The sequence below is a fragment of the Lathamus discolor genome, chromosome 3 (genome assembly GCF_037157495.1).
Source record: "Lathamus discolor isolate bLatDis1 chromosome 3, bLatDis1.hap1, whole genome shotgun sequence".
NCBI classification, from domain to species: Eukaryota; Metazoa; Chordata; class Aves; order Psittaciformes; family Psittacidae; genus Lathamus; species Lathamus discolor.
The window spans coordinates 82088356-82220474 of record NC_088886.1 but is presented as its reverse complement, the minus strand read 5'-3'; the positions used below and the strand labels follow the sequence as shown (position 1 = coordinate 82220474).

The 132119-nt window shown below is 46.1% G+C and overlaps 1 protein-coding gene and 1 long non-coding RNA gene across 4 annotated transcripts; one reads left to right on the top strand and one right to left on the bottom strand.

The window, feature by feature from the left end:
• Positions 1-16855: 16855 nt before the first annotated feature.
• KLF7 (KLF transcription factor 7) lies at positions 16856-80927 on the bottom strand. 2 transcript variants are annotated; one of them, XR_010610664.1, is made up of 5 exons: positions 80544-80927; positions 50447-51059; positions 32054-32177; positions 24863-25256; positions 16856-24219 (listed from the first exon to the last, which is right to left on the bottom strand). XR_010610664.1 is itself a non-coding variant. In XM_065670103.1 (4 exons), the coding sequence occupies exons 1-4, from the start codon at positions 80643-80645 to the stop codon at positions 25205-25207; spliced, it is 891 nt and encodes a 296-aa protein (XP_065526175.1). In that variant the 5' UTR covers positions 80646-80927; the 3' UTR covers positions 16856-25204. The 2 variants fall into 2 exon arrangements, 1 of the variants encoding a protein (XP_065526175.1); XM_065670103.1 differs by having other exon boundaries at positions 16856-25256.
• Positions 80928-81441: 514 nt separating this feature from the next.
• Positions 81442-88560, top strand: LOC136011083 (uncharacterized). Of its 2 annotated transcripts, XR_010611193.1 has the most exons (4): positions 81442-82242; positions 82373-82501; positions 84794-85024; positions 85435-88560. It is a non-coding gene; the product is annotated as an uncharacterized LOC136011083 (long non-coding RNA). The 2 variants fall into 2 exon arrangements; XR_010611192.1 differs by having other exon boundaries at positions 84794-88560.
• Positions 88561-132119: the final 43559 nt, after the last annotated feature.

Genomic DNA, 132119 nt, shown 5'->3' with positions numbered 1-132119 from the left:
TTTTCCTTTTATTTTGATCAAATAGGAGCACTTGGAACTGGGGCCACTTCTGATTGCCTGCTGCTTTGTTTTGAAAAGCTAGGGAAATACTGTGTCACCTGCATCTTGTCTGAAAGGGATAAAAGACATCACAGACTTTTGTAGGCTCCTGCATCCTTGTGGATTGTTATTGCAGAGTTAAGCCCTGTGTTTCAAAAATCGAGGAAAACTTGTATGAAAAGTGCCTGGGGGCTTCTGAGCTGTTTTACAAAAATAGCTGCCTGAAGAAGAAAAAGAAGAGAAAAAGAAATCTGAAAAACAAATTCAACACAAAATTGTTTCTAGTGTACTCATCTATTTCAACTAGTGTGATATTAATAGAACACACAACAGCAGGGAGTGGGAAAAATAAACATATTTTCACTCACATAAAGGGACTGCCGATGTGACTCACAAATGCAGAAATACATAAATGGCTCCCCATGATAATCTGAAACTATATTATAACCACAGAAACAACTCAGCTCCTTGACTGTAACCTAACGTGTTAAATTCACTCAGTTTTATTTGAGGCCCTGGACAGATTGAGTGATCAATCTCTATTACCCTGAGCTTTTTTTTTTATCTCATCCTTACAGTGCCATTTTTCTTCTCACTAGACATTTCAGTTCATTTCCCTGAGCCTCCTTCAGCTTAATAGCTGAATATTAGACTTACATAAAAAAACAAAGAGGCCCTCAAACTTCCAGAGGGAAGAGAGCAAGTAATCTGTGTTGTGCATGAGAGAGGGAAATACAGCAAAAGAGGGAGGAAAAAAGGCAACTGTTAGCATTGCATTTGCTGCACTTAGTGGATAAAAATTGTGTGTTGTAGTTTCATAACAAAGATGTTCAGGGTCAAACAGGTGCTGGCTTCAGATGCTGTGAATTCAAGAGGCAGTTTTTTGTTTTTTTTCTTGTAGAATTGTCAAACAGGTATTCCCCTAGAGAAATGGAATGAGGACACAGCAATTAAGTCTCCTGTTCCTGCAATAGGAGTGCTAATCACATCCTTAGCAACTGCATGGTCACTATGGTACTGACACCATCTTATGCTCAAATCCTTCCTGATTCATTCTCCTGGTAGCTTTGGTGATGGTCAGAGCAGAGGTTACATACACTTGCTGACACTGTGCTGAATGGTTCCATCAATCTCCATTCTGCAATATTGGACTCTGTTGCAAGTGAAAATCAGCTGCAAGGCTAGAAAGAGAGCCTGTGAGTGTCCAGAGAATCTATGCTGTTTGCTTTTCAGAAACACTGTGCAAATGACAAACACAATGCTTCACTACAGCCTCTCTGCTCTAATAGTCTTAAATGTGAAGCTAATGAACTTTAGCTTTCAACTCCATTGAACCTCATTATACTGTAAATACCTTTTGTGTAACATCTTCTTGTGACTCAGCTGCCAAAACCAGTAATGAAGGTATCAGAAAAGAAGAAAAAGCTATGGTCTTAACACCAAGCCAATCAGATTCATCTTTCCACAGCAAATATTTGTCCTTGGAGAAGCAGTGACAAATTATAGAGGCTGTAATGGGAGAATGCTACATGTTGAGACATTTGTGAGTGCTAACAGAATGAGAAAATAGCATACAGGAAAAAAACTAATGCTCTGTCCCTGATGGAGTCGCTTAGAGTTGTCGCTGAATCTCTCCTGTAAGTTCTATCCCATATGTCGCAGACACTAATAACTGGAACCAACTTTCATTCACTGAGTCACTGACCTTTAACTGCTTTGAGTGCTCCAGTGACACAGAAGAGCTGGAACTCCAGTCCTCACTGTGTGGAGAGGAACTGCCAACTCCCTTGCCTTGGCGGTGTTACAGAGTGGCGAAGGAGAACTTACTCCAGGCCGCAGCCCTTTATTTTCTAATCTCAGTGTTTTGGTACACAGGAAAACTAACCTTAGCATCAGCCTAGCAGAGGGGAGGAAACAAGTGTTTGCAGGAAAAAGACGGATGTCATGTAATTAAAGCATATGAAGTCTATTTCAGGACACTGTACAGTTATTGGGAATAGGAGGAAACATTCCCTGGGAGCATATTTTCACTATCTTCTCGACTGCAGGATTCTGTTCTCAATAAAGTCGGTTACTGATCATCTTTGGAGGCAGAACAGGTGGATGCTGTGTGGATCTAATGTGACGAACATCTATTTTCACATGCGGGAGGTAATGTCAAAATGGAGGCATGGATACTGGGAGGTAGTCAATGGGAGTGGGAGTTTCAAGTGGGACTGACAAAGAAGCGCATGAATGTGTGGCTTCAGAAAGATTTGCAGACTGGACATTTTCAATAATGCCAGCATTTATCATATACTTCTAACTGAAGGACCTCAGTTCTCCATTTTCCTAATTGATTCCTGTAACAAAGATGCCTTGAGTGCTGTATACACTCACTGATTGCTGGGCAAACATTATTGGAGTGTCAATATTTGCTTTTTCCTAGAGCTGGCATTGTTTGAGAGGGTATAAGTCATTTTGGATAATGCTATACTAAACACGTATGAAAAGCATCTGGTATGCTCACTCTTTTGGGGTTCTTTTCTCTTCACTTCCCTAACTTTGCAGTGAAAAAAACTGCTAGTCAGTTGATAAACCCAAAAGACAAAACAAGGTATTTCAAAAGAACATGGTTTTACCTATCCTACTGGTATCCCATTCCTGGGGTCTTAGGTTCAAAAAGGATGAAAATTCAAAATCTTTACCCATTCTACATTCTCAAACCTGGTCTCCATAACCATGCCTTCCCCTAACTCCCCACCTCCTTCTATTCTGCTCTGGGTGTTGATGCTTTATTTTACACTAGAAGTGAACAACTTAACATCTTTACCACATATAGTTTCCTTCAGAAGTTTGTACAACACCTAGTGTAATGGGCACCCTGCCCCTAATTAGGTTTTTTTTGGTACTACCATAACACAAACCTACATTTTCATGTTAAAGGTGAAGGTTCTATTTGAATGGGTTAAATAAAGCCTGACTCTGTATCTGAACAGAATGAGAAAAGTAGATGGTGGATTCTTGATAAACAAGGAGGAATTATTTTCTGCTCTAGCCAATATATAGTGAGGTCTTCCAGGGGCTCATCTTTTCAAATACCACACAGATTTTCTCTCTAGCCCAAGAACCTGAGCAGTCATCAGTGTAGTGGAACTGGAGATAACCCGATAACCCAAAGCCTTCACCACAAACATTATGAAAAACACTTTTCACTCTTTAAATGAAGGTTGTAGTACACAGAGTGTAGTACTTTTGATAGGCTGACTGAGCTGCATAGCTGTGGAGCAATACTTCAGATGATTTGATTGGTCCTTCGGTCATTCAATATATGCGTAACTGCATTTCATATAAAATTCTCCCAAGATAGACATTGATTTCTGGTAAAATATCTGGGGATTCTCCTGCTGAAATTGGAAAGAAGATAGAAGAAAAGTGGATTGCAAAACTCAAATACTGTGGTCTTGGCTCCCTGACATAGGTCAAGAAGAAGCTGTTTGGAAGTTGACCTCATATTTCAGATCTACAAATACACACCACAGGACTCGAAGTTTTGAAAGGACAGCTTTCTTATCGTGGTTGTTTTGCTAACTTCAGCATTTTTCCTTCATCCTGCTCTATAATCAGGTTAGGAGTTGACCTTGTATATAAAAATATGCACCTTTCAGTGGGTGTTCAGATTAGGTGATTGTTGTTGTGCAGGTCAGTTGGGAAGGTGTCGAAATTCACTACATGTCTTTTTACGTGTGCAGAAATTTGGTTTCATGAATAGGAACTTCAGGCCTCTGGAGTAGGTAAAAATTCGCTGTAAGGATCTAAGAAGAAGCTTGTGCCTGTTCTACACTAGAACTTACATTTTGTTGTACTTTAAGCCATATGAAACATGCCAAGATCTTGATGAATAGGAATTCGTCTTCCCATTAAACTGATTGACTGGTAACTGCTCTTCAGTGTAAGTCATGTTTTTCCTTTCTGCATAATCTGAAGAGAGTAAGAGCCCCTCAGAGCTCCAGTTGCAGAGCATAAGTTCAAATATAAAAGCTCATGTTTTCAGCTCTCTGTATGTTCCTGGGACATTCCCCAGTGGATCAGCTATTTCAATGTCCATCACAACACCACAAAGTTCCTTGCTTCCTCTTTTTTCACTTCTGATGAAACTTCCTCTGTCACAGAACAGAGTTAATGGTCCAGATTTAATCAACAAAAGCATTTACATTTCAAAATAATGACACCCACTCAGCTGTTAAGTTGTTAATTAGTTCTCAGGCATTCTCCATTTATCCTCTTATGCTGCAGCCTACAATCCTTCCAATTATAAGGGAGGTAACTTGAGCAAATGTTATCTCAGAGTCATATCTTGCTACAGGCTCAGTTTACACCAACACGTTGATTTCTGGAGAACTTCTGATTTACCTAGGGGTAAATGTCTTTATGTATCACACCGTCCTACTTTGAACAAGTTTTTGCCTTCTCTTTTTGCATGCTAAATGTCTACAAAGCAATTATATGCCTGAACTTCAGCCTCTCTGCCCCTTTATTTTTTAACAGTGCTATTCTTTCACTCTGGAGCTACTAACATTTGAGGTCAGAAAAGCTATTTATACCACTTTATAATTCAGTGCCATTCTTTTCCTTGATTCTCACATGAAGGCCCTTCTACCCAGCTATAAAAACGTACCAGAATATAAGTAAGGATATGTCCTTTTTTTATTTCTAGCACCCTGATACTTGCAAATGAGGATGAATATAAAGAATGTAAAGAATCTGTTCCCGGTTTCTGTTCCCTTACTAATAAAGTCAGGAATACACATGCTGGGTTTCACAGTCTCCCCCAGCAGGTTCCTTAACAACTGGAAAGCTCCACCAATTAGTCCCCACCACAGGACATGCTTCACCTGCCTATCTGGCAATCAGTTGCTCCAGAGCTCAGATTGACTTTGGCCTGTGATTATCAATTCTCCCTTTCTTGTCTGGACAGGACAGGCAAGATCTTAAAGACAAGAAGATGTTTAAGGAAATAAAATCAGGATGTTCTACTCAGCACACAATTTCCTTCTATATCCCAATTTTGAAAGCCACTTAAGTGTGTGCGTAACTTCAAGCACATGATTAATCACCTCTTTGGGAACAGGAAGTCTTTCACCAACTGGAGGCTATGTCTTCTGCAGCACTAAAGACAGTTGCCTTCTTTTTTCTGTTTTCTTTTCCTTTCTTCTTTCTCCCTCCTCCTTTTCCCATTTCCTCTTTTTTGTTGTTGTTGTTATCTTTCCCTTTTTTCCCTGTCATATCTAATGCATTTGTGCAAAGCTCTTCTCTTTCCTAAATATGGTGTGTGGGCAGGGAAGCAATTATTTAAGTAATAAGTGGGGGGGAATAAGTTATAAAAATAGCAGCACATTCCCAACTTTTCAAAGAAAGTTGTACTTCTGAGCCATTTCAACTTCTCTGGAAGCCTGAGGACTAAGTACACATATGACCGAACCTGGCTTTTTTATTGATATTTGTCTTCTATAAATGAACCACTTCACTATGTTTTTGAAATCCATACATTAGTATCAAGAAGCTGTACAAAAAGTAAGTAAATCAAAACAAAAGAGTAAGAGAGGATATCTTTTGTATACCCTTCTAATTTAAAGTATTTGTGATCATGGCAAAAAATGTTCCCACATGTTGCCAATGTGGAAAAATGTTGCTAATACTTTTAAAATATTTTAGTAAGTAAGTCTCATGTTTTAATCAAACACTTAGAGCCTGCATATGTTGTCTGTAAAGCCAATGCAATGATTCTTATTTTCACAGAAATATGATCCAGCCCTAGAGTTTGCAGAAGTTATGATTTTGGATTTGAACTCCAAGGAACAAAATGCTAGAAATATGGTTCATGAATTGGAGGATCTCAGGTTGGGTGTATTTATTCCATTTGAAATACTTGAAAGGATACTAGAAAGGATTTCACCACCTTCTTAAAGATCATTTCATGTGCTTTTAAGAGTTACTCATGAAGGTTCATTCTATCACAAGGTTTACAGCGTGGTAGTCATGGGACTCATAAATCCTGAAGCAAATCACTTGATAGCCAAACTTTTGACAAGCAGTGTACCAATTGCCTATATCTGCAAAAACCTCATCTGATTAAAATTCCCTGATTAAGTAGATGGTTCCCTAGATCAAAGAAAGGAAGAACTGGGGAAGGGGGTTAATTAAATATTTTTCATGCTACTACTGTTTTTTTCCTGACTCCCTTTTCTGTACTTCTAAAAAATGTTCATAGTCCTAGAACAGTCTGTCAATAGCACAAGCAATCACAACAGATTAGCTCAGAGGGGACTCTGATTCACTGTTAAGACAAAACTTCCATTGATACCAATGACTTTGACCTTGAAATATGCATTTGTAATTGACTTGTCACAGCTCAGCTTTAGTGCCCACTTGGCTTGCTGCACACAACGCACCTATTTACTTAGGATGCAGAATGAGAAGTGAGAGTTATAGAAAATCTGTTCTGAACTTCTTCAGTTTAATTTGGATATTTGTGGGATTCAGGAGAGAACCAGAAAACTAACCTAGTTATGGAATAAGAATATTAGCCATTGCAAGTCAGGCTGTGGCCAAACTGTTTTTCATATACAAATAACCTTTGTCATGATTACAAATATAAAACGATTGGTTTTAGTTTGGTGCAACATTTGGAGGCTCTGTCCCTACAAAGACTTGTGCATAAGTGTGACCTAAACCTCTGTGGAGTAGACATACACACGCACACATCCTGTTTCCATTTAACTCCTTGATTTCAGCATGTGCAAGGTATAAGTAAGGTTAAAGAGCTCAGGGATATTTTGAGGCATTCTTGGTCTAACACATGTAAAATCGTGTAGGAATCTTCTGCATATATTCACAGAAGCAAAAAAAAAAAAAAACTAACCACAAACAGCCGGACTATTGCTGTAACAGTTTTGTGGGAGGAAGATACGATGGGGAACAAAAGAAGAAAGAGTATCTTGGAAAATATTTCAGTGTAATGTTAAGATGTGAGGTGGGAAAGTAGAGAAGCAGGTATTAGATAATCTAGGCTTTGAAATCCGCTGTATGTGGTTTGTGATCACTGTGAGTTACTCAGAAAAAAAACCTCCTTGCTCAGCCTAGGGCTCTGAATATCCTTACTCATAGTTCTGTAGCTTATTCATAAGCTTCTCTATTTGATCTGGTAGTTTTTAATGAGAAAATGCCTCCTTTCCAAATTTTACTGTTGGCAAGCTACTCTGGTATGCTTCTTACCCAGAGGATATTGCTCAGAGTTATTCTGCAGTCCTTTTATTTACTCCTAATTTATATAGTTGCTTCTCGTCAGCCATTAATAGATAAGTATTCTACTATCTGCAGTTTTTTCACCTACTAAAACCTTGTCTATATAGCTCCAATGGTGTCTTGCAGCTGCAGAGTCCCCTTCCCCACCACCCCCACTCTGTGACCTAACCTGTCCTTGCTCTGAAGATAATAGTAAGTATTACAATACCCCATTGATTTTTGACACTCCCTCATTCTTCAGAAATACCTATTACGTCAAGTTCTCCTTCCACTGTCACACACTCTGTTTTCATTTGTTATTATTTTTAAGCTTGTGGTATGAAGACATTGATAGTATTTATTTTTGACCATCTACCTATTTTTAAACAACTCCTCTGCCTAGCTCCCTACTTCAGCATATACCACTGTGATTTCAGTTTAGTCATCCTCAAGGTCATCCGTCATCCCTGTTCCCATCTTTTAGAACTGGATACACAGTCAGCATGCTGATGGAGGAAAAAAGAAGGTATGTGGAAATGCAAGCGCTCTTCTACCCGAAGACTTGACTGCTCACATCCTACCCAGTGCAGACAATGCGCTGCCTGATCCTGTGTGGTGTGATGAGGTCAGAGCAGTGTGGCTGCAAACCCCTTTCTATAATTAGATCAGGGCTGCATTTTCCCTTGGAAATGCTCCCTCTTTATCATCAAGACATTTCAAAGCTCACTTCTATTTTTTTTTTTTTTTTTTTTTAAGCAGTGGGGGAGCTGATTTTTCCTAGCAATTTTTTCCCAGTCAAAAAAAAAAAAAAGATAACGAAAACCAAGTCCTACTTTGAATTTTTTTCAAAGTAGTTGAAAAATACTGATCTTTCATTAGTTTTCATTCATTTCCATTACTGATCTTTCCATAGGCTCATTGGAAACTCTGAGAGAGGGTTTGATTCTTTTCCGTGGAAAGAACATGGAAAAACCTTGTTAGGCTTTTTGTCAAAAAAGAACAATTTTTCTTTTATCCAGCATTTTGCTTGCAATTTTCTGTAACGTTTCTTTGAAAACCCATGTCCCAGTTTCCTTTTAAATTTCTTCATTCTGTTCTGCTATTGAAAAGGCTGCAGATGGATGGGGGGATCTAGGAACTCCCCGTGTCAATCAGCCCCGTTCATTCAATGGCTGTATTTATTAGTTTCATTAAAAACATATTGAGCAGCCCTGGTTCCTCAGTTCTGCACGCCTACACAATCCCCACTGCCGTGCCACCCCCCTGTCAGTTAGTGCTCTATCCTGAGTCCTCTCTCAGATTGAGATTCCACATGAAACATGAATCCAAGGGGGTATCACATGTGTTTAGGTCCTGCTGGAAAGATTTCACACAGCTTGACAGGTGGGGAGGGGGCTGGGGGCAGTTTGAGGAGAAAAAATAAGTGCTTGAGGTGGACTGATAGTTAACTTTTTTTTTCCTTTTAGAGGAGAAACGGAAAGAAAAGGTCTGTGTAAAGCCTGGAAAATCTCTCCATCATCACTGCCATTTGGTAAGCTGTGACATGAATGTACATGTAGCAGCTGACCAGTGTATTAGTCATAAACTATGGGTTGGTAGGAAATATGGCACAACGGGCTGTCATCATACAAAGGAGCAGTTCTTAGAGATGAGTGTTAATTTACTACATTATTAATGCTGAGCTATGGGTTGCTCCCCTGCAGAAAATGTCACATTCTCTTTATGCCACCTCCTGTTCTTATTAAAATCAGAGCTATGCAGAACAGCAGAACCATGGCAGGAGTCTACTCCTTTTGAGGCCAAAGGAATGGGTGCTGACAGAAAGATTACAATTAAACTGGCTGCCTTTTAGCACTTTTGCTGGTGTTTTTATAAAAAAAACCTATTTTTTTTTTTTGTGTGACAAAATAAAAAATGTTTGGCAGGAATCAAGAAATCTCCATACTCGGTACTGAGCATTCAGGTTGCAGTCTGAACTCTATTTCAGATGTAAACCTGCCTAATAGGTTTAATGGTCTTTAGATCACCCACCAAACCGGGATAACTTTTCAGAAAAAGGCACTTTTTTCTGTATTCAGCTGTGATGAATCTATAAAAACCATCTGCTCAGACATGTTGGAACTTAACATCTTCCTCTCTTTGGAGAGGATGTCTCTTTCCGAAAACATTAGATTGAATAACTGCTATGTAAATACCCTAATTTCCTTTTTCCATTCCTCTCTATCTATGGACCAAGAGCTTTAATGCCTTCTCCAAGAAAGGAAGAGACTGAAGTATTCACTGATGCTCTCAAGCATTCCCAGGGATGCATAGCATATAACCCCTTCCATATGTATCTTCTTATTTTTAACCTAGGCAGGTCACAGTGTATTAACATTGATCTCAGAGTTCCTTCAGAACCACAGTAGATCTTTTGTCTTTTATGGCAATAGAGATTCAGGGATACAGCAAAAAAAAAAATCTGCTTACTACCAAACAAATAATACTCTTTACAGTTACCTCCCCCTTTCAAAACATTCTATCCTCACAATCATCCTTGACAAGGAATTCTTAGCATTGCTTCCAGTTTCCAGGTGAAAGAGTAAAAGAGCACTGGCATCACAAAATATGTATCAATATCACATAGCACACATCAGTATGGCCTCAGTCAAGACTCAAATACATACGCTCCCTTAAATTTGCATGTCTTCGTGTTAAAAGAAACAAGCCCTACTGAGATGAAGAAATCATCCAGTTCACAAGGCACATACTTGGCCCTTCACAGAATACACACAGCTGCTGTGTGATGTTTCACACAAATCCAATGAAGAATACAAGAGAGAACACAGCAGGGAAGCAGGAGAACCATGGTAATGCAGTGCTTACATCTACTGTATTTGAGTATCATGGTGTTGCCACTGAAGCTATCACCTCAATAGTTTGGCAGTCAGCTAAGGAGAAGTTGTTGTTTAACAGGATACAACTTGATTGAAAGTGTATTTAACCAGGAACGATATGGTGATATAAACAAACAGATTAGCAGACAGGTGACTGGGGAAGTTAGTCTGGGTCCTCTTCCTCTTTGGAAGCTGGTAATCTCGTGGGACTTCGAATCTTTAGTGATCTCATTAATGCAGGTACCCCTGTCTGGTAGGAGAATGCTGTTATTCCTGGTTTAGGGAGTTTTTGGAAGGCTAAAGACTCCTAATACCAATAAAGATATTTAGGCACTAAATTCTACTTGTGAATTTGGACCAAAGTGATGGGTTTACAGTGTCACAGGAGTATTTGGCTAGGCAGACAAGACCTATTTACACCACAGTGTTACACTAGAAGAGCTTTATTCATCTCCTTTGACATCACAAGTATAGAGGTAGGGGTAGGAGAATATTCTTAAGGATTGTATTATGGTACCTCCAGGAAGGTCAGGAGGGAATATAAAAACATGAATATCCCTAAACACTTGTGTGTATACACATGTATAAATACATACGCATGTGTGTGGGACAACACATAAAGCAATAATCATGCTGATTACCTGTTCACTCTGAGTTGCCAGCACACAAATAGATGTTAGTCTAGTTCTTAATAGATATGTATTCACCTCCACAGCTGGTGATGCTTGGCACAGCTAAAGGCAGTTAGAATCAATAAGCCTTTAATTTCAGTGGTGCAGAGGCTGTTTTAGTCCTTCATTTCAAATAATTCTTCTGGGTCAGGTGTGAGGCACGTGGCATGTGAAGGAAGAACCAAAAACTTCCTTGATTTATGTAGCATTTTCACAAGCCATTATTTTCCCCAAACAAAGTAAAACCAAGAACATAATGAACTGAAAGTGATTTTGGCACCAGACTCTTCTTGTTTTCAGTCCCACACACTCTAAGATGATTGGCACTATAATCAGATGAATGAAAATTATGGATCTCTATGTGGGTCATAACCTTCTACTGGAATCATGGATTTTTCTGAGAATATTTACAAGTTCTTTCCAGAAAAATTGACACAAAGAGTAACGAAGAAATTGCTTTAGAGGAAATTGGTTGCTGCACTTTCAACAAAGGGTATTGTAACCAGCAGCTACAGTTACATGGATTTGGTTTTGGTCAATAAGAGATGCCTTTCCCAGCTTGGTGTCAAAGTCAACTCAAGTCCTCTGCAAACTAGGCTGTAAATTCCCAAAGTTTGGGTTTAGCACAGAATTCAGTAGTAACAAACGATAGTTCAAACTGTCCTCCTTGGGCTTGGCTGCTGTCAGTAAAAACCCTCTCCTTGTGGAAAGAGGAAACCAACCTTTCACAACAAAAACATCTTACACAGATACTAACACCTTGCTGTGTGTCTGCTAGAGCCATGGAGTGAGTGAATTCCATGGGCATACTATACTCGTGCTACATGAGGAAAAAAGGGCGCACATCACTAAAACTGAGCCAATACAAGATGATGATATTCAGTTAAACTTACCTAAAATGATTGGTGTGGTATCTGGCACTTCCAAATCCCAGTGCAGTTCTTCATCATATCTTGCTCTATTTAAAACCAAACCTGAGGTTTCCTTTGCATGTTCTGTCTTCAGCATCTTCTTACCCTTTTCACTTCTGTAAAAAAAAAAAATAAATGAAGGCGGCATTTAAATCTGATTGTATATTTCTCTATTAAATTAACACAAACATACCGGCTATTTTCTCACAGGTGTTGACTATTTTCCATATATTCAAGCTGCTTCCAAGCAAGTCCTTCCCTGCATGGAAATGGGGCTTTTCTGAAGACCGAGGGACAAGTGGCCAAACCCTTTTTCACACAGCGACTTGCTGCCAGTGACTTCCAGTTCATTAGGGGCACAGTCTCCCCTTGGTATGTGTACAGTGTAATTCCTACTAACATAAAAGGGAAAACTGCCCTCCCTAAGTCTGCCAGGCGGCACCTACCCAAGGGCTGGTCTTCTGTTCAGAGTCTGCACAAAATTGCTCAGCCTGTGGATGTCTTTCTTGCCTGCCAGCCATGGTGGGCCAGCTTCCTTCTGGAGCATGCACTTACCTCCTGCTGGTACCACCACGCACACGCAGCAGCAGGGGAAGGAGGAGGCCTGCCATCCCTGAGGGCACAGGACATCTTGGAGCTTCAGCACCATGGCAGACACCTAAGGCATCATGGCGGACACCTGAGGCAGCACAGCGGACACCTGAGGCATCATGGCGGACACCTGAGGCACCAAGCCTGTGGTCAGAGAGCAGCACAGCTCCTCACTCCACAGATCAGTTAATATCAGGCAACCCCTGATCGCAGTGACATAGCTCCTGTGAGCCCGCAGTGCTCTCCTCACAAGCGGCTGTGGTCACCGGAAGAGCCCAAGAGCAGCTGCTGGAGGGAATGGTGCTGCTGAGTGCTGGCGGCGCTCATCCACTCACGTAGACACACCTGGTGCTGACTGGTTCGGCATGGCTTACGTCTCACACCTCCAGAACCCATTACCTTTCCCCACACGGTCTCCCCAAGCAGTGCCCATGGCCCTTTTGCTGCCCTTGGGCATCTGCTAGCCCTGAGCTATAGCCAGGTGGCGGTGTGGGGGGTGTCTGGCGGGGCCACACCAGCAGTTTAACATATGGGCGGCTGGGCTATGGCGCTGTTGGGTTTACTAATGCAAATGCAACCGGGGAATGCCTAGGTGCCTGGTTTTCCTCTGTGCCATGACTCCAGAGGGCAGGCATCCAGCACCAGAGTTGCTGAGGGAAAAGCAGGCGAGGGGTTAACAGCAGTGCCCACTATGAAGAACATGGCGGCATTTTATAACTCTTTGGTTCCCAGCACTGTGAAAATAAAACCCTCATGGCTCAGCAGAAAGCCTGGCCAGCTTTGAAAAGGGGTCCACAAAGCAGTGAAGTATGGGGTGGGGACAGAAGGGTGGCAGAAACCCTGCATGGGGAGAGGGCGGCATGGCTTCCACACAGCGGGAGAGGACCCACCTGACAGCAGGTGAACTTGTCATCCTGCACTTCATTTCGACCTTAACACTCCTGCTGTTGCCGTCACAGTTCCCATTGCTCAGGCACTGAGCAGGGCTGGTGCTTGCAGCCAATGCCTCAAGGTGCCTGAGGGCACAATCTGGCTGCTGCCAGGAGACCTGAGGGGAGAGGGCCGCCATTTTGAGGTGCTCCATGCCTCTCCCAGGGCAGCCGGCTGTCCTTGGGAGCGGGGCAGGAGATTGCACTCCCTGTGTCCTAACTCTGGCTGCGACTAACGAAGTTTTTAGGAATGGGGTCTCGGAGCAAGGGGAGGGCTATACTTGACAAGTCCACACATTCCTTGGGTGTCGTACCGTTGACTCACCAGTACACAGCTCTATTCTCTGAGGTGCACAGTGACCCAGCCAGGGTTTTATTTCTTGGGTCTCTGGACAGTGATCCCCGTAACTCATCCTTCACAACAAAGACAATTCAATTTATCATTTAGTAACAATTGCATCCTTAAATGTCAGTTAATCAGCTAAATGCAAAGGGGTGATGATGGTCTTTGGCTGAGGAGGGAAACTCCTCTGGCAGCATAAAAACCCAAGAAAGGAGAGAGATGAGGACGCTTGGGGTGGGCTGAGGGGAATTAGGGGAATGTTTGCAAGATCAGCATCAGAAAAGCAGAACGGAAACAGTTAAGGTTGACTAGTAACAGTTTCAGGGTGTTTGTGGGGATGCCTTGGAGCTACTCCCATGATGATTTTACATGGATCTGTAGCAGGGACCTTCCACTCCATGCCACAGCTCATGAATTGTATTTAGGTTATACTGGGGCAGCTCTCGCCGTTTCCCAGAGCGTTAGGTACTGTTCTGATTCAGAGCTGCGCCCTCCTTCCTCTGCCAAATGACCTCCCTCGGAGCAGCTCTCTCTCCATCATCAGCTAGCCACTGTATTTCAGGAAAGACGTGGAAAGAAACCTATGTTTCAGGGACCAAAATATTCACCTCAGAAAGGCAAGGTTCTCATCACTGAATTTTAGGAATTTGTGTTTATTTTGTATCTTTCTCTCAAAAGGGTAAGAGGCTTTCGCTGAAGGTCAGGAAAGCTCCTGTTTCCCAAAGATCCTTCCTGAAAATCAAAAAAGACCTTCTAAATTGTATCGTTTAACCATACTTCTCTTTACTTACGGGATTAGTACTGGCCCTAGGTTTGCTAACACCAGCTAGACTGGATCCCGAGGGGAAATGTGCCTTCCGATTCCCTCAGTAAAACAGAAATATTAGATAGGAGCCTCAGACCAGAAGGTATTTCCCATGGACTGGGACTCTGGTTCCTAGTCCCCACACGCCATGTTATTTGGGGAGCTCAAGTTAAATTTGAGGTTCCACCTGCTTGGGATGCTTTTGTTCAGTTTGCACTCCCAAAAAGCCCAGCAGAAATCCAGCAGATAGAGGTAAATCTGGTGGAGTTTGGAAGAGCCTCCAAAGCCCTGAGGAATTTTAAACTCAAGATTAATTTGGTAGAGCGCACCTTCATTTTGCTCAGTTTTATTGCCTCTCCATCACCGAACATCAACCAGCCAGAACACAAGCAGACAATGAACCTGAAACCGTTTTTCTTTTCTTTCCTTGGAGAACTCCACACCCTGACAGAGGGAGCTGCTCAATGTGTGTGACTGTGCATTACTGAACATTCATTTTAAGGTGAAGCTCTTTCACGGTGTCTTTTTCCTCTGGCCTCCATTTCAGGGAGACCTTAGAGCAGCCTTCTAGTACCTAAAAGGGGCCTACAGGAAATCTGGAGAGGGGCTTTTTACAAGAGCATGTAGTGACAGGGCAAGGGGGATGGCTTTAAACTGACAGGGGGGAGATTTAGATTAGATATTAGGAAAATGCTCTTCACTGTGAGGGTCTGAGGCACTGGAACAGGTTGCCCAGGCAGTGTTCAAGGCCAGGCTGGATGGGGCTTGGAACAACCTGGTCTAGTGGAAGGTGTGCCTGCCCATGGAATAGGTAAAGATCAGAGGACTAATTTACAGTTAGAAGTATCTTTGTCTAGATATACAGACGTATAAATGCCAGAATGCTCAAAATAGGTGAGATGCTAAAAGCTTCCAGAATTTTTTAGGAAGAGAGGAAGTGAAGAAACCTGGACTTTGTCTTTACAGAAAGCTATAAAGTCGAAATTCTATTTGCAGAAAGAATTCTGTGTCATACCCACATCGTACAAATATCTCAAGCTACAACAAGGACAATTTTTTTTCAGCCTTTTAAATTCATGGTAGGATTCCAAAAACTCTTTGGCAACTGCCTGCCTCACTCACACACACTCTGTGACACCAAGATTCCCCAAGATGTCACTGCCCCACTGAAGCAGACAAGAGCACTGTGCAGTTTTGGCCATCTGGAACACAAGCCCAAAATGTTGACCTGTGCTGAGCCCTTTTCCAGTGCTCAAAAGCTGTTTTTTAACATACACCCAGACACTATTATGTCCATCATCAAACATCTGGTACAACCTGAATGACCAGAGCCACCAGGGGTATCACTGATCTTTTGTCTTCCAGCTTACCATGTGGCTTTCCAGAAATGCTTGACATCACCTCAGCTCCTTTGCATTCAACTCCTCCCAAGGAGTGACTCACCTCTGGATGTGTCTCTCTTCATCAGCTACAGAGGGAGTATAAATGAGGAGGTCAGAGTGGTCATTTGGTTTCTACAGCTAGATGTCAGGAGGGGTATCCTACCTTCCACCTGTCTGACACAAACAGTCCCAGCACATCTTCCAACAGGGCAAGTGAGGCATGCTGTCCCAGAAATAAAACCTAGCAAGTTGGCATCAATGAGCTCTATAGGATGTTCACATGCAAAGCTTATTGAGATTGTGCAGTGTGTGAGCACAAGACAGCAAAAACCTAAAGGGATACCAGCCTGACTTGAAAAAGTAATTTCCTTTTATGCCATGACACTGCAAAGTAATTGTGCCCAGAATGACTGTTTTTACTGCTTAAATACATTTTTAGTGCTTGAGCATTCAGGTGGATTCAATTGTGCTTGCAATTTTTCAGGCATTAAAGAGGGAGACTAAATGACAGAGGCGGGGGAAAGCGAGCAATACTGCACTCCTGTGAGACAGCCTGATACATGGACTAGAGCATAACACTAGTGCTCAGGAGCCTCAAAGTCTAGTCCTATTTTGACCACTGACTGACCTATGTTTTAAAGCTAGGCATGGAAAATGCAATCCAAGTGTTCTCTGGGTCTTCTGCAAAAATAACAGTGGTGGAAATCTTCAACCAGTGTAAACTGTCAAGTAACAGAAGTCATCGACTCCGACAGAAGCACCATTACAAGCCAAATGTAGTCAGCTTTTAAGAATAAGAACGTCCTTCTTGACCATCTTTTCCAAAAGCAACATGTGATATGGCATGAATATAAGCAATACTCGAACTGTTATAAAATACATGAAACCCAGGAAATTATTTAAATCAAAAAATGTCATTCTTATAAGTTAAGCATACTCAAAACTGATGTCAATAACTGCTTACAGAACCACAGCGTAAATGATATTCAAACGCCTGTTCAGAGAAGTTTCCACAAAGAAATAATATACAAGGCACACTAAACACTGTCGGGCCAAACACATTCTACTGTTTATTACACATATTACATTCTTAAATAAAAATGCGTCACATAACATTTTTGCATAGATATCTTACAATATACCAATTTAAAAAAGAATTATGAAACAGACCAGTAACAAAAATAAATTTTTTCTTCATTAATAATTTTGTAACATTAACATACCACCATCATATAATACAAATAATATTTTTAAATCTTAAGACTTTTTGTACAGCAAAAAAACTGACAAAGTAATATATTTATATATATATATATATAAAAAGCTTAAAAAAAATAAAATGTCAAAAAAAGGCAGAACTGAGGGCTACAAGATTGGGTACTTCTGTGATATATTAGAAATACCAGAGTAGGCCTGAGAGAACGTGACCGAGGGCATCTCCAAAATGCACTTGTCAGACACATCTGGTAAAAGAAAAATTATAGTGCAAAATGAAAGTCCTTCAAGCAATGTTGTTTTCTTTTTTTTTTTTTTTCTTTTTAAATAGGGAGCATTCATACTTTTTTGTGTTGTTGCTAAACAAAAAGAAATAAATCCCCCAAACAAAAACATAACATGTAGTAAGTACAGAGCAAGAAAGGTTCCAAAGGACAAGAAAGAAAACAGGTCACTTGGCAAAGCAAGGAATGAAAATCTCAGCCTGCATTATTATTTTTCAACTAGATGAGTAGCCATGCTAAACTAAGGCCTTGTTTCTAAGAGAAAAGCTGCACTGTGGTTTAGGTACTTAAATTGGTGCAAGAACCTTCCTGTAGAGGTATCTTAACGGGTTGAAGGATTTCTTACACTTCAGCTTAACTGCATAGGATGCCAATGCAAAGTCAATCCAGGCAATCAAGTAATAAGTGCAGCTACAAAGTGATTTTAACTTGACTGGTAATTTAACTTAGGGCAACTTCCCTGGTAGAGACATGGCCTTGGTAACAAAGTAGTGTTTAAACCAGTGTTTTGATCTACTTCCAGAATCTGACAGGCCTGGGGTTTAAAATACAGATCGACGGGTAAAATGTATGTTGCAAAATATCAGGATCAGCCCTTCGGCCATCAGGCCTTCCAGGAACTGTGTGTTAGCTTTTCATTTCCCCGAGAGCCTAACAAAAAAGGCTAAACTTGTTACCTTTCTGTCCATTCTAGTTCACTTTTAGTGTGTACATGCTAAGCCCTCATCCTCCTCGTTTCCACCTCCCCTCCCAACTCCAAATTTGCAGCCTATTCATCTGCAGTACACAGCAACATGTATCTCCCAGCACTGTTGAAAACTTTTCCTAGAGAAGCCGACATGAGTCCTAAAATGCAGTGGCAACAGCAAGTGCCCTCCCAAATCAAAGCAATAGGCACGGTTGGCTACTACAAACTGTAAGTCAGTAGCTCAGTTTCCTCTTCTGTGTAGGTATATATAGTACACTGTTGTACATCCACACCCACACAGAAACAGGGCGGAGAACCTGTTTTCTGGCAGTATACAGAAGTTAGGATCAAAGCACTTAAAAAAAATCATCAAAGCTTTCATTTTGAAAATCGCAAAGAGTTCCAACTTCAATTATTACACCAAAAATGCCATAAACAAGCATTAAGGAAAACTATAAAACCCTGTTTGAAAAACGACGCCTGCGTTTGAAAGTTTTCAGGTAGGGAAACCCATTCTTGAGGTGATAAAGGCAGCCTACCTCCCATCTCCACATTTTTATGTATATAATTCATATATATAATTATATCATTATATATATAACTTATATAGACGAGCACGTTTTGGACATTTTCCTCTAAGGGAGGAGGAAAGTCTCAGCTTTACGAGACAGATCTTAGTACCTGGTGGGCCAGATCCTACAGATCTTACAGTGCTAATTCTTGCCACTGAAGCCAGTGTAGAGCTGAGGAGGAGAAAGACTGCAGTAGTCATCCCTAAACTACTAATGAAAAGAGACACAAAAGTGACAAAAGGAGGAACATCCAAGCTTGGTCTGGAAATCATCATTCAAGAAGGAGTAGATTTAATGCTAGTGAAAGACAGGCAAGACTTGTTAATGAGTAGTTGAAGTATCTTGTGAGGAAATAACTAAAATTTTTCAATACAGAGTTAAATAGAGCTATTATCACACATTGTTTTTTATTCTTTGTATGTGGGGATCTTTGCAAGTGCAATTCTATCTGAAACCAGCAAAAAGTACTTCCAAAGAGTGTTGGGTTAGAGGCGTCACCCAAGATATGAAAGCTTAAAAACAGTCTTACTGGATGGAATGATAGGATGTGCCAAGTCTTGAATGAAATCAAGAATAAAAGCCCTTGATCCACTGGGTGCTGGCCTAGTAACATTAAATTATTTACAAAATCTTCCTCCTTTTTTTTTTCTTTCTTTTTTTTTTTTTAATGTAAAGATTTTGACATACATTAAGGGAACAGGCAGAGAAGAGGAAACACTTAAGCAAGTTGGATTTTCATCAGTTTTGTCAAAAGCACCAATTATGACCTCTTTTGTATGCAGATAAATATATTATGTGTGTTACAGACAGCTAAAAAGCCCAAGTTGTCTAGAGCCAGGTAAAAAAAAGGAAAAAAGCCTGACCCTGTAGATAACAGGAAGGTCACAGATCAGATACACTCCGTCACTGTAACTATCATATGGATCAACTCCATTTTAGCCACACACCCTGGTGAGTAATTATCTTTGTACTACTAAAGTTCAAACAGTTCCAGAAGCAAGGACCTCCCGGGGCTCCTCCTGGGTTCTGGTTCTTCTTCCCCCTCTGTGTTTGGTCAGTTCTTTCCACATATTAAGTGAAAATGTGCTAGCCTAAAAAAACCACAACACACCAGTAAACCCAATTCCAAAAAGTCTGAGGAAAATATGAATTAATAATAATAAAAAAAAGGTTAACCTTTGTAGAAATATATATTGGGTTAGATTTCAGGTCCTGGAAACCATCTTTGAGACATCACATGGGTTTCTACGCTAGCAACCTTGTTTTCATACTATCTGGTTGGTCCCTGCAGCTGTGACACATCTCATGGTATAATATTGCTTCAGTCTGGTTTGCTAAGGGTTTTGGTTTTTCTTTAAAGATTTCCTCCTCTGTAAGTCTTACTCATGAAGAAGCCTTATAAAGTTTAATGAGGATGAAAGTTTGTAAGAAACCCTAAAGATCTGTCCTACAGTCTGATCCACCAGCACAAGACTGGGAAAAACTAGAACCAGTACACATTCATCACTGAGAACTCTGAAATGAATCACAGAAACACAGAAAAATTAATGTTGGAAGGTACCTCTGGAGGTCACCTAATTCAACCCTCTGTATAAAAACAGTTTAGTTAGATCAGACTGCTCAGAGCATTGTCCAAAACACTGAAAGAGTCTAGGATTTCAGTTCATCCGTTCTCTTCCTCTTTTGCCAATTTATCCAGCTAATGCAACTTCCTAGACTGAGTACTGGCTACTGTTCTGAAAAAGAACAACTCTGGGATAATGAAAAATACTCCGGACTCTGGAATGCCCTTTCTGTTAGTCTAATCTTTATAAAATACATGTCATAGTTTAGATTGCTCTTCATCTCCTAAGAGGAAAAGGAAACAGAACAAAGATGCACTGAAGTGGTGTTTTGGTCTAAAAAGTGACTAAAATACAGCATCATTTGTCTTTGTATTTGATATAGTATGAGTGAAACAATAAATTTTTTTAATTTAAGGTAAACCAGCAATGATTATATTGGAAAAACAGAATTTTGCTTGCCAAGCCTCAAGCTGGCAGCATAAAAAGTGTATTTCTACAAGCATATTTTTATACACAAATTCAGCAAATCTGATTAGAAAAATCTTTATACTGGTGCTTCCTAACTGAAGTTTTTCATACGCCCGTTTAAAAATAGAAACTTATCTTAGAGTATAACTTGTCTCAATTAGATAATTGAAGAATCCAAAATAAATTTTATCAACATTGTAACACATGAAGCACATCTTAATCTGGAATATCCTGTCTGGTTTTGGTCTCCCCATTACAAGAAAATTACTGACATATTGGAGAAAGTCTAGCAGACAGCCACCACGGAGATCATGTTCTGGACCACATGATGGATGAAGAGAGGCTGAAAGACATGGTTCAACCTTATGAAGAGAAAGGTGAGGGTAGATCTTATTGCTGTCTACAGGTACCTAACAGAGGGTGCAGAGAAGAAGCCAGACTCTTCTTGAAGGTGCACACTGGACGAGGCAATGAAAACAAGTTGGAACATTAAAAATTCCTACCTGAAACATGGACTTTAGATTTCTTTTTTTAATTTTACCATGAAGGTAATAAAATATTGGATGAGCTTGTAGAAAAAGGTGGTAGAATGTCCATCCTTTGGGATATTTAAAACTCAGCTGGATATGGCCTTGAGCAACCAGCTCTAGCTGGAGGTTGGCCAAGACAGTTTCTGGAGGCCCCTTCCCACCTGCATGATTCTATCATTGACTGCTCTGCTCCAAAATAGTATTTATCTACTCACAAAACCTCACATTTGCTTCAGTTGCTTCCTCTATGTACACTATTTTCAGAGACTTTTGTCTCAATTTGTTCTCACCCTGAAGTTCCATGGCCTTGGAAATGACAATGTGACTTTCTTATAATGGCTTCTCTTTTGCAAATAGGCATAAATATAGCATGAAGGAAACAAGGTAAAGCTTCTCCTTTCTACAGCTGGATAACTCAGTCCTCAACTGTCACCAGATCATCTGTTTCTGGGTTTGCTTCCAAAAAGCCTTACAGAGAGGATTAGTCTTTCCTCATTAGTCTGTTTCTACTCATAGTTTATGAAGAGAGGACAACCTTAGCAAGGAGACACAGGCCCAAAAAGAATCTAGCTATAACAGATGACACAAGTTTGAAGTGCACATCTTAAAATATCTGTGAAGAAACAAATCTTGTCATTGTGAAAAATGAATCCTGGGATGATGAATCCTAATTATGCCTTTCCAAAACGGAGACTCCTTCTACAAAATACCAGGTATAGTTCAAAAACTCACTAATGACTAAGACACTTACACCCAAAACCTGAAGTCTAGAGACTGGCTGAGTACACCATGTATACAAATGAAAAATATCTCCCTTTACAAGCAGAAGAGATGTTCCTAAAGCTCAAAATTTGGCATCAGATTTCAAGACCTACTACAGAGAGAGCCTGAAAAATCTGAAATGTGGTTAAGTCTCTTATTCCCCTTTTAGCTATGCTTTTAGGCTATTTGGATCCACGATTTAGATGTAGGTCTGCCTCTAGAACAAAATAATCAGACATTTCAGCATGTTTTTTTCCATGGGGCCCTTGTTCTGCCATATTTAAATAAGATGTCAACAAGACCATAAATGACGACTGGAAGTAAATAAAGAGTCTTGCTTGATTTTTTTAGTTTTAAATAGAGCCTGGTACTTAAACTGTCACTTAATAATTAAGGTTTGTAGACTACTGACAGCGTGTCTAAAGGCAGGTGTGTTCAGAGGTCAAACGAGGATATTTATACAGGTTGACAGCCAATGATTATCATAGTGGTGGGTTTGAGAGCACACACTTTCGGACACTACAGTAATGAAATTGTAGGATTCTCTTATCCTTTTTAATCTAATACACTGACTGGATGCTCTACAGTTTCACACAGCTGAGGTCTCAGTTCCCATTAGACATCTGGCAGGATGCTCTATATATTCCAACACAAATTGGATTGTAGGGCCCTCAGTCCCAGTGGAACAGCTGGGTGGAATGGCCATTAAAAAGTATGCAAATACAGAGAAATACGAGATTGTCAGCAAGCAGTGCTCTGCAATTTTTAAATGTATACATATATATATATGCATATATATATACACATATAGAGTATAGTTAGTTTAAAATCTTTGGAATAAACTCAATTTTTGTTCTTTCTGTCTTCCTTTCTTTTCTATCTTTCACTCTCTCTCTCTCTCATGAATGTTACATCATTGTCCCCAAAAGATGGTTAGATTTTGGTCCATATTTCTTGCCATATGGGCCAGACATCGTATTTCCCCCCTGTCCCCGAAGTGTTCAATTGACAGTCACAGTGTTTTGTGAAAACTGTGAAGAAAACCAGCATCTTTCGAGTAAATTCAATCTCTCACTGGAACCGAAGGTTGCAAAGCTTGAGATTGCACTGTGAGGGCGGTAAGACACTGGAACAGGTTGCCCCTAGAAGTTGTGGATGCCCCATCCCTGGAAGTGTTCAAGGCCAGGTTAGGTGGGGCTTTGGTCTTGCGGAGGTGTCCCTGCCCATGGCAGGATGGTTGGAAGTAGATGATCTTTAAGGTCCCTTCCAACCCAAACCATTCTATGACTCTATGATTCTAAGAAAACACTGAGAATTCAAGTGCCAAGGATCCTGGTGACAGCTCTTAAACATCTATTGATTTTCCTGTTTCTTCTTTTTTCCCCCTAAGAGTACAGTTTTACCTCCCCGAACATAAATTAAGGGAAATATTTAACAGTCAATGCGTCAAAACAGTCAAAGAAGGGCAGTTGGCTAATACAGCATAAAAGAGCAGCAACCATTTGTGGACCACACGCCATTTTGTTTCATTTCTAGACACATCTTGCAGGGATGGGTCCCAGAATATACAAAATATACAACCAAATGACCACCTGCCTGCTTGCATAGGCCATTTTTATGGTCCTAAATGCAGTCTTTGGAGTCAGGGCCAGTGCCAAATAGTGTGAAATGCAAGTTATGGTGAGATACATTTTTTGTTTTTCTTTTGCAATGAAGACTTCAATCCTCTTTGAGCCAACAAAATCGAATTAGCAATAGGACTGAAGGGTAAGCATGAGACCTCCACTTCTTGATGGTTCACACAGTAGGCCAAAATGGACCTCTAAGTTAGTAATACTTTAGACCAATCATTTGGAAAGCCTCACTGCTGTGTGTAAAATCCAAACCTTCCTTCACCGTTCACACTATTACACTTTCTCAGATAGGAGTGGACTACAGCATCAACTTGATGAATGGAAAAGGAGGACTTTGTTAATTTCTTTAAAAGGCTAATGCTGAATGAAGCCATTGTACTTGGAAGAGGTTCTCGATTTCCCACTCAATGACTGGAGTAGGGTTTTTGGCTTGATTTTTTTTTGTGTGTAAGATGCTCAACAAACATTAGCTTTAAATTAAAACGTTGGCAGGTACTCTTTACACAAACGAAAGTCCAATGTTTTAGATTGGTTAATAGAAGAACAGCAAGAAAAAGCAACATAATTCATTGCTAAGTCACTGTGGGTTGTGGCTAACATGCTCACATGATGTGGAAGGAATCCTGTAGTCATGCCTGTGTGGCCAGTCCCAGACGGATATCCAGGTGGAGACAAGGAGTTCTGAAGATCACTTGTTTGTGAAGAAAAGAGAAAATATGTTTAAGCTTCCAAATAAGCTTTTAAAGTTTTTTGTTCAACAAAGAAACAAGAAGTCCTAGCTATGGCAATAAGGTGAGGCCTACAGAGACATCAGGTGCTGTTTCTCTGGGGTTTATCCCTTGGCCACTTAGCCATCATGGCAGCAGCTTCCAGAGTCCCTAGTGCATATGTTGTGCAATAGCCAAAACAAAAATTAAAACAAAAACAACCAACAAAAATACAGTCCTCCGTGAAGTCTACATAAACTCAGGCCAAAAAAGAGGATATTTGTGTCACAAGTGTCACTCCACAGTCTACTGCCATTAAGGCCACTGGTATTGACTTAAAAGGATCTCAACAGCTCAGTTCTAGGAAGAAGAACCAAAACCATGACAGGTCAAAGTGTCTTTGAGAAGTCTGACGCATTGAACATTAGGAATTCTGAGACAAAGAACAATTGAACCAAGAGGTTAATTTTGGCTACCAAACTGGGATTTGGTTTTCTAGGTCATTGTTCCCCCCCATCTATTTAAAAAGAAAGTTAGTGCTACAAATATGCAACTTCAAGACGACATATTCTCCTATTGAGTTGCATTGAGAAGCAAGTTAAATAAGCCCCTCCTACTGCCGTCCACCTGCAGGGAAGTCTCCTCTGTGTTCTTTGATTTCCATTGGCAAAGCCAGGAAACAAATCCAAGGGACGAAGCACTGTAAGCAATTGTTTCTCCTCATTGACTTCACCTCTATACCATTTCCTCGCCTGCATCTTCACCCATCCAGCTGGGGCAAGGCATGAAGAACTGATGTACGTATTGAAGTATAATCGGGTGCATGACAGTGTGAGCGTGTGGTCTCTATACAGAGGATTACACATGATCAAGTTCTCGTCTCCTGCAAGGTAGCGCGTTGAATCTTGAGTCCCACTTTCATCTCACAACACTGAGCTCAGATGACATCTGTGCCAAGCTGACTGGTATTTAGATGTGTCTTTTCATGTGCAGGGCAAGGTGATCAGACCTGGAAAAACACCTGCAAAATAAAGCAAGTGGGAAATGACATAAATACAGGATTTGGGAAAACAGGGTTCCTGTTCCTTCTTCATTATGTACAGGAGGAAATACATATCCAAGTTTAGAGGCACTCTTCAGATTATCCATGGATCACCACCAAACTCTGTGTGATTGACCTCTGTGACAACAAATGGCCAACTATCCTGGCTCTTTGGTGGCTAAATAGACTACTCTCCTCCTTTCTCTTTTCCTCTCCCTCTCTCTGCTTTCACCGAGTCAAATATCAAGGAAGAGTGCTCACCTGTAGTACAAAATCAAATATTTAGTATTAGCGTGTGTGTGCATATAAAAACCAAAGAAATAAACCAAGTCAGTTTTGTTCACAGTTTTCACTCAGCAAGACCAGTTTAAAATAAAACCACCAGCTTTCTCAACTGCCCAGAACCTACAACAAGCATTGAAGCATGATGCCAGATTTGAAAGCTGAATTCTCATTTCTAACTCCAAACTGAAAGGAAAGCTGGTTCAGAGTTTGGAAGGTGATAATCTGACAGGCTACATACTCTCTCTCTGCTGGGAATCTGGGTGGTAATATGTGGATGTTGATGAATGCTATCTCCTTGAAGGATGTTGGGAGAAGATAAGGTATTATGCCTATTTTGTAAGAGTGAAAATTGAAAGACAGAGAAGGCAAGGAAATTGTAAATCACACATGAAGTCTGGCTGAACAAAACAAAAGAAAACAAAAGAAAACAAAAGCTAGGAGTTCAGCTTTCAACTTCTATTCTTTATCCACAAAGCTATTTTTCTCCATCTCATATGAAAGTGTAATGTTTTGACACTCTGAACATGTAGATGGATGCTGATCAGACAGACTTAGAGCAGGAACCCTAGAGAACTAGTTCGGATTTAGGGCTGGTCCAAACATGCAGTTAATTGAGAATAAGGTAGGGTATGAATCTGAAACAAAGCCTGTATTCTTGATTAACTCCCTCTCTAAAGGCTTACAATTGCCTTCTTCTGAAATTACTTAATCCACTTGGGAAGTGGGTTAAGATATTCAATAAAAACCACACTTGCTCCTGGAGAAGACCAACCCCAGAAAGAGTTAACCAGGAATTACTATTCTAAACCAGCTGCCTTGTAACAGACATGCTGCAGGGCACTCACAGCAGCAGGAACAGCAGCCCATATCCAGGCACTTCACACCACCAAGATATTGTCACAGTGATCAGGGGAATATGTTCTCAGGAAGACAAGAACTCTCCTTCCCTGACATTCAATATATACTCTATTTTATCAAGACCGCCAGTAAGCAAGAATATTTTTTCAACTTTTATACCCATTAGAAAGGGATTGAAAGCACCAACTCATGTCACAACTACCACCGCAGTGTCATTACAGATATGTACAGCACCAAAGAGCAAACCACAGGGTAAGTGAGGAGTAGTTCTGTCTGCCTACCCCAAAGCCCTAACCTGGAGGCTGCCTGTCAGAGCAGCAGGACTCAGACACTCTCAGAAATTAAACTTGTACTCGATACTTCCAAGTTGAGCACTAAAAAATGGAAGGTTCACAAGCTCCTTGCAAATCCTGGTTTGCCTTCTTTGCACCCTAAGCCACAAGGCACTGGCTTATTTATTCTTAGTAATAGCAAAAAATACCTATCCTAAGTATCACACAAAACCCCACGTATCTTTGGCTTTTGAGTAAACTGGTTTTGTAGGCTCCGAGGCCACCAAGAAAATCTCCTTCCAGAACTGACTTACCTTGAATGTCTTTTCACTTACTGTCCCATAGAGTTAGAGTATAAAAAAGCCAATACTGGCCTGAAGAACACCCAGATGGCTTATTGTGAGAATGTGGACCACACATATATGGGCACTAAATGTACTTTCAAAAAATAGTTTTTAGTTGAGTATTCCATATTTTTCAAGAAGAAGGTGGTAAAAGAATGAATTTAACTACTCAGTAAAAAAAAAGCCAAATACCAAAGATAAAAAAGAACACTCCGTCTAAAGGCAAACACCCAGAGGATAAACACCCTAAGCAGAGAAATGCTGAGAAAGAAAAGCACTATAATGAAGAGATTTTAAATAGTTAGGGGATCTTTTCTGTCCTGCTGGCAGTACTGCCCTGATGGGCAATCTATCTGCATCTACATGCAGAGATGAGTGACCAAGAGGTACATTTTTAAGACAAAGAAACCTCACAAGAAGGCAACTTTTGCAATAAAAGCCAGATATTCATCTTCTGCAGATGAGCATAGCTCTGCTCAAGTCAGCTGTTCTCTACTGCTTTGTAGTGGCTTACAAGGGGGTTAATACCTTCAGAGTGGTGAAAATTAAAAAGAAAGCCTTCAAAATAGGATGGGGGCTGCATTCCTGCAAGCTCCTGCATGAAGCACAGCAAGACAGATGTGAATCTGACAACGGACACTTGGCTTTCAACACAGCAGGCTCAGCACAGCTAGAATTCTCTAGCCCTAGGGTGCCAAAATATACCCTTGGACCAACATCCCTCTCGTGAGTCTAAACTGAGAAAGCAGCATGCTCTGGCTACAAGGGCTGGCAAAACAAAACAACAGCTTGAGCGGCTGCCAAAAAGACATGCACCAGCTGGCACTTCAGTCTAGGACTAGTCATAAGACCACCACCCAAGCATGGCTTTTCCTCCCTGACTGTCTCTGTCATAGATGCAACTCAGGAAAAAAGAATGCTGAGTCACAGCACAGCAAGACTGCTTCACAGCGGTAACCACAGTATTAGCATCCAGTATGTTTTTCAGCCCTAGAAAATGTTTATAGCTAATAAAATAGTTCCATATTTGCTAGTTTATAGCTAATAAAAAGGTACAATACTAATTCTTCACATTCTCCTGCTGATTAATTTGGTTAGTTCTATCTCTTGGTAAGGCTGGTGGATGTGGGTATTTATTTTTAGCAGTAAAACAGTATCTAAATCACACTAACAAAAAAAGCTACTCATAAGTGGACACATTTTTTTTAACTTCTGGGACCAGAGGCAGCAGTGGAAGAGGCTCCATAAGATAAGCTGTCAAGGGAAACTCCCTTCTTCACAAACTAGGAAACACCAGCTTGCTGGTCTCCAGCCCCAACCATAAGACAGACAAACCTGCTCCACACCTCTGGCTCTATACCTCTTCCAATTTCAGACCATGGCACATGGGCCCATCACAGTCTTCACTTGTAATCCCTCTCCCAGTCCAGCTCTTCCAGCAAGGACAGCTTATAGTAGAGTAAGATACCCTAATTCTGAAAGTCATACAGTGATGCATGAGACGTAAATTCCCTACTCCTAAACACGATTCCTTCCTTTCTCTTCTTGCTTTATCTCCTTAGCAACACAGCACTGCTTGGCACTGAAGCCTCTGAAGGAGAAAGAGGGAAGGTAACTACACTGAGAAGTAAATATATTGCTCAGCCATCTCTCTTACCAGCTGTGGATTCTCCACTGTGGGATGTGTTCATTCCAGCTAAGTGTGTCAAAAAGGAAACTGTGTGCACATGTACACATACACATACAGAGGAATATAAACTGCAATAGTCTGGCACTAAGATCCTATCTCCTAAACACATATTTATGTAGAACAAGCAATTGCCACTACCCTGTCATGCTCTTCCCCTTTGACTGCTGAGTGCTTGCACTGTGTGAGGAACATAAGGCTCGCTTTTGTTTCTGAAGAGCAAAATTCCTGGGGAATGCTAATAGCCAGCACACCCATGGTGCCTGGAAGGCAGTATGGACTTGTACACTGCTTTCTGCACCACTTTAACTGATTCTCATTTTTCCCCTGCGCCCCAAACCACACACCATTTGCAGTACATGTGGTGCTACTCAAAACAGTGGTAGTTTACTAACAATGTGATCTGAGGGTTGCATGATGTTGGAATACGGCTGGGACAGCAGGAGAAGAGAATCACATCTTATCTCTTTTGTTTTAAAACTGACTGGTACACAGAGGACATTAATACCCTTTCGATGTCAACCAGAAGGTCAGAGACACGAACGCATCTGAAAACAGCTTGGGAAGGGAACTGTAGCCAGACTGTATCCACAATGTTCCCCTTCTTTGCTTTCATGCTCAGATTGCCAAGGTATGGCCTTCACTTCTGAACAACAGGCATATGTTTTGTGCTATGTCAGTGTTGTTAAAAGAGCTCCAAAGGTCTTCCTAACGTTTAGCAAGTCAGATGTCTGAGAGAGTAACCACTCCTGTCAATAATGGTGTGTGCAATAAAAGGTGGCAGTTCAAATACAGAGAAACTGTTCTCTAGCTAAGAACCCCAGCTCAAAAAGGAGCATCTTTAATATTAAAAGCCTGCCTAAATAACTGAGGACAGACTCAGGCACATGTTTCAGTGTTTGCTTGAGGTAGTAGAGAGATCTGTGAATGACAAAAGAAGGGAAAATAGTGGTATGGCAGAGCAGGCCCAAAGAACAGTCACTGTCACATGCCTGCACCAACTGACTGGGAGGGCAAAGACCAATCTGTCTCCTGCCACCACACGCAGACGGTATGTGCACAGAGCTGAACAGTGCACAATCCCCAGCACTCTTAACATACTAATAAATATTTTCCAGCATCTACAGATTCAGCTGAAGAGCAGAAAATGCATTAGATGATTGCAAGAATGTATCTCTTGACTGCAGTGACTGAGTTGGCTGCCAAAGAAAAAATCCTACGTACGCAGGGATAATGTGTAAAGGGAGGAGTATGGATACTTAACAAAGGTTTGAAAGAGACCTGAGTAGTTGTAATCACTGAATGCATTTCTTTAGATTTCTGCTAAAAATATTGTCTGCCCTGACACAGAAACCCTGGGGTTTTGTGTGTATGCATGTATATGTATGTGCTTGTGTGGCCAGGATGGTTACTTTGTGCTTCAGAGGAAAGGAAAGAAAAGAAAAAGGCAATGCCTTACATTTAAAACAGAGAACATAACCATTCTCCTGCAGAGAGGTGCTTATACAAAAGCAGAACTCCAGAGGTCCCTATTTGGCTTATTCTGTCCCTCATTCTGAGCAAACAAAAGATAATCCAGGGATAAAACAAAAGATAATCCAAGAGGAAGCCCTCTGTGGGGAAAGGGGGATGGGAAGAGGGGAGGCAAGGGCAGAAGAGCACTTAAGGAGATGAAGCTCCTGGAAAGGCAGGATGTGAAAATGATCGAATTTCCTTCCCATAAAAGGATGGGGTCCCTTGTTTATGTCTCACACATCCTCTCTCCATGCATGTTCTCTGCTGGTCTGGTGTACCCAGAGGCTTCCTAGAGCCTTTATTGTATTACAAAATGTTTCCTTATCAGCACAGAGAACCTTAGTCCTGCATTAAAAAGATGGGTAATTTTCTTAAGCCTCTTAAAAAAATATATATAAATAGGATTAGCTGGATAACATGTTCGGATGCAAGCACATTATTTGATTACTCAAATAGTGGATCCAGGTTTCACCCAGGGCACTGCCAATCTCCAGCTGGGGGTGGGGCGAGGGGGGAAGTGCTCATTGTTCGATCCTGTCAGTGCTGTCAAGAGTCATTACAGGGGTAATTGCTTTTGCTCCACCCTAATTTCTTATCAATTTGGATTGGGGATAGGAAGGAAGGTTTTTCTTTTGGTTTTGTTTCTAAATTCAAAGAACACAGCTTTCAAAACCACTCAGCACCGAGCAAGGATGACCGGGTTTTTCAATGAGCTCTTCATTCACTCAAGCAGCTGAAGCAGTGAGCACTGTGAAAAGGAATCTGCAGTGAGGGGCAGCAGCCATGGCTCCCACTGGGAGCTGCTGGGTGCTCAGCTCACCAGGCAAAACTGGGCCCTTGTTTTTAAGTGCCCAGAGGGGAACCGTTGCATGACAGGCTCTTGAGAAACCCTGTCTCTGGGTACCTGTCAGGCCTTTAAATCTGGGCTCACACAGCATGAAGGTGCAGAGTATCTGACTATTTCCCACATCAAACAGATGTCAAGCAAGGGTGCAATTTAAAACTGTAAGGAAAGATTCACTAATAAGCAGGAATATGCAGAGATCACAGATTCTACACAAAACAATCCCATAAAATTGAATTGTAAGATGCATCTAAATCACTCCTGTGCTTTTGAAAACTATGCCCTTTCCTGTCTTCTACTGACCCCCTCCTGCTGAACATGGGGAAGCATGGAGCCCTGTACTCAGTGGTAAAGAGAAGACAACTATCATACAGAAATTAAGTGCTTTTTTCCAACAGATTTGGGCACTTGTGGCACAACAGCCACACACACTTCCCATCTCCCCTGCTGTACACCCACGTGTTTGTGAGGCCCACTCTGACAAAATGCAGGCAACCAGCAATGGTGCTTGGGCTAGACCTTGAAGCAAATAGAAGGAGCTCTGCCTTTGTGAGGGCACCAGGCTCATAGGATCAGGAAATGGCAAACTGTGGAGATGCTTTGTTTAGAGGTTCATCGCTGAAGTGGTCTAGGGCCCTCTGGAAGTCTTCTCTGCTTTAAGAGAAACCAGCAGGTTTCAGTCAGACCTACACCTGATCCCACATCTTTCTCTGTGCTGCGGTAGGGAAACAGCTCAGGCTGCCTAGGAAGTATTTCCCCTCTGCCAGCCGGCCTGGCCACTTAGGCAGAGATGACAGCTGCAGAGTGGAGGGTCCCTCCTTCACTTGGGGATCAAGGCAGTGGGACAGGAGGCCAGAAGGGCCCCCCCTTGCTTGGAGCCAGGTCTCTTGTCTCAGGGAGCTGGTGGCTTTATGCCATTCACAAAGCCCACATGTTGCTTGAACATTAGGAATGTTGGGAGGCTGCATTACCTGTCACAATGGTTGCATTTAAAGGGCTTTGCACCCGTGTGCTTTCTGTAATGCCTCGTGAGCTCGTCGCTCCGTGCAAAACGCCACTCGCACCCTTCCCACGAGCACTTGTAAGGCTTCTCACCTGCAGAGGGAAGGAGAGAACAGTCAGCGTGGCAGCAGGATTACTGAGCACCCAACTTGCAAGCCCTGTGTGCCCCCACCTTCTCTGTCCTGCTCAGGCAGCTAAGCCTGTCACACAATTCGTAGCAAATGTGGGATGGAAACAGCTTAGGACTATACTGAGGATGGATCCAGCCCAAATTTTACTACTGCTAAAATTACTGTGCAATCTTAATTCCCCTTTATAACAAAACCAGTCATTTACTCTTCAAAAAAGAATGTCCCCAAACGCCTGTGCTGCTGTGTAGCTTGAGCCTGATTTTCAGCCAGCACTTCAGCTCACTTTACCTTTGCCAATGAATTACTGTGGTACCTGTGAGTGGCTGTACTGACACCTGAACACAGTGCAGGTGTGCACCGCTCCAGTGACCACCACAAGCACATCCCATGCTTTACCCCAGCTGCCATTCACCCTTTGCACGGCCAGGCTAACATCTGTTGCCCTCAAGCTTTCATGCCCACTGCCCGCTGGGACTGCACCTTGTTTGGTTGCTTCTGACAACAAAAATTGTTCCTTGGTTCAAGAAATTACGTGTCAGGACAGTGAGTGCCAGAGGAGAAATGTTTCTTTAAATCAGCTGGTCCTTCAGGCTTTGTGCACTACACCTTCTTCTGTCCCAAAATATTAACCATACCACTGAAGGCAGTGAAACAGAGCAGCGATAAGACAGGAGAGATTCTGGTCTGCTGAGCTCATATCTACATATCTTCTAATGATAACCAGTCTCTGTGGGTCAAAGTCTGCCATGGTGTAACATCCGTGGAGTCATTAGCACCTTTTAATTTCCACCTTCTGAATTCCAAGGATTAGCACCTTCTGAATTACAAGGTTTCATGCCCCCTTTTCTTATTCGGTGCACGTGTATTCATGTGCATGCAAATTGATCATCTCCAAGCAGAACAAATGCTCCTGTGCATCTCCTCCTCTATAAACTCCATGTCACTATTCCCCACGCAGTCAGCACCGTATGGGTGCAACAGAAGAGGAGCGAGTTGAGATAAAACGCAGACAAGACATCACTTTCACACCAAGCTTCTGAGCTAGGAATTATAAACAGAGACGAGCTTCTTACTTATTTATTTGTTCTTAAAATTGCTAAGGAGGTGATCTTAAAAAATCCACCACTGGCCAAACTGAAGTCACGGTCTGTATGACCTCTCTATGCCAGTCACATGAAATAATCACTTGGCTCCAGCAGACAAGTTTCTCAGCACAGAGACACAGATTTCTACATTCAGCAAGTAAAGGAGTGAGATCTGATTATGGGAGATTTATGTATTTCAAGGTGACAAATTGGAGAGGCCAAAAGAGCAAGAAAAATGAAAAGGGCAAGAGAATGGCATGAAAATACATTTTTAAATAGCTGTTCTCTGGTGAGTGAGTCCCTGCAGACTTCTCATTGCAAAGCAGCTCTGCTGCACAGCGGTCACAGGCCCCAGAGAGAACAGCAGTGTGGACTGAGGCGTTAACTGGTGCTGAGCCATTTTACTGCCCTCTGAGAAGCTTCTCTGGCTCAGTAGCTCAATTAAAGGATTCACTGGGGTGAAGCAACAAAGAGGGGGCAATAGCTGGCAAGACTTCACCAAAATACCCATTTGTCCCTAAGTCCCTGAATGCAGAAAGGACAGCCTCGATGACTCTTGTGTGCCACAGCTGTTCATGGGAAAATGCCCAACAGGACAATGGACTGCGCCAGCAGTAACTAACACACACACACACACACCCCTCAGACTGTGCCTGCCTGGTCATCTCTGCACACTTGCCTTTTGTTCCTGTTTTCATTTAATAGGATTTCTTCAGGAAAAATAGGAGAAGTGGGGTAAGAAGCAACTTGTGAGTGTGCCAAGTGCTGGTGTCTTGTTTCTGGGCTTACTCAACTGTAATCCAGACACTGTCACCAGTGCTGGCCCCAGACACTGGAGCTGAAGTTGCAGTGCTCTCCCCGCCCTAGCCCTTGACATCCTACCTGGCATGCTGTATCCGCTCTCTCCTTTGCAGAGCAAAGGGATTTCCCCCGTCCAGGCCATGTCTATGACAGCACTCTGGTTTTGTCTGAGCAGTTCATGCATTATTCTTAAAAGCTGCCAGTAAACAAGCCTCAATTCAGCTTCCTCGGTTCTCTGACGCTCTCTAGTGCCTACCTCGGAGTGGAGACAGAAGGCAGACAAACTGCCATTGCTGCAAAGCAGATGCAGAAGAGGACTGCTCAGCCAAATCTGGTGGGTACAGCCTGGCTGAAGGATACAGCCACCTACAGAGCAGAAGGGTGAAGGCAAAACATCCTGGGCTTTCTATGAAACTATCAGACGACCAGGACTGAAGTGGAGTTTGGCTTGTTAGCATTTGCCAAGAGCTTTGGAAATGTACAGTGTTATATATAGGTTACAAGAGACAGAGATGCCAAGCATGATTACTGGTAAACCCATGGGATGCCACATATCTTTGTTACTTGCTGCAGGGGCTCCTTCCTCAAGTGTTCCTGGTCTGGCCTTGCACAGCCCTGAGCTGAGCTTTGTTTTCAGATGCTTTTCCTCCGTAACCCAAGCACCATTCCACAAAATGTCAGACAGTGCCTCTCTGAGCTCCAGGCAGCATGCTGGCACACAGCGCTCTGTGGAGCACAAGATAAATGCAAAGGAGCACAGTGACCTTTAAAGCCATGTCAGTCAGCTCCTTGACCTAGAGACCTCAAAGAGGTTAGATTTCCTGCCTTCCTGCACCTACTCAAAAACACAAGAGGCAGGAGACCTCTGTATCTCTGCAAGTTAAGACCAGGAACAAACTGCTTCCTTAATAGCTGCTTTCACCTTACCCAAAGATGGAATGAAAGCGTATCTTGCTGAGATGCACGTACGTAGGAAGCATGGGAATGGAGAAGAGGGGGAGGGTCCTCCTATCTCACTACTGGCAACGGCAGGGAGAAGAAATGGGAAGGATCCTTTCCATGTGCTAGAGTGCTCTTCTGTTGTTGCGGAGGATTAATGAGAATAAAAGGATAGATGGTGAAATCCTCCTCTGCTGAAGGCAATGGCAAAACTCCCACTCACTCCTACAGGGCCAGGATCTCCCCTTTTTAACAAATTAATTATGAGCTTCAAAATCCAATTAAAAATAGGAACATTGCGGAGCTGCGTCACACTGACTTCTTTTCAGGCTCTAATTCCTCAAAATTAATAACTGCACTTGAAACTTGTGCCTGCGAGCCACTCCCAGGAAGAAGGCTCTACTCCTTAACTCACCTATATTCAACACAAGGATCTGTGCAGTGCATAAACAGATCCATAAATCCACGTGTATACACATACACTCAACAGAGTAGCCTACACACATCCAAGAAGAAGCCAATACCCAGATACGCAGCTGTTAAATGCTGCAGTGCTTCAGCTCAGAAAGTCGTTCACATCGTGGGGCCAGTTCAGTCTTCACACATGCAGCAGCGCACCTGGGAAGGGCAGGCAGCCAGCAATGCAGACATATGTTCAAGCACTGAATTATGCAGTTTCCTAAGATGAGTACTAGTCTGAAAACAATACACCACTTGCTCATGGAAAATGTTCTAGAAACAACCCAGAGCTTTCAGCTTTCTCTAAGCTTTTCCCAGGGAGGGGGAGACGGCTACCTAGTGATTTCAAGCTTACTGACCACATTCCAGTTCCCTTGGGCAGTGGGCATCAGAGAGCAGTGCAGCACAGCACAGGCAAGCTGTGGAGTGAAGCGGTGGGTACGCAGGACCCAACATGCAGACCACGTGCATGTGAAGGATGCTGTTTCTGGCTAGCTGCAGCCTGGCCCTGTGGCCTGTCCGTAGGTGAAGCGTGCCAGTTGTGCGCTTGCAGAGCACCTCCTGGACAGGCCATCCAAAACCACATTTTTGCTCCAGCCAGGATGAACCAGTGAATGGGAGCAACCGGAAGCCTCACCTCAAGAGGGGATGCTTTATCACCAGAAAACACTTACTAGATACAACCTTAGTGGCCTGATGAGGACCCCCAGAAGCAGCCGGCAGATGCCTGCAAGCACGAGTGCTGTGCTGCAAGCTACTTTTCCAGAAAGACTTTATAATCGGAAAAGTTAGTGGTACAGGAATGCTATTAGCCCTTCAGATACATTTTACGGCTTTAGCCCATCATGACTGGATCCACGAAAAGCAGCCCTTCTTCACTGTGGTGACTACCCTGTGCTACATGGCCCATTTAATGCTCTTCCTGAAGCATATTTTCATACCCCGAGACTGGCATGGTTAGAGAATAGGCTTTCCATTGCCCTTCTGCTTATGGCACCTCACACAACCTAGCTCATCTCCTAGAAGTACCTCCAAAGCACACTTCAGTACAATCCGGCTCTCCGCTCTCTTTACTTCATCCAGCCTGGTCCAATCTGGTAACTGAAGAACAAAGACCTTTGCAAATTTATTGGAAACATGCAATAGTGAAGCTAGAATTTGTGAGTCATAACAAAAATCCGTCAGACTTTGGCAGCCCTGGAATCAGGTCACTATTTCTTTGGTGACTAAGACAAGTGCAGGACTCTAAATGTGAGGCATCTCGTTACAAAATAAACAAATGATTGGTACAGCTTTCTCTTGAAAGCCAGAAGTTTATAATTTGAAAATGTAAAAGAGCCAAGCACAGGACCTCAGCAACACTACCATGGTAAACACACATCAGGTCCCCAGCAACACATGACCGATGGAGCTGGGCTGGTACTGTGATGGACACACCACACTGGTCCTTGGGACTTCTCCCTCTGTTTTCCAGCCTCTGCCAGTTTTGGTGAGTTTCATCTCATGGAACTTCAGGTATCTGAAACAATCATCTGAAATAACCACCTATGGCTCTTTTTCAAGTTAATGGAGAGGCAAAGGCATGTGCAGAGCGTGACACATCAGTCCCCAGTCAGACTGGAATCAGAGGCGAATTTCCTCCTCTGATGGTATAATGGGCTAGGCAAGCAGCTTACTTGCAGGCAGCTGTATTTTTACTTTCCAGGCACAAGCCAGAGAACATCGTGTTTTCTCTTCAACATACACTTAGACTGTAAACCTTACACAAGCCCTTGTAATAAATATTCCCTCACAACACATAGCAGTGGGGATGTTGTCCCTTCTCAAAATCCAGAGATCCCCTGCCCTTGCCACCTACATCCCACAGACAACCTCTAGGTCCAAGGGCTATTTCTTTTGTATAAGGCAGCGCTGGCTACAGACATCTCACACTGGCTATTTCAACAGAGAGTGGTTAATAGACGTCTTAAGTCACAGAACACAGAGGTACATAACTCAGGTCAGCTGAGGCCACCGTCACGATCACAAAACCACAGCACACAATGGACACTGGGCATATTATATCTGCACTGTTTATTGCCAACCCTAAGGGTTAAAACATCACGGGTCCAGTCTCTCAAAGAAATAATGAGATTTTAAAGAAGGAAATGATAATATTTAGAGATCATTTGCCATCTGCTTTGTAGATAACCTAAGGCCATGATTTTAAACTTCCCTTCGCAGCTCTGCAGGCTAGAAACACGTATCACAAAATACAGAGACAGGAGTTTGTTCTCTGTTCCCTGGATTTCAAGAGTGGGGACTTTAAGAAGACGACCCTCCAGATTTTGGAATGTGCACAATAAGATCAAAGAGTTGGCAACACTGTGGGGTGAAATCCTGGCTCCATCAGTCACTGGAAAAAATGCCCATTAAGGCTTAAGTTTCAGCCTGTACCTTCACACGATTAGAAGTAAACAAAGATATTATGCTTATCATAGAATCGTACAATAGTTAGGGTTGGAAAGAACCTTAAGATCATCTGTTTCCAACCCCCCTGCCATGGGCAGGGACATCTCACACTAAACCATGTCACCCAAGGCATTATGCATCAGTATCTGTTTCATATCCCCCCCCCCCCCCCGCCCACCACCTTAAATATCACACCACAAGCATACATTGATTACAGCAAAGTTACTAAAACAAGCAAGTAGTTTTAGCCCCCGGTCCTGCAGTGAACTTCAGAGGAGAATCACAGTCAAAATCCTTGCTGGTATTTCTCCATGCTAAAATGCGGTGCAGTCACAGCACTCCTTTTGTCAATATGACTAATTTAGCCAAAAGAAACTGATACACGTTTTGAAGGCCATTCAAGTAAGTTATTTGTTGTAGTATGTTTTAAGAGCTCCTTAATATCATGTTACGCAACTACACCAAACTAGCATGCAAGAGTGTCCTTAAGAAAACAATAGAAACACCCCCTTGAAAATCACCATGTGCTCTAATCCATCACGAATTATTTACATACAGTTTCAGCACAAAAAGAAAAGTCTTCTGAAAGAAACACAAAACGTTTCCTTCCTTTTTAAAAACTGTGATTTAAAACCTGTTCAGAAGGAAACTAGTCCTAAGAGCCTCGATGTCCAAAAATATGTACTGAAAGACAGCTTTAGCTACGCTTGCTCCAATACTGTGCTCCTGGAGCACCACACAAACTGCAAATTACAACTGAAGGAGGAATTAAACGCAAGATTTCTCGCCTGGATCTTTCCCATGAGGAAGATCCGGGGGCCTGAGCCATGCAAAGAAATGTGTGAAGAATCAAGTAGTGCCACTGGCTTTTTAAGAGTGCTTTAATAGCTTTTCTTGACACCCTTTCTGAGAAATCTTTTTGGGACCTGCTCTTCCTGGTCTCATGACTACGCCGATGCAGAAACAAACCAACAACCCAAGGCCTCCTTCAGAGGCCAGTGGTCGTGGGGATGCCGTTGGTGCTCAGACATGCCAGCAGCCAGTGCAGCTCCCAGTGGGAAGCAGCCCCCCCAGACCGCCTTGCAGAGAAGTGCCAGGCAGGCAGTCGTATTTGCTTTGCAGTTTATTACTGAAGTCTGCCACAGCACAATGGGATGCCTAATGTGGAACATCACATTAGCAATATTTTATATTTATGTAGCACTCTTCATCTCCAAGGGTCCCTGAGAGCTTTACAAGCTACATACATGGCATACCAATGAAGCTGAGCCATAATTCTTCTAATTAGCTGAACATCAGCACACAGCACATGGCACAACAGAAAACGTTAGTGGTCACTCCTCTCTTCCTACGGCAAGGGCCGTGTGGTGTTTAATAGAAGCATGGTGCAGAAGGGCACTCAGTTTTAAGGATTCCTGTGAAAATGAAATCTAACCAGACAGGTCTCCTTAACACCCGTGCCTGTCCTCCCTCATAACATGCATACACTTTGAGTCAGAGAGGAGACACAGAAGAGAAGCAGCCCAAAAGTTGCTGATTGTTAAATATCCCCATTTTCACACTAGATACAGCAAGTTACCATCACATGGCTTAGGCAGCTGCTCTGCTGGTAAGCCTACTGAAAACCTAGTGAGCAGCTGTTGTTCGCTGCACAACAACATCCCCTCTTTTTAAGATTAATAAGTTCATTTCTTTAGCAAAAAGGAAGAGCAGGCTATTTAATACACACATCCTCCAGAGATCAATGCTAACATCTAAGCGTATGTGCGTGCAACCCATCAACCACTAAAACTAATTACGAAAATCAATTTCAGATACTTTCCAGAGCCTTTCATTCCTCAATATACTCCTAATTGATTTTTGTTGGAGAATGGAAAGCCTAACTATTATTTTTATTATTACAAAGGAGTGCAAGGGGGGGCAGTGGTCAGTGCTTAAGTGGCTCACCAATGCTTTCTACCCAAAAAGAGAAAAAAGAAGAAGGAAAAAGAGAAGGCATTTTATTCACAGTTTTGCCACCTGCTGGAAAGATGGAAAGGCCTTTGAAGGGTGACAAAGCACAAGAGAAAAGCTGGCAGGAGACAGGATGGGGCAGAAGAGGAATGTGACAGGATTGTGAAACACACAATATGAGAAGGTTGTACCTATTTTTAGATGGGCAGGGATGATCAAGTGCAAAAGCAGTATATTTCCAGGAATGATGTACAGCTCCTTTCATCCAAAAAGATCAGCAGTGCCCATACAGAGAGATAGCTCTGATCATGTCTATATTAGAGATCGGAGAAAAGAGGTTAAGAACCAGACCCAATGTCCAATCAGTCTTTCTACAAACTTCTAAGCTCTGGATTAGTCCCTAAGGGCTTTGTCAAAGCTTGTCTATGGAGCCAGCAGCAGTCTTCGGCATGTAGCCATTCAGGAAACAAAAAGAAATGAATTTTTGCAGCATTATGTCTTACACACACACAAGCACCTAACATACAACCACAAAGCCCACCTGCCTAGCCAAAGAGCAGAGAAAAGCAAAGCATGGAGCAACATTCAAAGAAATGGGAATGTTCCATTTTCTACTCTATTTAAGAGGACACATTTAACGAATGCCTGCTGCCATACTGCTGAGCACTGAATGTGGAGTAGAATGCCATGCTCTATCTCCTTGGGTCATCAAGAAGGATAAAACCTTAGGAACACTGTTCCCTTTTCAAACCCCTTCTCTCCCGAAGATGCTCCCGGCTGTCAGAGAGTGGAGCCGGGGGCCGGCGCCAGCCTGGGTGCACAACCCATACTTGTGCCCCATTAACGGCCAGCACATCCTCCCCCAGCGCCAGGCCCTGGGGACAGCAGCAGAGCGGCAGGCCCAGGCGGGCAGCCGGAGCGGCACTGTCAGCAGCACTACCCAATTAAGCCTCCGGAATAAGGGAGTGAAGGGGACAGGAAAATTGAAAGGAGAAAAGGGAGAAAGCAAAGGAAAAAAAAAGGATGGAGTTGCTTGGCAACAGGAGGGCAGAAGCAGCTGTGCAGCAGGTCGGGCTGGTACCCAGGCGGCGGGCTGGCCCATTAGCACCCTGCATCTCATGCATTTCGTGCCGGGGTCTCCTAGTAACAGCCTGTGCATGCCGGGCTGTTGCGCGCTTCCCCTCCTCTCCTCCTGTTTCTCCCCACCATGCGAGGCATTGCTGTTTGCCCTAATTACACATTCTCTGCTGCTTCAAGCTGCCATTACTTCAGTCCCCAGAGGAGCAGCAAGAACTTTAAAAAAAATCTCCTCTAATAAGGGCTTTTAGTTCCAAATACAGGGGAGCTCTGAGAGCTCCAAGATGCAAGGCAAGGTAGCGGCGGCAGAAGGAACAGATGAAAAAGGTGAAAAAGATCAGCAGTTCACTGGGTCAGATTTTTCCAGAACCCTGAGATATATTTTTCCCTTTGTTTTTTGTATGTTATCCCAGAGGATGGACAATGAATGCAGCCCTTCATGGGACACAGGGTGTATTTACATAATCTGGAGCAGTGTATCGAACATGTGCGCGCTGGAAACCAAGAGTTTCTGAGAAATTCCAGGCAAAATATGAAGGCAAATATTCCAGGCAAAATACCAGACACATCTATTGGGAACTAGGAGCAATGAAAAAAAAAAAAAAAAAGAGGAATAGACACCCCCTTTTCCAAATGCTAACGTTTTAAAGAGTTCTGCTCCATATTTTTGCTAATGAATGTGGGGTTTTGCTTATTCAAGCTACAACAGTGCTGATGTTTTTCACCATTTATCTGTCACTTCATTGTCTCCCTTTTGCCACTGAAAACTCAGAAAGTGAGGACCAAAAAATATGACACAGACTGGCAAAGACAGCACAGGAATAAAAGACAAAGAACATACATTCTTTATGTATGGAAAAAGAAAGAAAAAAAAAGGGAAAAGAACATACATTCCTTTCTGTTTCCCAGTTTTGTCAACAAAAGAAAGAAAAAAGAAAGAAGACTGAGGATGCTTCCATTCATTCAAGTACTGGATTTGATTCGAGGGTGAAGGTGGAAGGGAAATCATGTGCTTGGGTTTAAAAACTACACTGGCAGGTTCTCCCAGTGAAGGCTGCCCTGGTGTGGGGGCAAGGCTACCTACATGATGGCAGGCATTTGATGTTTCTGAGGGAGATCCCATTGTCCCTCACGCTTTCTCCTGTCCTGGGGCTGGAGGTGGCAGGTTGAGCTCAGCGGTGCAGAGGCTCCTTGCATCTTCACCCTCAGTGAAGAAGCCTTGTCAATACTGCTGGACAAACCTTGGTGAATCAAGCAGCCTGGTCTGAGGAGCACAAGGCAGTGAGTATAGGTAACAAATTTTACTGGCTAGAAAGTTTCCTCACCTGGATTTTGGAGAAGGCACAAATGATGACCTATCCTTTGCTCTAAGGGAGGTACAAGCACCCAGCTGGAAGCCACCCAGGTCATTCATGCTGCCACATGAATGTAACTAAAGGAGGACACAAATGTAGTATGACATTCCATTGCTGTGTGACACTGCATGAAACACATTGCCTAATTGTTGTGGTTTAACCTCAGGCAGCAAACCAAGTACCACTCAGCCCAGGTCATTCCTGCAGTCCCAGTGGGATGGGGAGGAGAACTGGGAAAAGGTAAAACCCATGGGTTGAGATAAGAGTAGTTTAATAACTGAAGTAAAATATAGCAACAACAATAATAATAGTAATTGAAAGGGGAGAGAGAAAGAAATAAAACCCAAGAAAATCAACTGATGCACAGTACAACTGCTCACCACCCGCTGACCGATGCCCAGCCAGTCCCTGAGCAGCCGTAAGTGCCTCCTGGCCAGCTCCCCCAGTTTACATACTGGGCATGATGCTCTGTGGTATGGAATATCCCTTTGGCTAGTTTGGGTCAGCTGTCCTGGCTGTGCTCCCTCCCAGCTTCTTGTGTTCCTCCTCACTGGCAGAGCACAAGAAACTGAAAAGTCGTTGACCAGGGTAAGCACTACTTAGCAACAGCTAAAACATCGGTGTGTTATCAGCATTGTTCCCAGATTAAGGCAAAAACCCAACACTGTACCAGCTATTAAGAAGAAAATTAACTCTATCCCAGCTGAAACCAGGACACTAACTAACACACATTCAAAGCCAAACAAAGCCCAGGAAAAATAATTACCTTTGGGATTCTGTGGCTTTTACAAAGAATTAATGATAAATTTTTATGACATGTATGACACTCATATGAAAATCAATTTACAACAAATCAGAGCTTAGTCCATTCAAATTGATTTTTACCCAGATATTCATAGATAGACGTGTTCTACTTAAGGACTATTTTCCACTACATAGGCCAAGTTTTTAGTTAAGCTTGTTACACTGGGGACAGCTCTTTTCTCCCTGCCCCTCCCCAACACACATGCCACATTCTCCTAAAATCCAAGTATTTTTCCTCCGACTTCTAAAATAACAAACAGTAACCACACTGGAAAAAGACCAAATGTGGAAAATTTCACTCTGAAGAAGGAAAAGCTTTGCAAAGTTAGAAGTGACCAGCAAGAAGACATCCAAATGGAAGTTTATGCAAAATTAACTATAATACAGTTCCTTGCAGTTACATATTGAACAAAGCATACGCAGATGTGCATGCCTGTATTTTTATAACATTCATTTCCAAGAACTAATATGAGAGTCTAGTGCACTAATGAACACTTATGGTCATCATAAAAAACTAGAATGACATTGCAAAATTGTCCAACTAATCTATTAAGTTCTATCGGTGGCACGAGTCCAGATGTACAGGAGGAAGGAATAAATCCCTGCTAAGCCTTTGAATGTGCATTACCATACAGTGAGGACACCTTTCTGTCAGAACTCAGCTGGGGATCAGCTTTTATCTTGAAACACATGCTTGTCATTATTATCTTAGCTAGCACGCCTGCAAGTGGGTTTTTTCAGCATTCCGCTTTTGCAGCCCTAGTTTTCAGTCCTGGGTTTTGAAGGCCAGGCACTTTCAGGAGCAAATCTGCCCAATCCAGCATTTGGGCTCCTATCTGCAAATGGGGACTGCTGGCATTGCAAACTGGCTTTTAACTCTTATTAAGCCGCCTTATCGTGTTTAAAGGTGACCAATGGAAGGATTTTGGTTCTGCAGTGACACAAAGGTTTTGGTTACTTTGAGAGACCTGTGAATAAAGTAGATCCCACGCAGTATTTCATCCTCCCCTTTCCAAAATGGCTGCACTAGTCCTTCAAATTGCCCTGACCTGACATCCTTGTCTCTCACTCATTTCAATCTACCGCAGCACATTACCATTTGCTGCTTGACACGTGGTAACCAACTGGCTCTTAAGACTAATGTTAGACACAAGTTTTCTGTCCAGTGCAGAGAGGTCCATCCAGGCTGCTGGCTACTTGTCCAGATGTGACCCAGACTCACATGGCCATACCTAACTTCAGAAGAGCCTAACCTGCTTTTGAGATGAGAGGCAGCACACTTGGCTTTTCCTGCCCAGAGAACTTCAGCTCTCCCAGCCTGCTCAGGCCCTTATCCAGTAAGCCCACCTTAGCCTAAAACAGCATCGCTGAGCGCACAGCTCTGACACAGGCCTGCTGTGACCTCAAATCAGAAATGCCAGTGCTTTGGACAAATGGGACAAGAAAATGATAGCTTATCATCATTAACTTGCCATTTGTACCCAGTATGGGGCAGCAGCAACACAAAGGGAAATCAGCAGCAGACAAAGGGCTTTTTCTTCTAGTCTTTCTTTGTGATGCCTACCATTCACCCCCTTGCCATGTGCCTCATGGGGGCTCATAGGTGGATGGATATAAAGAAAACACTAGATGACAAACTAGAGATGGCCCCTCCATGTCGTGTCTCACTTAGGCAATCTGCCATAACATTTGGAGGTGCCTACACACTCCCTCCTGCAGCTGCTGGACAGCAAACACCACTTTCTACATCTCCCTTGTGCCAAAAATCATCTCACATGGCAAATAAACAAACAGACAATATGTGTTTTCAAACCCAAACAAAAACCTGTTCTGTCCTATTCTTTTGGCAAATGATGGAGCAGAAACATGGGACTAAGAATTCAGGTATTGGCAACTACGCAATGGATGAACGCCACCGGTGTTCTAGATGGCAAGGGCTGCTTTTGGCCGGGCCCATCATCCTGCTGCCTGGGAGGTTCACAAAACTCCTTCCTCAGCCTAAGCTCTCTCTGTAATAATGAAGTGAAGCTCTGGCCTTCGCAGTGAAATCACAACACTCTACTCTAAACTTGCCAAATGGCTAAAAGGCTTCAAAACCAGAGGCTTTAAAGAGATCATGATCGGGTTGGGCTTATTTTAATCTGCTTTGATAAACACTTGTTAGGTTTATACCCTAAAAAACTTCAAAAACATCCAACCCCACAATAAAGCACACCTTTCTAATTTGGCAATGCAACTGTCTCCCAAAACAAATTCAGCCATGAATGAAGGTCTTCCTCACAGCCCCCTCCCCCCTCACTTCCTTGGCTCTTCTTTCCAATAGCACGTTCGTCTACTGCTTCAGCTGCTGCCATGGGACCTTCAGCATCCTCTGTGTCCCTGCGCGTCCCTCTGTGTCCCCTTGCTGGGTTGCAGCCCTGCACAGAGCTGGAGACTCACTACAAAGCGGTGGGTCTCTGTACAACACATAAATGGCTTTCATTTCTCCTGTGCTATATTGTTCTCCCAAATGCTTTTCCATAAGTCATTATTCAGAATCTTGCATCCTGCAGAATTGGTGCTGTGCCTGGCTATTTGCTTTTTCTTTCTCTTCATTAACTTTCTGTTCACGAGTGCTACCACACTAACACGCTACAGCAATGCAGCTTCTCATTCATGTGGTATCACGGACACAGGTACTCTTTATTTTCTCTATTATTCCTTTACTTTGTATTAATCTTCTGTATCTATCACCCAGTCTACTCTCAATTTGGTCTTTTCCAATCATTTCCAAATTCTGGATGTTTCCTTTTCTTTCTCCAGCACTTTGGGAACGCTCTTCTCTGCTGTTTTAAATCCCATCTCAAAAACCTTCCTGTTCATTAACGCTCTTTCTAATCTCTTGTGTCTCTTCTCTTGTTCTTGCAAATGTAGTAATTTGTTTTCCTGCAGGGTGGATTTGTTTGTTTTAGTTACTCTCACCCGGCACTTTAGATCAAAGAACTATATAATTTAAAATAAGATGTCCTGACAATGTGAAACAAACTCCACTTAGATAAGTGCTATCTTAAGATCACATGTAGGCTCATAACATCTATTTATATGGGTATTTCCCAATTGTTTAGGCTTTAGAAACCTAAATATAGATGTGAGGTGCCCAACTGCTGCTTCTCAGACTTGGGCTTAGGTTGTAGCAGAACCTGGTTTTAGATAGATAAAGAAAAAACCCCAAAACCTTCTGATACTCATAAAATGCAAACCCCAGAGGAACCCCTAAAGGTCATTTTTCATCACTATCCTGAATCTTAAAGATTTTCTGGTCAGTTTATACCTGATGCTTTACCTCTGGCCTGAAAGCACCACACCATGTCATACCTTCTGTACATTACTGCAAGGAAGGCTGATACAGTTTTGTCAGGAGATCATAATCTCCTCCAGAGGTCTTTGATCTGGGAGCACAGCCACATCTCATGACTAATCTTCCCATAGTTCACAGGCCACATCACCCTTAGCCCAGACACTGGCCAGCAATATCCTGTTTTCTAATTTAGGAAGTACTGATGACTATACATGGGTTTGGGCTCATTCAAATTCCTTTCCTCTCCACTCCCCATTACATTAGCAATTCATCTCCATGCATGTGTGAAGGCTGGACCAAAATTTGTCTCTCAAAAGAAACAAATGTCATTGTTTGCACTGATGTCTGCTCCACCAATAACTGTGAGAGAATGTGCTAGGGTTGGATTACCGTGCCAGTCTTGGGTGCTCCTTCTTCAGATGTTTTTACCTCACCCTCACAATCTCAGTATGGTCTTTCTGAATCTACAGCTCACGTCTTCCTCCTGCTTACTGGCCCAGTCACTGCTCCTCCCCTGAGGGGCTTCTTTGCGGCTCTCCGACAGTCTGTCCCAGCACTGCTCTCAGCTCCTTTACAAGTCCTTTGCTTTAGATGCCCCAGCTTATTTTGAATTCAGTCAAATATTTTCATTTCCCTTTCCATCCAGACAATGTTTTTCCCTTTCCCTTCCAGATTAAATTCTCTTGCACACAGACGGTTGTTTTTCCCTCTCCAAAGGTCATCCAGAAGGTGGTTTCATAACCAGTTCAACCACTGATGGGCCTTACAGTGCTATCTTGATTCTCCTACAGATGAGATGCGGAAGAGTAATGTGAGGGATGCACCAAGTGCAATGTGGGGTCTGACTGCCTCTGGGCTCCCAGCGAAGTAAGGCCTTAAGAGACTGTCTCTGATCTAGCAAGCTGCTATCAGCCTGTACTGCCTCCAGCTCAGCCTGGCTCATCACGCAGCAGTGAGGAACACCAGCCAGCGTCTGTCTGGTCAGCCTTACATATGAGCAAAAGGAATGCAACCTCCTTCCGCCGCCTTCTGCCCCCCCGCTACCCAGCCCACGGTTTTTCTTGTTTTCATGCACTGCAGTAAATCTCTTTGATCCAGCAAGTGGCCTTTGCACGTGCAAGTTGGGTGACCAGCCCGCATCTGCCTCCCTGCCTGCAAACTCCACACTGAGAGCTCTTTGTCTGTCAGGGCACTCACACCCTTTTACACAGAGCCCACACTGGCAGACTGCTCTTGCATGACATACTAACAAACTACCAGCCAAAGGAAAATATCTCGCAATCATTTCAGACCCTCTGGCTCAGCCACTGACTAAGCCAAGTGGCTACTAGCCACTGGCACTGCTGGGTGCATTTGCAACCCACAGCACACTCAGCTCAGGCAGAAAAAAAACAAAGCACCGACAGAGAAAAGGGCTTCTTGTCCCTAGCCCTGAAGGAGTGCACGGGAAAGAAGGCAGCCCTGCCATTTATAATTTAGTCCTGAATTTCCTTAGTTATTCCTCTCTATCCCTCTCTTTTACCAGAGGCAGGAGGTCCCTGCGGGGGGACCCCTCTGCAGAGGTCAACATGAACAGATTTAATGTCTTGATTGCACCAGCTCTGATTTAAGGCATCCAACGGTCAGGGTTTTTTTTAAGGGAGCAGAGCACTTAAGCAGGATGAAGGAGTCAGAATGACTTTGTGCTCTGGACTCACATAAGCTAGTTAGTGAAGCCTATCACACCCCTCCCCTTAATTCACCTAGATTGCTCCCAAGATGTAAATGTTCAAAGGTACTTAGATGTTTTGCTCCACAGAGAAACATAGGAGCCAGGTGCCTACCTGCTCCCAGGTTCTGCAGCAGAGATGGATTTTAAAAACAAGGCTGCATCCAGTCCTCATCACAAAATGAAACCATGCTGTCTACACATGCTTTAACCATGAAAGCTAATGAAACCATGCTTTGTCTACATGGTTTAACTGGCAAGATCAGAGGGGTAGCTGACCCCACTAGGTGTGGTGCTGGGAGTGGGAGGTGTGGGCAAATACAGTCTCACCACCTGACATAGGTCTTCCCCACCTGACAGCAGAAGTGGATTTGCCTTTCTCACCACATTGAGCACTGCTGTGGATGGGCAGACACATACATGTCAATGGCACAATGTACAGTCTAAGGCTATTCAAAAGATGTATCACAGGGCCAGTGAGAAATATTTCTCATCATGGATTAACTATAAAACATAAGATTTCACAAAAAATTAAACCAGACCTAAAGCTGAGTTCAAAAGCATGGAAAATCTTGCAAAATTTGGACTCCAATGGATGGCAGTGTTGAAAGAGTAGCGGTTTATCCAAGTGCTCTCTCAGGGCTCCTTGTCCACATCCACACCTACTGGTGACAAAGCCAGAAAAACTCCACAAGTTCACCCTTCCCAGGTGAGCATGTCACATTTCTGACAAACTTCAGGAACAGCTGTGTAAGATCCAGCACTCACAGATAAGGGCTCTCTCTGAACAGATAAGGGCTCTCACACTCTAAATTTGTGCCTTTGTGGGAGCCTCGCTGCCTGCTGGAAGGCCTTTGCTGGGACATCCCCCCTAACAGCACTGGTAGGGACCAGCCTCACAGCAGCACTGGTGCTATGAGAAACCTCCTGACCATGCTCCTGCAGATTTTAAAATGACTGCACTACTTCCACTGGCTTTCAAATCACTGAATCACAAGTGAGGTCACTCCTGGCAAGGTGGCTATCCCCAGTAAAAGCACTAGAAAACCCATATAAAAATATCAAAACCAATGCTTTTTATGTCTTAATATGATTTATACTTCAGACTATGTAACTTTTACAGGACTGCCTAGTATTTGATGGATGCAGCTCTCTTAACAACCCACATATTTGTTTGATTTACTGCACTGGTCCAACATGTTATTTTCTACCTTGCAAGAACAACCTCGCTTCTAGGAGTCTGCCTGCATGATAAGGCTGTGAATTAAATGTGCAGTTATCGTAAGAGACCACACATTTTACAGTAAAATGGGGAAAACAGATTACAGCAATCCCTCTGGAAACAAGAATAATCACATGATAAGACAGTGCTAATGGGAATTTATCATCTCTCATCACATGTGAAGCTTAGAACAAAGCAGCAACACACACGAACTGCACAGCTATTACTGCCAATGAATACGAGCCGAAAAGCTACTGGGGACTACGAAGAAATGACAGAAGAGTGGGGATCCTGAACAGGCAAACCTAAGCCAATTCAGTGTGCTTCAAGAAGCTTACACAGTGGAGCTTATATGCAACATTAGTAAATATTATCCAAAACAGCAGCCTGACATATTTCTATACATTCTATTCCCTCTCCACCTACATTATTCCGTTCAAAGTCCGTGTCATTCTTTCATTTGTTCTCATTGTATCTTATCACCAGAGAAGCCCTAGATCATGAGTATTTCTAGGGTATGTGCATCTCCACACCTACACGTCTGCATCTACGCACATACTCTCTCATGCACACATTAATCCTAAACTGTGTATCTCAGATCCTAAGTACGTTTTTCTCTTTCCCCCACAAAAACAGGCAACAAAACCTGCCCACACTATTCTCCAGTTGAAGCAATTAACACTTGACTAAAATTAACATTTTTGAAGTTGTCTTAGGGAAGTGAGTGCCAAAAACCCAAACTGGCATGCCCACAGTTTTAACATGAACATCTACACCCCTTAGCTATCCTAAAATGACTGCATCAAGCCCCAAAAGACAATGAAATCCCAAGAGATTAATGGTAGGCATTGAACTCCTCTGTCCTACTGAATAATGGGTACATTTGCTGGCCTACCATATTATCCCACTGCCCTGTTTCATAGACAAAAGCCTGGACTTTCAGAAGAGATTTTTTTCTTCCTTTCTAAATGCGAATAAAAGGACATGGTTATGGTTAGGTGGCAGGAGGACAAGATGAGAGAAGCATCCTACATAAGTACCTGTATGAGTCCTCTGGTGAGCCTTTAAGTGGGAGCTCTTTGTATAAACCTTCCGGCACCCATTAAACTGACAGCGATGAACCCTCTTCTTGTTTTCTGGGGATGCTTCTGCCCCTGTACCAACATGCTCGCTGTCACTTTGCCCAGTTTTTATTGTCCCCGCGGTCGCTGTCACTACACCCACTTTCACAGAGCTGAGTGAAGTCTTCTTGGCCACCAGTTTCAACGTCACCGTGCCATCCACCGCTGAGAGAGTCTGTGAGGTTTTTACAAGGTGGCGGCTGAGCTCTGGGGAGGAAGGCGGTGTTAATGAGGTTACTGCATTGAGTTGGGCCTGGTTGACGGCTGTGTAGCCTTCTGTGGACGAGCTGCTGGACTGCAAACTGAGGCATGTCTCAGAGAGCAGCTTGTCCCGTGAGAGGATAATGTCCACGTTAGTGCTTTTGTCACACGTACTCGTCTCCACAGGTAAAAGGATGGGGTCCAGCCGTCGGATATTGTCCTCTGCATCTGGGTCTGAGGCGGCATGAAGGAAACAGTCCAAATCCTCACCAAAGGTCTCAGAGATCTTCCGCGGTTCAGTCTGAAGGTATCGCTCCAACTCCAGGCATGTCTGTAGGAGGGGAAGGGAGAGAAACCATGTTAGAGAGAGGTTACAGCACAGCTCCCACCTGAGGCCAAAGAACAATGTGGTCCAGAGTCATTTCAGAGAGAGCACTCATGCACACCAGCACCTTCTAGTGAGGGAGACATGAGGATTTGGCACTTGTTTGATACAAGATAGACTATGAGAATATCCACGTACGGTAGCAGATGTTATAGCAGGAGTGAAGATACAACAACCAGAAAGCACCCACTACATTTTCTGTAGTGAAAAGTCTGTACCTTGACCCATGGATACCAGGCCCTTCCCAGTTTTAAGTGTAATCTGGCCAACAGTCACTTCCATATGAAACTATCCTAAAGGCTGCATCACCCTGGCATGTACAAACAAAGTCACCTCTCCACAGAACTGCTTCCTCTTCCTTCACAAACATTAACTTTCACTCCAAATTTAACTCAGCGTAGTTGGCTGGAGCCCAGTCTGTTCCTAAACCAGCAAAATCCTGAAGCATGAAGCATTCCATTTTAAGATGGGAGACAGAGAAAACTTCCACTGACACCCCAGCTTGTTTAAAGGGCCTGAGACAAGGAAAGATGTGACACCAAAAAGGGACCTACTGTCAGTCTTAGAGGGTTTTTGGTACATCTGGTCAAATGGGGCTCACTGTGTACAGGACACAAGACTTGCACACAAACACACACACGCACCTTATTAAAAAGTAGGTGAAGTTGCAGTCAAGGAAGCTGCTACATGGTCCTGCATTTCCACCGCAGTGACTACCAGCAGGAGGACACGGTAAGCCTAACTTGAATGTACCTTATTATGAGGTGCCCCTAGCTAGCCCCAATAAAGTCTCCAGGCACTATCACACTGCCCAGTGTTCTCCGTAACTAACATTATAAACTTTTATTGCTTATAGAAAACCGTTTGCTATAGTTTCAGGAGCTTTTAATGGAGTTTATTAGTGCTATTTTTCATTTCTTGCTTCCTGAAAGGCTAGCTGGTTTAATATCACCACTGTGATTTTAGAGGACTTGAAGAAAGAGACATTCTAGCCAATACTTTTTTAGAAACCTCTAAGAACTACTCCTTGGAGAACACTTCTAGAGATATAAAGAAAGTGATTTTAGGCAAAAAATTTCAGCCTATGGGGGCTGGTGTCCCAACTACTTCCCAACCTTGAAAGTCCAGCATCTGATCAAGAGACAAAAGCTTCATATGACTGGAGGAGACAGAGACTCCTGCCTCCTGGGTGCAAAGGTCCCATCAACGCGAGTGTAAAGAGACCCCACTCACAGCTCTCTATGAGCTGTCAGATAATTCAAGATTATTACTTTCAGTGTACTCAGGAAGCAGCACTGCTGGTAGCAGATATTATGTGGTGGGATGACTTTCAGAGTTCACAACAGAATTTGCCAGTTATCTGTTGTTTCTTGTTAAAATAATAGCTGATTGTAGACCTGAGCTGTAGAGATGGACTTGGACAAAAAGAAATAGAACAGCGACATATCCAAGTGAGATGCACTATACTTTAGCATGTAGGTTATTTTCAGAGGCATGACACTGTGTGTACGATGTGTCTGCACACAGGCCTGGAGATGGGACACTTACCAGTTGGTACTTGCCTTAAGAAACCTTTCCATTTTCTTTTTAAAGTACATTTCTGGGATCATGAGGAATGGCTTTAGCTGAGGATCTGAACTCCCCCCAGATGAATCCTAACAGGTTTTGGGAGCAGCTTTCCAATGCATCCCACAGTCTTTCAGGAACAACCCCCACCACCAGGAAAGGCAATGCTTTTGAATTCCCCAAACATGTAATTTGGGCTGCTTGGCCCACTTAGCCTTCACCCAGTGAGGCAGAAACAGGTTTAGGGGCCTAATAATAAAAGGCTTCCAAAGGAAAGAGCAAGCATAATCACAAACTGGGGGTAGAAAGGGGGAGGGGGGAAGACAGGGACTCAAGGCTATTAAATCTGATGACAGTGACATGAAATTTCAATTGCTGTGGGATCAGAAAGCTGTGCGCTGGCTGCAGACTGCCCATGGAGGGGAGGCAAGCACGAGGTACTGCTCCTTTAAGGCATCACTACCCCATGACAACAATAGTGGGCCTGACAGTTTCTTCCAGCTTCACCATTAATTTTCCATAAAGAGCAGTTTGTCGATGAGCCCTTTTCAGCAAAGCCTGATGCTTCAGAAACCTGTAATTATTCCTGGCTCCCCCCTCCCGCAGCCATTGCACCTGTGCCATTTCAAGACACCAGCTGGTCATGTCTTGCCTTCTGCCTCTGAAATCCAAAACCAGTGGATCAAGCCCATCTCCCCATAGAGGGGGGAAAAAAACTCAAAGAAACAATATAATGCAGTCTTTCCCTCCTGCCCCCGCCTCAGCCTCTCCACCAAGTCAATAGGGAGGAAGAGCCTAGCAACACTGAGCCAGAAAAGCCCTTCACCTAATCTGCATGGCAGACAAAGCCCAGTGAGGGGTTACAGCCACAGCCCTTCTTTAACCCCCCACCAGGGCCCTACCTGCTGCTGCATTTGCCAGAGCAGGCAATTGATGGCAGAAACAAAGCATCTTTCCCCATATGCACTTCCCAGCTTCTGCCAAGTACCTCACGCGACCTTCCTGGCCCAAATCACCCAGGGAGTGCCCAAACCACCCTGGCAAGGCAATTTTTAGGCCAGCTAAGCCAAATCACTTGTCTTGAGCTCTGACCTGGAGAAACCGGTCAGGCTGACACCACCAAGGTCCCCACTCCAGCCCAGTGGACCATCAGGAGGGGCAGGAAGGTTCTTTGGTCTCCCTTCCCACAAAGTTCTTTGCCAGCAAGCTACATTTTGTGTGTGTGTGTGTTAGCAACAGGACATTGACCACTATCCACAGAGATATGAACCCAAACTGCTGGATTCAGATGACGGTGCACCCCTGTAGATCTCCTACTTCCAATAGCAGCCTTGTAGGAAAACGGTCCAAGGATACCTAAACAGGCGCGACCTGCTCTTGTTATGCCGTTGTCATAGTTCTGTTGGACGTCCAGTTTCTCCTTAACCACTCATGCAAGAGATGGGGAGCTTTGTGTAATGGATGTAATACATGTCACATGTGACATTAAGTCTGACTGTCCTTTGTTTGCTACACTGCAGGCAACTTAGTGGGCATTCAGCTTTCTTAACCAGTGCCTGTAGGACTTATAGCAATAAACACTACAGAAATTGCAATGTGAAGAGGAAGATGACTCCCTTCAGGAATAGAAGAAAAAGATCCGTAAGCCTGCTGTTTGCTGTCAAGCCAGTTTTGCAGGCCAGGGATAAAAAGTGACCCACTACTTCAACCCATCTGCCCTTATTAAGAAGGGTCATTCTCCTTGCACGTTGCTCCTCCATTTAGCCAGTTAAAAGATGATGATTCATGCCTGACGAATTACACAGTGTGATTTTGCGAGACCCCAGGTACTTGCAGGAAAGGATGGCAGTCTGGCACATGGACAATCCCAACATGGGATTTTTCAGTTTACACAAATGCAAAAAGGTTCGCTTTTCCAGCAGAGGCACATTGCCATAACCTGCAAGAAATGTGTGTTTCCTGCTACACACTGGTAACTTGTAACATCTCTTTGCTCCCCACATTAGACTATCATCTTAGTCCTCTGGGACACAGGTAGCAGCAGAATACATGCAAACTGCACACTATGACACTTCCACATGCAGCACTAAGTCCTTCAGACAGTAAAAGACAACCAGTGTAGTGCTGTCCTATGCCTGGTAAGGACCTACTTCTTGTTAGTCCTTTCAGAGACTGCAGTAGCATTGATCCAGGGAAATTCAGTGTTCAGTACATCTACCAATTCGGAAAGGTATGGCCACTAAATTACCTGGATTCCAAAGCTGATCAACTCGAAGTAAAGATTATTTATGAAACACACATTAAGAATGCTCACCACTATGAAACACAAGAGAAAACCAGTGTGTACTAGTAGAGATGCAATACACGTGTACCATTTTCAGTACAGATTAGCACTCACCTCATTTTCAGCCAGCAGAAATCAAGACAGTTTTGCTACTAGCCTCAACAACAACTGACTTTCCAATCCCTCCCTGATTTGCATATAGACTCTGTTTGGTTCAGATAACCTAAATTTTGGAGTGCTTGTCAGCTGTGCAGGTTAAAATGCAACTCAGAACATTCAAAATCCAAATATGATGGAGATGGAGCTCTAGCTTGGACCACCACTGTTATCAAAGTGTCAAGGCTCAAGGCAGTGTAGGGAATGACATGCCCATGGACCAGGGGCCTCTGGGTTTGGCATCTGGCTTCAGGTACAGACAGCTCTGGAAAACCTAATTCCAACTGATGACCCAAAAGGAACCCTCAGTTCCCAGGGTACAAATCTAAACTCGCTCCAGTGAATTGCACAGCACTGGTCTCAACTGGCAGCCATACGGAGTATCAGAATTTGACCCATATGTACATGCTCTTGAGAAACCATAAGTCACATCAGAAGCACCTGACTATGCTGAAGTCTTTACAGCACTCAAACTCTTGGGCATTTTGCACAGCTAAAGACAGGAAAATGTGGCAACAGTCCAGTCCAGTTCTGCCAAGTCAAAAGAAAGCCTAACACTTATAATGATTTGAGGACAGAAATTGTTGGATGTCCAGTTTCTCCTTAACCACTCATGCAAGAGATGGGGAGCTTTGTGTAATGGATGTAATACATGTCACATGTGACATTAAGTCTGACTGTCCTTTGTTTGCTACACTGCAGGCAACTTAGTGGGCATTCAGCTTTCAGAGGACAGAAAGTCAGGGAGACACCTTATCAACATGTTCCCTGGGTTCCTCTGCCTTATTGATGTTGAAATATTGTATAACATCTTGATTTTGAATTTTTCTTGCAGATCATGGGAAGTTCTTATCTGGAAGTCCTAGTTACTTCTAAGTGCCATTTTACTGCAGATATAATTGGACATCAAGCACTGATCCTGGAAGTTATCCAAAACCTAATTATGAAGTTGGATACTTAGATCAGGCTGTGACAGAGAATGAAAATGTTGAACGTGGTTGACAGCCAGGTCTGTTCTACTAGCTCTGTTTACAATACTTGAAAGGATTCTCTTTGCAGCATACTTTATGTGAGCAAATCAGAATTATACATGTAATAGTGAAGGTCAAATGCCAGCCTACACGATGACCCCACTGCTTTCCACTGGCATGTAAGAAAGAGGCCTCATCTCCACCTTCAAATAACTGTGAAAGTCTCAAGACTGCAAAGGAAGAGAAAGCACCTCAACCTGAATATAACCCAAACTAATTCTAAGGTCACTGTCACCGCAGTTTACTCAAGCTCAGAGCAAACAGCGGCACCAGGTCCAGTGCCTGGTGTCAGTATTTCACTCTTCAGCAGAAACGAAAAGCTTTGAGCTACAGTGGTACTTGCACTGCAAGCAGCCCTAAGTTAAGAGGAGTAAGAGATGTAAAGCTCACCTGCCTTCCCTGAAATGCCATGCTATTTTTGTCCTTAGCTCTAAAACAAGGTTTGAAAGATGCATCTTCTTCCCACTGCCAAAAGCCTTCATTACTTCCTGAACAACAACAAAACTCAATACTCTTGCCCATCTATTCCAACATTGTCATCTGTTCCCACCCAGCTGCCAAAACCCCCAGCTTTGCCTCTTGGCAACCTCTACTGGGCAGTTGCTAGTTGTCAAAAAGCTGCAGCACATCAGAAGCTTAACATTTGGGACAGCATAAAATAAACAGAATTTTAGTATTAAAATAAGTCGTTTTGCAAAATACACTTGGGAAAATGGGAAAACCACAGTCTCAAATGAATGAATAGCAAGGCAAAGTTTCAGGCAATGGCAAGCCATTTCTATTGCAAAGCATTTAAGACAAAACTAGTCATGTGCCAGCACATCTCGCTTACGTGCTAGTTCATTGGAAAAATATAAAAAAAAAGACAGCTAAAAGCACTTTTCAGGTACAACAATAAGACACGTAATGACAGCTAACTTGCTGTAAATATCTGCATGCATGTTCTTAATCCCTTGTACACATGAAGCAAATCAAGCTAACTGTATGCTCAACAAATAGGCTTTTGCCAAGAGCAAAAAGCAGGCACACACACAGTCAGCAAAGATCATCTGATAGGCAAAGACTTTTTTTCCTGTGGTAACTTCACCACATGCCTGAGCCATTAGGGTAGTCCTCTCCAACACTGGCTGAATGGGTCCCACCAGCAATGGGCACGTCTGTCAACTCTTGACTGCACTACGCAGAACTCGAGCCTCTGTTTGCACATTTCTTCAACATAATAATGACCTGTGCCCATTCTCCTCCTTGGTCTCAGCCCAAAGAATGAAGCTTTAAGGAAACGTATTTAGCCAAACCAGCCCATTCACTGCTATGCACGCACAAGAGTACCCTCAATGAACACTCTCCTACCATGACCCAGATGGCTTTCTCCTAGATGTTCTCCACAGTATTTTTCTTCAGAGCAATAAAAGATGCTAAAATCAGAAGCCTCAACCACATTTGGCAAAGATACATTTTAACTTCTGTAAAACTTCTGCAGATTTACTTAAAGGACAGAATCACTACCTTCACATACACACAAGCCGTTTTCCTGTTGCTGATGTGACCTGATGTAACTACGGTTACCAAAGACTCTGATCAGCCTCTAAAGCTCACAGGATCAAAACCAATTTTTCCGTAAACCATCGATTTTCACCGGGAAATGGGTGGTAAGACAAATGTCTCAAACACAAAATAAGTCTGAACCCGTAACTTTAACCAAGGAGTCAAAAATCAGGATCTGCTCCCAAACTTAGTGATATGAAATAGATCTTATCTAAGAAATACTCTTTTAAATGGACAAGCCAATTTTGTTTACTAAAACTCTGTGCTACTGGGGCTGTATGCATAGAGAATTTCAGTGCACTGGTTGTGAGATACTGAACAAAGGACTGCAGCTAAGCGTGGCTGAATTTGATAGACATCTAGATTAAAAAAAACATAAAAGGCTGAAAGAAACGGGCAAACACTGACCCAGGGTTTTGAAGGCCTTTTGTTGGGTTGTGAGTGTTTAATAAAGATAGAAAAAATATCTGCCACCAGTCACAACAACAAAATGTATCATCAGCATCAGCAAAGGATTAAGGATAGCCAAATCAAGAATGCAAAAGTGCAGGCAGCCCATTGTGCTAGTATCAGAATATGATAAAACCCACATGTGCTTGTACACCAGCACATGCCCTGTGTGCTGCCATGCAAGTAGCCATACAATGACCATTTAAGAAATTATATATATGTAACATAAGTGTGCTTCAAAATCTTTCTGAAGAGATCATTTATTTATGTAACAACCTTGGATGGCTTTGAGTGCATTGGCCAGTGGATCTCACAACAAGCTTTCCTCCAAACTTCATCACGTGTGTATTTAACCTGTTGCTGTCCAGTATGGAAGCAGCTTTGATTTAACATTATAAATAGCAGAAAGACACAATTAGCTCCTTGAATTGCCAGTCCTAGCCCCCACTGAAATCAAAGGATCAGGTTCAAAGCACGCCCCAGAGTGTGGTAAACTTCTCACAGGAAATGGATATGCGAGAGCAAATGCTGACGGCTGTGGAATGTACAAAGCAGAGCAATATTTTAGGTCCTGATCCTCAGTTAAGATTCATCCTTACAAAGTACCACAGAGGGGTTACACAGCAAAACTGGATTCCTTGTAATTACTCTGGATAGGATCATGAATGAAAAAATGTACTCTTCAGAGATGTTTCATTAGCTTCCAGAGGCAGCTTTACATTTCCTCCTCAGCAGCTGACACAAATGGACACACCGGTTGTGTTCACACACTCTCAGGCAACAGCATATTCATAAGCACAATTCTTCACAATTAGCTTATTAAATCAAACCTGGAGATGCGATCAATACTCTCAATATATGGTACATTTCATAAGAGTCCTAGGTTTTGAGTCATCTCATCTGCTCTGACCTAAAAACATATTAAACGAGGATGCGTAACACTGAATTCCTAACCCAAAAACATGCAATTCCTCCTCTTGATTTTGCATGATCAACATTTTTTCACTGGGACCTACTGTATCTACCCTGTACATGATGCCTATTCATTATCACATCTCATGGCTCAAGAAACCTTTTGTGTGTTCCCTTTTGTATTATTTTTGGCTGCAGGGAGGAAGAGGTGGGGACCTGTCTGGGAAACAGGAAGCAGAAGGAAGGAGGGGAATGTGTTGTAGAATAAGGGCAGAGCAAAAAACAATAAAAGAGCATTTATGCACTTTCTAAATGATAACAAACATACAGGACCAAAGCCTGCCTCCAGCCATGCAGGGAGCAGTGGACTGTTTGGTTGAAGTTTAATGTGAACACAAGCAACTGTCCAAGCACATTTACTAAAAGCCATTTGCTGCTTTTTTTCTTTGGGTTCGTTTTATAAAATCATTTGGGCAATTTGTTATCTTACAAGAGCAAGAAGATGCATGGGCTCCTGTGATAAATATGCCAGTGTAGGCAAGGAAAAGAGAAGACAACGGACTGGAGTTTCACCGCTGCACCGAGAGAAAAACAGACTAGAAACAAAGCGATGGGAAGCACAACCGGATTCTCAGCTGGGGTAAATCAGCACAGAGCAGCCCTGATTTCATGGTTCCTGTTTACATCAGCTGAGGATCTTGCCAACACTCAAACTCCATGAAATTCTGCTCAACTAGCACCATTTAACTCTGTGGCTTACGTGAAGTAGAATTTGACATGTTCTTTGAGGGCTGGAGATGGTTCTTCTGTATTACAAATCTTGTCTAATTTATTAGGAACAATGTGACCCACATGGAAAAATGGGAAGAATTTTAAAAAAACACCACCTTCAGACATCCTGATACTTGGATTTGTTCCCTTTGTCTTTTTTTTTTTTTTTTATTAATTTGGTCAGTCTATACTGAGGTGTTCACATACTGGTTCCTGCCATTTCTAGGCCAGAGATGTTAACATCTGTACATAGGAACAACAGCCTCCGCACTTGAACGTCCCACTGCAGGTAAAGTTGCCTCTTATTCAAAGCCAGTTGCCCTCCAAAGGATGCTCCTACATCCAACAGTGTTTTTCCATTACTTTTCTACACTGCTCTGCCAAGGTGCTTGTTCCAAAACTCCAGCAACCACGGATTCTGATCAGCCTCAGATCTTGCAGGCAGTGCACTTGGGCTGCTCTGCACCCTGATAAAAGCAGCACAGTCCTCTTTGAGAGCAATCTGCTATAGCACTTTGTTAAAGTGCCTGCCGGTACTGGCCCAACAGCTCAGCAGCATCTAAGGGGACCTGTATCCCCAAACTGCATTAGATCAAACAAAGAAGAGATCCAGAAGGGCCTTTTGTGGATATCATTAGCAACTGAAGGTGCGTTATCAGAACTGTATGAGGCACTGCTTGTTCCTTATGAAAGGATCATGAGATCAACCTCATGTCAGCATAGATGCCAGCAGGCTGTACAGCTACTGGCTGCAGCATGGCATGGAAAGCGAGGAGATCCCATTAGGAGGCCTGCAATTTCTTGACTTGAGAAAGGCAAGTCACATCACCAGCTACTCAGAGGCAGCACACCTCTGTGAGCCAGTGTACACAACCATGGCTAGCGCACTGGCTCACTTCCTTCAGTCTGTTGACTGCGGACACCCACCCAGTTGTTATGGATTTTAATACGCTGCAATATGAAAGGGCTATTTCAGGACAAAGTTATTAATAGCAAAGCAGCCAGAAAATAGCCTAGAAGGAATGCAATGTCTTGGTATTCCTGGAAGATCGATGACTTCCCAGCATCTATGCAGCCACCATGGTTAATTCAAGATGTTTCTGTGCACACGACTGTCTTTTGTTAGAGGAGCTAACTATATGATAAGCCACCATGATGTGCCTTCATAGAAATGCCCTGTATGGGTACCAGCAGAATCACAGGTCTGCAGAGACTACAATGCAGAAAGACCCAAAGGATGGTACTTTGTTACTCTAAGCAGTCTGGTGAAAAGCAGAGGCTGAGCACTGCGATGAAACAGAAGCCAGGAGAAGCTCTACTCTTCCTGAAGGAGATGGAGGATGGGACAGGATCTGTTTGAGCCTTGCTCAGAAACCTATTTGACTCCAGGACCTTATCTTTTCAGCCTCTATTAGCCTACAAGCACTCTCTCCTTCTCTTGTTTCATCCCCTTTTCTTGCATTTTCTCAGCAACACTCTTTACGTGGCAAGGCGAGTCACTGTCCCTTTTCATGCTCTCTCTTAAACCTTCTGTTTCTCCTGGCAAAATTTCCATGGAAACACATTGGAGAATACTGTCCTGAGACCCTGCCTCAACTTTATGTTGGCATCTTTCCCCCTAAAATTAACTGGGAAGGTACCCAAATTAATTCCAGGTACATCACCAAACACAAAGCTCAGCACCACCTTGCAGAGTTGATACCAGACAAAGGCACCTCTGCTGGCAAAGCTTTTAGCATCACTTCTGCCTGCACCTACACTGCTGAGAGGCTCTCTGGGAGGCCTTTGGCTTTCCAGCCCCATTCCCAATTATCCTCCCTGAGCAAATCAAATCAGATTTGACACTGCATCTTTCCCTGAGATGAAAAGGCCCAAATGATAATGCTGGAAACTGGAAGATGTCACGTTCATGGCACTACAGCCTTACCTGTTAAACCGCCATAGACAGCTCCAGCTCGCTACCAAACATGCACTGCAGGAACTGCAGTCCCTCACCACTCTCCAGACAGGAAACAAACAAAACCCACTTACCAAAAAGGAAAAGAGGAAACACACTGCAGTCATTGGACATGTTATCTGGCAGGTTTCCAACTGAAGACGTTTAAAAAATGCAGTTAGTTTACCTTAAGTGTCCTACTTTCCCCTATTTCCCTTTTCCACTCCATTTAAGCCTATATAGCATCTCCTGAGATAAGCCTGCCTTTGTAGGTTGGCTGTATACCACTTCTTCCCTCTATTGTCTTTCTGAGATAGGATGGAAGTCTCCAATGTCACAGCTTGGAATACTATGGCCAGGCTCTCTTGGCTTGGTTTGTGGGAAGAGGAAGAGCAGGAACTGAGGAAGGACAGCCTCTCCGGCTGCAAGAGGGGCGTCCTCTTCCTCATGGTACAACCAGTCCTCCTTAGTATTTTGTTTATCATCGATACTTCTTAAATAAAGCTGTTTTTAGCAGCCCCGAAAGGCAGAGTCTATTGCCAGCTATCATCATCCCAAACACTTCAGACTTCTGTCACCATGCTTTGGTACAATCCCTGCAATAGCTAAACACAAACATTATGTTCCCCCAAGTACAAAATATAGCTTTCAGGAGCTGCAATTTTATTTTGGTTATAAACATACAAAGGTAACCTTTATGCTGTGAGAGGAGGAGCCATGCGGGAGACCACAGGCTGCGCCTTTGCTTCGCAGGGAACATTCCTGGGAGCACTTTGCTGCTTCGCCTCCAGCTGACTCTGCTTCCCAAGCGGCTGCGCTTCCCAAGCAGCTGTGCTTCCCAAGTGGTTGTATGATATCAGAATTGAAGTGAGAGCCAATATGCCTTGTGGTGGCTGGGACTGCTGGAGGGATCTGCTTCAGACCCACCAGTCCAGGAACTGGGACTCAGAGGAAGGGAGAGAAATGCACTCAGACCATGCTGCTTTAGCTATAGCTGGCACTGTTGGTACACATTCAGGACACAGTTTTCCAGGCATGACTTGCGACTTGATTGCCAGCCTGAGCCCCTGCAGAATACATCACAGCTCTTCCGAACATGTAGTCTGTGGTCAGAACATCCCAGAGGTGCTTCCACCATCTCCAGAGCAAGGGTTAGGGGGTTTCCTCCATTTCAAATCTTTCTAATCCTTCCCTGCTCTGCAGATGTCCCCTGGCTACCCTGCACTGAGCTTGTGACACCTGTCAAATAAGCATGATGTCAAATTGCCCCTGCAAGCCCCTAAATGCCCCTAGGCATTTCAGTCCTCCTGTCAAGACTGCTAATGTGTCCCTTCCCCACCACAAGTAATGATGCATTCCTGGAAGCAAAAACTGCATTAAAAGTCTTCTTTACATGCGAGCTAAGAGCTTTCTTTGCCTCATACCATTTTTACTCATAAATATAATATCAAGGTGATCGTGTTCTTCTCAGACTACTCAGAGTGTTCTGTAAGTAAAACCTGCAATTGGCAATTTATCAGATGGAAAAATAAAAGCCACATTTGGTTTCTCCCTACACTTAAAAATGACCACGTGCAGCCTCTGAAGCACACCAATCTTTTTAACAAGGTCATGAATATGAGCCAGGGGGTGGGGGGGGGAAACAAAACCACCCTGCACATGTTTTTCCTTCTACTCTCCTTTCTTACCAGCTTTGCTCACTTTCTAAGCAAAAAGGAAGCCCCCCCTGTTCTTGTCACGCTGTGTTTATTCAAATTCCAGCAGCCAGTGGCTGCTCCTCCAGGCACTCTCCAAGGGCAAACAACTGGATCTCACTACAACACATATCTGAACTTGAGACACATCCAGCTCCGAGTTGGAGTAAGAGCAGAAACGATAGAGGCAGTGGATGGTGGGACACCATGAAATCTCTTGAAAGTGCTGCTCCTGCAGGCTTAGACAAAAAGCACAAAACACCCTTTGCCTAATGAAAGGACTGGAAAATGCACTTCAGAAGGCACAGCCTTAGGAGTCAGAATAAATCCTCCCAGATGTCCCTGGTGACAAAGCAGTCCAATTTGATCAATACAGAAGCATTATTAACACTGCACTACCTTACACGAGGATAGTCACATGTTCTTGCCTCTGCTGAGCATGGGGGAAGGGGTGCAAACTCCTACTGCAATTCACAGGGGAAATGTCTCTCTCAAAATCATTAAGATTGCACAAAGGATCTTTTGCCCATTTCCATGCAAGCTGCCTTTTTTTGGGAGAGCTCTGCTTCATTAGTATTGATCAAGCTCATGGGGAATCCCAGAAACAGTGTGTGCTTTATGGTTTTCTCAACAAGAAATTTTGGTTTTAACGACTTTAGGATCCCTACCTTGAGGCTTCTTTTTATGCAGCCATGTTTGCTTTGTGGGCTGGGTACAGACACATAAATGTAAGTGGTTAACAACAAAACGTAGGACTTTATGATTAACAAATTTTGTAGAATGATTATGAGGATTAGGGGTTAAATGCATTTGGATTCAAGCAGAAGTAGTAAAAGGGTATATATCTCTGCTGCTCCTGAGGCCTAGCCAGAGTCATTGCCTTTCTGAGTTTGCTTCTTGACATACGATGTTACAGACAATCCTGGTGAGTAACCTGGGAATCAGCAGGAGAACGGTAGGGGAAGAAAAGCAAGTGCTAGCTCATTACCTGCTATGGCCAGCAAATCTGAGAATTCTGTAAAAACTAGACCCTGTGTGTGCCTCGTGAAGAGTCTGAAGGTTAGAGAGGTACCACCCCTATGCCAGGTGACTAAGTGTGAGAGAAAACAGCAGAGCAGCAAAAGCCTGAGTGGCCTTTAGCCACTGATGGCATAGGAGGAAGGACTGACTGTAATAATAAACACAAGACTAGCAAATAGCCTTTAAAACCAGGAGAAAGACCTTCTTATTCACAAAGAGAGGTGCGCCATCCATTGCTGGAAAGAAAAACCACCAGAGAAATGCTGCATTGGCACAAGCCATCTTTCTCTAGCACTCAGCTCAGATAACACATCAAACCAGGGAAAATGACAGACTCGCTCCTCCTTCACAGGGAAGAATTCCTAACACAAATCCCCTTTGCCACCTCTCCACCAAAACCCACTGAGACTATCTGCAGCCCCTGCAGAGAGGGAGGTGAAATTCTAAGTTTGAGCATACCAGACCACCTCCATGCTGTGCATGGTAAGCGTGTGTCACCAGGGAAGCGTGGTGCTTCTCCAGAGCTGCTGGCACAAAGTCCTCTCAGAAAGGGGTGCCCATAAAAGTGTCTAGACAGACTAAAATTAAAAAGAACAAATTATATGACACTGCCCACTGTCTGCAAACCAGGGCCAGATTCTCAGGGGGAGGAGTAAATCACTAACACCGTGATCGTAGCTAGTGGAGTCATCCTAATTTACACTAAGCAAGGATCTGGCCCAGAAAAATATTCCTGTCAAGTCTGCAGTCAAAAATTCCTCCGCTAGACCACATTCCACCAGTTAAACTGCCAGGGAAGACAACTGCAGAAAGAATTTAATTAAAATGGAGATCAGGGAGTTGGTATCCTTTTCAAGCTCTGCTCTTGACTTCCTCTTCAACAACTGAGCGCTTGGGGGTCCCGGTTTCCCAGCCTGTAAAATGGGCACTCTGAAGCTTCCCCCCTCTGTAAGGGCAATGGCTGTGAAGCATCTTACCTGTTCAAAGCCCAGCCATCAAACCAAACAGACATCTGAATGCTCTAAACCTTTGGGTCTCGGATGAAAGGATATGTATTTTTCTCTGCTGAAACAGCTCTGCCATTGCATTTGGAAAATCGAGCTTCAAAAAAGCAACTTGCACATTTTAATTCCAAGACTGTAGGTGTCAGATCCTCTGACTTACTGGGATACAGCTGAGGATTTCTGCTGCTCCACACTTCACAAACTTGCTGCCACAGTCCCTGGTACTGAAATAGAGGTAGGCACAGAGAGTACTGCTTTCCCACCATTTCCTCATTCATATTTTATTTGTGAACTTGAACTTTTGTACTGATTAAAATCTGGATGGACAGTGAATTTTCTGCACACCCCTCTATTTCCAGTAAGTCATTAGATAGAAAAATACACCCAGGAGGTAGACCACTGCAGTCACACCATCAAGTCATAAGGATGGTGCCACGTGGTGCCTCACTGTAGCAGGTCCTTTCTTTGTTTTCACTCCTTAATTTCTGTTCCAACATTTGGGCTTTTTACATGCTGGTCTGCAAGACCATTAGCAACAGCACATGGTTTAGGACCTGCTTCTTTACAGTCCTCACATTCCACACACAAAACTGCTCATGGATGCCCACAGCTTAAGAGCTCCTGAATAAAGGGAAGAAAGACAGTAGTTCCTCGGAGAAGTTCTCATGGAGGCAGAACCATGCAAAACCCAGCAGAATCCTGCTACCCACAGGCAGCTGTGCACCGCACTGCTGTTTGGCAAAGCCCCACTGTTTTGTTATAACCCCAGCAGACCCTGCATGGAGCGAGCAGATTTCCTCCTGCACAGGAAGGAAAGGGAATCACCATCTTTTCAAACACAGGAACATATTTATTTGCCACGTGAGCAGCCCAAACCGACCCAAATGAGCAGAGACAGTTAAAAACAGACTAGAAGACAATCACAGCAGGAAGGTGGAGAGCCCACCAAGCAAATCAAAGAGCACCTTGCAGCCCAGAACAGCTAACACTTCCCCAGATCAGGCAGGCTCTTTTGTCTTTCGCTAGCAGCTTTGGCAAATCCTTCTTTAAGGCAGTGGAACCAAGGTGGCGGGGGGAACACCTTGCTCAAGGCCACCACAGCCATCCACCCCAGTGGTTGGTGGCAGAGGGGGGAACCTCCTGAGGGATGACAGTGGGACCCCACTTCTGACCCCATAGCGTTTTGGGCAGGCCTGCTTCCTACCCATGTTGGAGCAGTTCCCTTTGCTGAAGAGAAGGGCGGAGGTGCACTGAGTGGGCCCCAAAATTCAAGGAGACTTTACCCTTTAACAATGATCCTGGTTAAACACTCTCCTCACATCCATCAACCACAAAATCAGTGGCTTTCAACTAACCAACTAAGTAACTAACCAACCAGCATATAAATAGTTTCCTGAACAAAGGGCATCAACTCACAGCAGTCTGCTCTTCCCAATACTAATACCACCACCTGTCTTTCAACCCCACAGATGTTTTTAGGCTCTTCAAAATGCAGAGATCTTCCACTTGCTGTCAATAGGCAGCACTCAGAATCAGCTACCATTAAGTCAAGTCATCAGCACCAATCTGACTTCATCCCATTTAAAGTCTGATCTGTTTCGTTAAACAAACAAAAATTTGGCATCAAACTTTTTGCTTCCGTTTACTCTGATGGATAGCAGCCCTCACCATAAAAACATGTTTAATAAAAACAAATCAGAAAACTAAGGAAACTGATTAAAAGCTTTCACTGTGAAGAAAAGCAGGGAAAAAGGCTTAAGTAGGAAATGCTAAATATTTTTGTGGTGCCAGCAGAGAGAAGCAGTATGTAAAGAAAACCATGCAGGGGCAGGAAATCAATCCTTGAGACTGAATTTGGAAAAACAGAAATTAATGCATTTAGGGAAGTAAACAGCAACACAACATGCACACTCAATATAAGGCAGGGATCCAGTAAGCCTGAAAAAGAGACTTAGAACAGATAAAACCAATATAGCTTTGAGGACACATTCTTAGCATCTGATATACAGGAAAATTGGAAGGAACACAGCGATGGAAAGTATGAAAAAACTGAAAGAGACATGCACATTTATTACTATTTATCACATCTATTCCTCTGTCTGTTGTAATCTTCAGTCAATGAGCAGGGGTCTCATTTCACATTTAGATAAAGATTTTCACATTTAGATACATTTGAAAGAGTTCATATAGATAAAGATGGGGAAAAGCGCCACGGACTGTGCAGCTATGAATAGGGTGAACCCAAATAAAGCAAAGGACTTGCTCATGGAAAAGAGAGAAAATATAGGAGGGGGAGGAATTAGGTAGGAGAGAGAACAGCCTGCTAGATACATGGTTTAGTGGTGGACCTGGAAGTCCTGGGGTAAGGGTTAGACTTTATCATCTTAAACGTCTTTTCCAACCCAGTTGATTCTATGATCGAACATTCCTCGAGAGAACAGTCTGTTAGATATTCCTCCCCTAAATTAGGTTTTAGCACACACTTCCAAGAAAAGCCATGCCTCACGCTAGGTGGATTTCAAATGAGACAGGGAAGTGCCAGTGAGGCACCTGGACAGAAGAATTTAATGATTTAACAGTGCTAATTTCTGAGCTTATTTGTTTCTGGACCAGATCTGCTTACATAAATAGTTTATTGTTGCTGGATGAAGGCAGTGACCAAATATGCCTTTTTACCACGTGTACCCTGCTCCTGAACCTCATCTGCCTTCAAAACTAGTCAGTAAGACCCCCTTGCTGAAAACAAGTCTTCCCTGAACCTTCTCTAACCTTAGAAGCCAACCTGCAGTCAGAATGTGGCCCCATGACATGACATGACATGACACGACACAGACTTGCTTTTGAAGAAGCTGCCACCTCCAGAAACCTGGTGTCTCCTCTGAGATCCATTTCTGACCTGACATACAGTACACGTATGATGGATTCTCAAAATGAAATGTGTCTGGCTGCCCATATGTGCATATGCAGGGAGCCTTCACGATTCACATTTACACTACAGCTTTTTGACATCAATAGAGCAAAAAGGTCTCAAAGAGGACTTACTTACAGAAGGGGATTTCAAGATCAAAAAGGGCCATTCCGATAATTTAGTCTGACCCTTGGACAACACAGCCCACTGAATTACACAAAGGGCTCCTTTAGATGCTCATTGACACCCACTTTCAGGTTGGTTTTTACTGCTGGATATGAACGCCTGAAGGTAAATCAGAATGGGATCCTTCTTTCTTCCTATGCACAAAGACTTCTCAGAAACCTCTCTCATCTGTCTTCATTTCACAGATGCGTATTACTGTCCTGGAGGAAGCAATGCCCACACCAGACACCATCCCACCTTGCAGTGCTGGGGAGAGCACATTTAGCACTTAGAAACATCTTCATATTCCCTCCTACCCCCACATTTTCGTCATTTGAAAACCCAACGAAAACAAATCATGCTACATCTTTGTTTTATAAGGTCAGCTCAGGACCTCCCACTCTTTCATGGAAAGAAAATGTCTTTCCGGTACACTTCCATTATTTATTAGCTGAAGGTGGGGGCAGAAATGTTATTTATAGGATGCCTAAGGCCATGCTCACTATAAAACAGAAATAAGCCAATATAGCTGGAGCACAACTTAGTGGCCTATTGTGCAACATTTTAAAAAATGGACTCTGTCATTATGGCACTTGAGAATATGCCCTCCCCCCAACACCAGTGGAAATCCATTTATGAGAGCCATAGAGCAGCAATACTGTTTTAATCAAGCCATTAAAATGGGTGTGCTGTTTTCTGCCCACATCCTGATATTTATTCCACATCCTGACAAGATCTGGGATTTGTATAGACCATTCTCCCGCAAGGTGTCAAGTGACTGTGTGGACACTGGGCCAGTGTAAATCCACATATTGCTACTGTGACTCTGGCAGATCTGCATCGGTTTGCATCAGCCCAGGATCTGACTCACTGACTGATCCAAAATCCCCAATGCAGTGTGGGTACTATTCTTCCTATTTACAAAGACAAAAAACATTAATAACTGAATGTCAAAGATTTCACCGACCTTTACCACTTAAAGCAATGGAAAGGAGACAGAAATTCCCATAGTGGGAGACAATCCCACCACAATGACCAGAGATACAGCTTGCTCAAACAAAACACAGACTGAATTACAAGGCCTTGCATCTGGTATAGCTCTCACTGCACGAACATAACCCGTATGAGGCAGTCCCAGTGAGAAGGAGTCTTCCACCTGAGGCATGCACTCAGTGTCCAGCTCGACAAGCACTCAAGACTGGGAAGATGAGTACTCAGCATTTTCTACAAGTCACATGTGCTGGGGGTATTTGGGAATAAGAAATTACCTAAGCCTTGCTTCCCCTCAAATGTCTGCTTCAAAGACATGTGACACGTATTTCTCATGTCAGGAAAATAAATCCCAATGCCGCCTTCGTAGGGCTCTGTGCACCTACTGTTAATTCTTCTCAGCCCTGGGGAACTGTTCTGGGGAGTCACTCATTTACCAAGTCCTACACACCATAAAGAAACACTGCACTGGCATTCTTCTGTCCTTCCTCAAACAACTGGGGCTTATTCATGGCATGCTCAGTAAAGAGATCTGGGTAGACCAAATCTCATTTGCCAGCATCCAAAAATGATTAATAAAGGAGTCACCCTTGGAAAACACAAAATTGTCTTGAGTGAGCAGGAATCGGGTGCTGCCTGAAGAGAGATCATGAGCTTGGCAGCAAACTCAGAGGTACAGCGTGGTGCTATGAGACTAGGCTGACCTGGAGGCACACAACTAAGCAGAGCAAAGCCCCCACATTACCTTCCTTAACCCCCAGATCACCCCAGGTCCTGAGGCACTGACTGAAGCAAGCATCATCACCCAGGGAATCACTGGAGACAGAGATTCCAGCCTGTGTCTCAAACGTTTCATCCTGTAATCAATGGAAGAAAGAGCAAAACTCCTCCTGACCTTAACTGTACAATCAAACACCAAAGACCCATTCCCCCTAGGAAAAAAGTCACAGATAAAATGAGGCCCTTCCACTTTCAAATGCTGTGCACAACAATCTTTCTTTTCATTTTTAAAACACAGGAGAGCTAAGAAATATTCTGATAAGAGAAGTCTAAACTGTTTTTCTGTGGCAGACAGCAGAAAACTACCCCAAGTGACATCCACTTACCCTGAAATCCTAAAGCCTGCAAGAGATGCTCCTTATAAGCTCTTTCACTGGGGCATGTCAACACTTAACAGCAGTATGCCTCTTCTTCCAAGATACTGGAGACCTCCAAAACTCTAAATGCTTCTTTCCTCTGGCCTGCTCAGACAGAAACACCCCTTACTCTGTTTGACTGCAACCCCCACTGCTCTTTCACATGTTTCTTAAAGCCTCAGCTCTCTTGGAGGCTTCTGATTACATCAGAATCACTTTTCTCGGCATCAAAACCACACTCCTGGTTTCCTCAATTGCGCAGGAAAGCCTACAATATGACTTTACACTATCCTGAAAGATCAGAAACAAAAAACAACTAGAAGGAACATGGACCTTGCTAAGAACCTGATTGATGCAGCAACCTTCAGATGTTCACAACCACTCTGAGGTGTTGGCACGGCTTACGAACAGCTGGGGAAGGGCTGCGACACCACCAGAGTAAACTGGCACAGCAGCATCAGATGGAGACAGAAAAGAGCTATTTTGCCCAAACTGGCTGTCCTCTCAAATCAGTCAGTCCAGTGTCCTTTGCTTGTCCTTTATTATTTTAAAATGCAATTTAAAAATAAAAGCAGGAGACACTAAAGTTCATCCCATCTAATCTACTCACTAATGAGGGAGATTTCTTTTCACTGGCACTGATTTTCCATTAAGCAGCAAATGCAGCCTCTTCGCTGTCCACGTGTCGGAAACAAAGCCACTTCTGGCCTGATGCTTTCCATATGAAACACCAGCTCCCATCTTTCTTCTTCCCTCTCCCTTCCTCCTTTCCATACTTTATTACTCACATGGCAGCTGTAGTAGCTTGCAGATGAGTGGAATGTTTTCTTCAGAGCAGCATAAATTTTCCAGGCTGACAGGGGAGGCCAAAAGAGAGAAAAGAAAAAAACAACCCCAAACCAGGATTATTTTGGATTTTTCACCAGCTAGAAGCGCAGGCAGTAGGCTCTGCAGGGCTGGCACCCTTCAAACCACTGTGCAGCCACAGGAAAAGAACAAAGCCTGTAAGGCACTCACCCACCCTGCCCCAGGGATGTGGGGCACCTCAGAGCCAGTGATAAGCCAGAGGTGCCAAGGGAGGGTGAGCGCATGAGTGCACCGACTCCTCACACAGAAACCAGCAGATCACCTCGCCAGCAGCCGCTGATCAGAGGAGAGAGGAGTAACCAGCAACTGTGAGAAGCCGAGGAAAACGTGATTGCACCACTCTTGTGCATCTCAGGCATCAGCAAGCCTTGCCAGACCCTTGCCCAGAGGGAGAGCAGGCACCCACATTAGAGACCAGCAGTATCCACATATTGCTTACAGCATCTGGGTCTCTAACATCACACCTAAGTGCTGCATTGTGGCTAATGTCCATTTTGGGTGTAAAAAAGCAAGCAGACAAGAGCACCTCTCACCCCTTCCACTCTTCCACCCACTGAGTATTTTTCACCCTGGCCTTTTCTTGCTGGAACCTTTGTTTTCCATCCAACCATGGTGGAGAATAAAGACAGAAGATTAAAGGCAGTCCCCTACTTCATCCCCACCAACACAAAGCAGCTCAGCACAATGCTGATTCCCCTCCAGGGCTGGAGTGAAGACAAGTCAGCAGAAATTGCAAATGTTTACAAACCCAAGAACTTTCCTTACGCTTGAAAGTGAACTTTGCCTACTTGAGAGTCAGGATTAAAACCAAATGCCTAATGGCATAGTAGCCTATTAGTAGTGAAAACATTTTTTAAATCTAATTTACTTGTCATACCACATGCATTTTTCCTCAGCACTCAGTCCAAACAAACGTTTTCACTTCGACTTCCAGTTGCTTCAGTTGCATGGGAAGAATGCTGCAGCACGAGAGCTGCAAAGGCAGCAGGTGTCCAAAAAACACAAACCCTGTTTGCAGAGCTTTTTTAATTATATAGATGGAGATACTTCCATTGATGGCAGTTTCTGTCAGAACATGCTGGTTTACAAAGGTCCGTCATGGTCAAATGTCAAACCTATGTCAGCATCCCTTTAAAACTGACCTTGGGAGGCTGCAGATTTAAGGGCAGGATTTGTAAATCAGGACACTAATTGGAATGTCTCAGAAGAGCTTCTCACAAGCTACCGTCCTTCTCCTTTGCATCCTTCCCCATCAATCACACTGTCACCCAAGCTTGCCTCTGTCACTGCCTACTTCTCTATCCCTTGCAGAGTAGGAGCTTCTGACCCCCATATATGATTTAAACCCTAGCTTTCCACTCGGGTCCAAAATGCTGGGAAATAATCAAGAGGATTAGGACACATGAGACATGGTCTATAAGCACCATGCTCAAAACCATTATGATACTTAAGTAAGTATGCACATTGGACCTTCAGCAAGCATTAATAGGCAGTCTGTGCGTGAATGACTCATACTCTTCAGTGTATGTTGTAAAGTATACCACATGCATCTTAATAGTTCTCAAAACAATAACACACTTAATGAATACACAGTTAGTTGCACTGAGTGGAAATGCTCTGGATAGGAAAGGATCCTTCACATGGAAGAACACAGAGTGGATGGCTGCCTGCTTAAAGGATTTAAGAGCATCAGAGCAGCTTAATATATCAGAGCTGATATAGTAAAAATTTTAAACAAAAAAAACACCCAAACACACACATGCCTCCTACACCCAACTCCGAGCCTTATTAAAAACCTAGAGAAGGGATCAAATGAGTGCTATTGGACAGGTTGACTCAAAGAAAACCCAGCCCTTCGGTAAGGGGGATTTAAGCTTACATTTGAGATCCTCATTTCCATCTTCCCATGAGGCAGAGCCGCACCCGCCGGGGGCTCCCTCACAGGAGCTGTCCTGCGCTTTCAGCCTCCTGCAGCCTGGCACGGCAGGAGTTGGGCTGCAGCTCCCAAGGGGCTGGCTGCAACCCCTCCTGCCCCAGCCGCGCTGCCGGAGCGCCACACACCCGTAATATGAATCCTGGCAGCAGCCCTATGAGAACGGAAGAGCTGCCAACTCATCTTGTAACTGAAGAAGTTGGGTGTCCTGATTAAATCCAAGATGTCTAACTACCTTTGAGCATAAAGGCTGAAACAATTTCTTCCAAGAAGGGACATGAAACATGAACCCTGCTCTCACAGACAGCTTAACAACCTGAACAGCAAGGCAACCTTCCTCACCAGCTGCTGCCAGAGCAGGGATGGCAAATACAGCCTGGTGAATGCAGTCTTACACGAGCTTTTCCTGAGGTACACACCTATCTATACTGCCAGCTGTCAAAATGCCACAATAGTGGCATTTTATTTATGCTGCTAGAATCAAATAAGTGATAGAAATCACAGGGGGTTTTGAGAATAAAAGACAATAAGACAAATCTTCAGTGGCTCAGAAGCAAGGAAAGGAAAAAGAACATCAAATTAAAAAATAATTTGTGATTTCAAAGACAATCTCAGTGTCTTGGGAACCAGGCACATGATTTTTTAACTCAAAGTAACAATGCTGGGAAGGAGACACAGCCAAGAGAGCACCAAACTCAGACACCCAAAACACGTGCAGCACCCATCAAGACTGAAGCCCACGGGAGAAACTAGGACGCTCCCACATACAACAGCACCAAACTGGGGAATATACCTGCATAACATCTGTACTCACAACCTGTTCTCTACCCAGGAAGATTTGGGAGGAAGGGAGGCTCCCTCCCTAGCAGGTTTGTTTTGTTTGTTACGGAACCAGCTGAACCCTGCAGTTCAAGTGAATCCAGATTTGTAGGGACCAAGGCAGAAGCACCCATAGTACAAAGAGGACCTGCAGGGAGAAACTCAGCAATTTGGGTGGGTGATTCCTGCAGCTTGGGCCTGAAAGATACCACCAAAATGGCACTCTCAACTCCTTGGTGTGGCTGGGAGTTTGGAAGTGGTAGGGGCATTGTGTATAAATACATAAAAGAATGGGTGTGAGGCCATTGAGAGTCCAGGGGAACAGAAAGGGAAGTAAGAGGGACTCAGCATCGTTCTTGAAAACACTTTTATTAACTCTTCAGAATTCCAGTTTACCATCCAAGAGGAAAACTGGCACCAATTACAATACCTGTGAATAACTTTTGAGCGTGGTGACCAAAAGCCTACAATTTTTCTTCCCCTCTGTGGAAGGTGACAAACTTGGTAGGAGATGGTGTACTATTACCCCATTGCTTAACGTACTGAATACCAACGCTGCTCAGCCAGTGAGCAAAATCCCTTTATTTTATAAAGACAATTGCAAAAAAGGTTATTCATATGCAGCTATAGAGTCAAACAGAAGCAGTTTCTTTCTCACTTCCCTACAATATGTTTCCCAGCACAGAATGCAGAAGCAACATACTGATGTTTCTCAGTGGACAGTCATTTCACAAGGCCTCAAAAAAAGACAATATCCAGAAGATACCACTTGCTTCCATCCTGGAGAGGTTGAATTTGAAATTACTGCCTGGAACTGAAGACCTTCTGACGTTTCCACATGGCACTATCACATTACAGACTAGCTATATATCATGATTTTTACACAGCCACTCTAACCTATGCATTGCCTATTCAATAGGACATACAGAAACATGTAGGGGATGGGAGATTTAAGCATCCCAAACACACAAAATGTTTTCTAGTTGAGTACACACATTATGATTGTGCATTGCTTGAAGATATTTACCCCATTTCAAAATTACTTGATGCAAGTCATAATCAGCTATTTTAAGACCTGGAATGTGGATTGTGGGGCTCTACACTTTTCATAATGCCAAGAAATAATCACTTGTAACAACAGATTCTGTAATTAAGGAATCATGAAACAATAGAGACAGCAGTTTCAAGTTTGTTTTCCCATCCTTTCTCCATCTCAGTTTGTACAGGGACGGGAGCATGCTTTCAGCACAGGGAGCAGGCAGAGATCCTGCAGGTATAAATGGACCTGCGCTCAGAGTCTGAAATACACTGCACTACACATGTGGCTGTTCTTGGAAGTCAACCATTTCTGCAAGTTAATTCTCAAGAGGCGTGATGTACTATAAGCACTTAAGAAATGTGTTACACTGTGACTGGAACCAAGATGAAAAAGCAAGATTAAAAGAGATGGTTTAGTTTATGTAGTGGCCAACTATGCCATTAAACTAGAACAATGGGGACAATGGGAAGGCAGGAATGTCCTCCGATGTGATTTATTCCTTTCCAGGAGCAGTGGAAATTTTTCCTATAGGCCTGAAAATGACCCTGTCTGCCAACAAGAAGTCAGCATTAAGATGTAGGAGTTCTGCTAGATTAGTCACCTCAGGATACTCTGCTCTCACACGGCACAGGGATCTCAAAGTCCTTTTCCAGAATGGGTCAAAAGCCCTGCAAAGACCATGCCTTAGCATCGTTTTTGTTGGTCACTTCAGAAAGAGGGAAACTGAGACTTGAAGTATTGATTAAATATATGTAAAGAAGGCTCTATGTCAGAGTCAAGAGTGAAACAAAGGCTTCCTTGATCCTATGCTTTACAGGAAATGTGCATCTTCTTTGGAAGGGTAATTGTTTACTGCAGCCGAGAGCAGCTGGGTCAGCCAAGGCAAGAGGAAATGTTACTGGGCAATGGTTATCAGGCAAACAATATAATGCCATTTCCACTTCTGCCAGCCAGTGTGACCTGTTCTGCCCGACGACACACATAGGAAAGGCTGGTCCCTTGAGAAGCAGCCAGGGTTTGGGACCTAAGCCCTGCTGATTTTATGCACCTGCATCAGCTACGCACATGGTGACCCTGTGCATCTACCTGCTCTTTTGTGCTCCTGTTCTCTCACATTATGGGAGTTGCCATGCTAGAGACTGCCCTATTGCCCCACAGAATATGAAGAGAGGCTGAAAATGTCTCCTGGTAAGACTTTTTCTCCACACAAGGATCATGAGTCCACAGTCCTCCAAGAGGCCTATGAAGAAGTAATAGGGATGGCTTGAAAGGAAGAGACACAGCCGACTACAAAAGATGCCTTCTGCACACTGATCTTTTAATTACCCCCCAAACGACACTGTGAAATCCAAGCAAGAAGAACAGAATGAAGCCCCATGTCCATCCCTTCCCAATTGTCAGCCCTGCTCCCTGCTCTTTACAGCCTAGCACACTGAGAGTGGGACCACGTGCAGCTGCACAGGCTACGCTTCTCACAGTCGCCTCCCTCAAAAACAGCCTCCTACCCACTTCCTTCCTCTGCAGAGTAACAAGGCGCTCTTCAGCCTCGTGCTGTCTCTCCCAGCAGTCTGGTTCCAATCTCGGGGAGATGCCACATCAGACAGCTAACCCCGAGCAACAGCATATGTGGCGAGAGATCCTCCCGCTGCACCACAGCAGAAACGCAGGTGCTGAAATCTCCCCCTACCCTGGTCCTAATCTGCAGTCAGCGCAAAGGGATAGAGAGCAACAAGGACTGTTCTATCAGAGTCAGCATGAAGCACCAGTTAGAAACACACAGATCCTGAGATACCAACCTGCTGACGTACAGCAAACGCCTCATTTTCCAATGCACAGAGCCCACCTCTTCCTATAATCTCCCTCGGTGCTGTGGCAGCTCAACACTGCTGGAAAAGCTAAGCAAAGACTAAACAAAGTTCTCTGTCTCCTGATGAAGCTGCACTACGAATTACTCATTAGATCCCGACCTTCCCACTCCAAGATAAAATCCTCCTGACCTCAAAAGTGTTTTGCTCGAAGGAGTACACCCAAGGCTGACATAGTGAAGTTAAGCTTTTGCTGCCTAAAAAACAAGTCCTCCCTTCCCAACATGGGTTTTAAAATAAGGTAAAATACATCAGTTTTAATTTCAGCTTTCACTTAAAGTATTTCCACTTTCACAATGTAAACTATGTCCAGGGTGCAGTGAGGGGGTTTTTGTTTGTGTTTTTTTCCTCCTAAAAAAGAAACCTACACAAGAGATGACAATCTCTTCCTACACAAAATCTGTTTGTTTTGTTCATATTGCTGGGTTGCTCTCATTCAACTGCAATGATAATTGTCAAAAGTAGAGATTACCAAACTTGCTCACATTTTCTTGCAGTGGGAAGGAAACAAGGCAGAGATCAGCTGACTGCATGCAAGCATTTAGCAACCTGCCTATGCTGTCAGTGCCCTCCGTGAGCGATTGGTGTTTCACAATCAGAAATATGAGCAACTGCCTCAGCTGTGCAGTGCTCAGCCAGCAGCTACTGAAGTGTGGTCCAGACTCAGGAGAAAAGGAAGACAAGACTATAATCACTTTCACCCCAAGGCATGCTCTGATTTTCGGTGGGGCAAGTTCATCTTTTATGGTGTCACAGTAGATGCCATTTCTATGAGCAGGAACTGGCATAACCTCTCCACATCAAGCACTAGGAGCTGCTAATCACAAAGAAACTGGAGCTTACAACGTGACAAGGAAGCCTGCTCTTGACCCACACAAATACTTCCCCATTTTTAGGAGACTGAAGTAATCTTTCAGGGTGCTGCTCTGCTGCTCGGAGAAGCACTGCTCCGGAGCCTCTGTGGAGCTTAGGCATGCTTCATGGGAGCAGAAGCAAGACCCATTCAAGTGTTTTCACTCAATATTAAAGCTGCCGCTTCCCAATTCTGATGCTTCCCACAGGGATCAGTCACTGCCCTGTCAGCTTTTTTCCCTGGGGTCTCAGTTGCAGTCTGATGGTTTAAGGGGATACCTTTAGAAATACACACACACGCACACACATCCCTTCTCCCAAAGTTGCTACAGTTTCCCTAAAACAAATAAATCCCTAAGACATGGCTACATTCACAAGTGATTCAGAATGAAACTGGGGTCTCTGTGTCAGTGGGTCTGCCAAGTGTGCATGACAGCATGCTCTGTACAGCCAGCTTCAGCTGCTCCCACCACCAATACATCGGTTTTGCTACCCCTTGTTGCAAGGAGAGTCCAGGCAGCAACAGGGGAATAAAAACAAACTGTAAATACAGGATGTATTATGAAACATCAGGCACTGGTTGCAGGATTTGAGGGGAAATGAGGGAAAATGTAATAAATTATTTTCAACTTCTCTTTTCAAACATATGTGAAGAATCAGCGGGGTTTAAGCAGGAAAGTGTGAGTTTAAATTTCACAATAGTAACAGCGGGCTTGGGTAGGTACATTTTATTGTATAAAACAAACTGCTGCTCTTCCACACATAAAAGAAGGCAGCAGGAGACAGAGTATCACACACAGTACTGCCTAAAGCATGCTGGCTATGTCAACAGATTATCTCGCTTTGGACTGTCTGGACTGTTACTAATATGCAACTGAATATGCAACTGAATATGCAACCAATCCAACAATAACAATGCTATGAAATTATTTTTTAAATGAAATTGTATTAACCTTTTCTCTTTAATTAGCATGTTAAAAATATAAAAGGAAAGCAGATGTGACCATCGTGAATGTGCAAGCTAAATATTAATAACAAAAAGCATCCCCTCCCCCTCGCAGGATAAAGCAAAGTTGGATCAGTCATTTTGCAAATTAAATCCTGAAAGTGTTCACACTGTAGCTGTCAAGAACCCTCTGGTGTGTTTGCATATACACACACAAAGCTGAAGCCAAAACAATTTTAATAGTGTAAACCTTTAGAGATCCAGCCCCACTCCAGCTGAATGACAATGCTACAGTCGAGTGTACCTCTGCAGCCCTACTGTCCACATTTCTCCCCACACACACTTCTGAGGAAAAATTAAATGAACATCCCAAGCTATAACTTACCGGAGCCCAACACATGCTACCCTCACACTAGCCAAGACTAAGGTGAATGCTGGTAAGATGAAACCCAGCGGCTCGTTATTCTTATACCTACAATGTCATGGGTCCATGCGCTGCATTAGGACCACATGTCATCCCAACCACACTTCACTATTCCTACTCACCACAGGATATTTTTTTTCTTTTAAAGAGACGCTAGTTTCCAGGATTTCACCTGGTATATCACCTCTACCAGAAAATCGTAGCAAGAAACAGGATTCACAACATCCTGCCGTAATAAGGAATCCTGCCTTTCCTTTTCCCTCAGAATCCTAGCGATAACTATTCATAGATCTACGCATTTGGGCTCACAGTTCATTTTGTACAACTCTTTTCCTTGTAACCTACTCTTCTCCTTGGTCTTATCTATTCACACCACCAGTCATCATTTTAATGCATTTATAATACTTGATTTCCATCTTTATCCTAATTCTGTCTGCATATGAACCCTACAGTGCCTCAAAACACATTGCTTTACTGGAACCAGCCTAAGGCGTCATTGTTTTAAGATACAGCAAGAAGTATGTGCTTCTCTGCACCTTCTAAACCAAGAAAGAATAAAAAAGAATGAAAAATAAGTCACCTCCCTAGTTACACAATTTAGGCTAAAAGCTTTTGCTAGCGCTTTCACACACCTGCCCACCCTCCACCTCTGATTCAGGCTACGATTTTTACTGACATATACTAATTACCTGAAAATAAGAATCATCTATTCCTTTTCCACCAGCTGCCAGATGTCAGCACTGGCTGCAAGTGATCAGCCTTGTTTAAAAGAACAAAAACAACAACAAAAAGATCTAAGCTCAAAAATAAAAGGAAAACACCCAAAAACAAAAGCCTAAAGAATGCCACCGGATCTCAGGTGCTGCCGGGTGTGCTCGGAACGGACTGAAGGCAGACAGATAAGAATGGACTGCTCAGTTTGTCATGGCAAAAAAAATACAGAGAATTATAGGTCTACCCACGCAGAAAAAAAAAAAAAAACACAAAAAGAACCACCAAAAAAAACCCCCAAAAACCCAACCCTGAATCGAAGAACAAAAATAAAGTCATAAACGCAGCCCCAATGCATCGACTGTCTGCGCTTAAGAGATTTACAGGAGTAATTTAAATGATTCACCTGCTGCCAGTTTTCCTCCAAGGATGGCAAAGCTGAGAAGTAGCCGGTGTCGTGGACAAGCTGGAGTTCCTGGAATATACTATAACTAGCCAAGACATCCATGCTGCTGCTTGAGCAAGACCCTCTCTTTCTGCTTTTGTGTGTGTTTGTTTGCTGGGGTGGGGGGGTTGTTTTTGATCATAAAAAAAAAAACAAAAAGGAGAAGGAAAATCAACCAATGATAGATCCAGCGTCCCTTTGGCTTTGTTTTGTTTCAGTCACACTTTAAAAAAAGAGAGAGAGGAGAGAATCAGCGCGGAGGGACGGCGAGGGCCGGGGGCCGGGCCGAGGAGGACGAGCGGCGCCGGCGCGCACCGAGCACCCCGCGGCCGCCGCACCGGGGCACGTCCCCGCCGCCGCGCACCGCGGCCATGCGCGATGGCGACCGCCCTCCCTGCCCCCTCCCCTCTTTATTTTCGGGAGATCACTTTCCCCCCTCCCCGTTCTCCTCTCACCCTCCCTCGGCAAACCCGGCCCGGCCCCCCCGCCGCTGCCGCCGCCACCGCCGCCGCTGCCTCACGACCGCCTCACGGCCGCCCCGCCCACGACCCCCCCCCCCCCCTCACTTCGAGTCGCGCAGCCGCGCGGCCCACTCAGGCAGCGCGTGACCATGTAGGGTAAACGGCGGGGCGGGAGAGGCGGGCCCGCGGCGCTCCTGAAGTCGCTCTCGACCAATGGCGTCCCCGCTCAGGGAGCGGGGGGCGGTGCCGGGGCTCGCCGGTGGCTGCGCTGATTGGTCAGCAGCGTGGCTCCCGCCTCCTCCCCGCGGACCGCGAGGCGGTGCGCGGAGAGCTATTTTTAGGGCGCTATATAAGGGGGCGGCGGTGCGCGCGGCGGCGGTAGAGCGCGGTGCGCTGAGGGGCGGTGCGGGCCGGGGCGTTCGTGCTCCGGCGCGGCCGCGGCTGGCGGCTTCGAGGGGAGAGCGCCGTTAAAGCGGTGCTAAACCGCGGCTCTTGGGAGGCGGTGAAAGCCGGCACGGGCGCTTGGTGCCTTCCGAGCAGCCCGCAGTGTGCGCGGCCGTGTGCTTGTCTCCAGCAACCTAGCGCTCGCGTCCCCGAGGTCTGGGGGTGGCCGGAGCTAGGGAGGGTCTGGGCTTTGTTCAGTCAGGGCTGTCTGGAAAAAGATACGTAGGTGATAGGGGTGGCAGAGGGAAGCTGCCTGGGACTATACCCTGTGCAAGGCTGCCACTGTAAGGAGCACGTGGTCGGTGCCTGTATGTGGAGATGACAGTAACCCAGCTTCTAAGGCATAGCCAGTGGAGTTAGTGCAGCCAGGCTCTCCAGAAATGCTTGCGTGCTTATTGAGGCATCTATTACGGCATTTAACCGGCCTTAGCTGTGTGCTGAGCCCTCTTCTGAGTGTTTGGGTTGGCTAATGAGCTGTTTGACCTTAAATGGTTAGCGTGGTGCAGAGCTTCCCCAAAATCGTGCTGGCTCTGGGCATGGTTGTGTTTCTGCTTTTGGAAGGATTGCAGAGCCGAATGTGCTCATTTAAAGATGATGGGGGGAGTGTCCAGTAATGGAAGAAATATGTTCTCTTTGTTACGCTCAAATGTGGAGTGCGCTGTAGTCCTATCAGTTGTTTTGCCAGGGCCCTATCTAGCCACCAAGCTGCTGGATGAGCATCCTCCCGTGCCCTTGTATGGTGGATTGTGAGCAGTGTAAGTTTGGGGTATCGGGGCAAGCAGGTGCTGCCAAGGGTTGTTAAAACTGTCTGGTTTTAGAGCAGTTGCGTGAGACTCTTAATAAATGACCAAGATATCTCCACTTGCTATTGTCTTCCTCTTGCAGCCAGATGCAAGTGCCTCAGCTGGTGTAAATTGGTGCAATGCCACTAGTACATGCACATCCCATGTGCCCCCACTCAGACTGACGTGAAAGCATGAGGCAGCGAAACTCATCAGTGCTAATTGATTCATGGTATGTTTCCTTTCCTTGTGATGAGGACAAATTGCCTTTTCCAAGACTGAGCCCATGTTAACGATTTTGAAAGCCATGTTTGAAGCAAGCTGCTTTTCCAAAGAAAGACTGAATAATGGCTGCTCCAACCCTACATTCTTGTAGGTGTTGGCAAGCAACACTGCTGTAACTTTAGAATAAAGCAGAGTAACCACCACGCTGTAGTCTGGGGAGTCAAAACAGAGAGAGAGAAATGAAGTGTTGCTGAAGGAGCAGCAGTAATCAGGAGAGACTGGACATGAGCAGCTTTCTCAAATAAATGGTCTCAGCTCTGCAGAAACACTTTCTGGTTGAGTCTTGTGTTGCAGAAGCAGTGGGATGGCTTATGGGAACTGTGGCTCAGGCTTTGACCCTGAAACTGCACGTCTGGATGGTCCAGGGTCATTTTACTTGGAGATGGCTGTATCCTGTGAGCTGCTTGTGAAAACATGTTTCTCCTAGGGAGATGTGGGCTGTTTCAGACAGGACCCTCTCCAGCATCTTCAGCTTAGCGGAAAAGCTCGGTATGAGGCTGGATGTGAATAATAAACTGCTCTTTCTCATAAATATACCCATAAATGTGTAAATGTATGTGTTAGTGGGAAGATGAGGGAAGGCTAGCGCAGTGAGTGCTGCTGGAGAGGTCTTACAGACTGTTGTTACCAATTCAAAGCATGCCTCAGTCTGGCAAAGTGACACTTTTCCTGTGCACCTTGGGAAGGGAAAACTTTGAGACAGGAGAGGACAGCGCTGGACTAAGGTGGTAAGACCTGGAAAGTAGCAGCACTTGGGTATCGTAACACAGCTCCTGTACTGAGAGGGCTACGTTAAAAATACCTGTTTTGGGGAAAGTTTTCAGTAAGCATTTATTCTTAAGAGCTTGTCAGATCAAGGCCATATGCATATGCAGAGGCTTTTTCTGACCTAGACAAGGAAACGGAGGACAAGAGCAGGTTTATGGTGTGAGCTACTTAAACATATGTTTTTGTCCTCAAGCTCTAATTCCTGTGGCCGGAAAACATTTTGTTGTTACACTTCTGGTCTTGTTTAGCATAACTACTGTTTCAATATGTAGAACGTTTAGTGCTCCGATGTCCAAGCTCCCTTCTAACACTGGCATGTGAGGAGACCTAACCTGTGCAAGTTGTGGATTGCTCATGCTTTGGGTTATTGCAAAGCTTGGTTTATACAGGCAGCCCAGGAGTCCCCACTACCTTGGTAGTCACCTCTGCTTGCTGCTGAGTTGCTCTCATTTGAATCAGTTAAAATTTTTCTACTTGTCTGTCTTAGTCTGAACTTTCTGCTGAACACATACCCTGTAGGAACAGGCACTTTTCCACCCTCAGGGTGAAGGTGGTTCTCAGTTATGGAGCTCAGCTGCTTTGCACCAGTGAGAAGCACCCAGAATGCGCCCAGGTTGCATTATAACTGGTGGCCAGATCCAGTGAGCAGATGCTGCTCTGCCTGCTCTGGCTGGCTTCAGGAGGAATTGTGTCTGAGGGCAAGATTTTGGCTGTGAGCCTTGAGGTGAAGAGCTGGGCTACAGATCTGGCTGCTTGCCTGGGTGGTTTCCAGGCAGACATTGCATTTTTATTGTCTTGGATATTCTGCTTTGGAGGTCAGTTGAGAAAGCAGAATGGGGCTGTCACTTGGCAGAGCAGAAAGGTCCAGACAAAATTGAATGTGGTGATATGCTGTGTATAATGCTGTCAGGGCAGCACCTGAGGTAGCATCTACCTGTGCTAACCCAGAGGTAACAGCAGGCTATTTCTGCCAAGCTCTCTTTTGTTTCCCAGGCTGTACTGACCTTACTCTTGGCAGATGGCCACTTTCCCTGCTCCAGCCCAACCACACCACCCGTCACAGAGAGCAATGCAATCAGGCGTGGAGGAGGAGCGATGCCTCCCCACTGCTACACAGCTGGGCTCAAGGGCACAGAGGACTACACAACAACTCAGTCAAAAGGTGCAGGCTGGACCTGCAGGGAGTGAGGATGGGCATTTCAGCCATAGCACAGCTCTGTACCGTAATGGGTAAAGAGAATAGCCTGGGCAGGGAGAGGACTTTTTTAGGCCAGACCCAAACTTTATACATGGTGAAATGCTGGGAAGATGCAGGGAGATAGTATGGCTGGTTGTGCAATAGCACAGATGGGTCTTGGCACCTGTGAAAAGGGAAGGGGGTGTATCTTTGGCATCAAGGGGCAGTGGGAGTACTAACCACTAGTTAAAGAAAGTGAAAGAAAACATTTCCTTGTTCCTTCTGCTCTTCTAGAGAAAGAGGAAAGGTGACTTCAGTTTTCTGGGAAGAGCTTGAATTTCTCATTGCCTGCCACAGGACCTCTGGCAACGACCTCATCTACCCTCTCCAAGTTGAGAGCACAGAATCGCCCCCTGCACTTGGCTGGGTCGCTAGAAGCCACTGCTGTGCACAGAATGGCAATTTTGGTTGCTGTGGTTGCTTTCCCTTGGGATATTTCCATCCCTACTGCCTCCAGGAGCAATGGTGAGGCGTGTATAATGGGGAATTGACACGCAGGCTGATTTACAGGGGACTTTGGGGTGTCTGATTTGTGTTTCGTTGCTCTGGTTTGGGCAGTGGCAAGGTGCCATAAAGCCATCAGGTAGTGTATCAATGTGTAGTTTAAAGATTTCACGGGGTGCACCTCCTTTAGTACCAATGAAACAGCTACACTGAGATCTCTTGCATGCAGCTCTTGATGCAGTTTCCAAACCCATAGTATTCTCTGTAGTTGACAGAAGTGCTAAAGCACTTTTCCCTGCAGGGGCAGGTTGGCCTAGGTATCCAGGGTACCAGTTTCTTCTACCCTCACATCTGCATGTTATGCTGCCAGCTGCACCTTTTCCTCTCCTCCGCTCAGATGGAGAGTTAATACAGCTTTTCTGTGTTCACAGCTTGTGACAGGGGTGTTCAGAGGTGTCGGTTCTTCATTTGAAGTCACTCCTGGAAGGAAGAGGCTGTGCTTGCAGGTTGGGAGGGTTGAAGTTATCACTGATTGTAAAGCCTTTGAAAGAGCAAAGGAGAGGAAGAGCACTGAGAAGCCTGCTGGAGTGTGCTTGGATCTTCAGCTGCACCCTTTCCAGGAGTGGATACAGAAAGCTATTGCCAGGGGAGTGGTTCTGGTGGTTTATGACCAGGCAGCATAGTACGGCTGGAAGAGGCTGCCAGAGGCACAGCAGGAGAGCTGAAAAGCCACCCTGCTGTACAGAGTTGCCACTGCCTGATACCAGAATGTGTCTGCGCATCTGTGTCCATATCTGATGAGAACTAAAATCCCAAGAAACATCAAGCAGCCAGAAGGGAGATCATTTCCTTTCCCATTGTGAAGCATCTCTGCAAGCCCCAGACATCCCCATTTCCTGTCCAGCTGCATCCCTCCAAACTTCTTGCCTCCTCCTCAGACCTCATTTTCCTGGAGAAAGGCCTCTACTGTTGGCCCAATGGCTTTCTCCTATCCCTGCACAGCAGCATTTCAGTGATCTGGAGGATAGTCCAGTATTTCATGCTTCCTTCTGGCAGGTGCAGCTCAGAAACAACCTCCCAAGGGCTCAAGGGATGGAGGTGGTTTCCTGTCTGCATGCTGAGGAACACCATGGCTGTAGCTTGCAGCCGTCACCCACACCAGTGCTTGGCTTTGCCTGGATGGAACACTGAAACAGGATGATTCTCTGTGCTGGGCATCTGTGGGTGGAGGTGCCTCCTGGCTCCAGCGAGCCACCAGGTGCTACCCAGATCTGCAGCGATGGAAAGAGGCACCACAGGCTGTGTCACAGCAGCTTCCTGTGACTCCCCTCCTTCCTAAAAACAGGCACCATTTGACTCCCCTTCCCTTTCAAATCAGTGCCCTGCAGACATTGCAGTGGGTTTAATTGCAGGGCAGCTAAAGAGCACTCTTCAGGACTAGAGATGAATGGGTTGAACCATAATCATAGCGTAGAGCATCCAGAGTCTCGGTGGACTTTGCAAGCTGATCACTGGCCAGATGCAGAAGCTGTTTGGTGAGAAAGCAGGATGTGCCATCCTGAAGCGGAATATTATCCAGCTGAGTTCCCTGGGCTGATACAAAAACCAAAGCCCAGTGCTCCAAGGGGAGGTTACAAATCATTGCTGAATGGGCCTGATCCAGATCTGGCCTGGAGGCTTTTGACACCCCCACACTGAAAAGACAGTGAGCACACTCAGCATGTAAAAGGATTGAGTTTCCACTTTGGAAGGGGAAGGAGTCTTCATCTGCTGTGGTTTGTTCACATGCTCTAGGGTTTTTGTATTTCTTGTAATCATTTTTGCCTTATGGCTGTGGCTGTTCACATTAGGATTGGCCTCCCTCTCCTAGTTTTCAAAGTCAGAATGCAAAGCAGTGCTGTCAGGAGAGCACTGCAGTGACTCTCAGAGCAGTATGGTGAGGGGTGAAAGCTTCCAGAGGCAGACAGGTATAACCTCAGTGCTACTGGTGGGAAACATGATTTCCTTTGGGGCCCACTGACAGCTCTGAACCCATTTGGATTTTACCGCTCCCTCTGCTGTCTTTGGAGTCCTCCCTTCTGCCTGAAGTGATCTGTATGTTTCTGAACCTCTTAGCAAGGGCAGTTATCATTGCTATTCTGTTGGTGTTCAGCTTCTGGTATAAACAGTCTCTGATCATATTAGTAGGCTCTTGGGTACTTCTATATTACAAATAATAAATAATAATGAGCTGCAAGGAAAGACCTCTGAGTCTTGGGCTCAGGCTGGACACGGCTTCCATATGAGGCGTCCACTTTGTAGCCCTTTCTGGGCTGCTGTTACTAGCAGTGCCACAATGCTACTGGGGAGAGGCCTGAGAAGATGGTCCAGCAGCCTTTGGAGATGCTGTCAGCAGACATGAGGAATGCACATTTGTGTGCTGTGTCTCTGGGTTGGTGACCTTTTAATGACTGAGTTAGATCACACTAAGGTAATTTATAGGAAACCTTAAAATAGGAGAATATTGGCATGGTTCAGCAGATGGTAACAAGGGACTGGTTAGTGCTATTACACACATTACACTGGACCAGGGACTGGTTAGTGTTATTACACACATTACACCGGACCACGTGTTGGTTTGTCTTTAGCCAGCAAGGGCCCCTTTAAGAAGAGCTGGCATTGCAGCACAGGTGACACACAGTGAGGGGGCTTTGCTGTGCACAGCTCTTCTGCAGCACCACAGCAAACACCAGTGGCACTTGGTCCCTGGGGGAAGGAGAGGGCTCTCCAGAAAGCAGGGGTTAGAGCAGTCTCGGGTTTTCTTCCCAGACTTTTTGCAGATGAAGGAAATGCAAGGCATTGAAAGCAAAGCCTGTCTTCTGCTGGAAGCTGCAGGACTCTTACTGTTCTGTTTTCACATCCTCTTGGGGATCCTCTTTGTCCTGTGCCTTACAAGAAGCTGCTGAAGACGTGGCTCTCACAGTCAAGTGCAAATGTGTGAATAAGGAAATGCTGGAGTGCAGAGAAGCGAGCTGGAGGCTCAGAGCCTGGCAGAGTGGGTCGTGCTGGGTGCACGTGGATGTCCTGGCTATGCTGCTGCTCACTTGATGGACAGCTTTTCGTGTTCCCCAAGAGGTGTGTGAAGAATAAAATACCTGGTTTGGCAAAAGCACACAGACACCACAGCAGTGGCGGGGCATCCTATGAAGAGAGTGGAGCCAAACTCAACCGCAGCCGAGAGTTCCTGCTGTGATTTATCAGTCAGGCTCTGCTGGTGTGACACAGGGACATCACCTGGGTATCGCAGCATTTTCCCCTCTAAAGAACATCTCTTCGCAGACTGTTGTTGTACAAAAATCAAAACAAAAGATGGAAATGGCTTTTCCTTTGGGGAGAAAAAGAAGAAAGTGTTGCTCACAACCAGGCTCTTCAGGGGGTTTAGCCCTTGTCTGCTTGGCAACTGCGGACAGCTGAGAGGAAAATGGATGTTGTTAAAGAGGGAGAGTCTGTCTTTGGGCCTCTCTTTCACTGCAATCTTTGTTCCTTGGCTTTTATTTACCTTGAGGACATGGCTCTGTCTATAGCATGAGCAGCACTCAGCAGAGCATCTCATACCCATTTGACCTGTGTTGCACGCTGCTTCACTGGGTGATGGATACCTGGCTGCTAGTACAAAAAACAGTAGCACCAAGAATGCTCGATTAATCCTGGGGTGTTGGTTACGCAATGCAAGCACTCATGGGTTAAATGTGTGAGAGACAAAACTTAGCCCAAAGTCACAAAGCAAGTCAGAACCCAAAATAAAGCCCATATTCTCTCGAAGTGCAGATTACTGCACAGGGACTGCCCTGTAGCTATTGTACCTGCTCCCTCGCTGGCTGGAAAAGACTGCCGCTTCAGTTTGGGAGTTGAAGGAGCTCTGTTCAGCTCCCCTTTCCTCTGGGGCAATGCTCAGCAGGGTGGCCAGCAATTTGTCATCTCTGCCGTTTCTACCCATAGCAATTCCTGAAACAGGGAGTAACTGGTTATTACTATTAAAGCCACGAGGAACATTGCAAGATTGTTTTCTAAGGGTTGGAGAGATCATTTTATAAAGTGGAGGTTGCCTGCAGAAGGTGACTGGGCAGTAGTTCTTTCTGAGGAAAGAAATTAAGAGGCCATACAGTTCATAAGTGGTAGCTGAGAAGATCTGAGTCTTGTTCTGCAGTGCCCTGCCCTGAGAGCTGGTTTGTGGGTGGCTGAGGGAGAGGCACCACCAATGATGATGGGCATCGTCATGCCAGCCTGAGCTTTGCAAGCAGAAGGCATGTGTCTGTCATGCCTGGAGGATCCCTGCTGGTTTTTGAAATCAGGACTTGAAAGACAGAGGGGCAGAGCCTGGAAAAGTGAAGGAAGTGGAGGTCTTTCCAGAAACTCTTGGAGATTCTTGGAAGCAGGCAACTAGGGTCAATGGCTGCTTCAGTCTCTGACATCACTTTCTCTCCAAAGCAGTGCATGAAGGCATCACTGGGTCTTTGATAGGGGAGTCACAAGGGCTTTCATGGCCTGTGTAGGTGAAGGGCAACACTGCCTTCCCTTTGCTGTCAGTACAGCTCTGCTGGGAAACGAGCCCTCTCCCGTTTGGATTAGAAGGAAAAGCCCTGGCCACAAACTTCCTACCCTTCAGCTTCTTCACCCTGTGTAGACCGTGGTTCACCAGGGGCCACCCATAGGGACCAACTTGGGGGGGGCTGAATCTCTGCCCTTCTGCATTTTTCAAGTGTGTAGTCCTGCTGCAGAGAATGCCCTGAGAAACAGTGACTAATCCGTTTCTGGGCAGAGCCACAGCATGCAGATATATTTTTGCAGTATTTTTTATGAACCTATTTGCTGGATTACGCACAAACTTGTGTGTGTTTTCTGTAAATTGCTATGAGGAAGGTTAGCAGAGCATTCCTGGAAAAGCTTTCACCCAGTACTTGTGGTGTTAAGTGTGATCCTGACTTTATAAGCTGGGAGGATTGCTCTTGCTGTGCCAAAACTGGGGATGCGCAGTCCTTCTTAAGAAGAGCGACTGCTGCAGGAGCTCGCTCCAGGTCCCTTTGAAGTCAGTGGCAGATTTCCCATTGACTTAAGTAGGAGCATGTGTTTCAAGAAATGAATAATATAAAGCTTGAAAAGCAAGGAGCGGTATGGTCAGGGCATGGCCTGGTTTGACCTGGAGATTCAACTTGTGTTTCACTGCCTCCATCCCTCAGCTGTACAGTAAGCAGTGTGAGTTTGACTTGTGGAAGAGACTTACGTACTATGATTAGTAAGCTACGTTATTAGCATTAATTGGATTAGGACTGATAAACTACGGAGGGTTTTTTTTGTTTCCTACCGGTAATTTCCACTTTAAATTGGGCTTGGACAGAGTGCGTGTCGGGGTGGATGGCCCCTGTATTTGTCATGCATGTTTTGTTCCTACTTTGGGCAAGCTGGTAGAAAAGTCTAGGAATACAAAATAAAGCCGTCTTTAAATACAAGCTTGTTTAAATACAGTTTCTTGTTCAGAGCAGAGTAGGCAGTTAATAAAATTACATTGATGTTACTGCGTTGATCCTAATGGCTGACACAGTGCGTATCCCTAGCTGCAGGAAACTGGGAGAAGATCCCCCAAGCCCCCAGATGAGCAGGCACTGTGGGAGGGTTTCAACACAACATGGTCCTCAGCTTGGCTCACGTGGTCACTCATGTATCTGTGCAGGGTCAATTCAGACCTTGGTTGCTATGGTACCAGGAGGCCGTGCTGGAGTCTCCAGCCAGGTCTAAGTTATCTAAGTGTTAGTTTAATTCCTTGTAGGGTTTTAGGAAATACCACTGTTACTGCTGCATTGCTCATTGCTTTTTAGTAGTAGCACCAAAGGGTGAACCTTGCTTTTTCGGAGTGGGAGACAAACTTGCTTGTTGCATCTTACCTTAGAAATAGGGGGACTGTTGAGTCCAGCCTCCACTGAGCAGAGGGAGTGTGTGGGGCTCAGGTAGGAGGGCTGGATACTTAACCAGAGGGACAGAAGTGCTGAGTGTGACCAGCAGCACCTGCTATTCCAAGCTCTTGCACAGGAATTGCTGCAAAGGGCTCCAGCAGAAATGAATTTTCATCCCAAGAACATGCAGAGTTTTTTTTAAATGGAGGCATTTAATGGGACTGTGCCAATCTGGACATAATTTTCAACAGGAAAGTCAAAGTGAATCCATTTGAGCTTTTCTGGTTTGTTTTGATAATGGTGAAATGTCTTGTTTTGACAGAGACAGAATTGTCATTTCCATGATGCAAAACTGTTTCGCTTCCACCTTCTTGTTTTGCTACATTTTCTGCTTGCTAGCTATAAATACACTGTTCATAACAGTTATTAGTTTATCATTATCTTTTTATAGATTATATTTAATACTGTATCTGGTTTTTTTATATCTCCTGTTGTGTTTTGACACCTAAGCCAAGTGTCTTCTTATTTTAGTCAAATGAAATGCAATTAAATTATGATGCTAAGGCAAAAAAAAAAAATCATTGTTGAAATTAAATATTTTATTGGGTTTGTATTGGGGTTTTTTGCCTCAGCTTTCCACTTCCTGATAGGGAATGCAACTGTATTCTAGGTGTGAGGCTGTGGAAATTAGCAGTTTCTAGTCAGTATGCTCTTGGGCACTCAAGTTAAATCAGTGCTGGCAATTAAAAAGCAAGGAAGCAGGTTAAAACAGTATGAGCAAAAATAATTTCCCTTTTCAGTTAATGAGGTTTCACGTGACAGAAGAAAGAGAGGGTGAAAGGCTTTGATGTGATCTGTTGTGTAGCTCTTATCAGCACTAGCGCCTAGGAAGTGACTGTAGGATGTCCGTGCTTGCAGTCCCCACCTCATCAACTCCCAGGCTGGAGTTGATGAAGTTGTACCTAGAAGCTGGTGTGGCTTCACGAGCTAGCGGGCAATACCTCTGCATTGCACAAACATCTGCCTTTGGGTGCTGGGGTTTCTGTTATCAGTGTTGTTAACTTGTTGTATGATGCTTTCACATTGGGCTGTGATAATGGCACTTATACATCACACTTTGAAGATGCTTTTTATTGACTTAATGTGAATATTATTGTCATCGTTTATTACGGGGAAGTATCTCATAGTAATTGAAATGCAATATGGTGCCATTAATCACTCTGAATATGAAATGCTAACTTTAAACTGTTCATAGTATATTAAATGCTCCTCTAACCATAAAACAATTTGACTTGCAGCTGGTTAGTTTACAAATGGCCAATGTTTAGGATTCGCAGTGATTGGCATTTATGTGGCGGTCTCCACATGCTTGTGATCCCAAACAAGCTATTTTATATGGAGTTTCCGTGAAGGTGCTAGGACTTGCAGCTTTCTAGTTCACTGATACCCTGGGTAAAGGGATGCAAACTGCAGGCATGACTGTCATTTGTTTAAAAGCATCTTCCCTGCAAACCCAAGATACAAGATATGTGTGACAGTCTGAAGCACCCAGTAAGCTATGTATACAGACAGCTGCACTGCTAAAGCATCACTGGCCTTCTTTTCTTGAGACACCTAGTGAGGGAAAGTAGTAAAAAGGAGACAGAAAGTCAAATAATGAGGTTTTAGGTAGGGACTGTTGAAATAAAAGCCCATCTGCTTCCATGGAGTGCTCTTTGAAATTCTCTCCCCTGTATTACTTAGAAAGAAAAGGGGGTCCTGCTTTTAAAAATAGTTTTTAATTAAAAATTAATCCACCCACCAAAAAGAAGAAAATAATCTAAACTGATAACCGTAGTAAAACTGTAACAGTGCTGTCCACAGTGCTTCGGTCAAGTGTGATAAAGCCCCTCCAGCTCTGCCCAGCTTCTGACCTCTCCTCATTGCCCACGCCCAGAGAAGTGAGAGAAGCCTTCCGGAGCAGCTCCAGCCTGGCTCCATCTGCCAGGGGCAGCAAACTCCTCTGCACCCAGTGCTCTCAATTTTGGCAAGAGGCATCCAGCTTTGGTGTCAGACCATGTCCATCCCTGCTGCCTGCGGCACAAGCTTCATGCATGCCCAGTGCCAGCGCGGCACTCGCAGGAGTGGGCAGGGGGTCTGTGTGCTGTGCGGCTGTGTGCACTGACCACACACAGATGCACAGCATCGCATGGCACCGCCTGGCTGGGAGCGGGGCAGGTCGGACAAAATGCAGCATTTAGAAAGCTCCAACATTTGCTGCTGCAGCAGCTGTAGGAAGCACCACTATTAAACCACTTTCAGGAGCCTCACTTTTTACTGCTTGGATTTAAAAGCATACTTCAATGGCATTCACAGGAGGGGAGAGGATGTGTAAGGTTATTTTACAGGGCACATGTTTAAAGATTTCCCCAGAACAGCAGAGCAAGGTCTTTCTTCTGGGGAAGGAGGGGCTTGCTTTTTTTTTTCTTTGAGCTGGAGCTTTATTGTCAATATGTATTTTTAATAAAAGGGAAGCGATAGAAGCGGAGGCAGATCACGGAGCCCGCTGTTCTTCGGCTGCTGACATTTATGAGACAATGCCAGCATCTCCTCTAAACAGACGCTTGCTTGCCACTACTGTATCGATGTACACATTTGTTTTATAGCTGACAGCATTGAGATGAAAATGATAATGCGTGAAGAAATCCCAGAGGCACAACCTGGCAGTTCTGTAATGCAGCCCTTTGCCTTTGGCATCATCCGGAGGCTAACGGTCCTGGATGAGTCAGTGTTAAACAGCACGGGCTGCTCTCTCATATGTACTCCGTGCTCGCTCCGTTTTCCTGTTTCTGGTGACACCAGCTGTGTATATCTTAATCATCTCAGTGTGTTTACATTTCTTTCTCAATTATCTACAAACAAACCTAGGCAGTTACATGGCAGGTGATGGCTGGAGAGCGCTGGTCAACTGTGAGGTTGTGTAACACAGGGGCACCAGAGAAGTGAAAAATTATACTACAGGCTATTAAAGAGGAGAGGTAACCTTCCAAATAGCATATAGGAGCTAATAAATTTAGTTCACAGGATCAATATAGACTGGGGGGGAGCTGGGGAGGGGGGAATGAATGGTGAGTGCTGATCTGCAAGCTTCAACCCCCATGTTGCCAGCTTAGACCCCAGCAGGTTTTTTGTTACCCAAGGAAGCACTTGGGTAACATGGAACTTGCACTGAAAGCCCCGTGCATAAGGGCTTCCCTTAGCTGGCACTTAGGTGCCTTCTGGCTTGGTCACGCTAGGTTAGAGCCCAGCCCTGCAAAGCAGCTCTCCATCAAGCACTTTTGGTCATGTAAAAATAGTCCCTGTGGCAGCAGGCTGACCTTCGCCTGGAGGAAAGCTCATTCCTGGGGCGCGTCTCATAGGATGCTCCTTACCACAAAGCAATCAATACAGCAATAGTATGGTAATGATACGCACAAGCTTTTATTTCCAGATGAAAAACGAATATAAGGAATACACCGTATCTGTTGATTCTTTGAGTTTACATATTTGAATATATATATATATATATATGATGTCTGCCTCCTGTGTGCAGCTGTTTGCCAAATGTGACAGGATTTGTTTTTTAAACCTGGGGGCGAGTTCTGCCCTGTGCATTTAAAATAAGATTTCTCTGAATTATTGAATATGTCAATAAATAAAGCAGAGGAAGCAGGCAGGGAAAAACCCAGAGGTCCTTGGTGAAAGGAAGTTGTAGGCGCTGGTAATAGGCTCTCACAGCAGTGAAAAGAAGGGGGAAAAGGGCAACTTAAAAAAATGGAAAGGACAAAGAGTCAAATTGAGCATCTCTGCTTTGGTTTTCTCTGGGTTGTTGGTAATTACTGGCTCGGACCTCGATTGCATTTCTTGGTTTTCTGTGAGTTGAATTCCACCTTGTGTTAGAGGGTGAAGGATAAAAGGAACATTTAAACAAATGCTGCAGTGAAGGGAGGAGAGATGTCTGGGATGTGTGGATGTCACAGACGTCCCCGCACTGGGGAGCCCCAGAAGAGCAGCCAGCACCATGGCACGAGGAGGGACAGTGCTGGGGAAACCCAAGGGGCTGGTGAGGAGCAGGGGCACACACGTGGCCAGTGGCAGGGCCAGGGACTGTCTGTGAGCCCCTCAGCCCCGACCCCACCACCCCAGCAGCTCCTGGGGGAGCTGATGAATAATCCATCGCGTTCTACAGAACATGTGTCATCCTAGCCCCAACATTATAAAGTCCCTTACTCTCCTCTCGAGAGATCTTGCATGAGCAACCGTTTAAATGAGTGTTACATTATTTACAAGTTTCACTATTATTAAATTAATGTTACATTCATCGGGCCTTTTGTTTTGTTTTGTTTTCAAGGCAGAGCTGTAATTTGAGCAACATATTCATCAAGTCTGAAATGGTGGCTCCAATTATTTTAACATTCATTTGCCCATTCAGCTTCCTCTGCATCTGCTGGTTTCCTCCCTTTGACAGCGTGTGGAAGCCGGGGACGTGCTTGTGCTGCTCGGCAGCGAAACCACCACAAGGGAGGTGATGGGACATGTTTGATCCCGACACAACAGAGGCCAGCAGGGCTCTTCTGTGAGGGCAGTAAGATGCAGGGTGTCCCCATGCGTGGATTTCCCCTCTCTGCTGACAAACACCTCCCAGCGTCAGCTCATGTGAAGATGGGGCTAGCGACTTCCTGAATTCAGGATAACAAAAAGAGTCTCCATCGATTTGCTGGCACGGGGGCCTCAGTACGGCAGTTGTGTGCGTGTGCTGTAGTGGTGCTTGTCAAGGTGAGCGTGGGCTAATTGGTTCAAATCTAAAAGGATGCTCTTGAGTGCCGGGTAAGCAACCATAACAAAGCATCAGCCATTCAGCAAGTGCTGAAAATAAGCCAGAATAGCTAAAAAAAAACCCCCAGCTTTTCATTATTTATTTTAATGCTGGAAGTATAAGCTTTCCTGACATGATTGTAAAATCTTATCATTTATTAATGCTCCTTGCTTTGAGGCTGCATCCTGTACCATCCCCAGCTTTCTGCTGTTCCTGTCATCTTCAGCCCAGTCCCACAGCTGAGCCCTGTACTGTGACACTGCCCATCCCACAGCGGGTGCCCCTCTGCCCAACCGAAGGCTCTTGTAAGGCAGTGGTGGGGAAGACTATAACTGTATTACCATAGTCTCTTCCTTTGCTTTCTCAGCCTGTGAGATTCACTTGAGCTTTTCCTTGCAACCACAAGAGCTAATGCCATGCTTTGGGGGTATTTGGTTTGTTTTGGTTTTTATAAGTAAGACAAGAGGATCTTGTCTGATTATTACCCACAGAAACTGGGGCCTCTGGGGTAGACACAACCCAGAGATCATGGGGGTCCCCATAACACCATGCAAGGAGATGATCTGCGAGCATCCTTATAGGTCCACGCTGGTGTCCATGGGACGAGCTCTGGGAGCCATCAGGGACTCTGATTTTATGCCTTCCCTGGTGCGCCCTCGGGGTTCTTCCACTGGTGCGCAGAGCAGGAGGCATGGGGCCACATTTCTCAGGGACCAGCTGGAGCATCAGTAGGGCGCATGTCTGGAGGGGGAGCAGTGGGGGAGGCACAACAGCAGTGCTCAGAAAGATAATGAAATGTGGCCTCGGAAAGACCCTCAGCGACGGCTCCTCGGATGTGCCTGCGCTCTGTTCATTAATCTGTGATAATTAGACTTATTTGCAGAGGTTAACAGTGGTGGCACATGGTAATTAACCACTCGTTCCTCGCCGAATGGCTCATAAAGCTCCTCACGTGCCGTGGGTGCGGCTGCAGGTAGTTTGGGTGCTGATGAGTTGCAGTGCTGGGAGGTCAGGGACTCCCTCCCAGGTGCAGATGTTCCCCAGACCTCCCCATCTGTCCTGGACCTGCTGCAGGAGGGGGCAGGAGGAAAACAGATTAGTGCCCCTCTGCTCTTTGCCCCTCTCCCATCCCATCCCTCCTTGCTGGGCAGCTTGGAGCTGTAAGTTCCCCAGGGCAGGGGCAATATTGCCCCAGTGCCTGCAGGGGGGGGGTATTTTTGGCAGGGTGGGTGGGAAGGGACCAATGTGCCTCCAGTTTTGCAGGGCACTGGATATGGCATTAGAGCCACCTAGCCCTGCAGCAGGTCCCACCAGCCAGCGTCAGCAGAGCTTGACCAGCTTAGGGGTTAGGAAAGATAAATCAGAAGGGTGGATTTTGGAGAAGATCCCCCCTTCCCTTTCATCCATTCTTCCCCTCTCTACCTCCAACCCCCCCCCAGCGAAACCAAGCTAATTAGTCAAATAGATGAGGGTAGGCCAGGCGGGGAGAAGCCCCGTTGCGTGTCCTATATTAGTAACTCACGTGGGAGTAGCCAGATTGGAAGGAGATTGAAAGGGAAAATAGTAGGTGTACATCGGAAGATAAGTGGGCTAAGCCTTTCCCCAGCCCCGCGCCTGGCTCCTGACACACAAATGATGTCACCCTGCTCCGTGGCCAGCCAGCCGCCCCACATCAGCCCCCCGCAGCGTGATGGCCAGCGGGATGCTGCTCGGGGGGGTCAGCCCCACCGTGAATAAATGATGAGCTGCTGGTGAGGGGGAGGCAGGGCAGGCACCTCGGCGTGCATTAAAGCAATTAACCGGGAGCAAGGGGGGAATGGCAAGGGGTTTAGCTGCTGAAAAGTTGCACAAGGGCTGCATGGGGTGAGCCGTGGGTTGGGGGAGCAGCCAGGGACAGTGGTTTCAATAGGTACCGACTGCGTCCATGTTCCTAGGGCTGCCTGCCTTAGCTGCTGCGAGGAGCAGGTCTTGGTCCTGCTCCTGCCCATCTCGGGTGGAGGGGCCCCGCTTGCCAAAATTCAACTGTGGTCTCCATGGGTTGAGTTGCTTTGGGGGTCACAAAGCCTGACTCTCCCCCTCCCTTTACATGGGATTTATCACAGGAGACTTCTCAAAAGCTGCTGTGTGCCAACACCAGCCTTTCTGCCTCAGCAGTTGTTAGAAACCCTCTCTGCTGCCCTGACCCACAAAGTCTAGTCCCACCCCAGAGCACAGTGTACTGGGGTCCCCACATTTCAAGAGTACTTTTGGAGTGCGCGTCACAGGAGTGCGCATCACAGGAGCGCACATGGTGGCTGTGCAGCACATCCATTAGAAAGTGACTTCGACAAAAGAGCACTCCTTTCCTGCCAGAGACAGCAGCGTGATTTTCTGCCTCACTAACAGGGTAGACTTGAGTATTTGGGAGCCCTGTGCAGTGATTTCTGTTCCCCTGTCTGTGACCAGTGACAGACCCCTGAGCAGAGGAGGAGCATCACTCCGGGTGGCGGAGCAGTGTCCTGCCATTCTTGTGGAGGCAGTGGGCATTTGCCATTGGTACTTTTGCTTTGGGCTTGGGAGTTTGCTTCAGTTGTGCAGCTCATGGATGAGGAACCTGCAAGACCCAAATCATCCCCTCAGAGATCTTCAGGCTCTGTTGGAGGTGGGTGCAGCAGTGGGGCTGGGTACAGCGCCGTGGCTTTGGGAGGGCAGGGGCTGCCTGTTCCACTTGCTCACTGACACTGGCAGCTTGCGGTTCCCATGCCAATGGCAAGTGAGGTGACAAGTCCAGTCCTTGGCTCTAGCAAACCTACTTTCCTGACCTACTTTCATCTCACTCTGCAGTGGTGGAGCAATGCCCGGTGCGTGCCCTGTGCTGGTGGCACCGCTGCATGAGGATGGCTCTGCTCCTGCTGACTGGGAGGGCACCTGGGCAGTAAAAGCTTCCAGGAATAAAAGGACATGGGGAAGGAAAAGTGCATCTCCCGCTAACACGGCACAGCCAGCAGTGCCTGTTCCCCTGTGGACCCATCAGCTCTGCTGTTAAGGGCAAAACACAGCTGTGAGCCAAGGTGAGGGGACTGAAGGTCAAGGAGGGGCTGCCCTGGTTGTTCCCATCACTGCATTCGTTGCTGTTGCTTTCAGCTTCAGGGTAAAAGCCAGGCAAGGATTCCCTCACTGTTTCCAGGGTTTTTGCCTCCCAGGCCAGAAGTCTATAGCTGGTGGTTCAGTGAACGGTGGCTTCATTGAAGCTGGTCACTCCTTGTATGGCTGCCTCTCCTTGGTGGTGGTGGCGAGCAGAAAAGGCAGTGCCCGGCAGGCTCTGGGCTTTGGAAAGAGAAAACGATGGCGAGGGGAAGCTGCCAACCTCTGCCTTCACAAGGAGACATTTCCTTGCACCGTGGAAAAACAGCACAGGGAAAATTGTCTTTGCTTCTGACTCCAGGTTTGGTTTTGCTGGTGCATGGTCTTGCACCTCTCCCTCTCTTCTCCTCAGCCCCTTCACCAGCTTGCTCTTTGCTTCCCTGCAGCCATTCCTCACAGCTTTTCCATCTGCCTGCTCTTCTTGCCCCAGGACATCTTCATAGGCACAACCCAGTGCCTTTGCTGCACCAGCTCCCGTTGAATCTATTGGGCAGCACAGGGGTTCATGCTGCCTTGTGTGCCTGTGGTTTGCGTATTCTGTTTATTGTTCCATCTCTGTGGGGTATCAGATGAGTTCATCAACTTCTTCATCCCAAGTAACAGGATGCAAGAACCAACATGGGTCTAACGCACAGCTTTTGGAGTGCACAAGCTTTCCAGTTCACAGCATATGTCATTGTATCCGGAAATCAAAAGCAGAAAATCTGTCTGAATTAAAAACTAGCTGGGTTTCCCCTCAACTGGAAGAGTGTCATCAGTGAGCCTAGGAGTGCCCCAAATCCTGACTTTGGGCAGATCCACCAGGAGCACAGGTATGTCCTTGCAGATCTTTTGTTCTCCTTTTGGTTCAGTGACAGTTCATTGAACAGGAGATGAAACATTCCAGGCTGGCATTTGTTCAGTGAATTCCTGACTAGCTGCAAAAATGAATGCTTGCATCTGAAAAACATAGATAGGCACATATACACTGATCGGAATAAGCATTTGTTCAGGAGGACAGTTCTCTCCCAGCTTGTTGGCAGTGCTTGGGGTTCCAGTGGTCCAGGATCGCCTCTTACCACCTGTCTTAACAATAGAGACGATGCAGATCGCAGCGCATGCAGCCCTAATGCAAGAGCAAAGTGCTGTGCTAGTGCTGGCTTGCCAGAAAGGGGCACGTGCTGACACCTTATCTGCATCCCTCCAGGTTGGAGTCTCCATTCGGATGCTGTCCCAGTGTGGTATTGCTCCGTCTGCAGGCTCTCGAGGGCTTTTGTTTGGGTACCGCAGCTCTGCTGCTGCTGTAAAGCTCTGCTGCTGCATAGCAGCCAGCACTGCTGTATGTGAATAGTAATTTGGATGAGGGCAACTTTGTCTGTGGGACAACCTAACACCTTATTATAGCAGAGAGGAAGTTTGAAGGAAGGTTCTGGAAGTGATGCCAAATGACAAAAGCATAGTTGAGGGTTAACCGGAGACCTTCCTCTGAGCCACACTTCACCGCCTTCCTGGAGCTCATCTCTGCATCCATCTGGGCTCAGCATGCACAGAGAGCAGTCGTGTTTCTGGAAATGCTACTGGTGAGCTCCGTTTTCTGAGGTCTGAGCACATAACAGAACATTTGCATCTTTTTGTTCCACCTCTTGCTCCTTTCTGTTTGTCTGGAGTTTTTATCCCAGAGGCAGGTGGACCATGAGAACAATATAACTACACCAGAACAGCAAAGGAAACGTTTAGCACCATGAATAGCGACAACAGAAACCCGTCTTCTGAGCCATGGTTCTAAAGAGTGATTTTCTGACAAAAAAACCCAAAACCAAAACAACAAACACACAAAAAAACCCCACGTTTCTTTATGAGGCCCAACAGGACAAAAATTGGTCCAGTGTTTCAGTTTTTATTTAATGAAAATGGTTTTCCCATTTTCCAACCAGCTATTGCGAAAGGATTTGCCATTAGTAACAGAAGAAGCCTCACATCTGGTCCGGGTTTCACCTTCAGACAAAGGGGAGGACGTCAGCAAGGCATTAAATGTAGATAATGGATTATCAACAGGGAGAACAGACCTTCGGGGGGGTGAGTGTGGGGAGGGACGAGGGGACGGGGCATCACAAGGCACAAAGGAGGCAAAGTGAGACATCTGGGAGGGCTGTGAATAGCACTAGGGGGGCTCCTGCTCCCTCCTTGGGCGACTGTGGCTGATCCCCAGATGCCTCCCAGACATGGCAGTCGGGAGGGTATCAAATATTAACTGGTTCCTTCTCCCAACCTGCATGAGGAAGAAGATAAGTGAAGCAGGAGGGAGACCGATGGAGCCAGAACAGTAGGAAGCCATGCAGAAGCCAAACACTAAATTATTAGTGAGCATGAGTAGCAAAGCTTTCAAAGGCAGCTTTGACAGAGACACTAGCAAAATCCCCAGGGTGAGGAAGAGCCTTTGTTAAAATTAGTGTAAAGCCCAAGAAGCAGCTTTGGTGGATTTGGAAGAGCGGCCCTGGGACAGAAAAGGGTGAGCAGAAAGGAGCTGGGAGACAATGAAATGCCTGGAAGCGGCAGCCGGGAGGTCTAGCGGAGCTGAACGAATCCAGGGAGGAGGAGGATTAGCAGTTAATTACGCTGCTGTCCTGCCCAGGAACCTCCAGCCTGGAGCAGGACCCCAGGCACGTGGCAAGCCCAGAGCCAAAGCCAGCAGCCTGGGCAGCAGATGCTGGGAATCCACCCCCAGCCAAGCACTCTGGTTGGCAAGCACATGTTCATGCGGAGCCTGGAACAGTGGGGCAGGAGCATCAGCAAAGGCTCTGCCCGATCCAGGGCTCTCAGTGCCTGTCCAGGCTGGATCCTGGCTGTGGATGGGCATCTCATCTGCCCTCTGCCCTCTTCCCCCCGCCTTGTGCCCTCCTTCCCAAGGGAACACAGGGCAGAGAGGTGCAGAGAGGGCCCCCCTGCGCATTGTGGCTGGCATGGCCTCTGCCCGGGTGTCAGGGGACTGGGGTGTGCCGAGCCCCAGCACCACTGGGACTGGGGTGACGGGTGGTCCTGCTGCTGGGGGACAGCAAATGTGAGCTGGCACAATGGGCGATGAAGGAATTGCTTTCTGTCTGCAGAGCTTCACCTTATCTCTGACACTGTAATAAGGACCCAGACTGGGAGGGAGGTGCTTAGATGTAGAACAGGAAGGGGAAACCCCTTGGGACAGCCTGAACTGCTCGTTATTTAGCATTTGTTATTGCCTGGAGATGTGGTTGGGATCGTGGGGTCTTGCGATTTGTCTTTCCGGCATGTCCCACAGTGCAAATATCAACTGGAGCTGGTCCTGTAGCCTCTCAGCTCCCTCTCAGTCCCCCAGTGGCAGTAACCTTGTCCCCTCAGGAAACCTTGCTGGAAAGGAAGTCTTGGAGGGGTGATGGGTGATGCTGGAGGAGCCGGGCAGAGGAAGTCCCGTCTTCCCAAGCAACAGTCTGGGCTTTCAGGCCAGGGCGCGTGCCAGGTCCACTACCCACACCAGGAGGCCAGGGGTATCGTGGACAAAGCGAACAGAGCTGGCCACCTAAAGTGAGTGTACCCGGTTGAGCTCTGTTTCTGGAGGACTGCTCAGGGCCCCTCTGGACCTTCTCCCTGCTGTCTTCACTGCCATCATCAGAAGCAGCACGGTTTAAAAGCAGCTTTGGCTTTGCCTCCTCTGAAAGATGGGCCCTGGTCCAAATCCTACTGACGTCAAGAGGAGCCTGGCCCCAGCAGAGACTGCTTGAGATGGTTTTGGTCTGGTGAGAGCTCATCAGTCATACCAGAGCTCCAGAAACCCCAAACAAAGGGTGGCTTGGCCCTAAGTGTTTGTATGGCCGCGTTGCCATAGTGTCCAGGAACCTCAGGCTTTAAACACAGCCATTGTCACAGCAGCCTGGACAGGCAGGGATGCATGTCTGGGTCTCAGGCAGGGAAATGGAGGCACAGAGGCCATAAATCACATGCCTGTGGCTGAAGGGAAGGAGAGCTTATGGGCTGTGAGCCTCCCAGGGTGCAGGGCAGGACAGTCCTTCCTGGCCTTTGCGTCCCGTGTGCTTGCAAGTGTTGACAAAAGGCCAACACCTGAGTCTCAGTGTGTTGCTGAAGGCCATGCTGGTGTCTGTCTGGTCCTTGCGCAGACATACTGATGCTCACAGCTGGGCAGTGCCATGGGATGGGGCAGAAAGGCGGCAGCCATCACTGTACTTGCTGGAGGAGAGAAGCTCGGGAGGGGGAACAGCAGCCTGTAAATAAGCTATAGCAGCAGCTTGCAAGGTCTGGAGGCTTTTTTTGGAGAAGGCCCAAGCATATTGCTTGGAACATTGAGCACGCAGCACACACTGAAGGGAGGCAGCCTGACCCAGGCGAGACGGGTGGCTGGAGGACACAGGGAAGGGAGCCATGGGCTGTAACAGGATCTGCAAGGATCAGGCGTTCGCATTGTGCAGAGATTGGTCTCTCGGTGCTAATGCTCTTGGTACCTCTCCAGCAGCTCCGTAGGAAACGGAGGGATTCGCAGGAGCGTCCGGCGGCCGTGACTCAGCACAGGCAGAGCTGCAGCAGCCCCATCCCTGCGCCACTGCCCTGCTCCTGCCTGCCAGCACGCCTGGCACGCCACCCAGACACCACCACCGAGGGGCTCACAGTGGCCTTGGCCCAGCAGCAAGGGCTGGAAAAGGCTGGGCGTCACAAGGGAAAAACCGGTGCATGGAGAGTGGATTTCTGTCAGTGATTGAGTTCCGTGAGTGTTTTTGCTGTCTACTCTAGAGGCGTACACCCAGTCAGAAATGATCCCAGCTCCTAACAGTGGCTCTGGAAATAAGAGAAAGGTCCATGCAGGCGTGACAGGGATACAGCTCCCAGGACATGGTGCACAGATTGAGACAAAAGCCTGCACAGGGAGGTGCAGGCTTCATACAACAGCTTCCGATGATAGGACAGCCATGAATCCTGTTCCAAAACGGGGTGTGAGGGGTGGCTGTGCTGAGGAACGGATGCATTCATGAGAGTACAGCACTCACCTTCAGCCGGCTCATGGAAGAGCAAAGAGCCTCTCAGAGCCAGGGCAGCCCTGAGTGCACCTGGGGACTGGGCTTTTCTCATTTGGGTCGCTGTTTCACAGGTATCTTTTCTGTATGATGGAAGTCTTGTAGGCGAAAAGCTATTAAAGACTTTTTCTGTTTGCTTTTTCAGCTGATGGAAGTAATAGTCAATATGTTTTGCTGAAGCAGAAGGTGGATGAGGCTATGGAAGGTGTACCATAGCAGGGGGAAGGATGCTGGGGCTTTAACAAAGGCATTTTATCCAAAATGTCAGTTCGTCATTGAAATCAAATGATGTTAACAGCAAACAAACACTGGACAGCAAAAAGCCGGTCACCCCTGAGCGGCTCAGCTCACACCATCATCGTTTCTGTAACTGCACAGTATGCATGTCCTGTTACCTCCCCAGAGTCTTGGGGTAAAGCGAGGATCCACAATTCTAATGCCAGGAAGTAGCTTTATGGAAATACCTGCTTCCAGGTCTTTTTATCCAGCACAGGGAAGCGAGCACTAGGCAATGAGCCCAATTGTACTTTCCTTTGTGGGTCACCTTTAAGAACTGAACAAATGGAGGATCTCAACATTAAAATAGAATATGACTGGAAACTTCATCAGTGATTGAACTCCCCTTGGCATGCCTCCAGCCCTCCTGCCGGCTCTGCTCCTTGGGATGCAGAAAACCTGGAACTTCATGAAGCGATAATATCCGGGAATCTGCCGGCCGCTGGGAGAGGGGTCCAGGCATCCGCTCGTCGTGCCGGATGCACTGCGCTGCTGAGATATGCCCTGACCTTTACAGTGCTGGGCCTTTGGGGGGTAGGAAAATCCCAGCCTCGATGAGGGAAAATCCGTGTGCAGAAATAAGCCTTGCAAAGGCCGCCCCTCATTGCATGGCTCTGGCACCTTCCTTGGAAGGGAAGGGAAACCCAAAGCATCCCCACAGCTCCATCAGGGCTGGAGGGGCTGCCCAGGCATCTTCCGGCTGGTGCCAGCAGGTGTGGTGCCTCCCTAGAGCTACATCTCTTCCCTTCACATCAAGGACGTGGCTTTTTTCCCTGCAGTATTTCAAGCCACACCATTGCAAACCAGGACAGCAGGGCTGTTCCCCATAGCAGAAGTCGGCAAGAGAGGCCTTTTGCATCCCAGCTGAAACGGTCCTTGGGCAATGAATGGTGCTTCGGGCACCTGTGGGAAGGGGCTCAGCAACCTGAGCCCACCTCTGAGCTTTTGCTGCCTTCTACATGTTGTGCTGCAGCAGCAACCAGAGCCCTCACTTAAGTCCCAGCAGGCAGGACTGTAGTGTGCTGCAGGGCAGATGGAGATGGGCAATGAGAGGGGAGAGACCTGCCTGGTGCCCCAGCTCTCTGGGCATTAGCCCAGTTCCACCCCGCACCCCCCTAACCCCCCCGCCATGCGCTCACGTATCCATGCCTTTCCTCAACTTCCTCCTCTTACCATCTCCTCCAACTCTGGTCCCAGGGCTGGACAAGCTGCACACCTCCTGCCTTCACTCAGAGCAGCAGCTTCCCCCAGTGACTACAGCATGCTTACATTCAGAGAGCATGTTAAATAAATCCTGGTCATATCCAGATTTATAACTTAATTGGCTGGTTGTAAAAAGTTATTTCCTTTTCCAGCCCTTGTGCAATATGCTTGCCCCTCCTCTCCTCGTTTATCTGTTACTAAGAATATTTGATGGTTGAATGTTACGAGAAGTTTAAATACCCGAATTTATTCTCTGGTACAGGCACGCTGCTGCGCTGCTGATGCTGGGAAGCTGCTTAACAGCCTGGGGCTCGGGAGGGCTGGGGAGGCTGCACAGGGCTGCAGGGGGCCAGGGAGCCCCCATGTGCCAGCACAGGCTGTGGGCTGAGACCCCGTAAAGGTGCAGGCAGTGGCACTGCTTCGGGAAGGCTTGGTGAGGACAGGAGGTGGCTGCTCTGGGGTCACTCCTGCTGTCACCTCATGCCTTGTGGCTCTTCCTTTCCTTCCTCCACTCTCCTGTCCCCACGTGTGTCCCCATCCCTGCGGGGAGTGCGCTTCTCGCCTGTCACCCTGCAGAAGGACAGGGGTCTCGTGGCACCATCCCCATACAGCAGGTCAGCCAGTGGAAGTGCACACTGATGGATGGTGTTTGAGCAGAGCAATGACTGTAGGAGAAAGGGAAGAGTTGCCTATTTCTCACTCGGACCAGCTGATGGCCACTGTGGTCAGAGCTATGGTTTTGTGTTGGGGCTGCCTGGCTCTGAAACCCATCATGAGCCTTGAGAACAAAAGACCTGCAGTCCCCACTCCTCTTGTGCCTGGGTTTACATGGATGTTTTCCCCCATCCCGCTCAGGCGCTGTCTGTGTAACACATCTCTCAGCAGTGCCACCGCGCTTTCTCCCCCTCCCCGCCGGGTACATGCCGAGCCCAGACAGCCCCTGTGGAGCAGCACAAGCCCAGTCTCGAATTCAGCGCCGCGCATCGCACGTGCTGCGCATGGAGGCAGGTTGCACTGAGATCTGAGAGCATCCAGCTGACTCCATCCGGATTCGTTATCGGCACCTAGGAAAAAAGAATCACATTGCATTGGTGGGAATCCAGACTGGTTTTCCCCCCTGCTCTGGCTCCCTGCCCATGGAGCGGTGTGAAGCCAGCCCTACCTGCCCCTGCCTACACAAACCTCCCTCGCGCTTGTGCCCATCAGGGAAGACTTAGTGGAGGGCATTAGAAGTACAGCAGTGCTTTACTACCATCCATCATGCTGTTATTGGGAAAACAGAGCTCGTAGCCAAAATAACATGAGGAAAATGCCCTCTGGAGTGGCACATCTCATGCACCCCAATCCACCCTGTGCGGCTGTAATTTGCCAGGGGTCCTTCGGGAGCCCAGCCTGTCCCTGTGCACAGGGACTTGCAGCTTGTGTCGCTGCCGCCTGCCCTCAGCACCGCTCGGAGGCTTCCAGGGCATAAATAATTCAAGAGCCATGAAGAGGATTTCTCCCCCCCTTCCTCCCTTCCCTGGCTTATAACAAATGTTAATTTAATCAATCGGCAGTAAATCTGGCTGGTTGCTGACTCACGGCAGATGGTGCCCCTGCGGGCTGTAGCAGCAGCTTCCCTCCCTCCTTGGGAGATGAACAATGCGGGAGCACATTTCCTTGCTTTTCACCTTTTCCCTCTTTTCCTCCAGTTGGTACCAAACAGAGGCCACTGCAAAATACATCCAAGGCTGCAGGCAGAAGTGCTGAGCTGTCAGCAGGAAGCTCTGGCTGCTGGACACTGGCTTTATGTACATGGCTCTGGCTGTACATAATGAGGCCACAAGGTGCATGGGTCTAAAAGGTGCAGCTCTGCCACTACCAACAATGAACAAGGGGCCATTGCAGTATCCAGAAGCCCAATATGTGATGTTACTGTGACGTTATCCAGGAGAACAGAGCGGCTTACAATGCTGGTGATCCCATGTTTCCAAGCCAGGGGGAACAGGACCATGCTGAAGGTCTGCCCCCCATCCTGCTCCTCATCCCACACCCCTGGCTGGGCAGGCAGGAAGAAGGCAAGGCTTGAGGGCACCAAAGCTTTTGGGAGCATGGGACAGGCAGCGTTTCAGCAGGGGGATTGGTTTTAACAGGGGAATTATGTGCTGTTCATCACCCGCAGTGGTTGTGCTGGTCCCTGCTCACCCAAACACAGGTCTTAGTGTCTGGTTGATAAGGTCATTTAGAAATGGGAAGAGGGAGGGGGACAAAGTTCCCTGTGAAGAGCTTGGCATCAACACGTGGCTACCTGAGTGTGTGAGTCCCTTGGGCTGATGGAAAAAGAGGAAAGCAGCAAGAAAAAAAGGCCTAGAAACATATAAAAGAGTTCCAATCACTGCTAAAGCTCACTTCTTTGCACTCTTGTCCATCTCCAGTAACGTTTTGACTGTAACAACAGGACAAGGAGGATGCAACAAGACCAAATTGGAAGTGGTGTGTTGAAACGTTTTCCTAAATGAAAATTGGTTTGCAATGAAATGGATTTTTTTTTTTCTGCTTGAACATGGCCATTTTTGCTTGCAAAAAATCAATGACAGCTTAAAAAAAACCTAAAACATTTCTTTGAAAGTTTAATGGGGGAGGAAAAGAAAAGCCCTTCCCTGATGAATGCACCATTTTCATCAGATAAAACCTATTAATATGAGCTAGAAAGCTTTTACTTAGCGGGTTAAAAAAAAAATGACTCCAGTGGCCTTTTTTTTGCTGAGATCAAGAGCTGTGTGTTTAATATCTGTTACAGCCTCTGTCAGGAGGATACCTCCTGCCTTGGCAGGGGATACACTCAATTATCTAATAGGTCCTTCGCGGCGCGGAGCATCCGGCTGCCGCGGCACTGCCAGGGCTAGGGGGAATGAGAACGGGGGTGCTGGTGGTGACCCCCATGGGTGCTGCAAAGAGGGGGCTGTGTCAGGGGGCCTGCAGGGTGCTACTCCCCCCAGCATCACCATTATCACCTGCTTCCCTTCGAAGAGGACCAAGACCTGGGCATTGGGAGTATCTACAAAAATAAGGGGTGAATCCCAAGCTCCCAGGGTTTGGCTGGTTTTAGATTAAGATTCCTGACACAGCTTTGGGTGGAGGAAGAGATCTTTACCCTTCATCCGCCGTTCTGTGTGCCCCCTCCCCCGCGTGCCAGGTTCGTGCTCACCATTTTGCAGACTTGTTCCTAAAATGCATTTGCAGCTTCAGCCCAGGTTTGGTGCCTTGCGCACACGGCACACCAGAAACCTCTCCTGGCCTCAGTTTTCCCTCTCTGCGTTGGTCCTCATCTCTGTGGGGAAGGGATGGCATCTTTCACCTCAAGTGCCATCCAGCCCAGGACCAGCAGATAATTAGCAATGGGAAACAACACCATGACTGTTCTTTGGATGTCACTTACCTTGAAATGGGGAGCGTATGGGGGCTTGAATCAGCAGTGCTTGCTGTGGAGAGTGCTCTTTCAATACATTGATTTTGCATTGTACAGCTCCCTAAACAGTGTGCAGTTTTTGCTCACAAAGCTTTGATTTGGCTAATCAGCAGGATTATCTGCTGCGCCATGGCTCGGGGCTCTCGGAAATGAAAGGGATTATAAAAGTGTATTAATATATTACAACATATATTTGCCCTCGGCTCCTGCACGGCATGGGCCCTGGCACTCGCCACAGGGGATGCTGGCACTGCTCCCATCACCTCCAGCATCTCCCTCCTTCCCTGAAGGGTCCATGTCCACACAGCATTACAGTTACTCTGTGCTGGGGGAGACAGCTGCTGTATTCCCATTTACTATCACTCTGAGCGTTCCCTGGTGTGTTTCTCTTCCCAGCCATAGCAGGAATGAACATCCCTTCCTCGAAGGACTCTGTGTCAATGCCACCAAAGAAAGACAACCTGGGTAATGGGAAGGGATATTCTGAGCTCTGGTTATGTTTGTTTCTTCAATGTGACCTGAACTTCCGCAGCACCTCCATAGGACATATCAGAACCACCATGCCAGTTTGCACAACACCGATGGCTTTTCCATGTCCAGCTGCTGTCCATCAGCAGCTAAGGGTTTATTTTAAGGAGGCTCAACTCTGGGCATGTTTTAATGCATTTTAAGTTGACCAGTGCATGCAGTTGGTTTCCCTGTCCTCCAGCGTGATTGGGTGTCAAGTGCCACCCAATGAAGCAGCGTGTCTTTTCTACCCCTACATGTGGCCCTGGTGCTGTGCAGTGACTAATCCCATCCCCACAGATGCAAACCACTCTCAAGGCAACACACACACATGACGTGGTTTCTACATGATTTACAAAACCTGCTTTTAAACCTGCTTGCAGAAACCTTGGATTTCTGCTAGAGCACGATGCTCTGGAGGGGAGCTGCGCGGCAATTAAAATGCTACCGTTGTTCTGTTTCAATTATAGGTCCTTTTAATTGCCAAGTCTTCAAGGTTTTAAAACTAGCCTCTGGTGAAAGGCTGTAGCAACATGCAGAGATAGATTGTGTTCACATGTCATCTCACACACCAGCAACCATCGGAACAGCCACTCCACTGCAGCCACATCAGGCTATCACGGCTTGCTTCCTTATTTCTTTTGTCACTGTCGTTCATTACCAAAGAGCTCGGCTGCTGTTCAACAAAGCACTTAAGGCCTTGCTTCATTTGCAGTGAAGTCGGTTCTCTTTTGCGGTGCTGCAGCATGTCTACGTTAAGGATTCTCATGGAAAGCACAGCAGATCAACGCATCTGTCGCTCCTCCCAACCTAGGCAAGCTGGAAGTGATGCTTTACCTCCCAAAGCACTGGAGAGAGCGAAGCTGCTTGGAAAAAACCAAGTGTACTTACTTCATACAAATCCTCTGAAATATTCCCATTCAATTGAATTTGTTCTTATTAAAAATTAGGATGAGTGTTTCCATGGAGATTCTTCTGTTTATTTGACCAGTTAAGGACAGTGTGATACTGTCATCCCAAAGCTTGGGTTAACTGTTCACCTTCCCTTATTGGGGCATTCCCACTTTCAAAGGAAAGGCATGCTGCATTTCTACACCCGTGCACCCTCAGCATATCGTCTGCTGCTGCTTCTCACAGGGTCTCCCATGGAGACAGTTGGATGCTATGGGCTCCCTGGCCTGTGCCATGCCAGCATCACCAGATGATGGCTCCCCTGACAGACACAGCCTATGGGAAACACCGTTTAGTGCAGACTGAACAGGAGGGTAAAGGGGAGAGGAGCCACAGATAAACTCCAGTGAGGGGCAGCAGTGACACAGGGTGCCCTGCTGCAACTCCCAGCCTCAGGGCCACCTTGGCACATCCCTTAGTGGCAAATGGGAAAGCTCCTCCCCACCAGGTCTTATCCTTTTGTAGAGGCTTTTCCTGGCCAGAGCAGCTGCCTAAAACACAGCAGTGCTTGTACCACCCATACCAAACTCCCCTACTGGAAATGAACAACTGCGGATTTCTTCATCTGGACTCTGAAAGCAGATGGGGGAAAGCCCCATCCTCTGGTGGTGCCACTGTGCCACTGCATCTCACTGCATCCTTTCTAAAGGGGTGTGCGTCTCTGTGGGACACGCTCTGGGGAGAAAAGGAGCTGGACTGGTCTGGGTGACCATAGGAAAATTATTCCCACATGCACAGAGGTTCCTGCCTGCCTGGGAAGGGGATACAGAAAGAGATCCTTACACCTTATGGTACATGGAATGAACCGGTGTGGGAGGAAGAGGAAGGAGGTTTTCAGAGATGAATTTGGGGAGCCGGATTTCAGTAAATCCCACAGAAGGGTTTTCTCACAGAAAATGCGTTTGCTGGATCATGAAGGCAATAAACGGAGCAGATGATCCTTATCGGGGCTTCTGTGCTCGGGAGGAGCAGGGCCGAAGACAGCCATGCCGATAACACGGATGACCCCCGTGTTGACTGGCTTTGAGTGAAGCGCTGAGGGTTTACGTGCCTCTCAGCTGCCCTGTCATTCAGCCGCCCTCCTCGCTATAAAACAAGTTAATTGATGCAAACCACATTTTTTCCACCAGCGTGTGCCAAAGCAGCCAGCGCATTGTACGCACACAAAACAACAACCAGGCTTTCGCATGGCTTGAATTAGATGGATGACAAGAGCTACCAGGGGGAGTCAATTAAGCTGCAACCTTGGAGTCAAACTTGCAGATTTTATAACAGTGCCTAGTAAATAATGGGTACTTGCACATCTCCTTTCACTAAGAGGCAGTAGCATATGTCTTTGAATATGTTCTCCTGGTAATTGCACAGGGAGCGTACACATTTGGTCCTGTTGTCTACTATGAATAATGCATAGTGAGGAAGGGGGAGCTAAAAGTGCCGAGCTGCTCGTTTTTAGATGGACTTTTTTATCATTGTTATTTAGATGTCGCAGCCATTCTCCCAAAGAGTTGTTCGTCTCTTTTGTCACTGCAAAAGGGCGCTCATTTAGGAGAGGAGGGGGGGGAACAAAAAATAAACCATGGACTAAAGCTAATCTGAGATTATCCATGCAAATTGGCAGCTGAGATTCAGATGTGAAAATCTGCCCCTGATAAAATGACTAAGAGGATTTCTGCTGAATCGCGGTTTTTCTCCTGACTGACTAATCCGTGCTGGGGGAAAATATCCCCGTCTTGTTTAGGTTAAGTAACACGAATAATCCTAAACTGAGGACAGCAGGTATCGGGATCCATTTTACTGCTGCTGACTGCCGGTGCGCTGCTCACAAAGCAGAGGCTTTGCTTCTGCCCTCGGTGTTTCCCACGTTCCCCTTAAATCAGGATGTTAGTCAGCACCGCCAGCTCCTCTGCTTTCAGCCTGCTGGGGTTTTCTTCTTATAACTCCGACACTCAAAAGGCAGAGTCAGTTCAGAACCCAGGAAGCCTAAAGGCTAAGCAAGCTGCCCGGGGAAATACAAAGAGTGTGTGTTTGCAGGATGAGGTTGGAATATCTCGTAGGAGCAGAGCTCCAGCTGTGTCTGGATTGTACCTTTGCAGTATTAGCACGCAGCGGGAGCATCTTTCAGAGGCTGCTCTGCCCGGCGCCAGCAGCCGTGGCAGTGGGGATGCAGCAATGCCTCCCAGCCATGCAGGCAGTTTGGGTTGCCCTTTCCAAGGAATATTTGATGCCAGTTTAAAATCCAGCTTGCTCGGTAGGTATTTGCCATGCACTGGTTTGCATCATACATCGTGTAATGTGAGAGTTACCTCCAGCAGCAGGGGTTAGCCTTGTGCAAATGCATTTAAAGCAGTTGAAGTAGATGTTGCACACATCGGTGCTCATGTATCCAGCATACAATCATTTGTCCCTTGTAGCCATCTTTTAACTGCATCTTTATAGCACGTGCAATACAAATCGCTTGCTTCAGTACGGTTAAGCTAAAGTGGATTGTTACTAATTAATAGAAAGAGCTTTTCTTCTCCTGTGACAAACCTGCTTGGAGCCCTTTGGGGATTCTGAAACGTGTGATGAGGTGCAGTTCCTGGTGGGGTTTCACTTGGGGCGTAGGATAAATACACACCAACAGCTCTGGCTCTCAAAACGTTGCTTAAGGCAGCTCAGCACACAGGGGAGCCGGACCAAAACCGCTGGTTCCTTCCTTTGTAAAGGACTGAGGATGCCATGCAGCTCTTGGTGTGGGCAGAGAATAGTAACGTAAATACCGCTCATCACAGGACCTGGTGGCAGGACACAGAGGAAGGGGAAGATGCTCACACCAAACACATCCCAAGCACTCAACCATGATGGCCACACAGTGCCATGGGGATGGGAGAGCTGCTCTGCAATGGTCCAGGAGCAAAAGCCGGGGCAGCCTGCCCTCATCACCACCACACCGCCTCGGATGCCCATCCCAGCCATACGGCATGGGGGATGGAGAGGAGGGAAACAGCCGTTTGTGGCTTTTCTTGTATTTTTGAAAGGGGTTTGGGTCTGCTCGCATGTAATTTCATTAAAATCCCAGATACTTGGACAGGTTCCACGGCTGACTGAGAAACGAGGGGGCTGGAAAGGATTATGTGAAAAAGTTGTCAACATATTCCTCTTCCCACACTCCGCTCTTCCCCCGGAGTGCCCTGAGAACTCCAAAAACGTCAATCAGTAATAATTAGCCCATCAAACACAAGCAACAAAACTCAGGCCCGGGAGCTGCCACATTCCCCTCTCCGCAAGCGGCGGCACGGCGCGCTGGTGGGTACCACTGCCAGCATCCGAGCTTGCTGGGGCCGTGGGAGGACTTGGATGCAGCAACAGCCTCCGTGCCAGCTCCGGGCACCGGCAGCCTTGGCAGCAGCCACAGTTTCTTGGGATGCTTGTGTCCCGCAGGGATGCGGAGGCTGCACGCAGACGTGCCTTGGGACCCATGGGGGGACCCGCAGGGGTGGCCGGGGGATGCAGGGGATGTGGGTCAGCAGCCAGCATTAGCATCCAGGCAAAGCTGCGGTCAGGAAGTGTCTTGCTTGGACAACCCAGAAATGTCAGGGCTGCGTCTCACCTGCTCCCGTAAGCACGGCTGTTGACACAGCAGCAGCTTTTAATCCCACGAGGCAGCTAGTTCTGAGGAAAAGCTTGGAAAGAGCTGCCAAGGCTCGTGCCAAAGACATTTGGGAGGGAAAGAGCATTTCTGCCTCCCCGCTGGTGAGTGCAGACCCCACCACTTGCTATTAATCACACATTGGTGGCGCCTGGCTCCTGTACAGGGCTTTTTCTCTGATGAAATTCCCCCGATCTAATGAATGCCATTTAGCTGGGGTCTTTCAGAGGCCTCAATGCACCCAGGAAAGCATCCCTGGGCAGAGGGGCTCTGCTCTGCCAAAGAAAGCAGGGGGGGGCACTCTGGGTTCAAAGTCTGCTTGATTTCATATTTAAATGACTGGGGGAAGTCTGTTTTCTGTAGGAAAACCACCGGTTTAGTGTCACCACCAGATTTAGGAACACACAAAATAGAGCCCAGCTTACAGGTTCAGCTCTTACAATGATCACCTTTTACCTGGCAGCAAACAGGTAAGTCTTCCTCCATCGTGGTGGGATTTCACTGGCCTTTGGACTCTCACGGTAACTCTTGCTTATACGTGATGGGTGCATTGCTCAGCTTCCAGATCTGGTGGATGTAAGCAGCTAAACCCACCCTGTTTTCCAGACAAAAGCCAGCATGCACACATGTGGGCATGTCCCCACATGCAGCCACACACAAATGATGCAACCAACGCTGGAAATGCATCAGGGTCCCAGAGGGAGCTGCTAGCTACTCCTGCTCCTGGAGGCTGTCAACTCCAGCTCTCCACAGCAGCAGACACCATGGTCAGATCACTGTGCTTGGGGACATGGCAAAATCAGAGCAGGCGGTGTATCTAGTGGAGAGGCTGATGAATTTCACTTTGAGGACTCAGAGAAGGATTTAATGAGATTTTAATTACCCCATGTTTTAATTATTGACCGATCCATCCCCCAAGTGAAGCAGGATTGCCAAAAAGGGGGTTTCAGGACAGAGTAAAGCCCATCTGCATCTCTCCAGGAGTTAGTTGCTTGAGGCACATACGGTAGGGCTGTTCCCCACGCACTAAAATACAGGCAGAATGGAAAGGAGCTTGGTTTGTTACCAAACACACTGCGTCACCAGTCCATCAGGAGGGATGCCTTTAGCCGTCAGTGCATTTCCATCTTCTAGGACCATCAGTTCATATTCAGAGGCAATGACTGCTGTCTGTAACCCACAGCTGGCAGAGCTCGGGCTACCTGTGAGTGACCCAGTGCTGGCGCACAGATCTTGCCCACCTCGTTGGCCTCCTGCTGCCCTCCTCACACCTCCTCCCTCCCTTTGCTGCCCTTGTTTGCCACCATGGAGCCCCTTCCCCCAGCAGTCCCTGCAGGCTGGCACCCGCTTAGACCTCAGTTTCAGAGCAGGATCAGCCATATGTGCTGAGGGACGCAAAGAGTCCATCACACACCATCAGGTGCCATTGGTACCTGCCCCACCGGGGCACTGAGGCCATCACTGCCCCATGCCTGGGGACACTGCCAGCGCTGGGCTGGGGGCTGCTGGAGGGGCTGAGCACCATGTGCAGTAGCACACCTGCACCCATGGTGCTGCCCACAGCAGAGAGGAGCAGTTGTGCAGCTGTGCCCATTACACAGTGCTCAGGGCAGACAGATAGAGAGATGGACAGGTACAGCATCCCAAAACCCCCTTGCCCCACAGGCAGTAAAGGCACGGAGAAGTCTCACACTATGGCAAAGGCAGAACGGCAGAACTGTCACGTAACAGCCCATTTTGGCCTTCACGTGGGAAGGTGGGAAAGAGGGGATGGGGTGAAGCACTGGTTCATGTGTTCCCAACTTCCCAAGCACTCCCATCTTTCCCTCAGCGGCATCTGCACCAGTGGGTCACATCCTGCACCCTGGAGGTGCTGAGTGCCCCCACCCTGCCCCGCAGCAACCCCCTGCACACAGGCGTTTCGGTTTAGCAGCACCAGGAGTCCCACCGGGGCTAATTATAACTCCTAGGATTTTATCAACAATTAGCTCAGCCCGGATGGTCTCCTATCTGCGCGGCGCAAGCTGTTATTATCGGCTGGGCTGGCAATAAGGCTGGATACTGTTTTTCCCCAGCATTTCCCATTATAAAACCTTGATTTTGGTCACTCTTAGCGCTGTCGAAATTTTAAGCGTTCAGACAGAAAATCTCCATCCCAAGAAAGTGTCTCCAAGGCGGGGGTTTTAATGTCTGGAAAGATTTAATTCAGGCTAAGAGAAAGCAATTACTCTGCCCATGGAAAGCAAGCTCTGGCTGTAGGCAGCTCTGGGCTTTCCCTCCTTTGGCTTTGGCAACTGGATACTTAGCAAATGTGTTTGTTAGCGTATGTAGCCCATGTAATTCACTGCTGAGCAGCCTCAGGGGTTGGAGGGACTTCATTTTGTTCGCTGACAGGGCAGGAAGTGGTCACAGCATCATGTCACCATGGCTTGCGGCTTGGTGCTTCTCCCTAAGGCACTTGAGGTTTGCTGCCATTAAGTACCATAGTGCCTGGCTGCTCCATATAGCACAGTCTATACTGAGAGAAACCCAGCGCTGCAGCTCAGTGTTCGTACCTTGCACGGGTCAGTGCATGCTGCCAGTGCAGGAGAAAACACTGGCAAGGATCCTGCTTCTCGGAGAGTAATGAGGCACATGGGCACTGTGGGAGTCATGCAGCAAAGCCAATGGTGTTGGGGGCACAGCGGCTCCATTCAGGGGGTCCCCAGTGGTGATGGGTGATGGGACCAGCTGGACCGCAGGGATGAGGGGAGACTGGGCAGCGAGGGTGGAATGAGCATCCCTAGGGAAAAAACCTCCTGTGGAAGGGGCCAGAATGAGGAGGAAGGTTTGGGCTGAGCAAAGGGGAAACTGGGAAAGAAAGGGGAAGAGCTGATGGGGGAGAGCTAGCAAGGGATGAAAGGACAGGATGGAGACATAGGGCTGGCAGGATGATTAGCACCAGATGGCAGGTATCAATTATTTACCATTTATGTACAATAAAAAAATACACTTTAACGATGGGAAGAGCACAAAACAAGCTCAACAGCAATTCAAAAGCATATGGAAATAAAATGCGGCAATTTAAGGGGTTGTAATAAATGTGCATCGTTGGTTGTAATGCCCCTGCAAGAATTACAAATGTTCAGCCTTAGTGAATTACACTTAAAAATAAATGTAACATAAAAAAAGAAATTAGGTACACAAATAACTTCACATTTGGGCATTTATAACAGAAAATCTGTTTGCAGCATCTAATTAGAAAGAGGGCCCTAATGAGCCTCACTTTTCTTTACCTTAGAGACAAGGCTGAAGTGTTAAATGTGGATATAGGTATGGTGGGTGCCATTAAAAACTCAACTCCCCTAACTTCCAAGTGATTTCAGAAATGAGATATCTCTTTCACAGAGATGGGAGCTGAAACTGTGGTGCCGTTACAGCTCCACTGTGTCTGGAGATGCCATCTGCACCTCTCTGCGGATTCCCGGATGCTGGCACCGCCTTCCTTTAGTATTACCACTATTACTCAGTCGCTGTATCCATAAGTTAATGTTGGCTGGTAGGAAAAGAGGTGACTACCTTAGGCTTGAAACTCCTTAGGTGTGCAACTCCCAGTGAAGATCCTGCATTGTAAATGGTACTGTTTGGTTTGCTGTAGTGGGGGGTACCATTTGAAGTGGAACAATGATCTTAGGGCAGTGAGCAGTGCCAGTGCCACCTGAGCAATGTGCTTTGGGTAAAGCAGTGTGTCAGAAACAAAGCAAGGAGGCCAAACCAGACTGCTCATTTCTAGTGGGTGAGAAACTTTCCCCCAAAGTATCATTAAACTGATCACTTCCCACTGAGCATTTGGTTTGCACTGAACAGCAGTGCCGTAAAATGAAGGCAAATAGGCAGTGCAAATCACTGTCTGCTCCCTCCATCCCAAACTACCAGGGATGACTTTGAAGTTCTGCACAAATGATGTTTCACTGGGCAGAGGCCTGGGGAAGGTTTGGTCTTCACTTAAATTGCATTTCCCCCCTCCTTTGCTAAGGAGCGCTGGTAACAACAGGAGCAATGGCCAAAAGGGGCCCTTACGCCCTGCAGTTTCTGCTGCGGAAACCCAGGTGGAGAGGGGGGGAGATGTCCCACAGCGGCTGTGTGCAGCAATGCTGGTGGGCAGGGCAATGGCAGGGCAGCGGCTCTCAGCCTGGGCAAGCCTTGCCAGGTGAGGTGGCAGCAACAGGGCTGCAGGACACCGGTGTGGGCCACGGCCCAGCCACACGGATGGAGCAGGGAGGCTCTGCTTGCCCCCAAGTCCCTGCATTGGCCTCGCACGCCAGCATCGCTTCCCTATTTTTAAATATTTAATCTTTGCAGCCCGGTTGCCATGGGAACCTTCAAGCAAAAATCTGGACTTTGGGTTAATCAGAAGGAGCCTTCCCATGGATGGGCAGGAGATGGGTTTTCCGCCGGTGCGGTGCCAGCACCTCACCAAAGGGGTTAGTTCCGGCCCGCTCATGCCCAAAGGTGTTTTAGTGTCAGGCTCTAATATGCTGTCACTGGAGTCTGGGGAAATCCCCTCTCTGACACTCACATAATTCCTACTGGAAGTCGTGGGCTGCCTCAGAGCACTTACTGTGGAGAAAGCTCTTTTCCAGGAGGACATGGCTGTGGCTCCTGGTTGGATGCCACTGGACTTTTAGCGCATGATGAGGGAGCTGAGGCCGTGAGCTGCCTTTTGCCTGTTGGCAGAAAAAGGCTCCGAATCCTCATCCCAGGTTGAAGGTGATCATTTCCTTGCTCATTTCAACACCTCTGTGAGCAGCAGGGAATTGGGCTGGGAACACCGAATAAAGCACACCAGTTATCAGCAGGGCTCACCCTCTCCGATCTCACCAGTGCCCACCGGTGTGTGTGCGACAAGACAAGCCCGCTTAGGAACGTTGTAGGCCTTTCGCAGACCACCTTTTCTGTTTTGCAGCTTGGTGCGCAAGGCGCTCGGGGTGCTGTGGACCACGAGCAGCCCCACGTCGTCCACACTGGCAACGAGATGCTCCCCTGGATTTGAGCCCACTCCAGCAGACTCCTGCTCCCATAATTCATCCTCCAGCCGAGCTACTGGAAACCACAGCCGGATCAAAGTACAGACTTGCCATTCCATACAGTTAATCCCCACAAGGTTCATCAGCCACAGGAGGTGCCCAAGAGTGTGAGATGCCATTGGGAACACAGCAGTGGCCACAGCCATGCTGCCAGCAGCTCGGGGGAGCAGAAACAATCATTAAACAGTGTTTTACTGCTAGTAACAACGGGGGTACCAGTTAAACAGATTGTTCTTATGGTCTCTACCCCAACCTTTTTGTTTGGCATGGGGGATTTTACATTACAAAGCCCTAACTGAGAGCAAACCAAGGGCTCTTGCTCTGCTTCACTGGCCGCTCTCCCCTTGTGTCAGCCGGGGAAGGCAAGGTGTGAGTGGTAACCCCTGCTCCCGATCCCTGCTAGCAGCAGGGAGGAGGAGAGGGCTCCCTCTGCACAGCCGGCACCCCTCCTTCCCTCTCTTCTATTTTTGGATGTCTCCTCCCACTCTTGTTTAAACATATTACCTAGATCCATAATATTTGCCAGCTGGGGGTAGTAATGCCTGCTCCCAAGGTGCCTGCGGCACTGACACAAAATTAGGCAATGGAAGGAAACCGTCTCAGCAATTATGTGAGAGATGATGGTGAGCCAGGAAGAAAAACGTATGCAGAAGAGTGTGCTCTCCTGCCAGCAAATTAGGGCTAAATTACAGAGTCCGGGAGTCTCCCAATAAGTTCACATTGTATCACAAATGTAGTTTCAGTTAACAAATTAAGCAGGGATACAACCTCACTGCCCACCAGCTACCACATCAGAGGCACTTCGGAGCGATGACCTTTTCTCCTGTCCCAGGTAAGTTAGTTATGAAGTTATACATATATTAGTACATGAACAGATACAGCTTTAAAACAAAACCCCAAACCTAAGCCCATTTCCTCAGCTCCAAGCTGGGTGCCAGCAGCAGTGGAAGCCACAAGCCTCTCCCAGGTCCTCTGCAGCCCTGCTTGAGCCATGGCACACGCTGGTTATTCCTCGACCTTCCTGCCTCTGGGCCAGGGCTAAGGACCAAGACCCCACCATGCTCAGCTCCACTCCAGACACACCACACTGACTGCGGGGAGTGGGACCGGGCACAGATCCCCGGCTAGGGCCCATGAGCTGGGTGCTGTGTCCAGCGGGAGCGGGTCCTCCCCACCGCATCCCCTCCAACAGCGTTTCAGCAAACACCCTGCTGCCGACTGCCCTTTTTTATTACTTTCCAGCACAGTTTTTCCTCAAATTTTATGGCATTTCATTAGAGCCGCCAGAAGGTGATACTGCCCCCTTCCACAAGTGAAATAAATTCAAGCTTTATCGCTTCTGGAAATGCTGGAACAGCTGTCAGCACATTTGATGGATCTTCTCAATTACAGGACTTGTGGAGCATTTTATACTTACATCCGCACTGAAGTCTAATATACTGTACTAGATGTTTGTGCCCCCCCCCCGCCCCTTATCTCTTTGCATCTCCCTCCTTAATAATGGTCTACTTGTTTTTCTCTTAATTCCTTTTTTGACTGTAACCTTTATTCCTCCCCGATAATCATCTCGCCTTTTTCCTTCTTTATTTCCCAATAACACTTAACTTGTCTATAAATGCAGGTGGTGACCCCAGAGCGGGTGAGTTCCCCTGTGACGGCTTAACCAAAAGAGCACATACACCTCATCCTGGCAGCATTCAGGCTGGGGCCATGGGCAGAGAGGCCAGGCAAGAAGGACTGGCTCTATGGGCTGCCCTGTGCCTTCAGGCCACAATTTCCTTGAAAATAAATCCCGGTTTTACCTCCTCCTTGATTTCCTGATCTTCCCAGTGTGGGCAGCATCCCAAACACAGGGACCTGTCCCCCTCATCAGGGCCAGAAAGCGCAGGAGGCAGCCCACAGCCATCTCCACCTTCTCCTAAAGACATCCCTGACAGATGAACGCTCATTTCCCAGCGCTCCCAAGGGAGCCCTTCTCATCCCGGCTGCTCCAGAGACTGTTTTCCAAGTGGTCTATATGAAATCATTTCTCAGGCTCTTCTCCGCCTCGTCGTATACCTGACAGGTTGTATCAGCTCACGCGCTGTCATGAACACATCCCGTTTTGATGGAGGCATTTCTCCACGTTGCCTCTTTCAGCACGGGTGCCCCACTGAGGCCTCGGATTGATGGAAACACTTCTTTTACCAGGGTGAACTTATCTCAGCTCACCAATAAAATGCCAAATTACACCTTTCCCTTCTTTCTGGCTGTAATCCAAAGCGGAGCAGCAGCTCAGGGCTTGCAGCTCCCTGAGGCAGCGAGCAGCACAGGGGCTCAGGCGGGAGCGTCCCCTTACAAGCAGCCACATCCTCCCCACAAAGTGAGGCTGGCAGAGCTGAGCTGCTGCTTTGTGCCACTTAAAATAAGCGTTTTAAATGGGTACCTTCCTCTGAGTCACAGGGAGAGGAAATCCTGCAGAAGCAAGTGCCCCAGCACCGCGTCTACCAATGGCCAATAAAAAAGAGCATGTGCAATTTGGGGCTTGCCTCACTTAACCCAAAACTTCACCCCTTTGAGAAGATGGGAAGGAGGAGGCACCCACCCCCTGTAGGAGCAGGAGTGAAACAGAGTGGAGACGAAGCCGTGCCCCATCCTAGAGGAGGTCCAGCATTGGTTCCCTCGTCGCTAAGGCACTGCCTGGGTTTCCCACCTCCCCACACACCCCACGCGTGAGAGCTGGCAGAGGGGTCTGGAGGAGCAGCTCCACGCAGAACACCGCAGATCCTCAGCAGATTTCCGCAAGCCAAGGTGTGATCCCAGATTTATACAAATCAGAACAATTAAGGCAATTAAAGGCAAAGAAGTGCTCAGGGAAGGCGGGGGGGGGACTACTACCGAACAGAATTGCTATTACAGTCTATCAAATTGACACAAAAAGATTAAAAAGCTGATTTGCATAAAGGAAAAAAAAAGGGGGGGGGGGGGGAAGAAGTCTAGTATTCCCTAAAATAGATAATGCATCCTGCTGAGAAAATCACTCCACGCATAAAAGAGAAGCCAAGGTGATTATATATAACAAAACTAATCTTCTCTATTGCTTTAATCACCTCAGACCATTTCACCTGCTTATTTGGAAACTGTTAACCTGAGGAAAAAATTATTGTGAGAACAGCCTCATTTCCAGCCCTGCGCTCAAATGGGCTTGTTTTCCTAAATATCCATCCCTGGAGTCTTTAACAGCAGCCATTGCTCTGCAAGATAAATGCTTGCTTAAGACTATTCTGTAGTTAATACATATATTCATGACTTGAAGGCAATGCAGCAAGGGTAGAGGGTGCCAGGAAGGCACAAGTGACCCACCAGGGTCATGGCAGGAGTCTGCCTGTCCTGCCATTGCCACAGCCAGCGGTAAGTTCTGCCCAAATTTGAGGGAGCACAGCATGTGGATCCGGTGTATGGCCAGGGCACACAAAGGCAGCCCTGCATGTTTCCTTCCCAAAATCCTGGCTCACAAGGTCAGGATGGAGCTTACCTGGGGCTGTGCACAGAGCTAGAGATGTGAGCATCCATGGGATGAGCAAGACAAGGGGTGATCATCTCTTCTTTCATAGGGTGCCTTCCACCTCAGTGGTTCTGGGAGCTCCTTGTATGCCAAAACCACCACCACTGGGACCCTGCAGCAGGTCAGCAGCTCATACCCACACCCTACGGCAGGGCAGCACCAGAGACGGACACCATAGCATACTGTGAGTATTGAGAGGCTCTATGCTGGAAGAGTGGACTTACCCACAGGGCTGCAGCCTGGTGCAGCAGTGCATGGTGCATGCATGTGCACATGTGTAGATGTATGTGACTTAAAGCAGCACTCGGGTGAGCACAGAGACCCTGTGTGCCCTCGGCTGAGCCCCTGCCCTGCACACCAGCCTGACAACCTGCAAGCAGCCATGGCATGGCCAGCACTGCCCTCACAGCTCGGGAACAGGGCTTGCTGGGAAGAGATCCAGCTTTGAGGTCCACAGGGTTTATCTGTGGCTGACACCTCCCCACTGCCAACAAGAGCAGGAGCACCTCACCAGGCTGCGAGTACCTTCACACACCGCATCCGCAAAGATGAATGTGTTAAGCCCATGCCATATGTGCTTGGTTATCTCAATATTAATCATATTTGATACCGAGAAGCAACAACTCCTTTGCTAAATCAGACATAGTACATTAAGCGCCAGTTCTTTCGCTGCCTGCATGGTAGCTTGTGAGATTTTATAGATGGTTTATTTTTATATGTCACAGCTTTGGTTCGAAGCCCACTGAAACCCACAGAAACCCACCAATGTGGGAGGCTTTGTGTCAGAGCTATAGCAAGCAAACACACGGAGAGGAGGCTCTCAAGCAGCAGCAGCCTGGGCTGGCACCGCATGCCACTGCCATCAGTGGCAGCTCCATGTTGCAGCAGTAAATTCTTGCGGGTCTCCATAACTCACCCCAAATGCCTCGCTCGTTTTTCATACAAAGGCAGATTCACAATGATCTCCAAATTCAGGGCTGGCATGAATGATACTTGTTATCCCGGAGTGTCAGCAAGGACAGGCAGAAACACTCCCTCTTCCAGGCACTGGTATACAAATCAGTCCAGGCAGGACATACCTGCACTGCCCTTGCAGAGCCTAGTTACCTCCCAAACCCGGGATATTCAGAAGGGGGGAAGACATCGAGCCCAGGTGCGCAGAGGGAGCAGGACGATGGTAAGGATCCACTCCTAGACATAAATCACAGAAATCGAATTAGATCATCTCAAATCGAGGGACAAAAAGCCAGTTATAGATCCATTTTGCAATGCCAGCCGACATGGCTTCCATTTGTGACTCGCTGAGTGACATTACTTACCCTGAGTGCTTCTCTGACAATATAAGCACTTAATGTGAAGACGTGTAAAATTACAGCAAAATGAATGAAACTCAGGAAATTATGTAAAGTTTATGGGGTTGATTTTCTTTTCCTTATTTTTTTCCCCTTTTTTGAGTCCTCCTCTCAATTTCTGCCTTCTAAATGAGGATCTGAGCAATGCATCACCTGACAGTGCCTTCCCAGAGCACAGGCTCTTCTGTGCTTGATGCATCTGAGCAACCTGAAACTAATACTGGTGTGCACTGAACAGCATATAGACCTTCATGTTGATGAGGCAAATTCTGCAGCACTTAAAAGCGAGCTATGCTGAAGTGTCCCATGTATCTCCGTCTCCAAAGTGCAACACACTTATGGAAATTACAGATGCTGTGGTGCTATTTGTCTGGAAGGAGACATTACGGATGACATATGAACCTGATTTCTCAAACAGATGAGGCTTGTGAGAGGATTAAGGAAACATCTATAAATTAAGATGCAGAATAAAGTTCCTGCTGTCTTCCTTGGCCTCTTGTGTTGGCTTGAGAGTCAAGTGCTCACGACTGCGCATTTGGCAGAACACCAGCATCCCTCCCTTGCCTAATGCTATAAAATGGACAGATCTCATGCTTCGATTTCCCTTCGGTAGAGCAGGCAAAACCACAATGCCCCGGGCTCTTGGCAGTGCCCCCTCCCCAGCCATCCATGGGCAGGTCCTCGGCCATCATCCCCTGTGAGCAATGTGTCCAGCATGCAGAATGCATCGTTATCCTGAACTTCTTTTTCTAGCTGTGTACTGCAAACCCATGTGGTGCCCATTCCTGAAAGCCATCAGAGGCAGCATGGAGATGTCCCTCTGGATGGGAGTGTGGGTGAGCAGGCAGCTTGTGGGCCTGGAGTACAACCCACGGTCCCCGCACCAGATAGGGCATCCCTAGAAAAGTCAATCACCTCAGTTCAGGACACAGATGGAGATTTCTGGGTTTCTTCAGTGTTCTTTGTGCATGAGATAGGGTTAAACGCAAGGGAAAAGAAGTTCATCTTTCTCTGCAGTGACCCCAGCAGTGATGTAATTCAACCCATACCACAGCCCCACTTGCACTCCTCAGCAGCCCCTCTCGCAGCTGTACTTCCCAAGGAGACAACACATGGGCAGGGAAACCAAATTCCTGCTGCCATCTTCAGCTCTGCCCTGATAATGCATGTCTGGCAGTGCTGCACTGGAGTAACCTGCATACCCCAAAACCTCCCGCAAGCAGACCCCATCCTGGCTGCACCCAAGAACAGTGGCCAGCACTGGGCGAGGAACCTGCGCTGGGAAGGCACCACCCCAAAATCAGCACCCAAGAAGTAAGTGTCTGAAGTGCCAAGGTGTTTGCATGACTCTTACAGATCACTCACAGGGACAGAGCAAATGGGAAAGCGTCAAAATATTCTGATTTCTCTCCAAAATAGATTTTTTTGGTTGTTGCATTGGATATAGATGGATTTTTTTAGAAAGGGTGAGATACCTCCAAGCCACGAGGGTCTGTGCCAGCCAAGCAGCCGGGACTGATCTGAACTACATCCTTTTCCCTGACTGGGTCAGAAAACGCCCTGTTTGTCTGACTCTGCAGCCTCTGTAAGAGAAAACACACAGGAAGAAATCACCCTTTTCTTTCTGAGCACAAATCAAGGTGGATAAGGTCAAAGGCAGGAAGGCAAATAATGGGAGCAGAGATAACCTGGTCTGACTGAGGTTAGAGAAGATGCCATTGCCAGCACCATGGTTGGTTGAAGCAGCCTGTCGGACGGTGTTTTTCCTCGGGAGAGTACTGTCCACACAAGGAGTTAGGAAGGAGTAAGAGGTGAAGGATCAAGAGGTGAAGGAGTTTACCTGTGCCTTTAGGGCCTCACCTTTCCTGACTGCAGTGGAAGCAGGGCAGCAGGCACACAGCTGAGACCGAGCCCCAGAAAGCAGCCCTGGAGCATTCAGGCTGCGCTAGCAGCGTGAGTCACCTCGCAGAAGCCGCCTGCAAGCCATTTTCCTTTCTGCTAGCACAGGCTGCTTCACAGGAACAAGGAAAAGCTCCAAACCTGGAACATAAAAAAGGCATCAAGCAAAGACACACAAGTATTTCCATTTGTTTCATTGCAGATAATGGGTGGCAGCTACCATTTCGAAATCAAGTCTTGCTCTGCTGAAGACCTCCAGCTGACACATCACCAGTCATTTACAATCTGCCATTAAACATATACAGTCATTACAGCTCTTTTCTCTGCTAGCTGCAGCCTCAGGACTTTTTGCTTAGGCTGCACATAAGTTCTTGTTTGGAAGATTTAAAAGGAGAATAAAAATAACAATCTTGGTCTCCCAGAAGCTGTCGTGTGGTGCCGGGAAGGGACATTGTGCCAGAGCCCCAGCAGGGTGGCAGCCCCATCCTGCTCAGCACTGGGCACAGCTTTCCTTCTTCCCAGCTTTAACTTCACTCCCGGTTTCTCTGCCTCCTCCCCACAGCGGCACAGGGGGATGGGTAATGAGGGTTGCAGTCAGTTCATTACACACTGCCTCTGCTGCTCCTTCCTCCGCAGGGAAGGTTCCTCACACCCTTCCTCTGCTCCAGCACAGAGTCCCTCCCACGGGAGACAGTCCTCCATAAACACCTCCAGCGTGGGTTCGTCCCATGCACCGCAGTTCTTCATGAACTGCCCCACTGTGGGTCCCGTCCATGGCTGCAGTCCTTCAGGAACTGACTGCTCCACTGTGGGGTCCTCTATGGGCTGCAGGTGGAGATCTGCTCCCCCATTAACCACCATGGGCTGCACAGGCACAGCTGCCTCACCATGGGCTGCACCATGGGCTGCACCATGGGCTGCAGGGGAATCTCTGCTCCAGGGCCTGGAGCACCTCGTCCCCATCTTCTGCACTGATGTTGGGGTTCTGCAAGGCTGTTGCTCTCACAGACTCTCACTCCTCTCTCCAGCTGCAAAATTCACAGGTTTTTTTCCCCCTTTCTTAAATATGTTATCCCAGAGGTGCTACCACCATTGATGATCATCTTGGCTTTGGCGAGTGGAGGGTCTGTCTTGCAGCTGGCTGGAATTGACTTTACTGAATACAAAGGAAGCTTCCAGAAGCCTCTTACAGAAGCCAACCCTGTAGCCCCCCTGATACTGAAGCCTTGCCACACAAACCCACTCCTGCCCTCCCAAAAGCAAGACCAGATCTGTAGGGAAAGGTCATACCCTCCTCTGGACCCGCTGCTGCAGTAAAACCAGACAGAGAAGTGTGGGAACCGCTGGTGTCACACAGGCCACTTGGCAGACACCTCTGCCCCACGCTGCATGGGACTCAGCCCGAAGTCTGCCTGTTTTTCCAACTGCGTCCTTTGTTCAGATCAGAAATACCACCGCTCCCTGCAGACCTTTCATCACTTGACATACCTCCCCACAGAGGTGACATGAGAGGAACGATGGGTAAAGAAACGATCAAAGAACACTATTATCAGGATATTTGGCAGTGGAGCTATCATTCCAAATGAGGCACAGCAGACACAGCTCCAAGGCAATAACAGGCCCGTGCTGGGTGAGGTGTCCTTAGCAAGCAGGAATCCAGCACAAAGAAATCAGTGCTAGGGAAAACAAGACTTCTCCCACAAGCTGTCTGACCCTGGGGTAGTTTGTGTGAGCTACCATAACAGAGCAGACACCATCACCCCAGTTTTAACATGGCTAAGTAACTGGCACTGGGCTTGGCTCCCTCTGGAGATGAAGCTAACCCCAGGTTATCTGGACTTCACAGCTGTTTAACCCAAGGTTATTCCTTTTGGACTGGGGTCGGCGTGCTCTGATGGAGCTCTGTGATTACAGAAACAGCATGTTTCTGTCAACCAGGAGTTAGTGCCGTAGCATGGTGCATTTTTGGGTTTCTGTGGCTCTCACACTTCTGCCTTGCTGAGCTGTCTGTGTCAGCCAACCCATGAAAATCTGGCACTGAAAAGATTCCATGTTGCGCTGTTTTCTCACTCTAGAGCTCATGATCCCTCCTGCTCCTCACAGATCACCACAATCGTAAGGGCTGCCAAACCTTGAAGCCAATAGCGGGCTTTGGGATATTTATCTCACCTTCTTGTTTGACATGTTGGAGTTGATGCTGTAGCCACTTTGGAAGTGGTGGTGAAGGCAAGCCCAGAGAATGAGAGGAAGATGAAATTCAGTGCTCAGGAGCACAAAAACCACTGTAACTTGGAGCCGGTCTAATGTCAGCTATGAGCATCTGTTTTGGGAGAGAGGTCAGACCTTTCTATGGCTTTGCAGACTACAGAGTTCCTATTGCATTTCTATTTTATAGAAATCAAGATTTATCCAGATGCAGTTCACCAGAAATACCAAATTTCAACAGGAAACCTAGATAGACAGTGTCCAGTTTATTCCTTCTCTGCTGAAAGCATCCATGAATGAAACCAAAGCATTGCCATGGATCTCTAAATTGCTTTTATTTGTTTGGTTATGCTCCCAGAGAGCTAAATGCATTTGGCATATTGAGACAGTTGTAGTGGGCAGAGTGCTAGAGATCACCCATGCCCTGGAGCTAAATAAAAGTGAGTGAATGTTCTCTGATGAGCCACCTCAGGTGCTGCTCTCCAGCAGCATCCCTTGCTGATGTCCTCCTTAATCTCTTCCTACAGATAGAAATGGGCAGAAGAGTTCCTCTCTCGGAATAACTTACTCTCCATCCAGGGCAGAGTCATTCCAACATGACACTATTCAAATTAAACCACAAATCTTCTCTTCTAGGGATAACACTGTGCTGTCTTTCCAAATCTGTTCTCATTTTCTGTTGCCGTTTTGACACCATTAGCCTTCTGCAAGTGCTAACACACACACAGAGATAATACTGTTAATTTTATCATGCTTGGAAAGGCACAGAATAGCCTAAACTCAGCCAAATGCTTGGCTTTGCCTTCTCCCTGTCGTATAATAACCTTTTGTAGATAGCTCTGTGCGGCAACTCATTTATATCAAATCTTACCAGTTAAGGGAAGGAGAAAAGGGGAACAATCAATAGCTATCTTGCCAAAGAGATCTGAAGTCAATAGACTCCTGTTTTCCAGTGAGAAGTGCTGGTGTCAGAGCTCATGCGGGCTGCCTGCTGCCTGGCTGGGGCAAAGCGTGCCATGGACCTCATTGCTCTATGACACAAAAGTTGGCCAGCAGACACCAACCCATGGAGAGCATGGTGCAGCCAGCTGCCCACAGAGCTCTCTGCAGTCACCTGCTGCACTGCTGCTCTCTGCGAACCACGAGCATCTCAGCATCATATGTTGGTCATAGCTGTGGGGTGAAAATACAAACCAGCCCTGGGAGCTCTGTAGCGCAGCAGAGCAGGAGGGGAGCGTGCACTTCCACAGCTGTAAGAACAGGAAAACCAGGATATTTTGTATTTATGCCATGGGTGAGGAGCTGCTCTTCAGACACTGATTTCTCAGACAGATTTTCACCCTGGGGCTGTCTCCCCAGCCTTCAGCAGCGGCTCATTGGGAGCAGCCAACAAGGTGGGTGCACATTGAAGGATCAGAAGCCTCCGTGCAACACTGAAAATGCTGCTGAGCATGTTCCCAGCAGTGGCATGGGGGGTAGCTTCAGTGGGCCTGAGGGATATCGTCAGTCCCACATCACTGCTGGGGGAGAGATGGAGGGAGACAACAAACATTTGTGCCCATTCATCTGAACAAGATGTTTAAAATGAGCAGATCTCTTCTCCACGCACAGTTTTTGCTTCGAACATGGTGTAGAAAAAAAATCAATATGTTTTTCTCAGTCCAATTCCCTTCTGTCTAATAGGTCTGTTGTAAACGCCAATTTCACTGTCATTTACACTGTGCACATCTGAGCTCTTTTATCAATCGTTAAATAAGAATACTTTAAAGTAATTTGATTTTTTATTTGAATTCCAATTTACGTTCAGATGGTTTGACACAAATCTAGTACAGAAGGCTCACTGTTTTCATAGAACAAATGAAGTTATATAGCCACATAAGTAAATATGTTATATAATTGCATAAATAAATACTTGTGATTAGATACAGTATCTCACTCTTACCTACACGTAAGAGCAAGGCTAGTGGAAGCATTGTACAAATCACTGTGCTTTAACAGTTAGCGGTCCATAAAAAACAACCTGAAAGACAATAGGCAAGAACAAGCACAAAAAAGAGGCTAAACCCAGTTACTCGAACCAAGGCTTCCTGCTTGCCAGTTTGAGTGTGATTCAAATCGGCTTAGAGTCATTTTCACTTAAGCCAGTGCATCTGGGCAAAGAGGTCAGAATGTAATTAGTTGTGCAAAAGATGGCAGTGGTGGATAAAAGGCGATGACGAACCGTGCTGGTGGGATGGAGGATGGGGATGAGCCTGGATGATGGGGATAAGGATGGACAGTGGGGATGTGGATGGACAATGGGGATGTGCCACCAGTTACAGGGCACTGTTAAAGCCTGCAGAGCCAAAGCTGGTTCCTGGACAACTAAATGGTTGAAATTGCCCATTTGCAGGGAGTTCGAGAGAAAGCATTGATCTCGGTTCACATTGTCACAGACAATGCTTTCCTTCTGAGTGTGGAAGACAAAATCAGTTCTTTTTAAGCTGATAAACACAGCCCAGCTGGGACCCAATTTGTTGTTTGGATATTACAGGCAGAGAGACAGACCGGAGTTCTGGCATGTTTTAAAGAGTGGCTCCCTCATGCAGCTAAATTAGTAATAGATAGCACATGCCTGCAATGGAAACCGAAGAAGGCTAATGGTAATCATTCCTCTCTCACACCCACCCTTCTCTGCCCACATTTTAGTTCAGATCAACCTACACTACTTTTGAAGTGTTTTCACTGTTTTTTCTCTTCTGAACAACCTCCCTCTCCTTCCCACAGCTTCAACCTGACTTTATAGTAAATGGACACGCTAAAATTGGAGCTGTCGAGCATACATTAGTTACACCAGGGCAGTGAGACAGCTATCCTGAAACCAAGCACCATGCGCAGGCTCTCCTCTCTCTGCCATCACTGAAATTATTCACCAAATGAGTGTTTGCTAGCTTCTCACATGGAGGAAAGGCAGCTAAGAGACATCAAATCTATCTTTTCAGCCTAAATAATATTTTCTATATGACAGGAATTGACTCAAAACCAGCAGGCTGTGCTGGTTGAAATAGGGTATCTACCAGCAGAGCAATATAGAATATACCACCCCTAGTAGCCACCTTCAAGCTAAAATGTGGGCACTCAGGGCCAAAGTTGGGGGCATTTCCAAGAATTATTCCTAACAATTGCCCCTCATCTTCCCCACTTCGTTCTGACAGCAGTCACTGCGTTTTGTTTGGTTTTTCATTTCAGCTTTGACTTCTACTGCACCGCATCCAACTGTTTTTTCCTGTCTGTGTGGCAGATGAAATCTCATTCCTACCTGAAAGGAAAACCTCTCCAACTGGTGAGTTACTGGGGAGCCCAAACACCTTGTCCCTCATGTGCAGAACTTATGTGGCCTCATGACAGCAACAGGTTCATGTCATGCAGGGTCCTGCGTGTACCCAAAGCACATACCTACACCAGGTCATTAAACCATTCAAACTGTATTTGCCATGTCTGGTACTTAAACGGGTACTGACAATGTCATCATTTTTTGCAGCTCTGAAAGCAACAGGAAGGTGTTGAGTATACTGAGGCCCACAAGCCACAAAGTATGTGATGGAAGGGCTTAATAGACAAGAAAAAGTCACCACTGTTTGGAGCGTAACCAAGTATTTATAGCATTGTTAAGCCCCTCTCTGGTCAGCAATTCATCTTAGTTCTCCCTTCTGTGTGACAGTCTGCCATGTGAAAACACAAGATGCTCTTCAAAGCTTATGTGACCTTTAGAGGTTTAGCCCAAAGCAGTTTTGCTGACATCTGGCACACGAGGGACTTGCCATAAGATGAAATAACAACAATAACCAAGCTTCTGCAGGGCTGTCATCTGTCAATCCCAAGGCAGGGAAAGCAGCACAGAGGATTGTCCTGGCCAAAAGGCCATACCTGAGCTTCCACTGCAGCCCTGAGGCTTGTGACACCTACACTTGGTCATGGAGGGGATGGAGAGAGGGGCAAAGGAAGCAACCTGGTGGGAAGGAGGTTCAGTGGGAACACAATTCATGATTTATCTTTGGAGAAAGAGTGACGGTCCCCAGAAGCCATTGGGACCACATGAGCCAGGATGTCTCTGCAATGAGAAGATATTGTGTGAAGAATTTGG

What these genes read in the sequence shown, in the direction of transcription:
- KLF7 (XM_065670103.1), bottom strand. Translation starts at nt 80,645, where the DNA reads ATGGATGTCTTGGCTAGTTATAGTATATTCCAGGAACTCCAGCTTGTC. An exon ending in TGGAGGAAAACTGGCAGCAG is followed by an intron (nt 51,060 to 80,543) that starts GTGAATCATTTA and finishes CCCCTCCTACAG; the next exon opens with ACATGCCTGGAGTTGGAGCG. An exon ending in AAATGCAACCATTGTGACAG is followed by an intron (nt 25,257 to 32,053) that starts GTAATGCAGCCT and finishes TTTATTTTGCAG; the next exon opens with GTGTTTTTCCAGGTCTGATC.